The 141,146-nt window shown below is 45.9% G+C and overlaps 1 protein-coding gene across 1 annotated transcript; it reads right to left on the minus strand.

Annotated features, from left to right (window-relative positions):
• Window positions 1-11,599: 11,599 nt before the first annotated feature.
• On the minus strand, window positions 11,600-92,092 carry CAPN13 (calpain 13). Its single transcript, XM_045979788.1, has 23 exons — window positions 91,914-92,092; window positions 72,517-72,749; window positions 62,645-62,723; window positions 61,939-62,054; window positions 57,289-57,425; window positions 51,803-51,974; window positions 50,868-50,942; window positions 46,819-46,904; window positions 43,100-43,174; window positions 41,770-41,915; window positions 39,954-40,093; window positions 36,219-36,230; window positions 33,841-34,040; window positions 32,777-32,813; window positions 32,366-32,422; window positions 29,168-29,225; window positions 29,005-29,063; window positions 27,410-27,478; window positions 25,738-25,813; window positions 23,643-23,771; window positions 22,592-22,647; window positions 21,973-22,030; window positions 11,600-12,056 (listed from the first exon to the last, which is right to left on the minus strand). Exons 2-22 carry the CDS (start codon window positions 72,712-72,714, stop codon window positions 22,004-22,006), a joined length of 2,004 nt encoding a protein of 667 aa, XP_045835744.1. The 5' UTR covers window positions 72,715-72,749; window positions 91,914-92,092; the 3' UTR covers window positions 11,600-12,056; window positions 21,973-22,003.
• Between the last annotated feature and the right edge of the window lie 49,054 nt (window positions 92,093-141,146).

The following is a 141,146-nucleotide window of genomic DNA, read 5'->3' on the forward strand; positions in this document are numbered from 1 at the left end:
GGCAAGCTTTGGCCCAGACCCACTGGCCACCAGGCCCCAGCGGGACACACGTCCGCACATGTGCCTTCCCAGGGACATTTGGGGATGAAGAGATTAGAGGCCACTCGGCCCAAATGTAATTGCTAAAGGACTTCAGTCAAAGGAGGATTAGCTGGGGATTAGGAGGAAGTTTCCCACAAACCCTTGTGGCTGCCGGGGGCAAAGATTACTTGGGGATCGGACGAGGTCCTGTTGGATGAGGCAGAGACAAGAGGACATTGCTTTCCCGGGGTTCTCAGCACCCCTCACGGGGCCCAGCCTGGGCCTCGGGGCCGTGGGGGTCTTGACGGAGAGGAGACTGAGCTCTGCGCACAGGGCAGCTCCTGGGGTCTCTCCTGGGCCCCGGCTTCTCCTCCCTTCCCTCTCTCACAGTCTGCCAAGTGGGCTCCTGGAACACCAGCAGGCCCCTGGCACAGAGGACACTGGCCAGACAGCTGCTGGGGAGACTGGGTTTGCCCCCAGCTTGGCCCCCACTGCAGACCCTCCCAGCTGCGCCCACTGTCCCTTCTCTGCATGAGGCAGACAGCCATGGCCCTCCACGTGTGTGTCCCCACTGCTTCCCATGCACCCAGCATGTAAGAGGTCAATCAACAGCCCTGTGGTGACCGTTGCCAAGGGTGCCTGCCCGTGCACACTCGAACTGACAGCCTAAGGTTCCACGACCCCATGCTGCCACCTGGTGGTCACAGGGAAGGAAATGACAGTGAGCCGGGAGGATGAAATGGTGAGGCAGCAGATGGCTATGGGATGTGGAGCTCTCCCCTGCACACTGTCCTGTAACACTTTCCATGAGCATCTCCTCTGAGGACAAGACACCTAACGTCTCACACTGAATAAAGTGTCGCTGCTGTTTGTGGACATCACTCATGTTCTTTTACTTAATCCTTACTACAGTCCTGACGGGTGAAGATTTAGTTTCTCTACCAAAGAGAAGGCAGCGATTTTCAGAGATGTTAAGTAACTTTCCAAGGTCACACAGCAAGGAAATGGCAGCGCTAGGACTGGCACCATTCCTATTTGTTTGTTTCATGTTTGTTTGGGCCCTATGTGCTTTCCCCAGAGAGTCTCCCGATCCTCTCACGGGGTCTGGGCCGGGGAGGGGGTCTGGTAGGGAGGACAGGTCCCACCATGAGAGAGACTCAGGGGGATCAAGAGCTGTGGTCAGGAAGCATCCCCTTTTGTCCTCGATCAGCCCTGGACAGACACTGAGCCCTACAATCTTCAAAGTCAGCCGTGCGTTTCCAAAACAAACATCCCGTGTACAAAAGGTGGGCACAGAAATGTAGATTCAAATGCACAGCCTGGGAGGAAATGCACATCTCTGGGAACCATGGTTAAGGAAACCTTTTAATTTTCCCATTTTTGCTTTGTCTCTCTGTGTGTGGTATCTCTCCCAGAGCAACTGAACTGCATCATATGGAAAATAACATCACAAGGAAAGACCTCGGAGGTTGTCTGGCTGAGAATCGACACTCAGTAGCGTGTTCGGTGAAAGAAAGAAGGAAAGAATCCAGGGAAACTGAGGCACAGAGAGGCAGACAGATGTTCCCAAGGTCACAGAGCTACCAGAGCTGGGTCTCAGACTTGGGTCTCCCAAGACCTGCCTGTTCTCTTTCCACCCCCTGAATGGTACCCCGAGTGGCCACAGGGTCAAGCAGGTGGAGGGGAGACCAGTGTGCCAGGCGAAGGCCCTAGGGAGCAAGTGAAGACTTTAGAGCAAGGGTGTTGCCAGCCAGAACTATGCCTTTGCCAGATTGCAAGGTCCTTTCCTGTTCTTTCATTTGGCCATGAAAAACCTTTTTTTTTTCTGGTGAGAGGGAGGGAGGAACTGATCTTACAAATCCTAGACCTGGGCCTATTATTATGTCCAGCCCTGGGCTGCCCTTGCAGTCCTGTTTCCTGATTTATTAACAAGGTCACTTGGCCCAGTCTGGGTCTCAATTCCTACACGCGTCCCCAGGCCCCAGAGGGCTCCCAAGGGAGCTGAGAGGGTGACGTAAGTGAGTCTGAGGGTCCTCCTGGCCTGCACAGGCTTCAGGTGACCTCCCCCCCCCCCGCCAGCTACCGTGGGCCTCATTTTGGGCCCCACAGGCCTTGCTCTCCGATGTCACTATCTTACTTCATTCTTATCACAGCCTTAAGGGGAAGTATTCTTTCCCCCTTTCAAACAGACTTTAGTTTTTAGAGCAGGTTTAGGTTCACAGGAAAACTGAAGGGAAAGTACGGAGAGTTCCCACATACCGCTGCCCCTGGGCACGCCCACCCTCCGGGGACAAGCCTACACTGACATGTTGTCCTCTCTCAGGGTCCAAGGCTGACTTGAGGGTTCACCCTCGGTGGCTGACATTCTGGGTTTGGACCAGAGGTGGTGCTTGTGAGTGCCTGTTCCCAGAGGAGGGCGGCTGGGCCCGGAGAGTGAGGGTCAGGCCGCACAGACAAGAGGTGGCAGGAATCTGGGCCTGCGCTGTCCAGTCCATACGGGGCCACAGGGCTTCCTGCAGAGGGCTGCTGGCCAGACAGAAGGCTGGGGAGGGGAGCTTCTGAGCAGGCTGAGCGGGTGGGGAAGGGGTGAGAGAGGGGAGGGGGAGAGCATGGGGAGAGGGGAGGGGGCACCCCAGAGGCACCAAAGCTAGTCCTCCTTGCAGTCACAGGCCTCAGCGAGCGGATACCCACTTCCCTGCATCCCGCTGGTGGGGCAGTGTGGCGTGGAAGGGTTTAAGCTGTTCTCACCCTTTTGTGGATTCAACAGGCTGGCACCTGAGATGTGTCTTAGTTGTCCCCCTTCCCGGAGGTGATTCGACAGGTGGCCATTTCTACAGTGACCGGGAAGGACTGCCCAGATGTTATAACATCCATGGGCCCTACCTTCTGCTGAACTGAGTTACTGTTCCCTAAGGAGCCTCTGTCCCCAGCTTCCTCTCCACATCTCTCACCACGGGGTGTCTGGGTACGCCCCCTTCTCCCCGCTGGGGCGCTTCCGGGCCTCCTGCAGGCGGCGCCGAACCAGCCCTCCCATGGCAGCACACGCTCACCGCCCCCCTCGGGACTGGCCTGGCTCCCCCACCCCCGGCAGCACCCTGACCCAGAGCTGCCTCTCCTCCCGAGACCACGTGGGCCCGTGGAAAGAGCACGGTTCTGGAGCAACACCCCCGGGGCTGACACTCAGCCCTGCCTCTTGTGTCCGCGTGGCCTCGGGCGGGACCCCAGGTTTCTCAGCCGACGGCTGGGGCATCCTTCCTCCCAGCCAGGCGTAAGGACCGGAGATGGAGGCGCAGAGGGCCTGGCACGCGGCAGGTGCTCCGAAGCGGGTGGTCCTATTCCCGAGCCAGAGGGGATTACCGCTGGCCTGAAACACCTCCCGTCTAGACAAAGGGGCCAAAGGGGCCCGGAGCCCAGCCTTCACTCATCCAGCTGACGAACGAATCCGCTCCGTCTGGGTTACAGCGTTGACAACTGCGTCACCCAGGCCGCGGATCCAGGCACCCTGTTTGATTTTCATTTCAGAAACCAGGTATCAGTAGTGACCTGTCCCCGGGGTGTGGGGCTGGGAGGAGCTTGTTGGCACGAAGGCCCCCTCCCCCATCAGAGGCCAGGTAGCTCCTCCTTGCCCCGTCTCGCCCGGCGGAGGCAGCACTCCTCTCTCGGACCGCATGCGACCTCCAGGGAGTTTGTTGGATGTAGAGCCCAGCGTCCCCCAGTCTATTATATTGGAAAGTGCAGAGGTAGGTGGGGAGGCTCCGTCCTCACCAGCCCTCCCCGTGTCTCTAGTCTGGGATTCTCTGCCTTGGAGCGTCCACTGGGCACCTGCCTCCCTAGGGAGACAGTCCAAGAAGCAATGGCTGTGATGTGAGCTCATGGAGGACAACAGGACCTTACGGTCCGTTATCCCTTACAGGAAGAGGCCCTGTTTGTGTGGGAGAAATACAGACTCCAGAGTCACCCCCCCACACCCTCCTCCCACACATCAGGTTAATTAAACCCCAGCTCCCACCCGAGGCTAGGGCTTAGCCTTCTCAGATAACTCCTAGCTCTTAGTGCCTTCTCAACATTAAAATAGGAAAGCTAATATCTATTTCAAGGAATTATGCTTGAGAGTCTATGAAATTCCGGAGGGCCTGGCACAGAGCAGGTGCTGAACTCCAAATCTTGGCCCTGCTGGGTAGGTAACTGGATTCTGTAAAGGTGTTTCCTTGGTCAGCTGGTGCAATGCCAGGCGTGGCCAGAAGAGGGTGGTAGAGGGACACTGCAAGGCATACGGAGCAAGAGCTCCCCCTACTGACCCCTCTCCTTCCAGGGTGACTGCAGGTGGCATCTAGACTTCCAGACCCAGGAGAGGGTTAGAGTCTTGCTCAAAACTCTCCATGGAGTTTTCCCGGCACCCAGCAGGGGCCCCCTGCGCTCCACGTTGGCCCCGGCTGGTGCCCCAGTGAACTTCTCCACCACCCAGGCTGCACTCTCTCTGACCTGGTCTGAATCTCATCTAACTGCTTCGTTCCTTCTTTGGGTACTGTCCCTGTGCCCTGGAGGGGGCCCTTGTCTTCCTTAGAGTCCTCTGTGGTCCCTGGTAGTAGTTACCCACCTTTCACTAGCTACTAACTCTCTGTATTAAGTTGTCCCTATTCAAACAGCTGGTGTGATTGTCTCCTCACGGGACCCTGACTAGTCCAGTGGTAGGTGTCGTACAGTGACGTTGGCTGACTCTCCATCTCCAACAAAGCATTTTCACGGGACAAGGGAAAATTACCACACACCACCAGAAGCCGTGACAACCCAAGAAATTACATCGCCCATGTGAACAAAAGACATCCTTCTTCTAAGGACGGCAGAGTGCTACCACGTTATACTTCCTGGGGACGGCATGGGGGAAGCTACGAGGAGTAAAGGGTCACCATCGTCTAGCATTTTTTGGCGGTTTGCATATCAGAAGAAAAACCAAAGTCTTCCGTGGAAATCATGCATCACTCAAAGATTATACTTTGAGAAAAACGAATAAACCAAAGACTAAAAATGGATGATAAGGGCCATGACTCAGGAGGCAGGGAACCCACCTCTCCAAGGACCAAAATGTTGTGGGACTCAGGAAAGACCCAACGAGCTCAGCGTCGTTGTCCTCAGCCATGCCCCAATGGGGTGACACTGCCCCAATGGGGTGACACTGCCCCAATGGGGTGACCTGTAGGGTGTCTCTGCACACAACCCGCTTCCTGCTCTTTGTGGTTGTGGACTCAGTGTAGGGAGGAAGGTGTGTTAAAAAGAACCCATTTGTATCATTCTTTGGGGATACATGACCCCTCTGGACCCCACCAATAGGGCCAGATTCTGGCACCCAAAGTGGGCAGAGCCAGCTGAACTACCCCGACCCCAGCAGAAAGTTAGCTCAGCGAAGCTTCCCTTCTGGCTGGTTCTGTTACTTTTCCCCACCTCGGCAGCTGGCCGTCAGGAGGGAGCTGTCCTCAGCACGGAGCTTCTGCAGCTTTGTTGTGCCAGCCTGTCTCGTGGCTGGGTGGAGGTGGGTGTGTGGCAGGACTGGGCATGACTACACAGTGGAGCCCCCCGGTTCCAGTGGTGAACTCCGGGCTGTGCCCTCCCAGTGGGGATGTCCTGCCCTTCGCGGGGAGCCTGGGATCCCTGCCTAGAAGCCATAAACTATGGGGTCTCGGGATCTCAGAGGATGAGGCAGTTGGAAGAAGGAGGTAAAGGCCAAACTCCTGACTGAAGTCAGATGGAGAGACAGTTCCAGAACACTGCTCTACTCACACTGGGGGTCACTGCTGCCCAGTTAGAGGTGGGGAGTAGAGGACTTGGCATGTGCAGAACGCAGACCAGGGCTGTGATTCCCAGAGATGGCCACTAGGTGTCACCATCCCACCGCCTTCCTGGGGGGCGATACCAAGGCCAATGGCCAATGCGGGATGAGTGAAGGGGCTTTGGAATGTCCATGCTCAGGAAGTTGTCAGAGGAGCAGCGACTCCCAGGCCGATGGAGGAGAGCACTGTTGGGTTTATTTCTCCAGAGAGTGGATCTCAGGAAGAGCTGCTGCCGCCGGGGCCTTTCTCCGGGTTACGTGCTGCCCCTGAATGATGATGGCGGACTGCAATCCTTAGGACCCCGCTCCTCGAGTCTGTGGTGTGGAAGGGACGTTAGAGACCTCCAGCTTCAGCCCCTTGATTTTAGAGAAGGGGACCCAGAAAGAGAAGGCCGTTCCTTGAAGCACACACGCGCACACAGACACACACACACACAGACACACACACACACAGACACACACACACACACACACACAGAGCTGGCTGGAGGCCGGACAGGTAGTCTTACACTCTGGAGTCCTTGTCCAGGGCTCTGTCCCCTCCACCACGCTCCCTGTCTCTACATAGGCTCACTCTCTTTAGCATTTACTGAGCAGTTACTAGATGCTGTTTCTCTTTCTTCCATCCATCCTTCCTTGCTCTTTCCCTCCTTCCTTTTCTTTCTTTACTTCTTTCTTGCTCTCTCTCTCTCTCTCTTTCTCTCTTTCTCCCTTCTTGAGGCTGAACAGAATTGGATACCCTTAAAGAGGTAAGATGACCTTACATGTCAGTGACCAAAGCAGGGTGTCCAAGCGGGGGGTCTGTTTCCTTCCCCTTGGTCCAGACCATTTGCCAACATCATCTACTCTTTATGCAAAACAGACCTAAAGGAGACCGGGATTCAGACAATGGTGGAGCCGGACGGACGATGGGACAATGCCACAGACGTGGCAGCTCACTCAGTTGAGGCCTGCTCCCGCCTGGCTGGCTGGTGGGAAAGAAAGAGCCTTTGGAAGGTGGATGCTTCCACGCTGCAACCACCACTGTGGCCGCCAGGGGGCAGTGTTTCATCACCTCCAGGGCGGTCGGAGCCTCTTCCCAGTACTGAAGAAAGTAAGTCTTTTAGGGGAGTTGGGGGGGGGCGGGGTTACAGTAAGAGTCTAAGTGTGGAAAAGAGAAAGATATATCGTCTGGGCGTGAAATGATCTCTCGAAGGCAGTGATTTCGTCGTTCTTCCTGACTCTGCTCTCAGCAGCAGCTCTGTACTTGACACCGATCTAAAGCTGGAGAATTAGGTCTCGGGGTCCAGCCCGCTTCCCACCGGCTCCTCTCCCGCGGTCCAGAATTGTTCACAACCTGAGGCATTCTCTGGGGGCATTTGGATGGCGTGGAACCTCGTTAGAGACATCCCAGCCTGTGGGGCGTCAGGCCAGTCCCCCTGCCTCTCCTGTGAGCTTCTCCAGGCTGCAAAGTCCGGCCCAAGGACCCACCTGCCTCTGTCTTCTCAGATACGTCCCTCGGCTGCTCGGCTGCCGCCCAGGGCTGCTGTGCCGTTATGGACCGTCCCGCTGGGAAATGAAGCACTTCTGGCTTGGCTGGGGGATGGTTAATCAACAGCCTTGTCAGAGTGATGGATTCTTCTAGGGTTATTGCTTAATTAGCTTGTTTGGAGGTAAAAATAACCCGGGACATCAGTTCTCTGGGAGTGGGGAGGAACGGGAGGAGGCAGCCGGGAGCGGGGAGGAAGGACTCCAGGAGGTGCCCAGGGTTCAGAGTGTTGGTGGGGGGGGGTATGCAGGTGGGACTCTGAAGCTGGCATTCATGCGGCGTCTTAGGGCTACCGCAGCGGCTGCGGCCAAGAGCACGCACCATTCCGTAGAGTCAGAAAAGCGGTGACATCTGAGATGTTTCCTAAGGACCACAGGCATCTCTCGGGAGCTTTCAATAAAAGCAGATTCCCAGGCCTAGCCCCAGACTTCCTGGATCAGAATCTCTGACGCTTTAAAAAAAAACAAAAAGTCATTCCAGGTGGGGTGTCTGGGTGGCACAGACTGTTAAGTGTCTGACTCGGCTTCTGTTGTGATCTCGGGGTCGTGGGATCAAGCCCTGCGTCGGGCTCTGTGCTCAGTGTGGTGCCTGCTTGAGCTCCTCCCTCTCCCTCTGCCCCTACCCTTGTTTGCTCTCTCTCTCTCTCTCTCTCAGATAAATTTTTTTGGGACGCCTGGGTGAGTCACTCAGTTAAGCATCTGCCTTCTACTCAGGTCACGATCTCAGGGTCCTGGGATGGAGCCCCGTGTCCTCTCCCTCTGCCTGCTGCTCCCCTTGCTTGTGCTCTCTCTCCCTCTGTCAAATAAATAAATAAAATATATTTTTTAAAAATAATCTTTTTTTTTAAAAGTTACTCCAGGTGATTTTTTATGCACACTCAAGTTTGAGAGTTTACAGGCCTAACCCTGATCCGTGTCAGGCAAATCCTTTCCACAGGCAGTGGGCTTCCAATGACTGGGCTCCCTCGCCAACACACCAGCCCACGCCCATGGGCCCAAGTGGTCGTCCTTCTGTTCTGATCTCCTGATTTAGGTCTCGTCCTCTGCGTCTCCCACCCTACCCCTCTGTCTCTGTTGCTCCCGGCCAAGCCCCGTCAGCCCCACTCCCGGCATCTTCCTTCTCCGGGCTGTCCATATCCACCTGCTTGTCTTTCTTTTCTCCTTCCATTTCTCTCTTCTTTTGGCACCTGGCCCTCTTGACACCCCTTCTGTATCCTCTCTGGTCTGGAAGGGGCTGAAAGCCTGAGAGTTCCCGAGACACTTTCAGTTCCCCCAGTGAGATGCGCTTATGTGACATTGGGAAGGCAGAGGAGGGGCTGAAGGCTTATTTCTCTGCCTCTGGCAGGGCAGTCAGGCAGGCAGGCAGGCTTCGGGAATTGTGAGCACCGTAGGGCTGTGGTTCCCTGCAGTGTCTGGCTAGGGGAGGGGCAGCAGCTCTTCGTGGTGCCCTGAAAGCTCGTGATAAACCTGGCAGTCACTGGCCACCTTCTCTGGCCTTTGCTCCTCCTGGTCCCTGTGTTAAATCCTGTTAAAACAGGAACAGAGTGGTTCCTGTTTTCCTGCCTGACGCCACCTGTTACGCTCTGTTCTTCCCATGTAACCTCCGTATTCCAGGCCCCGCGCCCTTTCTTATTCCCTCTCCTCCCCCCCAGCTGGCTGTTCTATGGAATGGAAAGTTTAAAATGCTTAGTTCTAGTTAAGTTATATTATCTCCATTCTTTTTTTTTTTTAAGATTTTATTTATTCATGAGAGACAGAGGGAGAAACAGGCCCCCTGCTCGCCGGATGCCGGGCTCGATCCCAGGATCCTGGGATCATGACTCAACCGAAGGCAGATGCTTAACCCACTGAGTCACCCAGGTGCCCCTATTATCTCCATTCTTTTTTTTTTTTTTTTTTTTTTAAAGATTTATTTATTTATTTGACAGAGAGAGATCACGAGTAAGCAGAGAGGCAGGCAGAGAGAGGAGGAAGCAGGCTCCCCGCTGAGCAGAGAGTCCGATGCGGGGCTCGATCCCAGGACCCTGAGATCATGACCCGAGCCGAAGGCAGAGGCTTAACCCACTGAGCCACCCAGGCGCCCCTTTTTTTTTTTTTTTTAAAGATTTTATTTATTTGACAGAGAGAGATCACAAGTAGGCAGAGAGGCAGGCAGAGAGAAAGAGGGGAAGCAGGCTCCCTGCTGAGCAGAGATTCCCAGGTCCCTGAGATCATGACCTGAGCTAAAGGCAGAGGCTTAACCTCTGAGCCACCCAGGCGCCCCTATTATCTCCATTCTTAATATGAACATAGGTGAGTTGACCATTCAAGCTCAAGAACTCCCCACTGAACTGAGCTGCCTATACGTGAGCTTCTCCAAGGATTCCATCGGAGGAGCTCAGGGCCCTTGAGGGAGAAACGGGGAAGGAGGGAGAGCACGGGCCTGACGAGTCCCCTGTGAGTTCCCACCGTAAATCCTGCCTCTGTCCCCCTGGGGCCTGGAGGTGGCAAGAAGCAAGTCGGCAAAGGGCCCATTTCTGCTCTCGATGGAAGCAAGGCTGACATCGCCCCCCACGTGGGGGTGTGTGTGTGTGTGTGTGCGCACGTGTGCATGCACCCCGTGTCAGAGCTTCCCCCTCACCGGGCTGAGCCCCAGTGCCAAGGAGCAGGCCTGTGCTCTCCCACAGCCCAGGCCCCACGGCCACGGAGTGCAGGGACGAGTGTTCAAGTCTAGCATCTGCCACCTGTAATGGGGCGGCTACCTCTTCTTGGGGCTTCGAGGGTCTCAGTTATGGAATGGCGAGGACAGCTTGGCCACCCTGTGTCCCCCGAGGAGTGGCTGCAGCTATGCAGGCCCTGGGAGTCGGAGGCCACCCCACTGGCTCCATGACGGCTCCTGCCCCTCCCTGTCCCTCCATCTGGTATCAGCTGAGCTCTGTGCCCACTGCCACATTTCCAGAATGTCTTCAGCCCTCTTTTGTTGGGGGGGGGCGGATTTCTTGACCTTGGCTGAAGGTGTGGGGAGCCCTGAGAAGGTGCAGCCTGGGGACAAGCTAACTGGTCGGCTCTGTGCCAGGGTTAAGGATCCAGGCCCTTCCCCTCCAGTGGGGAGATGGGGACAAAGCTTCCTCCCCCACAGCTCCGTGCAGTGAAGCCAGACCCCCAGGGCCATGCAAGCCCTCCAGCCCTGGTGTGGCTGCGAGAGTCAGCTTTCCAATTAATCAATTGAGTAAATTCTCCCCTTCTATCCTGTTAGTTTAAAGAGAAAATTAAAGACTGGTTCTTGAGATGAACCCTTGGGGGAAGAAACGGCTCTGTGTCCTGGGGACAACTCTCTGGCGGTGCCTGGTGCTGAGGGGGTATGGCCGCCCCTGGGCTGCTGGCCGCCAAGCCTTGGTCTGCAAATTCCTTCCATAAGAAGCCAGGGTGACTCACAGTTGGGGCAGCAAAATACGCAGGTCTGTTGGGTTTTCCACCTGGACGTCCCGGTGAAGTCCTGCCAGAGAGGGCTCATTCGTTCCTTTGGGCACCAGTTCCCCCCACCCCACTTCTTTTTTTTAACAGAGTCTGTGTTTAGCTGTTGGCACCAGGGTTTTGCATGCAGAAAACCTTACGTGAGGGACCAGGCTGACTGCCCAGGACTCGAGTCCTCAGGCATTAGCTCTGTCTGCCTCCTAAGTCCATGCTGAGCACTGTGGCTGGCCATCCTGGGTCACTAAGCAGAGGGCCCGGAGGCCAAATGACCTGGCCTGAGCTTTGCCGTGTGTCTGTCCCTGCTGGAGTCGCTGAACTGATCATAAACCCTTTGCAGCAGTCCCTTGGGACACAGGTTAGTGGGCCACCTTTGTTCTTTGTGCCAGGATGTCCACTTTCCAAATGCTGACCTCGACCCTGAGCGCGGGAGTCTGCAATGGCGTACCCCTGCCCCATCCTGTCCGCCTTCTGGTGGGGTCTGCTCAGAAAAGTCTCCGCCCTCCCGTCCCCCTGACACACGTATATTTGTAAGGATCCCACACTGGGGAACAGCTCTGGAACGCGTTCTCGAACCACAGAGTCTCCTGAGTGAGGTCTGGCTCGGTCACTCTCTGGGAACTCTTCTACACTGGAGGGGGCCGTGCTCTTCTGGAGCGACCTTTATGGATAAAGAGGGAGGGAGATACCTGCCTTGCTGGCTAGATTTCTCCTTCCCCAAACTTTTTTTTTTCTTAATTCAGAATTATGATCCTACTTGTCACAGAGTCCAAGACCTTTATGGGAACTGTGTTTTATTTTGCCATTTGGCTGTGAAACAATCAGGATATAGACAGAGAGAAGTAGGATTATTTTGCGACACCCAGCAGACGGCTCCCCGATCACCTCCAGCACCCTGTGGGTGGGCAGACTGCCTCATTCTGGCTTTTCCTAGAAATGAATTGGACTGGAGGGAGAGGGTCATGAGGAAGCTTCTCCCCTTCTTTCCCACCGTGGAACATCTCCTGCTTCATCTTCCAGGGCATCCCAGGCTGGTGTCCTGAAGTGGTCAGAGGACCCGCTCTGAGACTTCGGGCTGACTACAGCCTGACTTGGCTGAGGACCAGGCCCAGGTTCCTCGAAGACAGCCTTGACTATGTTTCAGGCAGGGCAGGTTTCAGTGTATCACATGCATGGGAGTTCACCACCTGTTGCAAGGAGAGCCAGATTCTTGAGTGATCACTGGGAGCTGGTCCTAGAGAAAGGCACACATCTTCAAATGCAGAAGGCCAGGGGAGAGTAAAGAAGCTTTTCCCTTCTTGGAGAGACCACAGAGGCCTGGACCTGTTCCCATAGATGCTGTCTGGGATGAGCAGATAACAGACAGAGCACAGGACCCCGTGCTGGTGAAGGTGGACCTGTTCCAACATACCCAAGGCCACCCAGTGGACAGGAATATCTCCACCTCCTTCTCCAAAATTCCTTGGAGGCATCTATGCACTTATTCCACCCTTAGTCCAGACGGCAGTCCCCTGAGCACCTGAGTGCCTGTGGCAGAGGTGGGTAAGTTTGGGAGATCTTCTTCTGACCCCCTGAGCAGGCTGGAAGGGCTGAGACCAGGAGAAGCTGGAATGACAATCGCTCTAGTCTCTGTTTCAGCAGAAGGCTGGTCTGCTGGCTGTGGATTCCTATCGAAGAATGGCTTTTCTCAAGTTCATATCTCTTGGACTAAAGTGATATTCTTGTATGGACATTTTTCCACTATAATCACCTAACTTTCCCGGCCATGTGAGAAAGACTTGATTCTTCTTCTCTATCCCCTTCTCTTTTCTTGAGTCTTAAATGCCTGTCTCAGTATATTTACTAGTTTTGCTTATTTATTTTCATAAAAGTCCAGCCTCCTATATATAATTTTAAAACTCCAATAGTATAACAAGACAGGAAGAAAAAACAGCAGTCACTTGTCCCATTTGTGCCCTAAATTCTGCTCTCCAGACTCTTTTTTTTTTTTTTTTTGATGTGTACCTCCATATTTCCAAGGATAGGCCTGCAGGGTTCTCCCCAGACTTGTCAATGTCAAATGCCTGACTGCTTATACTGGAAGGTTGGGCTGGTGTGCTCCTAACCCATTCCATACCTGCACTTCTTCCCTCCTTTCTCTAATATATTTATTTCACATCTTTTGGTTAAATCAATATTCAATTTTTATTTTATTACAATTACATATGTACTGTTCACTGCTGAGTGAAAAAATATTCTAGGATCCCTTCTCCTTTTCTCTTCTATAAGTCTTTGTTCTTCCAGGAGTTAATAATTATCTCATTTAAAAAAACTGCTTATGGGGCACCTGGGTGGCTCAGTGGGGTAAGCCTCTGACTTTGGCTCAGGTCATGATCTCAGGGTCCTGGGATCGAGCCCCGCATGGGCTCTCTGCTCAGCGGGGAGCCTGCTTCCTCCTCTCTCTGCCTGCCTCTCTGCTTACTTGTGATCTCTGTCAAATAAATAAATAAAATCTTTTTAAAAATCTGCTTAGTCTATGTCATTATCCTAATAATTCTTCCAAAACTCTCCAGCAGAATTTTAAAAATCCTTCTGAGCACAATTTTACCTATGATGGAGCAATCAGATAAACTACCGCTTCCATTTTCCCCCAAGACCTCGCTTCCTCCTCCCGTTGGTCTTCCTTTCTCTTTCTACGGGACTTCCCTAGCTAGTGAAGGGTCCAGTGCTGGATCTTGTTTCCTGGATATCAACTCTTCCTCTTTCTCGGTTTATGCCTTTGGAGTATCCAAGTCATTTTTTCTAGCTGGATACCATTCTCTTCCAAAGCCAGATCTGGAAGGCTGGACACCCTGGGTTCTACAGTAATCACCAGGTGTATGTTGGCCAAAGCAGGTAGGGAGTTTCACCTCTCTAGAGGCAAACCCAGGCTCCTAACTCTCAAAAAGGATGTCTCTAGTCTGCAAGATGGGAGAGATAGATTTACTTGGATAGGAGAAAACTGTTGTCGGTAGATCAGAAAGATCAGGACCACTGCTACTCATACATCACCTTCATGCAGAGTGGGAGAACGTGGCCCATTCCCCAGGATAGTTCACGTCCATATTAGTGGCAAATTGTTATAAATAACAACTTTGTTAGAGTAAAGCACTTTACTACCACACTGAAAGTAGATCAACGTGAATGTAGATGACATTAGCTAGAAAAACTCTCAGCAGAGTGTGACTTACAGTACATTAAACCTATAGACTTGGGGCACCTGGGTGGCTCAGTGGGTTAAGCCTCTGCTTTTGGATCAGGTCATGATCCCAGGGTCCTGGGATCGAGCCCCGCATCGGGCTCTCTGCTCAGTGGGGAGCCTGCTTCCTCCTCTCTCTCTGCCTGCCTCTCTGCCTACTTGTGATCTCTGTCCGTCAAATAAATAAATAAATAAATCTTAAAAAAAAAAGAAAAAACCCCTCTAGTCTTGAAATCAATTAAGATCAACATAGCCTTAATTCTCCAAGCACAATATACCAAGTCATTGAGCATTAGCATTTTCTGAAGTATGAACTTGACATTTAAAACAATTTTAATGTAAACATGACCAGCAATATGACCATGGGGGTGCATGCTTCCTTCAAAATGAATAGGTACAATGGGAGGGAAGGAAGAGGAGTTCTCTGGTTGCATACTTCCATATCCTACTTTACTAAGTGAGAGCAGAACAGATGGGTTGAAGATGAGAGAGAGAGGAACAGAAGTGTTCTCCCAATGGGAGTACATGCCAGCTTGCCAGGTGGATCCAAGCTGACTGATGAGGGGGCTTTAGCAACCCCCAAACTCTGGGGAGAAGCTCACTTAGCTCATCTGACAAGGCCTTCACTTGTTCCAGTGACAGCTTCATTGCCCAGAGGGCCAGATGAACAAGGAGAGGGAATTTTCCTCTGGGTTGGATATTGGCCAATAGTGAGAGTCTCTATGCTAACGTGGGAGTGATGGAAATCCTGGAAGAACGTAGCTTTGACTTTGTAGTAGCAAAATAAGGGAATGTTGGGTGGCATTGAAATGTGCCCTGGGGGATGCCTGGGTGGCTCAGTTGGTCAACCATCTGCCTTCAGCTCAGGTCATGATCCCAGGGTCCTGGGATCAAGCCCTGCACTGGGCTCCCCTGCTCAGCCACAAGTCTGCTTCTCCCTCTCCCTCCACCCCCACCCCTGCTTACTCTCTTTCTCTCGCTTTCTTATTCTCCCTCTCTCAAATAAATAAATAAAATCTTAGAAAAAAAAGAAAAAGAAAAAGAAGTGTGCCCTGGACTCAAGAAAGCAGATTTCAAAAGGGTGAGAGGATCAACAGGTCAAACAATAAGCCTTTTATTAAAAAAAATATAGGTCATGATGTACTAGAGATTTTAACCAGATAATGTTAATTATCTGCTTTCCAGTAATCCTGATGGGCAAGAAACTGCATACGTAGTCGATAGCAGGAAGAACTGGGTTGAAGACAACATTTATAAAAATTAGGACAAGAACAAGCAAAGGAAGACACGAACCTGAAAGGGCAATTTCTCTCAGTCATTTGGAAAACTGTTATTGAGTGGTTCCTCTATGCCAGGCTTTTTGCTACATGCTAAGGAGATAGCAACAAAAGACATACCTAAGCTTAGTGTGCAGCAGGGAATACAGACATCAAGCAGGTAATTAAAAGTGTGTTGAATCAGCAAACTACAAATAGAGGGGAACGTCCTCAGCTTGACAAATAATATCTATGAAAATCCCACAACTAACATCATCCTTATTGGTAAAAGACTGTTTTCTCCCAAGATCGGGAACACCAAGCAGACAGGGGTATCTGCTTCCTTCACCTTTAGTCGGCATTGTCCTAGAAGTTCTAGCCAAGAAAAGGAGATAAGAAAAATAAAAAGGGCATCCAGATTGGAATGGAAGAAATAAAACTACTTGCAGTTCCACAGATGACATGACTTTGTAGTTATAAAATCCTAAGGAATCCCCACAAAGCCATTAGAACTAATGAATGAGTTCAGCATGGTGGCAGAATGTGAGATCAATGTATCAAAATCAGTTTTCTTCCTATACATTAGCAATGAAAAATCTAAAAATAAAATTATTTATAGTGACATAAAAAATACAATACGCAGGAATAAATTTAACAAAGAAAGTACAGGACTCCTACACAGAAAATAATAAAACATTCCTGAAAGAAATTAAAGAAGATCTAAAACAATGGAGAGAAATCTCATGTTCATGGATCAAAAAAGCTTTAGATTGTGAAGTTGGCAATATTCCCCAAATGGATCTACAGATTTACATAATTTCTATCAAAATCCCAGCTACCCTTTTTTTCCCCTGCAGAATTTGTAAACCTGTCCTAAAATTCATGTGTAAATGCAAGGAACCCAGAATTACCAAAGCAGTCTTTTTTTTTTTAAGATTTATTTATTTATTTATTTGACAGAGAGAGAGAGAGAGAGAGAATGAGATCACAAGTAGGTAGAGAAGCAAGCAGAAAGAGAGGGGGAAGCAGGCTCCCTGCTGAGCAGAGAGCCCGATGCGGGGCTCGATCCCAGGACCCTGAGATCATGACCTGAGCCAAAGTCAGAGGCTTAACCCACTGAGCCACCCAAAAGCAGTCTTGAAAAAGAAGACCACGCTGGAAGATTCATACTTTCTGATTTCAAGACTTACTACAATACTCTATTATAATCAGCACAATGTGGTACTGAAATAAGGACAGACATATAGATCACTGGAACAGAATGGAAAATTCAGAAATAAATTCCTTACATCATGCTAAACGGACTTTTGAAAAGGGTGGTAAGACAATAAAATGGGGCAAAGATTGGTCTTTTCAACAAGTGGTGCTGGGATAGCTGGATATATACTTTCAAAAGAATGAAGCTGGACTCCTACATCACACCACATACAAAAATTCCCTCAGCAAGGATGGAAGACCTAAGTGGAAAAGCTAAAGTATAAAACTCTTAGGAGAAAACCACAAGAGCATTATTCATGATCTTGGATGAGGCAATGATTTCTTGTATATAACACTAAAAGTATAAGTCACACAAGAAAAAATATGTCAATTGGGCTTCAACAAAATTAAAAATTTGTGTTCTATAAATGATATAAGCAAGAAACTTAACAGACAACCTGTAGAATGGAAGAAAATGTTTGCAAATCACATAGGTGAAAAGGGACTTATAACTACAATGAATATTATCTATCTATATATATATATACACACATATATATATTTACAAATATGTAAAGAACTCTTACAAGTAAGTCACAAAAAAGTGAAATGAACCAATTTAAAATTATAAAAAGTTAAATAAACCAATTTAAAAATGAACAAAGAACCAGGATAGACATTTCTCCAAAGAAGATATACAAATGGCCAGTAAGCACTGAAAAGATGTTCACCATCATGAGCAGGGAACTGCAAACCAAACCACAATGAGGTATCGCTTCACACTCTCTAGGATGGCTCTAATAAAAATGTCAGACAATAGTAAGCGTTGACAAGGATGTGGACAAGTTGGAACCCTCATTCACTGCTGGTCGAAATGCAAAATGGTGCAGTGGCTCTGGAAAACAGTCCCTGAAAATGTTAACATAGAGTTACCAAACAACCCAACAATTCTACTCCTAGGTATACACACAAGTGAAATGAAAACACACACCCATGCAAAAGCCTGTATACAAACATTCATTGCAGAATTATCCCCAACAGGCAGAAAGCAGAAACAACCTAAATGAGTGTCCATCAGTGGAAGAACAGATGAATAAAAGCTGGTATATTTACAAAATGAAATGTCATTTGACACTAAAAAGAAATGAAGTCTTGATACGTACTACGACAGATGAAAGAAACTGGTTACAAAAGACAAATATTGCACGAGTCCAATTACATAACCTGTCTGGAATCGGCTGATTTATGGATTCAGAAAGTCGATTAGTGGCTTCCCAGGACTAGAGGGATGGGGCTAACATAGGAAGTGACTACTATCAGGCATGGGTTTCTTTGTGTGGTGACAAAAATGTTCTAAAATTATATTGTGATGGTTGCACAGCTCTGTGACTGAAAACCACTGGACTCTGTATCTCAAATGGGTAACTCATTATGATGGGTGAGTTACATTTCATAGGACCTTAAGAAAATGTGAGGAGTGGGCAGCAATAACAATAAAGAATTCTGAATGTTATGATCTGGCCAGTGTGACAGTGAGTAAGAAATATGAGAACCCAATGGGGTTAAGATACAAAGGATCAGGACTTATGTAACTAATCCCAGGACTGAGCAGACAGTAGGGGCAAAAGACCTGAGGTTGGGGAAAGAATGAAACATTGGAGGGAATAAAGGTAATGCTGGTGTGGTGGGAATAGAGCACAGGAAGGAGGAGAGATACGAGGTATGGTTAGGTAAGTGGGCAGAAGGCAGATGGTATATGCCACATTCATGACTTTAGACTTTTCCCAAATAGCAACAGGAAGACATTGAAGGGTTTTAACCTGGTGAGGGCAATGACTGGATGTAAATTTATTTAATTTAATTAATTTATTTGACAGAGAGAGATCACAAGTAGGCAGAGAGGCAGGCAGAGAGAGAGGAGGAAGCAGGCTCCCCACTGAGCAGAGTGCCCAATGCAGGGCTCGATCCCAGGACTCTGGGATCATGACCTGAGCCAAAGGCAGAGGCTTTAACCCACTGAGTCACCCAGGCGCCCCTGGATGTGAATTTTAAAAAGTGTGCTTAGATTGCAGGAAATTGACTCGAGTGAAGTGGGTGGATATAGGAAAATCAGATAGGGAGCCGGTGTAAAGTCAGGGAGAGAGACGGTGTCTGAAAAATCTAAATTGAAGTAGTTTGAAGGGAACGTGGGAGGTGAGGATGTGGAGACAATGAGCTCTTTTATGAAGTTTGGCTGTAAAGGGAGGAGATGGCATTGTGGCTGGAAGGGAATAGGAGATGGAAGAAATTTAAGAGATAAGCATGTTTCAGTGGGAATTGGATGACTCCAGGAATGAGAGAGAGAAAGAGAGAGAGAGAGAGAGAGAGATTGATTTAATATTCAGAACACAGAGGAGAGAATTCATTCTATTGGGTCCTTGAGAAGTGGGGAGGTAATGAGATCCAGAACATCCTCAGAGACATATGCCCTCTAGCATAACAGGAGGAAGGTGGGAGATGGTTATAGATGAAAGAGAGTTTGTAGATTTGGAGGCAGAACTTCTTCACCCTCCTGCCTCCAGTTCTGCACAGCAACCCATCTGCCAAGAGTGACTAGATCTACTTTAAGAGTATGATGTCAGAGGACCATGATTAATGAGGAAGACAAGGGAGCACTCTTTTTTTTTTTATAAAGATTTTATTTATTTAATTGACAGAGAGAGATCACAAGTAGGCAGAGAGGCAGACAGAGAGAGAGGAAGGGAAGCAGGTTTCCTGCTGAGCAGAGAGCCCGATGCGGGACTCGATCCCAGGACCCTGAGATCATGACCTGAGCAGAAGGCATCGGCCTAACCCACTGAGCCACCCAGGCGCCCCCCGACAAGGGAGTACTCTTAAGGATGATGATAGACATTAGTGAAAGAGACTGAAGCATACATAACCATACATCTTATACTTCCTTCTTACATAATGTTTAGAACAGGAAGTATAGAAAGATTGGTTAAGAGGGACTTGGGACCCTGTGTAGGAGGAAGGATAATGGGAAAAAGTCCAGTTATTTCAAAAGTTCAAACTTTAGGTCCTGCATGTTGAATTAGCTCGAAGATACAACTGAAGAATCATTCCTGACATTAGAAATCATGCAGATTAGAATAGGAATTAGGCAGACCGAAAATGGGAAATATTCACATGCCCTATTTTTAGAAAGAAATGAAAGGGGAATTCATGAAAATACAGGTAAGTCTAAATATCTTTGATCTGTGCCAGGTATGTTAACTTGTGTTCATTAAGAAGCACCAAGAGTTCATCAAGGAAATATTTATGCTAAAATATTTCTTTATGGAGAGATTGTCTCTTGATTTCAAGGTACAGAGTTGGGAGATTAAAGAAATGCTTTTTATAGAAATTATAGCATCCCCAAATATGCTGATCACAGGACGGCTGCCTCGGAGAACTATGTATTTCAAAGGGACATTGGGATATAGACATGGTTACCAGTAGGTTTCAGATGAGAATCAACAGGAATAAGTAAAAAGAGAGGCCTCAGTGAGGCAGCAGAGCTATCTGCAAGGATGTGAAGGTCTGGCTTGTCCAGTCTTTTTTCTGCAGTGGTCCAGAGTAGAGCTTGATGCATGGGTGGAAAGTTTGAGGGAAGTAGATTGTTGCCTCTTGATAAAATAATACCTAACACCCAGAAATGTCCAACCATGAGGAGCACAAAATATTGAGCACCCCAGTCCTGGAAGATTCCAGCAGACTGTTGGGGCTTCTGCTACAGTAGCATGGGGTAAGGGCTATGTATCTCTGGGGTCTATTCCCTGAAAATAAACATGTAGAAGAAATGCAACATGGGCATTAACTTTTCAGCACACTTGCGCTAGATTTGCAGATGCTGACGGCTACAGATGTGTGCACAGCTGTACAGCGAGGCAATGGTAGAGCTGAGGCTGGACCCAGTTCTCCTCTCCCCAAGCTCTGGTCATTTCTGTTGCTCCACACATTAGCCCTTCCTGTGATGAGTGATTGCCTTTCCTCTTTGGAATTTCACACTATAATTCTAGAATGAAACTGGTCTGCTCTTTTACACCATATACAAAAATCAGCTACAAAACGATTCAAGACTCGAATGTAAGACCTGAAACCGTAAAACTCTTAGAAGAAAACTTTAGGGGTAAAGCTCCTTGACATGGATCGTGGCAATGACTTTTGGATTTGACACCAAAAGAAAAAGTGACAAAAGAAAAATAATCAACTAAGACTAATAGGCATTTTTTCCAAAGAATGCATACAAATGACTCACAGGTATATGAAAATGTGTGGAACATCATTAGTCATCAGGGAAGTACAAATCCAAGCCACAATGAGATACCACCTCACACCTGTTAGAATGGCCATTTTAGAAAAGATAAGAGATAGTATGCGTTGGTGAGGTGAAGAAAAGGGACCCCTTGTGCACTGTTGGTGGGAATGTAAATTGGTGCAGCCACTCTGGAAAGTAATATGGAGTTTCCTCAAAATATTAACAGTAGAACTATCATATGATCCAGAAACTACTTCTGGGTATTTATTGAAAGAAACAAAAGCACTGACTCAAAAAGATATGTGCATCCCATGTTCATTACTTACAACAGCCAAGACAAGGAAAGAACCTAAGTGTCCATCAGTAAACGGATGGATAATGAAAACGTATTTTATATATGAAGGAATATTACTAAGCCATAGAAAAGGACATCCTTGCCATTTGTGACAACACGGAGGGTCCCTGAGGGCATTATGTGAAGTGAAGTAAATCAGAGAAAGAAAAATACTGTATGATCTTACTCATATGTGGAATCTAAAAACAAAACAAAACTCAGAGATACAGAGAACAGATTGGTGGTTGCCGGGAGTGGAGGGTGGGGGTGGTGAGCCAAATGGGGGAAGATGGTCCCAAGGTACAAACTTCCATTTATAAGATAATTAAGTCCTGGGGATAGAATAGACTGCACTATGGCTACAGTTAACAATACTGTATTGTATGTGTATTTGAAAGTTACTAAGAGAGTAAATTACAAAAGTTCTCATCACAAAGGGAAAAAATGTGTAACTATGTGTAGTGATGGACGTTTCCTAAGCCTTTTGTGGTAATCACTCCATAATACATACATATATCCAATCATTATATTGTACACCTAAAATGAATACATTATGAAATGTCAATTATAGTTCAATTAAAAAATAAATGAATTAATAAATAAGAGTTCTAAATCCCTCACTCATGACTTTCGGGCCACACTCTTTCATCAATGTTCCCTGGTCATTCCACCCATGGTTTTTGGATGAAGCCTGTGGCATTGGCCTTGAAATTCAGGGGCCCTGAGCAGTTGAGCCTTGGCTCACACAGATAAGGACTCTGTAATCTCTAGGCAGGCTCCTCCCAGGGCAAGAGTCTTGTGTGTAGTTCCTAGAGGAGACAAGGAGTTGTGCTAGAAGGAAACGATTCTAGAGCTGCCATGTCTTACCTGGACTCTGGGGTCGTCTCTGCTCCTCGCTTCAGTTGTACATGACCAGGTTCATCCACTGAGAAATAAACATCATCATTATGACATAGCTTAAAACTTGTTCGCTGAATACAGAGCAGGGCAAATGGTACCCCCTTCCTTGAAAGACCTCAGTCTAGTCTTGTCAAAACTTTCCAGATAATTCCAACCCAGCAGGGGGTCTCAAGCCCCCATCGCAACCTATCTTTGCTACTCCCTGAGGAGCTAGGCAGAGAGAGGGATAGCTGAGGTCGACCAGCTGGCTAGGCCAGGAGGCTCTCTCTAAAGCTCACGGGGAGTAAGTTTAATGCACAGTGAGCTCAGCAGGTGTTCCTCAGTTCCCTCTTGGATTTATGACGTCCACATAATCCTCTGCTTTATTAAGCTATTGGAAAAAAATAAAATCTGTCTGCCAAGATCCTAAAGCAGCCTTGGCAGCCCGTAATATATAAAGGCAGTAATTGGAGGCAGCCGGGCAGGCAGCTTGGCTGGCCTTTGACAGACCAGCCAATATCCTCGGGGAGAAAAATGCCCCCTGGAATCAGGAGAGGGGAGGTGGCCTGGGACTGTGCCCTGTGTCTGGGAGGGGAAGGCACCTCACCTCCATTTCTGTCAGGTACAGTCCTTTCCCATCCTTGGAGAGGTTCTGGAAAGTCTCTAAAGAGGAGGAGAGGAATCAGGATAGGTCAAGGGAGATAAAGGCAAATATGGCGACTCTACGTAAATCACTTTCTCTCTCTCCCTCCTCATCTCTTCCCAGCCAACTCCACCCCTGAGGGACAGCTCTCTGTGACCGCTCCGGCCCACACACGCCTCTCCCTCTTCTCGTGCCCTTGCACTCTTCACCCTTCCACACACGGCTCAGGGAATGTGGGGGCCTGTCTTATAACGTATTCTATGGGCACCCTTTGGAGAACTTCCCTTGTCCAACAGAGAATTCTCTGGAGGTTTATGCCTCACCCTTCTCTCTTATGCTCCCAGGGCTCTGGTCTCTCAGTCTTCCTTAACTGCCTGGCTCAGAGCTCTGGGATTTACAGTGATGCGCCATGCCAGTGATGGGATAAAGATTAGGATGAGGCCAGATGCCACTTCTACCCCAAACACAACTCTTGAGCTATATTATGGCTTGGGGTTTCACATAGGATTTTCTTGAAAAATAAAGGGCGGGTTTAGGCTGCTAAGAAGTGTCCAAATATCTGACCTACATTGTAGAATTTCTAGAGCTTTGGGGAAGCCCCCCCCCACCCCCATCTATCACTTGTGTGTGAATTCCTTCAGCAGAGAATGCATTCATTGCAAGACTATAGTGTAGGTTTAAGCTATAAGCAACATGGAGAGGGGACACAGTGAGTTAAATGAACCTTGCCCCTTGAAGAGGCACTAAATAGGGTGGTGAGAAAATGAGAGCCTGGGATAGGGGACTGCCTGGACAGAAAGAGTACAGAAGGGACGCAGGGGACACAGACAGGGTCTATCATTATGCAGGCTAATGTTGGCTCTGCCTCATGGAGCAAGGGCTCCTCATGCCAGACTCCAGCCGGCTCTGTTACTGAGGCCTGGCCTAGGCCTGGGACAGGAGTGCATTCCTGATCCTCTCCCGTGTTTCTTGGTCACTATGATGGTCTCCAGGATGTTGCCCAGGTGACACTTACTTGCCATGGCTTCAAGTCGCAACAGGAGGCAGACCAGGCTAGGGAAGCTGACCCTGCCGCTGTGGTCACCGTAGCGGAGGGTCATGAGGTCCAGCAGCTCGTTGCTGATGGAGGTCCCTGCAAGGAAGCCTGGGCCATGGGGTGGGTTAGTGAGCCGGAGGAGGCTGGGAGCATGTCCCGTCCTCTCACATGCAAAGTCTAAGAAGCCACTTGGGGTGGTGACCTTCTACCACTGTTTCCTATTCCGTCTGGCTCAGAGGCCAGTTCACTTCAGTTCGTGTTTTTATTAATTCTCCAGTTTCCCCCTTCTTGGATGCTGGACCCCGGTGACATTGTTCTGGAGTTTGGCCAGAGACCAACTCCAGAGACTCAAGACGCTGACTGCTCTGAGGACACTTTGGTCTTCGCGATCATTGGATAATTCCCATGTGAACAGGCAGCTTCCAGGAAAGCAGGAGTTTGCTCCCAGACCCACCTCCATCAGGCCTCTCTCTCGATCGGTGTAATCGAGAAACCACCTTGTTCCCCGACCCTATGACTGCCTGTGGGTCTCAGGTGTGAACACTCCTAGTGTGAGCAAGTGTGGTCCCTGGAAGTGGGAGATTCTGTCCTAAGTTGGTGGAGCAGGAAAGAGGCTGGTCCTGCGGGAGGAGACCACAGTCAGAAGGTAGCCACAGGTGGGCGAGACACAGGAACCTTGCTCTTTTGGGGCCTAGCTGTCTTGTGTGTCTAATTATGAGCTCCGGGAGGCACCAACTCCATAGCAGACAGTAGCAAACTGGCAAACGGACGTGCCTATAAGCTTTCGGGGGGGCAGGCAGAACCTTGCAAGCCAAACCGTCCATCAACAGGGTGAGCCTGGCGGCCCGTTCTCCAGCATTAACAAAATAGGAATTCGAATGCCATTAGACCATGTGCTCCCCGGCTTGCCACATGCAGAAATCACCCTCTTTCCTTACGGTACCTCCACTTCCCTGTTCAGTTATCTGCTTGGTCCCTGAAGACCTTTTAGTTGGGTCCCAGCCATTTCTGTCTGCCTTTTCTTATTCTGGAGTCATCAGTGTGGTCTCTTATAAAAAATTTCATTTTTTTCTGTAGCGATCCAGGCGTTCTCCAAGTGTGGTCCCCAGACGAAGAGCATCGGCCTCGCGTAGAAACCTCTTAGAACTAGTTTCTTGAGCCCTACCCAAGCCCTCCTGGATCAGAAGTTTTGGATGAAGGATGAGGTGTTTTCACAAGCTGTGCTTCTACAAGCTTCCAGGGAATTCTGGTGCCCACTCAAGTTTGAGAACCACTGCTCTCGGGCAGGAAGAATTAAAGGGAGAACAGGTGCTAAGGCAGGGAGATGCTTCTCCTGCTCTCCAGGCTGGGGCCTCGCGGGAGGGAGAGCCATGGAGTGTCTCCTTCCAGCATTTACCTGGGGGAACCTGAGCTTACATTCTCTCAGGGAAGGCGGCAGTTTTCTGACTCCACCTTTTTGTGATCCATTTCCCCCACTGGGACAGGGCAGATCATGACTCCTGATCACAGGTCAGTGGAGACGATCAAGTGAGAAGAGAGGAGTACAAGTTCTCCCTGAACCCTGAAGCTCTTAGGCAGCCTATGGTGTATCCTCGTCATCATCCAAGGACTGAAAGCTCTGGCCTTCTTGAAGCAGACAGATTTCACTTAGCTCCAACCTCCGGGAGGACAGTGTGTCCACCTGCTCATAGGGCTTTAACCCCAGCCCAGAGGTTGAGACGGAAGAGTCTCGAAGGCCAGCTCGAGTTCTGGGAGGGGTCAGTTATGTGGGGTCATCAATTATGTAGGGTCATTTTAGCACAGTTAGAGCTGTTTGGAGACTAAAGGCAATTGGGAAAATTGGCCAGCACGCGAGAACTCAGGTTGGGGAGGACGAAGGCTGAGTCGTGAGCCTGGAGGCCCACAGAGGCTGGTGTAAGCCAGGGGAGGCCACAGGAACTCTGTTCTCTCCTGACCCTCAGCTCTGCAGGAGCAGCCTTGCATACGGCATGCGAAGGGCGTGCTCTCTCTCTCACACACACCCCGCCATCACCACGACCCCAATCATGACAGCTCCAAGGGACCCCTGCTTTACCTGCATCCCTTACAGCCTTACACAGATCCAAACTCAGGAAAACGCCGGAGCGATTCTGGATGTTCTGGAAAACTCTCTGATTCAAGAAAGGAAGTAAGAAGTCCAAATGAGTGCTCTCACCCACCTTAAAGAGGATGTCCTGGGGAGAGATCCTGGAAATCCCTTTCCCATCCCCGGAGACCATTTCAATAAACTTTGAGGGGACCCAGCTCAGAGCAGCTCATCTAAGGACCCGGGGAGGCAGCAGTGGGCGCTGCCTGGTGAGGCCGACCACACTGGCCGCCTGCTGTGGAGCTGTGGGGCTGTGGGCCTCTCTCCCAACCCCCTTTCTGTCCTTCCCCATCCCCCAGACTGGGCTCCTGACATGTGGCCGCTTGCTGCGTCTGGGAGGTGTAGAGCTCTCTCAAGACTTTGCATACGGTGGTGGTTAAAAGCACAGAATTTGCAACCAAAACACTGGGTTTAAATCAGCATTGACTATCAGCTCTGTAACCGTGGGCAAGTGACTTCGTGCACCCTGGACTTTCCCACCTCTCCCTGCTTCTCACCTGAGCCCTGATCAGCCCTGCCCTTCTGGGGCAAGAAACAGAAGCTCGGGCAGGTGACTTGTGGGGAGGAAGTGTGCAGTTGCCAGACGACTGCACTCGGGGTCCCTGTCTGGGTCTCTGCTCAGCTGCCCCACCGGAGCTGTTTCAAGGCAAAATAACCCCAGCAGGGGTGAGACCCAGGCCCGTGAGGGCAGCAATTACTGTGAAATAGCAGCCCAAGAACGTTTTCTGGCCTGATTCAGCTTTTGGTGAGTATATGGAAGGACCTCAATTGGGAGTCACTCGCTCACTCAGTAATTCATTAGTTTGGTCATTCGTTGGGCATTTTTGGTGCCTGCTGTGCACGAGGCACTAAGAAAGGCACTGGGGGAAGCAGAGGAACACGAGGTGTCCCTGTTCTGCAGTCTAACGGGGGGGCATATCGGCCATTACAGTGCCCTGTGAGTCCCCCAAGTCAGGGACTAGGGGATAATTCCTGAAATGCCCCACAAGAACATCTTATTATTGTGGGATCAGGGGGATGTAACCGGGCCTGGGGGCAGGCGAGACCTCTCCGTGAAGAGATTCCTGAGGCTGGACAGTCAAGGGGGTCGGTCCTGGCCGGACTCTGAGCCTCCCAGCTGGGGGTGGAAGGAATGAGTGGGAGGAGTCCAAGGGTGCCTCCCGGACCCCAAGGCAGGGTCCCAGCTCCAGGGACAGCTCTGATGAGTTTAGACCTTGACCTGAGAACAACGGGGAAGCCACACTGAGGCCACAGGCCACATGTGTGATCTTGTTGTGTCTGGCCGGTGGACAGGAAGGGAATGAGACGAACGGGTGCACTGGGGCGATGTCTCGGGGACAGGGAGCTGGGAGCGCGGGACTGGGGGAGGGAATTCTGGCGGGCGGTCTTAGCTGCCACCCATGGTGACCCTCTCTCCTTCCACCTCCCAGAGCACCCTTCACCCTGTCACTTGCTCAGGCATCGCCTCGGTCTTATAGTGGGGCGTGCAGTCTCCCCGGACAAAATGCGAGGCCTCCTGAGGGAGGGCTGGGTAGCTCTTCTTTCGCACCCCCCGACCCTCTGCAGGTCGGGCACCCCGTAGATATTTGCTAAACGGGACACGAAGAGAACATGTCGGTACCTGGCAGTGGACAAGCCGGCCCCACAGCCTTGCAAACTCCTCTTGCTCAAGCCGCCCGTTCACTTTCAGCTGGCCGGGAGTTAAGAGTGGACGTGCCTATCGGGAGCGCACAGCGGGGAGCAGGCCCCGCCCACGGCGCCAGGAGAAGTCCCTCCATCAGCTAGTAGCACCGCCAGCCATCAGCCCCCTGTCACCTGGGTGTGGCCCCACCCCAGCGGGCCCCCACTGTGTCTGCAGGGGCCCGGGCTTAGCTTCATTTTGCAGAGGAAAATGGACAAATTGGAAGGAGAAAGAAGCCCTGAGAAAAGGGGGCCGGCATCACATGCACCCAGGGGAAGAGAGATTCCGGAACACAGCCTGCACTGGCTGGAGGGGGCCCCAGGCAGGGGGAATGCAGAGAAGCATAAGGGGGTCCCTGCAACCCCTGAAGCAACAGAGGGTGCAGATGAGTGGAGGGAACCCGTGAGAGCCAGCCCTGGTCTCCCTGTAGCAGGGGGATGGGTTTATACAGAGCTAACGCCAGGAAAAGCATCTCTCTCTATGTTGCTGGAGGGGAGCAGTGGGTGGGCAGAGGGAGAGCCGACCTGTCTGCTTTGCAGGGCTCTGGCAGACACCAGGTCCCCCAGGGTGAGCTGCCCCAGGCTGTGGGGGGCCGCAAGGCCCTTCTGCCTCATTTGTCGGGATGGGCAGTGTCTCCAGGTGACTCCAAACCAGGGCCAGCAGACACAGGGCTTGATTTAGGATTTCAGCAAGAAGGGCTCTTGTTCGACAACGGCGGCCTCCCATTCCCGATCAGGTCTTGTTAAGAGCGAAGGAGCCAGGATTGGTCTCACTCTGGGGAGGCCTCATAGGCCCACGGAGGGGAAGGTCCCAGGGTGCAGCTGGGAGCCAGTCTCTCGGGGGTTGCCAGGGGACAAATGGCTCCTGGGAGGCGGCCGTCAGGACCGGAGTCAGGAGCCCTGGGTTTAATCCCCAGCCCAGCTGCTGGTGCCCAGGGACAGCTCCCTGCTCCCGCCCCGGCCTCTGCAGCTATGACTGTAGCTGTGGCCCAGCGGCACTAACGGGGTACTGTGTAGACCAAGGCATTTTCTCCAAGTTCCGGGGGTTGTTCTCTTTACTGAACTGGGGCATATTGAACAGGGATTTAAGGAAGATTCCCTCAGGGTAAGGGGAGGGGTGGGATGAAATCGGCTCCCATGGGTGCTGCTGAGAGGCCCTGGGGAATGAGATTAGAACACAGATTGGGAGGCTGTAAACTCTCCAAAACCAGGCACAACTTTGGGCAGGCTGTCTAGGCTCTCCGAACTCCTCTCTCTCTCCCCATGCGATGGATCTAGTCTTGGCACGCCACGATGCTTGATAAGGGCTAACCATTGACATTGTTGCTGTGGTGGTTCGGGAGAGGCAGTGAGTTGGCATAGAATCGGCAGGAACCAGGCTCTTCTGCCAGCCCAGCCCTTAGAACCGAAGAAGAAGAGAAAACACCGCAAAGCGAAAAGCGTTCCTAACGTCCTAAGGAGACCCCCCAGGGCAGCCCAAAGAGCAGACAGGCCCTTCGAGCTGCCAGAGGAGGGGAGGGGCCCAGCAAAGGATACGTCCATCAGAGCCACGATGCTCCGGCACTCATCCAGAGAGAACGTGTGCCCCGGAGTTCCTGGGGGACAGGAAGGATGGAAATGTTGGGGGCGGGGGTGACGCTGGACGGGTTCGGCAGCGGGAGGAGTGTGGGGACGGTGGGCTTGTGGGGTCTGATCTTACCCGTCAGGAGCTCCTGGTTGAGAAGGCTCTGAAGCTGGATGGCATTCAGGTTCAGTCCCTGATGGAAACAAGAGAGGAGGACAAGAACCCGCTCAGTGCCCAGGAGCCGAGCGGCACACCTGCCTTACGCCAGAGAAGCGCTCAGACTTCCAAGCCCTGGGTTCCCACGCTGTGCCCTTCGAGCCTGCCATGCAGCCTTTCCCAGTTGCTCTGGGTCATGCAGGTCTGCGGTGCTCATTGCTCCTGACATCTGATACCACCTGTGGGTCGCCCGGCCTTCCTCTCTTCATCATTGGACCAAAAGCAGCAGTTGCCTCCTCCCCACCACACCTGGCACTTGGGAACCCCTCAGGACAAGGGTTGTTGAAGGAATCCACTCAGCCCCGCAGGCGTGTTTTCCAATCTGCTTCCAGAAAGGGATGGAGAGAAAATAGGACTACTCAGTGTGTGCGTGTGAGCACGGGCATGTGTGTACGTGTGTGCGCGGAGGAGATGAAAGTGCCAGGAGCTGCTCTGAGAACATTACTTCGCATGAGCCTTCCTAGCCACTGAGGCAAAGAGGAAGAGAAGGGTCTCCTTGGATTAGAAACAGGAAGTAGGGGCGCCTGGGTGGCTCAGTGGGCTCCTCAGTGGCTCAGTGGGCTGGGTGGCCTCCTTGTGATCTCTGTCTGTCAAATAAATAAAATCTTAAAAAGAGAAAGAAAGAAAGAAAGAAACAGGAAGCAATGGAGGCTGAGGGGAGAGAAACTTTTCCCAGCCTGATCTTCTGAAGTTGTGAACTGCATTCAGTTTTCTCCTAGGGACACTGAGCAGTCTGGTGGGGAAGTGCCTTCCACGATGATCCCACAGAGAAGCCGAGCTGTGCCGAGTGCAGCCGTTTCTCCCGTTTCAGGCCGGTGAGAGCTGAAGGGGCTATGTGCCATCCGCACTCAGGGAGGGCTCCCCATGGGGGAAGGTGCCAGAGTGAGGTCCCTCAGCAGCTGGCTTTGCAGAGCGGAGCTGGGTCAGGTGGAAGAAGGGGTCTCGTTGGGTTCTTCTGAGAACACACATCACATAGACCCACAGACACGCTGTCCCCAGGGTTGGCCTCACCACCTCACTGAAAGCAAAAGCAGTTCCTCGGCCTGTTCTCTGGGGAGGACCCCTTTGAACATCCCTGAGGAGAACATGTGGCCGGTATTGGAAATTGGCCCTCAGGTCATCCCTCTAACATCCCACTGGCTGGGTTATGTCAGGAAAGCCAGCATTGTGTGCTCACTATTGACAGAGTTTTTTCCTCAAAAGAATCATGGCACCCAACCTGCAGAGCAGTTGGCAAGGAACTCTGACTTATGTGGAGTCACCTCCTAGGATACAAGTAGCTTTGGGACATGGGCCATGTTTCCTTCCTTCTGCATGTCTCTCCATCCTAGGACACTTCCTGACCTGGACCAAAATGTCTGAGGAGATGAGGATAGGAATGGAGATGAAGACTGCCTTAAACAACTACCCAAAGAATTGCACGTCTCTCTCCACCACGTCAACTTAATATCCCCAAGGACTGATGCTTTGTGTCCCCAAAGCTTGGAACGTCCTAGGTATTCGGTAGGTTTGCCAGTTGGAAAAATGGATAGACAGGCATGACTTGGCTCAGAGGCTGAACATGTCCTTCCTTTCTCCCAGGCAGACCCTGGGTTATAGGACTGTCACCAATGTCATGGCTGATGAAGGTAACTGACGGCAGTGGGAGCTCATCATCGTATTCCCTTAAGGCTAAACGAATACAAGAGATCTGGAGACAGGACTGAGTGGGTGCATACACCAGCCTTTGCTTTCAACTTTCCTTTGAGGATACAACCTCTGAGGGTAGTTCACAGATTGTGCAGAACGATGACAGCTGGGCCCTGTTCAAGGGTGCTCAGCCAGGGGGTGAAAAGGGGGTGCGGCCCAGTCTATTCCAATTCTGAGCTGTGCACCTTGGCACAAAGCTGTCTGTGTCTTTTATTTTAATTCCTACAAAGGCCCCATCTGGGCTACCAGTTACCCTCTATGAGGAGACATTTGGTGGTTGTTTGGAGAAACCCTGATTAGAGGGAATCTGTACCATTTGTCATATGACAAATTATATTATTTATTTCCGATGTGCAGGTGCCTGAAACATGCCAAGGACTTTGCCATCTGCCCCTGAAGGAAGCCTGGTCTCAGGTATCCTAATTAGGTCCTGCTGATTGCCTTGGGCAGTAAACTTAGTTTGGACATCTGCTCTGGGGAAGCTAATCTGTCTTAATTCAATGCAGATCGACTGAGCACCTTCTCCCGGCCAAGGACAATGACAGATATTGGGGACAAGGAATGCATATGATGCCATCCCGGCTTTGGGAGCTCACAGACTGGGGATAATCATCTGGGCAGACCTTGTCTTGCATCAAGTGAAGTGTCTTCTGAATCAGCCCAGATGTGGACCTGAATCCTGGGCCCATATTGATGTCAAGGAGGTCCATATTGAGCGGATCCTTGAAACATATTCCCCTCATGACAGGCACATTCTTCATTTCTCCTTGTTTTTCCCTCTGGGCTCAGGCTTCCTGAATAATTCCCTTTTAAGCTGCCTCCTAGTTCCCCATCAGCCCTCTAAATGACTGGCATCCTTCCTGTCCTTGGCCTCTGCCTGGCGCAAGACTGGCAGCCTGCACATGGCCACATCTATCTATCACTTTGCTCTTCCCAAACCAACATGACTATTAATGGCAAAAGGCCCATCGTGCAGAGCCCTTGGCAGCTGTTTTATCCTGGCAAGTCAAGGAGTTCTTTATAACGGTTTATTAAACCATTAAGAAAATCCTCTGTGCACATAGGTGGCTTGGCAGGAAAAACACCGTTGGTGCTTTCTGGAGCTGGCTAGCTCCTGGGAGGAATGATGCCAAGGAAGGTGGCAGAGCAGAAGGAAAGATTTCAGGGGGTATTGACAATTACTTGTTTAAAGATTTAAAAATACCACCCCCCCCTGGCATGAGCCCCACCCTCACCAAGGTCTGCTTTCCAGCCCGGATGTCACCCAGCTAGGGTGCCACTTCTCTCCAGTGTTTGGAAGCCAGATCAGTTCTGGAGACATTCAGGGAGAGAGGCTGATAAAATGACCCACCAAGTCACTTTTCTTCTCTGTATCCTGATAAGGGCCTGGGGTCCCTCCATCACTCGTCCCCATGCTGGGTACTGTACCTGTTGAGCGTATTTGTGGAAGATGCTTTCCTGGGAGCCATTTTCCGGAAGACTCGCCTGGATCAAAGGAAAAATTGTCAATATAAAATTTATGGGGAAAGAAGCTATCTGTCTGGTGCAACAAAGGCAAGAGAACCATTCCCCACACCTGGATCTGAGACAGAGGCTTCCTCCAGCAATCAGATAAAACTTGCAGGAGAATGAGAACACCAAAATTTGTGGAAGGAAGATGACTGTTTCCAGCTTGACCTTGGAGGCTTGGTCTTTTCCACTCTGCCCTGCCCCTTGGAGCCTCATTGGCTCATTATGGTGTCTCTATTTTCATCAGTCAGTGAGGTAAGAAGGAGACAGAAGTTCTTGGGGATAGGATGCAGCCAATGAAGCCTGCCAGTCAAACCTTCACATACCCACCTTTAGTCCCGTAAGGTTGAAATTGCTGCCCAGGTTCCTAGAAAAGCAGGGAAACAGTGGGACAAGGATGAATGACTCACTATTTAAAGGAAGACTGCAGTGGAGGACAACCTAGGGTGGCATTGGACATTTACACCAAGGATCTGAGGGAAGCACCCTCAGCACAGAGGGATGTGAAGGGGCAGCCATGACAGCAGACAGCTCAGCACCATCACCACGTGTCCGGTCTTTTGACCGGCCGTCATCTGGTCTGCAGACCGTTTAGCAAACGGTTCTTTGCACAACCGGACACACACGTACAGTGACCCCCACTGCCAAGACGGCAGATAAGCTTGGTCTCATGTCCCAACTTCGGTGGAGCAGTGGCTACCTGGCAGACTGGACTGAGGCACCACCCCTGCTCAGTTGGAAAGATGGCCGTGACTGCAGCGATGTCTGCCTCATGCCCAACCGGGGCTAAGGTGCCCAGCAGGATGTGTACTTGCTGACCCCAGGCTTGACCACTGACTTAGCACTAAAGACTCTCCACCACTGGACTCTGTCTTTCAGGCCCATATTTCACTGTCTCCTGGATGCACCCCGCCCCTCCGCTCCGGTCACATTTCAGACAACCGCCACGCCCGCCACGGACAACCTTCCTGTGTGTGTGGCTGACATTGCCTGTAATTCAACCGGCCCTGGGCTCACCCCTGTCCCTGCTTCTGCTCATGCTTTTTTTCTTCTACCTGCCTTACCTTTTCCTTCAAACATCAGACTACGTTTTCCATCAAGGACTAGCTCAAATGCCATTGTCTCTAAGAGGCGTTCCTCAATCCCTCTTGCCTGAGGTGGGTCCCTCTCCTCTGTCCTCCCATGTAACTCTGCACTTTGGCTGAGCAACGGCCCCAACCTGTTCATGGTCTCCTTGTTGGTTCAGACTCTCTCGCCACCCTTCGTGGTGAGCTTCTTGCGAACAAGGCCCTGCCATGTCTCCTTTTGACACAGTAGCTGCTTCCCAAGATGATGCCATGGGTTTTTATAAAATTAAGCGAAATCAAACATTCAGAAGTCCAAAGTTTCTGTACCTGTTGCCCTCTGGTATTTTCAGGAAGATTCGGAGCAAAAACTCAACAGCTTCATGGTGGGCAGAAGTGACCGCCACGTAGGTCCCAGGCCTCAGACTGAAGCGCTTAGTGAGGTTACTCTTGGTTTTGAAAACTATGCCCTCGATAGCATTTCTGAATTTAGAAAAGAAGGTGGGTGGCAACTCCTGGAAGGACTGGAACTGGAGGAAAACAGGAAGATGGTTAGAAAGCCCCATGGGTTGTGTGGACCCAGACCCCAAGAGAGACCCTCCAGACCTCTCTCCATTCACCAAAACTGCATTACAGGCCCTGAAAAGGGAGACAATGCTTACCTGGATTTTCAGAATGCCACAAAATTCAGACTAGTATTTAATATAGGTGCTGACACCACAATGAATGCAGAAAAAAATACGGTACCTGGTTTTATTTCATTAAATCCCACAGAATCCTGGGTTTAGGGGTTTCTCTCTCTGCTTATAAAGACTTCCATGGAAACCAAGGAAATTGTCCCAAAACTGAATTACTTCTGGAGCCCCTGATGCCCCTTCTCTCCTGAACCTTCTACAGGACTCTTTGGACTGTGTAGCTCTGCAGAGCTAAACTCCTTCATTCCCTCCATTTTGTCTTCCCAGCAGAGCCCCGGAATTTCTTCTCATTGGAGAATAATGGGCTCTGATCATTTTCCTTTTCTTTCAATATTTTCTTAGAGACAAAACAATAAATATAATGCAGTTCCCATTACCAGATGTCACATACATATTACATAATAAAAACCCCTTACTATATAAATTTTCCCCAATACAGTCGAGCACGGGGATTCCATTTAGAGTGGTTACGCAGCGTGAAATGATTATTTGTGAGCTCTGCCTTGGAGAGCAACAGGGAGAAAGGGGGAGTTTCTTTTCAGGGGGTGGGAGCGGGGCTGGTCTATAAGATGAGACAGGAGACCCGTCACCGTCTCAGGTAGGCAGCCACGGCTGGGTGCAGCCTCCAAGGTGATTTTGCTGATGCTAACAGCGGCCCCAGCAGGTTTGGAGTCTGAGTTGTGTGAGCCCTTCTGGCAAAAGCAATGATGGGAATGATTCTTCTCCAGAAACCAGCACTGTCCTGTGGCTCTGGGTGTGTGTGTGTGTAAGCACACGCATGTACGCATGGGGAGGCACTATGTATAGAAGAGTGTGGGCCTCCTACAACCCAGAATTCCCCTGCTTCCCTGCTGCCCTGCCCTCCTCTCTCCATTGGACTTCTGCAGCCTTGTCCGGGCTCCCTATCCCCCAGAGCAGGCTTGCTCAGTGGCAGGCAAAAGTGTGAGTATGTGGCGCGATGGGAGGCTCTTGGTGCTCTTGGTCTTGCGCACAGAGACCCAGCATCCAATTACTGCAGGTCTATTTGCACACCGACTTGACCCTGTAGTTCTAGGGATGGGGCTTGTGCCTTGTCCTGGGTCAAATCCCCACTCCTCTCTCCAGCTCTGGAGATTTGTCCCTTGCACCCGGGTGCCTCCCTCGAAGCCCTTCCAGAAATTCTACTCCCATGACCTGGGTGCTGGAAATAAAGATCAGATCCTGAACCCAGCTCTGTGGCAGGGTCATTGGTGTCAATGGCTGCCTTGCTACCCAGTTTCTTCCTGGGCTTCTGAATTCCTGCTCAGAGACCCCCTGTCCTGGCCTCTGTCTACCTGTTGGGGCACCCCTGGAAAGGCCTAAAGGAGCTTCCCTGGACCAGAAGCATGGTATGGGTATCCCCTGTTGGCTGCGGCTACATCCTTGGTCCCCAGCACACACACTTCACCTGGCAGCCATAGCCCCGCAGAGCCCACATCCATTTAACTGGTCTGTGTGCCTGGGACTACATCTGTCCTCCATCCTTACTCTTAAATCACCCTGTACCAACGCCAAGCCAGCATACTGGCTCAGGAGAGGTGGCAATTTGGTTGTAAGAGAAGCTAGCTATGGCCTGCAGGTCCATTTGCAGAGGGCTCACCCCGTTTGTGGTGGATTCAGGGGCTCACAAAGAATAGGAAGATAACGTCCCCCAAGATGCCATTAGCTCTGCTTCTTAAAGAGGAAAGAACTGCCTACATCAGTCTTATCTATCAGAGGCCAAATTCTCAAGGATGTTTTCTTGGTTGCAGCCCCTCTTCGATTTCAAAGCAAAGAACAGTTCGAGGGGTCCAACCTTTCGACCAGGACAGCAAAAATATGTCCCGCACGGTTGATCTGTTTGGAGATTCTAAGTCTGTATCGGTTACAGACAGACCAAGACTAAATTTGCAGCCACGGAACAGCAAGAGATGTGCTGAAGATAGGGGTGTTGGAAGGGGCGTGAAGGTTTACCAACGCACAGGAACACAGGCATGAGAAGTCGCTGAGTCATACCTGGGAGTCGACCTGCAGGGAAGAAAAAAAGACAGGTTCAGGAGCCTAAACCAAAACACAAAGGTAAGCAGATCCCAGCAGCCTGGCCCCAGGCCCTGTGTTCCTTCTTCCTATGGTCAGCCTGTTCCCTGCACACCCCACGGAATGGGAGCATTACTCATTCCCCGTGCGGAGATGCGAAGAGAACACCTGACCTGTTGTAGGCTGTAGGGAGCTCAAGGGGGAAGGAAATGAGGGGGGGCGCGGAGATTCTCCCTTTGTGAGCTCAGTCACGTGTGGTTACTCTTTATAGCAACGGTGATAAAATCAAGGGAAGAGAGAGATGTCGAAAGGGTCGGGGTAAGACAGACACGAGGTCAGATGTCAGTTCCCAGCATCAGGAGCTCCAATGCGAGGAAATTTCTTTTATTCCACCACGCCCCTGTAAAACATGGCGGGAATTTGTTCTAGGCCTCCCGGTGTTTGTAGGGAATGTACATGTGTGTCTGAGTAGGGAAATACCTACATTCTGTCTTTCCATGTGGCAGAAGGAAATACTGAGATGCAGGCCCATTTTTAAGCCACCCTGCCATGCGTAAGGTGCTTCCCTGTAACCCTGAAAGCAGACCCTGAGACCCTGTTTTATGGATGTGGAAACATTCCCAGCAGTGTAAGGAGCGGAGGTGGGAAGAGGGTAAGCTGCTTTGCGACCCACTGCCCAACACTGTCATCCACTCTTGGTGTGGGGTTTTGGTTTATTTCCCCTACTGATCCTACCCTCCAGTCCCCCACAACCATGTGCACAGACCACTTGATTTGTCCAGGCAGACTTCTCTGGAGACTAAGAATGAGCCGGAAGGGAGGGGGAAAGTTCCAGCCTTGGAGCAGGGAGGTTTGGGGTGAAGGTGAAATGGCTTGTCCACCCTTGTCCTTTCTCCCCACCTACTGGTACACCACCTGTGTTTGTTATGATGGAAGGAGAACGGTGCTCCCATAGGAGTTGGGAGTCACGGGACCATGCAAGGACCAGAGCACTGTATGTAGCGGTCATACAAGCAGCATGTACACACAAACACCAGCAGAGCCCTGCAGACTTCTGAGAGTCTGGTGGCTGGCTTGCACAGAGCGTGTTTCTCAGCTAAACTGTGAAAGAAACCCAAGTGTCTCTTGAGTTGCTGTAGTCTGGACAGTTCTTTTGTGTTTAACTCAATCAGGATCCTGAAAGCTCCACTGGAACCTCCAGGGAGCCTGCGGAGACCACAGGTCTGAGTGCCTTTTTAGCGAAGATGCATCTTTTAGCGAAATGCATCTCAGGCTGAAGAGTAGACAGATGGGCTTGGCAGCATTTAAGAATAGGTAGGATTACAATTGTGCCAGGCACAATTTTAAAGATTTGTGAACTCTAAAGATTTCAGGAAAATCAGTTAACACAAGCCTGTTGTGATGTCCAGCTCTGCGGCACCAGACTCATAAATGGCAATGGGACCATCATCCCTAGTTGTGCACTGAGGCAGCCCTCTTTCCCTCTCTGGGCTTCTGTCTCCCATCAGAAAAGGGCAGTAATCCTCATCAGGAGAGAGCAGCAGGACTACCCTCTCCTGCTACTCTCTCATCATGAGAGAGAGAAATATTCAGGCCTGGCTGGGTAGACCAGATGCCTCAATTCCCTCCCTTCCCCTTTCTTTTGTTCTTCTCAGAGGTAAGTTAGGAGACTCTGAGAATGAGAGTCCTCTCAGAATGCACCCGAATCACTTGGGATTCTTGGCGGGAAGCAAAGGAAACCAACCAGGGTGGGATGAGCAAAAGTCATTTATGAGAAGTCTAGAGAATGCAGCTGGGAAAGTGGGTGGGAAGCAGGGTGGAGAGCGATAGACAGGGTCTCCCTGCATGGATGCAGCCGGGCCCCAAGATTTGCTGTGGATAATCCTTTGGCTGGTCCCACCTCAAGAGTCCAAACCCAGAATGACCAAGATTCTGGGGATGGGGGAGGTGGGCATGAGAGGAGCACCGTTTTGGACAAGCCTGGCTCACGCATCTACCCCTTTGCATCCAGGGTCTGGGGGGAGAAAATATTTGGCCTCTTTGGTTGCTGTGGTGGGACACTAGGCCCTGCCTTCCCCCATGTGGAAGAGTGTTCAGGTGCTGGGTGGTGAGGACAATGACAACCGTCCACTGCTGCATCTTTCAATGTTCTTTGGTGGCCTCAGCAGGTTTTAGACACCTCGGAAGTGCTGTGCCAAACCCCAACCATTTCTTTCCCATTCATTTCACGAAACTGGGAAGTAGAAACATGGTTAGAACAGAACCCAAAGAGCTCTCCTCCTTCGAGAGCTGGAATCATTGTTTTCCTTCAAGCTGTGAGCATCATGAGGAAAGCAAGCATCTAAGCCCCGCTGAGAGGCCGGAACCTGGGACCAGGAGTTCTGGTATCAAGTACTTTCCCATCACCTCCTCACTGTACCTTGGGCGGGTCGCTTACGCTCTCTCAGCTTTGACTTCCACATCTATAAAAATGGTTTTTGAGGCAATGAATGTGAACACACTTCAAACTCTGAAACACGGTATCACTGTGGGAAGCCTTCTCACTGGCGTGAACTACAACCAGGACTCAAGACTGCTCCAGTGTGAGCAGGGTACCCAGGAGCCCTGCCCGGCACACATGGGCTGACCTGGGGTTCTGGCTGTTGCCTTCAGTCAGTGAACAGGAATGGACATTATTCCCAGAGATGCTAAATTCAGAGCCCCAGCCACAGAGGTGATGGCTATGTTTGACTGAAGGCTTGGGGACAGCTGCTGCCCAATTCCCAGCTCTGCCATTAACTCTGACCTTGTCCCTCCACTTGCTAAGCCTCAGTCCCTTCAGTCCTACCATAAAGACAGGGAACCCCAGCATTTGATGGTTGTGGGATCTTAGTTACCTTAGTCCAGAGAGGGTGCGGACTATATGATTTAAGAACCATTCACTTTATCTTTGGGATGCATTAAATTAGCTGCTAAAGCAAGTGGGAGCAGAGGTATCAGATTTTCTTTTGCAACACTTTTAAGTTGTATTTAAAAAACGAACTCCCTGATGACCTCCTCACAGGGGTGTGTGTGAAGACCTGTGGGTGGAAAGATGGTACCCCAGGAACTGCGAAGCTTGTTGGGAGTTCCATGGGGGGAGGGGAGGCCGGGGGGGAGGAAAATCTGACCTTGGATGAATGGCCAAGCAGATGCTTGCAAGCCAACCACCAAGCTATGACTGGATTTTGGTTTAAATATAAGAGAAAAACATGCCTCCTGGTTTTATAGGATTTGTTTGTTTGTTTTTTTGCTTAAACTCCTCCCAAAGTTTAGTCAATGAGTGTCAAACTGTCCTGCACATAAACAGCACCCAGGGAACTTGTTACAAGGTGGATTTTCAGACTCTGTTCAGATTCAGAAGGTTTGGGATGGTCCCAGGAACCTGCATTGTTACAACAGCTGGTCTTGGACCGGACTACTTTTTGGCTGACAAGCATCTAAGCCTGCAGCATACCAGGAAATGCTAAGTGACACCAGAAGGAGGCGTGTCCCACTGTGAGCCTGGTCAAGACTGATCTCCTGTGAGGCCCAGGTTTTCCTGTAATTTTAGAGTTGAACAAGGTGAAGTCTAGGGCCCTTTGGGTTTGATCTCTGAGGTAGTTCAGTGAAATCTCCCAGACTGGTCAGCTGCTCTCTCTGCCCAAGGAATGCACAACTGTCTGAAAAGGTAAGCCCTGATGCAGGTCGCCTTACCTTGAACACCTTGAGGCTTAGTGGAAATCTGTCTTTTGCCTTTAAATTTTGCAGGATGATGTTGATGGATATGATGGCATTGTTGCTTTCCATGCCCTCTGGCACAGAGAAGACGTGCTGCGTGTCCCTCGGAAGTCCTTCTGCATGAGAAAGAATTGTCATTGGAGCTCAGTTTGGCTTCTTTAAAGCTCCTAGACCAGGGCCATTGCCAGACCAGAGCCATGCTGGTTCAGAAAGTTCTTGTGGCTTGTGTTAGGAACTCTGGATTTGGAGACCTAAGGCTTTGGGTCCTGGTCCCCACAGTTACCAGTTGTTGCACAAGCTTCTTCATTTTGTGAACCTCTGTCTCCTCCTCTTAACAACAAGGAAGAAAATATTTCCTTAACTGTAAAGTTGAGGGCTATTTTTATCATAAGTGGAATGTCAGAATTCTCAGTTATGTATGAGCTTGTGCATTGGTGATAACCATCAGATCCCCGAAATGCTAATCCCCAAGCACCAATGGAGACAGAAACAAACAGGCGGAGGGATGGCCACTCACGGTACTCTACTACCCAGGTGTGCTCATCAGAGCCAGAGCAAGAGACAGAACTAAGGCGACTAATTAAGGTAGATTCAAATACATAGAAGAATGAAGACAAGTCAAGATAGAGAGGAATGAATGCACATCAGCAGGGTCGCAGGTTGGGAAGCTCTGAGAGGGGAATAGGAAAGCACAGAGGCTCCTCCTTGTGAGGGTTGAACAAGATGATGCATTCAAGGGTACCTAGAAGTGCCCAGTGGGTATTTTCTTGCTGGCTCCCTTCCCTCTTTTCCAAGAGAAGAATATCTAAGAATAGCCCCAGTGTATCATTTTGCATAGTTCATTGATATGCGCTATATCCAGGGAAGGGAACTTTGGCCCCACAGTCAGTTGGGCTCTGGAAGGTCAGTCACAGGCTCTGGAAGGTCAGTCAGTTGCCCAAGTGTGACTGGGAAATTCCTTAGAGTCCACCCATGGCCTCCTGGTGCCTAGGTTCTCTGACCAGAGGGTGAAGATCCTGGAGGTTGAAAATAGGGAAACCTGGGGGTCATTCAAGCAAGCCATTCTCAACAGGCAGGTGCCAAGGAGAGGGAATGGTCGTGTCTAGGTGCAACACATGCATACTCACACACACACTCACACTCACACACACACACACACACACACTTGTTTGCATAGCTTCCCCTCTCGAGGATGTGTAAGCATCCTCAGGTTCACGTTCACGGGGAGCTAGTTCATCCATCTGTGTGGTAAATGGGGAGCAGGAGGTGTGGGGAGAACATGTGACCCTCCCAAGGTCACACTCAACAAAATTCATCTCAGGGGAACCCAAGTCCAGCTCTGAGGTGCCCACCTCCGGGATCTCAGGGTGCGGTGGCAGGATACACCCACCAATGTGGGGCAGGAACATTCTCTTATGTCTGGATGGTGCTTTATGGGGCAAAGTGATGGTTTAATCCAAGCCCTGACTTTTATCTAGTGTTCTTTCCATAGCTCCCCAGTCCTGGGTAATTACTGAAGAGCAGTGAGCCCGTCCTCCTCCTGGGAGGCAGGTGTAGGTGAGTAGGATTGTGGGAGGGCATGACAGGGAAGGGGAGGCCCACATGAGATTCCCCCACCCAGCCCACCAGCAACTGTTTCCCTTGGAGAACAGCTACTGTCCCTTTAGACTGGAAGATTTCTCTCAAGTTCAGGCTGATGGTCTAGAATCAAAGGCCACTGAGACTGGAAGCCAGGGCACGGCTAGGGCTGGCTGCTTCCATCTGTCAGAAGAATTGCCAACATCATAACTACCTGTGGTATTTCCTGGAGTTGTACTGTTCTTCAACATCATCCGGGACCATCTTTCATGAGGCACATTTCCTTGGTTTAGACCGACTGGAAATTGGTTACATATAAGCAGGCAGGAGAAGTTGTCTCGGAAATCTTGACATGACATCCTGTTATGAGCAGATTATAAACATCATTTTACTGGTTTCGTCCCTAGGGTGGCGGTGCCCTTCACTCCAGTCCACCTTTGTCTGTCAGTTCCAGTATTCATGGACTTACCCCTGTCCTACCCAAAGACCAGAGCCTCAGCCTGCCTCACTCACTGTCAAGGATACTTTTCCCTCCTGTGGTCGGGAGGACAGGACTGAATAAAATTCCAGGTTCTGCAAGTCCCTCTCATGGCCGTGAAGGATGGCTGTTGTCTCTCTCTACTCTGCGTCCCACGTGGTGCCAGGAAAATGACTGTTTCCTCGGACCCTCCACCAAACTCATTGTTGAGATCCTTATCAGAATAAAATGGTCTCAACATCTAAAATCCCACCTTGTACTGGCAACCAGTGCTCATCCCGTTATCCGCAACTGACAAATTGTTGGGCACTACACCTGAAACTAATGATGTGCTTTATGGCTAAATGAATTTAAATTTTAAACAAGGGCAAAAAATAAGAAGAAAAATAAAATCCCCCCTTCTACTGTGATCAAAGTAGAGATATTGGCAATATTTTTCCCTTCTAATTTACATTTGTCTCTCTGCTTCTTGATTCATAGACCCGGTCTCCTTTTCACACATGCTAAATCCATTTGAATATGTTACTAAGCAAACAATGTAACCTCTCAGGGAAATGTCTTATTATCCTTTAAGATGTGAGCACATGGCTGAGAATGTGTTTTTTAAAAATCTGGTCCTCCATAGCTGCTGGGCGAGGACACGGATGTCTCAGCCAGAGCTCTAGAGTCAGGGCTGGGAGATTAAGACCGAATTGCTCTTTTGGAAGACTGTGGAGCTCCAGGGGGATACTGTGGGTCCTGACACACAGAGGTGATAACCAGGCATCCTGGTTTCTGGGAAACTATTGATTTCAAAGCTTGGGGGCCAACATTCCCTTTACCATTAACATTTCCTGGAAGTTCCAGTATTTCAGAAATGAAATCCCTTTCACACAGAGAGAAAGCACACAAATAATTTCCCATCCAATGCTTGTGTGTCTTGGTGGAAAAAAAAAGAAATAGTCTCCTTCTACCTAGGTCTCTGCAAAGCTAATCCCTAGTCCCACCAAGGTTTAGGAAAAGGGGTAGGGATTGAGGGTGTGGGCAATAGGTAAAGCTTTAAAATGTAGTTTTAAAAGAAAAATACCAAAACTCGCCATCTTCCTTATTCTCATACAGCTGTCTTCTTTGTTGTTCAGGGATTTTCTGCCATTCCAAAGACCTGAGCGTGGAAACACAGACCACAGGGTTGAGAGCTCCTGAAGGACTGCATCTCTGCAAAACGTGCCCCAGCAGGAGGCTTGTCCTCCACGACTTTTCGGGGTGCGGGTGGAGGGAGTCATTCTACCTAGTGACAGAATCTGTCACTGTCTGTATGCTGGTGGCTTCCAAATGGTATCCAGCCAGATTCTCTTTCCTGAGTGTTAGATGGATAGAAGCTACGGGCAAAGCCACATCTCCACCAGAGGCCATAGTGACCGGGAAACCAGCCTATCCCAAACTGCCCTCTGCCTTCTCCCAGTGCCAGAGCAGAATTGCAAGAAGCCACTCCTCCCTTCAGCCCGCCACAGGCAAGCAACGGCCAAGTCATGGTGATTTACAATTCCACCTCCGAAACCCCTCTCAAAGCCATCGGCTTGCTTCCATTCCTCCTGCTACTCTCCCGGTTCACGAACCCTCATCCCCTTTTTGGACTTCCCACTAGTCTCCCACCAAGCAGTCCTTCCCATTTCCCTATCTGCTATCCACATGGCCATCCAAATGATCTTTCTAGAACAGAAATCAGATTCTGACATCTCCACGCTTAAAACACATCAGGGGTTCCCTTGTCCTCTCAGGATGAAGTTCAAGCTCCCGAAACAGAACCTTGGCCTCTGCCTCCCTCTCCTTTCCCAGAGCAGCTCCCCACTCCCCCACACACCCCACACTGAAATTCTGTGCTCAGAACATGAACGTCTTCATCTCCTTGGAAATACCTGTCCTGGTCTGCCCTGGCCTTCGCGGTGAGGCTCCCTCTGCCTGGGATGTTCTTCCTCCTTTGAGCCCTGTAACCTGAGGATGTCACTCAGCTTTCCTTCTAAAAGCCATCTCTGTTGGAAACCCTGCTTGTCCCCCCATGGTGCTCCCAAACCACCTTAAGAGTCCTTGCCCTTCCTCAGAACGCACATGGCAGCCATACCACTCCTGCCTCAGCACTTGGGACCCCGTGTTTCTGGTGCTTCTTTTTTTCTCACCATCCCTCCCTGGACTCTGAGCTCCACGAGCTCAGTGACGTGCTCTCACCATCACGTCATCCCAGGAGCGAACCCACTGCCTGGACACTCAGACATGCAATAGTTCTCAACGTGCCTAATGAATAAAGTTGCCCAGTTCCCTAGGGTAATGTATTCCAGAAGCTGGTCCTAGGGTGTGTGGTAGAGGAGGAGGCCCTCACAGGCAGAAGCGAGCAGCTGTCCCGTCTTCAACCTGCTCCCCATAGCAGAGACAGGCTCATAAGCAACAGCCCCCAGAGGCACAATGTGTCACTGATCTCTCTCTAGGAGTGGTTTGCATCTTTCTTGGAGGACCTGGGTCAGCTCTGTGCCGGGAGAGCAAGGAAGGGACCACCACCCAGGCTTCGGGCCGTAGGCTGAGCCAGTCAGATGTGTTATTGTAAAATGGCAATTTTATAATTAAGTGATAATTACATTTTCTGCAGTGTGTAAGGGAAAATAAATGTAGTGTAAATCAATATGCCATTGATTCATGCAAGTTTGCCTTTAAGTGTGTGCGCCTGAAATTTCAATTATGGCTGATATTAGACCATCCGGCTCTCTCCATCCCTCTCCATTCCTTGGAAAGCAGGGAGATGGTGATCATCTGATCACCTGTCACTTTCTAATGGCTCTGCTTCTGGGGGGACCTGGTGAACCCAAGCACAGCCAGGTATGTGACCCTCACAGCTAGCACGGCCTGGCCCACCTCCCCAGTCCCTGCTCTGCATGAGTCTCGCCCTCCTGAAGGGTCTCAGAAATCCCACGCCCATGGGGTGGAAACCCAACTTCCCAAGCTGCCATTGGGCTCTCTGGTGCCAGCTCCCAGCACTTCTCTCCCGGGTTCCTCTGTTGACTCTGAACACACCCTAAGCCTTCCTGGCTCAGCGCAGTGGTCTGCACATCCCTGCCCACCTGGTGATCCTTTATTTTTTCCCTGCTTGAACTCAAGTTCGACTCTACCTGTGAAGCTTGCCCTGAACATGTCAGCCCATGGGAAACTCTTCCCTAATGCCTGGTGCCTCGCTGCCTTCACCAGTCATGAGATATTTAACACAGGAGGCGAGGTTGAATCTGTTGCCTCATCTCCCGCCCCAGGCAAACGTGTCACTGACATTCGCCCTTCCCGCCTCCAACCCCAGCAGCCAGCCCTGAGTCAGGGATTCTGTTAATCACATCGGCCCCTGGGCCATACTGGCAGCTTGGGGTCGTGACTGAGAAAGAGAACTGGCAAAGGCCAGAAGTTGCTAAGGTTTACTTTGGAAGAGGCAAAGGAAGGAAGGAGGCTTAGAGGCAAGATAAATGAGAAGGGGGAACAGTGAGTGAAAATGCAACACTGTTCATGGTTCATGGTATTGTAATGTCATTCCCCTTCTGGGGAGGGGGTTCAGCTGCTCTGTTCTCCAGGGGGGCATCTGAGGTCCCACCAGGTTCATTCTATGAATTCATGTTGCTTGCTCCCCCTTTCTACCCCCAGCTTCAATGTGTGTTCATGTTCCATTTGACGAGTGTCCATGTTGAGCAGGCACACACCAGCTGTTGGGGCTCAAAGACGATCAGAGTGGGCCCTGCCATAGCCTGACTTGTGGCATCAGGTCGGCTTCTGGGCAGCCTGGAAGTAGGGCAGGGACGCTGGCCAACTCTGCATTTGTCTTCCAGAACTCGCTTCTCCCTGTGCTGACTTTCACTGCTGTCGGGTGCCGCTCACCTGTCTGTTTGAATGCTCGGCATTTCTTTTCAGGTCTTATTCTCTTTCCACCATTGCCTCCACCTGCCCTGCTGGCTGCCCGAGGAGCAGGTAACCTGTCCCCAGCTGGCCCTCTAGGGACAGCTGTCTCATTCTTAGCAAAGGATGGGGACCAGGGATCAGTCTTCTTGGCAGCTTGGAAATGTTAGCCTGGCTCCAGGGAACCACTGAGCACACAGCTGTGTCCCCACTGGCCAGCTGGGGCAGAGTGCAGCCATGTGGCACATGGCCAAGGGGCCTCTGACACTCACTCAGCTCCATTCACTCCTCCTACGCGAGCAAGGTGTGAGTCCAAACACTGATTATACATCAGAGTCCAGATCAGCAGGGAGGACGGACAACCCAGGCAGCCAGAACTTTGGCTCAGTTCTCCAACTCCCCCAGGAATGAAGTCTTTTCCTTATGGTGTCATCAGGATAAAAATCCCATGGGATCCCTTATGGGATGAGGCTCCTTCTCTCCATTTCTCTCTGCCAAGTAGGACTTAACATATGTCCGCCTCCTTCCCCAACCCTTTAAAAAAACAAGTAATTCTGGGTAAGTAGGTTCACAGTGGTTAAACTGTAACCTTCTGGGAGGTAGACACCGGGTCTTGTCATCTGTACATATCCCACAGCACCCCTAACACAGTATACCCCTAACACAGTATATACACAGTATACTGTGTGCAGGGAGCACACAGTAGGGGTCTAATAGATGCCTGGCAAATGGCATCATGGGAATGGGAGGTGGACTGACAGCCACACACAAGTATGAAATGGACAGTGAGATCTGTAGCAGCTGAGACAGAGGCCGCCCTCCTGGGGCAGGGGCTCTTGGCACACCAGGCCCTCAGGAAGGCTGGAGAGAGGTTTTTGGAAGCCATACCCATCACACCAGCGTCCTCTCCATTCAATGCGTCCCCAGGGGTTCCACAGGCGGATAAGATCTTCCCAGCCCCTCCAGGACTGAATCTGCAAAGAACAGAAAAAGAGCCCGTCAATGCTCTCCAGCAAAAGTCAGCAGAAAGAGGGGATATGAATGCAGCTGCTTTTTACCTCCAAGGACTAATTTAACTTCTGACCTCATTTGGCTGCAGCCAGAAAAAAAATTGAAAGGAAAAAAAAAAAATCAATGTCTCTGTGCTGCCTGCACGGAGTTGGAATGAGGGAGGAGAAAACGGCCCCTCCTTCTGCTCAGCACCTCGAAGGGCAGACACAGCTTCATCATTCCCGCTGAGACCTCCTGGAACGTGGGTGGGCTGAGATGTAATAGCAGATACATAGCACAGGACGTTGCCGCGGGCTGCAGAGGGGAGATCTTGATGGGTCCCCAACCTCCTGCAGGCTTTGTTCCCCGCCCACCCCCCCCCCCCACACCAGCATCTCTGTTCCACAGATGCAGCTGCTCTCCTGCCCGCGGTGCACTGGGAGCTGTGCTGGGGTCTCCACCACGTGGTCCTGAGCGAGAATACGGAGGAGGCTGATTCAAGCAAGAGTGGGACATGCTGGGGGTCAAGACAGCTGAGGTTAGCCCTCCCACACCTGCACCCTGGCACTGCCCCAGGCCCCCCGTCACCCTGCCACCATAGGCAGGCAGGCACCTTGATGACCTGAACTTTCCTTCCTTCCCCAGGCACCATCAGCACTAGTCCCCCGATATGGAGGCTGGCTCCATCAGACCACGGAGGCCAGAGTCCAGGACCGTGATAAGTTACAACAAAACGAACTCAACCCTTTGAACCCACATTCCCAGATCCAGAAGCCCTCAGTCTGGTGAGAGGAATTAAAGCGTGTTATGTATTGTAGTTGGACGCGGATGGGTGCTGAGGTCATCCGTGGAGGCCGAGTCCTCGCAGGGGCCAGGGAAGTGGCCCACTTGCTCCGTAGTTCCAGGCCAGAGGCAGCGGAGACAGCCCTGAGCGCAGTCTCACCACATGGAGGAGAACCCCGCATATGCAGGTGGGGCTCGGAGCCCAGTGTCACCGGAGCGCCCTCTGTCCTTCAAACTGTCAGTGGATATTTATAGAACCCTTGTCTTGCACAGGAGGAAACCGAGCACCAGAGAGGTTAAGAAATCTTCCCAAGGCCACGGTGTAAGTCGCAGAAGAGTTCTCATCCTATGCCACGCTCTGAATTTGGAGATGGGAGCAGATAAAGGTTACAGCTGCTCCAGGGCCCAGACCACTCTCGGGTATGGCCACAACCCTGACCTCTGCATCTGACCCCTGTGCCACCAGGCCAAGGCCCGTGTCATCACCAGTAGGGCAATACCATGTAGGAACAACGCGGTCAGACGGGCCCAGAGAACTTGGCTTGGATAAGGTTCTCTTCCATCCACTTCCATCTGGCTGGCCTTATAGGGAAGGTGCTTTTGTTTTCAAAGCTGCATGGGATCGGGGGGCGGGGGGCTCCTGGCACAGACCCGGGTTCCCCACCCCCAAGCACTCCAGGTCTCGCACTCAGTGTATTTATTAACTGTCAGCGCCTCGTGGAGCCCACAGAGCAGGGATGTGAGACATGGTTGTCCGGTGGCCCAAAAAGCTTAATGAGCCACCCTCAGTGCCCACCATAGTCGGGGCTGAGATGGGCATGGGGGTGGGGGGGAGGAACGGCCAGCAAGTGAAGCAGCTGAAAGCAGGGCTTTTTAAGTGAGGCATGCAGATAAACACTCACCCCCTTGCCCAGGGGAGTCACCGCCCGAGCTAGGTGCTAATAAAATATGCCAATTTCATTTATCTTCCTGTCTGTGTCCCGCCCAGAGGAGGATGAGCAGATTAAGAAACACACTGCATTACAGGCTGGTTTAATCTTAGCCCTTGAGGTCAGTTGTGACCTCCTCGTTTTGGAGGAGAAATCTTCAACCGAGTCAAGTTCCTGGGCCTTGGCAGAGAGGTTCAGGGATCACACTCAAGGCCAAGGTCATGACAACCTCTGAGAACTCACTCTTGCTTCACCTCTCCCGGCCACTCACTGTACCCCCGGCCCTGGCCACACTCTCAGAAAGGGTCCCCGCAGGGAAGAGTTGATGCAGGTTATCTAGTGCAGGTTGATTATTTCCTCCAATGTATTCCCTTAAACGCCAGTCCCGCAGGTTGTCAATGATTAGTCCTAGGAGAAGTGGTTTCAGGGCTCATGGCAGATTAAAACCAAGGGCTATTTCATTATATAAAGGGCCTTTCCCAGGAAGGGCGGAGACATCACGCCGGTGCCATGGCTCCTTTGTTCCAGCACAGATCACACATCGATCATAGCTCTTTCCCCAAATCCGGAAGCAGTGCCAGAGTCTCGTCCACACAGTCATCCGAGCAGCATTATCGATGGATCAAGGCTGACACACAAGGAAACCAATCTGTCATCCCTAGCCTGGACTTTGCACACCTGGGACAAGAGTCGTGGGAAGTGGCGTGTCCCTGTGTGGCCTGGTGCGACGATGGCGCTGGCTGACCCCATGGAGAATTCTGAGACAGACTTGGGGGCATTTGGAGGAGGAGAATCTGGGGCCACTGTGACTGGGGTCTTCCCTGCTTAATCAGGGTGACCTCTTCCTTGCTCGCGGGAAATGTGTTCTGAGCGCCTCCCATCCATTCTGTGATGGACGCAGAGATTCAGTGACGTCAGCTTCACAGGCCACAGAGGGACACGTTTACCCACTCACGCAAGTGCACTCATCCATAATCCCATGAGCATTTATTAGGTGCCTACTGTCTCCCAGGTACTGTGCAGAGGAAAGCATTTTGTGATGCATTTCCTTAAGGAGAAAAACAGGAGGCAGAAGATAGTGCCTCTATTTTGTGGAAAACTCACCAAGACACAAAACGACAGAGCAAGTGGCCTGGGGTCACTGGACGGGAGATAGACTGATACAGAAAGAAGGAAGGCAAAGATGAGAACCCATGCCAGAAACAGTGCCCGATGGTCAGCGTTCTATGGTCATAAACACCTGTGGAAAGTGTACCCTGGAGCTTGGGATGGCCTCTCAGGGCCTCAAGGACATGATTAGCCTCAAGAGTGGTGGGAAATAGAGATAGGGAACGTGCGTGGGATATTGTCTCAAGGCCAGAAAGCACAGTTACCACACAGCTGGTGTCCAGGCCCAGCGGTTTCAAGTAGCTGTGTTGACACTGACCTTCCCCTCTCAGGCTTCGGCTTCTCACTTAGGAAAGGAGGAGGCTGGACGTCAGTCATGTTTTCAGGACCAAATGATACTACACACAGTAATCACATACGCTTTTGTCTACCCCAGGTCCATGTCTGCATCAAGGGGGAACACTGTCCACCAACAGCTGTCCTCCCCTCTTCCATGGGAATAAAGTCTAGACAGGATGTTTCCCAGACTCCCTTGGGCCTCCATGTGGCACGTGACTAAGTTCGGAGTAATGGGGTCTGAGAGGACATGGTGTGTGTGTTTTTGGATGGGTGCCTTCTATATGAATAGATAAGTATCCCCGACTTCTTTTCCTTTCCCTGAATGGAAGATGGCCGTCCTCAGAGCAGCTGCCCTGGGCTCACAGGGAGGACCCACGTTGCTGATGGTGGAGCCACCTATCAGCTATCAGCTCTGGGTTTACCTGCTTCCCTGAGATAGGAATGAACTTTATCTTATTTAAGCCCCTGTTTTTTGGAGGGCCTCCGTGGTAGCGGTTTAGCTGGTACATAACCAACAAAACCCTTCCAGGGCTTGCCCTAGTCAGCTGGGTGGTTCTTTCTTCTTTCTTTTTGGGCTAACCCCACAGTCCAGCGGGACACTCAGCCCATCTGTGATCAGCGCAAGGACTGCAAGAGCTCTGGTGGGTCCCTGGGGGAGGAAGATGCTGGGCACCAGAATTTCTGGATGGATGGAAGGAATGAGGCCGGGTGGGGGCTTGCTGAAGGCATGGGATGCTGACTCTTGTTTTGAGGAACAAGAAAGCTAGACACTCCCTGTGGGAGACTTACCCGCTCGGCTCCAGTCACGGTGTATGCGTGCTGACTCACCAGGCCGTTCTCCAGGCTCCTGGCCACACCTGTTGGCTTCAGAGGGGGAAAGCAGACCAAGCATTACACATTCACATGTTCCTCAGAGGAACAGAGAAGCACGGTTCAATCAGCAGCTAAACTGTGCCACTAGAAAGGCATAGGCTCCTGGAAATCTTTTCTACAGGGACCGAGTTCGCAGGCTGCTGGGTGGTTGAGACCCCAGGCATGTCATACCTCCAGAGACTACCCTGTTTCTGACAGAACCCCAGAGTCCCGAGGCCAACGTGGACTGCTTCCTCCTCTAGTCCCTTGTCCTCAATGACACGCGGCACAAAACACGTCGGCTGGGTGTCTTGGAGGAGCCCAGAACACCCAGCACCCCTACGCTGTGAGCAACTAAGTTTTTGGGGGGTGTTTCAGATTGCGGGGTGTGACCCAAAGCCCACATGTTTAGAGAGTGCAGGAAATATTCTCACGGATAGGGAGCTGGCTGTCTCAGAATAGACTCCAAAATAATTTGGAGGGTCGTCCAAGCTTTTCAGAATAGGACATACTGACCTTGGGATGCCGCCCTTGGAGCCAGTGAGAATCAAAGGGCTGCCCAGTCCCTCCGGACCCCATTATGCCTGGTCACACGGCTGTGCTAGGCAAAGGCCTCAGGGTCAGGCCATAGGCATTCGAACCCAGCTCAGCCATTTACTGGCTGTGTGAGGCTGAGAGTTTTCCTCAGCCTCTCTGAGCCCATCTCCTCTTCTGTAAGTGAATTCTGCAGCCCCTGTCTCAGAGGGATGGCTGCTGTGAGGATGACATCAGGCACCGTGCCAGCGCCCCATGGTGCCCGCTTGGCCATGCCCCTTACTAGCTGAACTGGCTGGTGGCTAGATACTCCTGGGTGAGGAGTCGAGTCTGTTCACCTCTGCCGGGGTGGCGCAGGTAATCAGGGAGCCTGCCTTGGCCGCTGTCTTCACCATCATCACCAGGTCAGAAGGAAAGCTCAGGTCGACGTTAGTGACCACCCCTCCCGTGAGGTCCACCAGGGAGTCAGGAAGGAAGCCGTAGTGCAGGTTGGCATAGGACCCATGGAACCTAGAAGAGGGAAGTCACGTCAGCCACTCTAAGGCCTTTGGCGAGATGCTCCAGGAAGGGAGCTTGTACACCTGACCTCTGCGTATCGCCCAGTGAAGGACCGCCCAGTCTAGCCCCGGACCATGACCACCTGCCATCTATTCGCCTGGATGAAGGTTCTGCCGCTGTCCTTCCCCTGGTCTCCCAGGGCTGGGCAGCCCCACAAGCAGCAGTATCGTGCAGGGGTTAGGAGTGCAGGTGCTGGAGCCTCAGGCCAGAGGTCGAATCCCAACCTCCCCACATGTTTAGCTGCCTGACCTTGGACAAATTACTTCCCTGGCATATGGCAAGCCCTTAATAGACATCGGATATTAGGATGATGAATATCCACTCTTTCCTGTTCCGCTTAACAATAGTGGCAAGTCCTTGCTGTGTGAGGGGTACCATGCTAGGCACAGAGTGTTCAAAGGTGGGCGAGACCTCCCCTCCAGGGGCTCAGCCAACAGCCCGCCCGGTGCCCGCTGTGGCCACAAGCAGCCTCCATTCTGCAGTGCAAAGTGTGGTCCAGATCTCCCGCTCTCAGAACTAACCCCCTCATCCCAGGACCATCAGGGAGGCAAGTCGACTGTACTGAAGGTAACGAAGGTGAGGACGAGTCTTACCTAACACATCGTCCAAGAAAGCCACGTGGAACCTCATACGTGTCCTCTACTGCACCTCTTCCCACTCTTGAGTGGGGTTTCTGCTCCTGCCCGGATTTGTAGCCCCATCTCCCCTCCTCTCCATCCTCCCCCAAACCTGAGCAGCCCCAGTCACTCACTAGGGAGGCCGAGAGATCCCAGATTCAAGAGACAAACCCCTCTAGTTCAGCTCCCGGTTTCCCCTCTCATGAGCTCCCAGTCACAGGCAGGAGGCTGAGATTTTCTATGGCTGCCTTGGTTGGCAAGGGAAGGGGCATTGGACAGTCCCCACCTCCACAGGGGGCTGTGCCAGGTGTGCTGGTCCTGGCACGTGTGGCTGGCAGTGGGCGTGCTTGTGGCTGTCACTGTTGGGCACAGCAAAGCTACGCTCCCCCTGCTCCTACCTGCACTTGTTGCTCCTTCCCTGTGGCCCGCTCCTTAGAGTAACTCGTCTAGTTTCTTCGCATCCCTTGAGGATCTATTTGCTCTGAAAACATGTGGATCATCTTGGAGCAGAGAGGAACTGCCCGTCGGTCTGGGGGGCTCTCGGAGGGGCACAGGTCTGAGCTGAGTTTATGCGGGTAACGCCAGTGGTGCGGGCATTCCAGGCAGGAAGGATCCCCGGAGCCAGAAGAGCATGGCGGACCGGGGCCTTGTGATGGTGCTCCTGGGAGAGAGGTTAATGCTGACCACTGAAGGAGGGCCAGACAAGAGCAGATTTGTTTTTAAGTTCCTGTCAGCGGGGTGAACTGGAAAGGCTCCCAAGGAACCCCAAGATACAGACAGGGAAAACCCATGAAGACCTGAGGCTGAGGCCAGGCAGGGAGAAGACCCTGCCTCCTGGTGTCAACCCTGCCCAGCGGGAGCCTTCCCCACCACTGCCCCAGTCACTCAGGCTTCTCACCTGCCACCTTCTCATCTGTCCCCAGCCAAGGCCGTGCCCCTCACAGGCCAGGGGCAGTAGGGAAGCTCTGACCGGGCTTGCTTTCTGGTAACGCAAATCCTGTGGGTCTCTGGGCCCGAGTTCCTCTCTGTGGCTCCTCTAGGCGGCCCGCAACCCTCCCTTCTGGGTCTTTCACCTGAGAACAGCGAGGTTGACTGGGTAGGCTCCTGGGGCCCCTCAGTCCTTTCTCCCATAGTCCCTCTCTCTCCTCCTGGGCACCGGCCAGTATTCACGTAAATTCACTTCAGCAAATACAGGTCAAATAGCCACTGAAAGCAGGACAACCACCCAGGCACACATGCCGCGGATGCTTACAAGTCCTTTATAACAGGAAGCTAAGGATACACAAAAGGCCATTCTGCAGAAACTGCCATGTGACAGGTTGATCTCAACTTGTTTTTAAAACTGGTTCTAGGGGCTCCTGGGTGACTCAGTGGGTTAAAGCCTCTGCCTTTGGCTCGGCTCATGATTCCAGGGTCCTGGGATCGAGCACCACGTTGGGCCCTCTGCTCAGCAGGAAGCATGCTTCCTCCTCTCTCTCTGCCTGATTCTCTGTCTACTTGTGATCTCTGGCTGTCAAATAAATAAATAAAAATCTTTAACCAAAAAAAAAAAAAACTGGTTCTAAATCTTATCTTCCTGTCGCTCCCTCTCCCTGACCCAGGGTTATGCCCTGACCAACTCTTATCTCTGGGGTATTTACTTAGTCAAAGGCAAAGCCTGCCTTTGATAATGGTCATGCCCAATTGGGTCCAAATTTCTGACTCCTGATTTCCCACAGGTTATTCTGGCTCTGGTCCTAGAGTAGGAGGGGCTTTGCTGAGGGTCCTGGAAGTTCACAAAGACTGGGGTTCTGGAACCCATTCTGGAGCCCACCAGCCTGACCTCCCCAACTGTAAGAGCCCCTTCTTGGTGAGGAACTCAGGGGCCCTCCCTAGCTTTCAAAAGGGCTGCACTGGGGCCATTCCAGAAAAGAGCCAGGACCTGGCTCAGCAATGTCAGGCCCCCTGCCTCAGTGTCTGGGGGCCCCATCTGAGGTCTTGGATTCACAGCACCCCACAGTTGCCACAGAGAGACCCAATGCCTGGGGAAGGCCAGCAGCCTCTCTCTCGCCATCTCTCCATGATGCCCACAAACCTGTCTCAGCAGCAGCTGGGTATTTGACAAGGAGCTATCTCTCTGCTTCACAAACATGAGCTCACAAATCCTGCTGATGCTTCGGGAACATGGCAACTATTCTTAGCCCCCTTTGCTGACAGGAAACAGAAAGGGAAGGAGAGATAGAGACAACTGTGTTCACCACACCTGTCACTACACCTTGTCACTTGAGCCCAGGAATTCGGAGAGTGCCTTGTTCTCATCTCTGGGCTGCAGCCTCATTTGGGGGAAGTGTCTATCTGCCCAGCTATGCGAGGAAAGAGGGAAGAATTCAGACATCTACATCAGAATCCAAAAGGACGCTAAAATGCTGGGATTCTTAATTGCCCAGATTCTGTGCAGGGTGATACGCAACCTGACAGATGTTGTCCTGCGATTTCCGATGTTATGACCTCTGGCGGGGGGTGGGGTGGGGTGGGAAACCCTGCGGATGGAGATCTGACAGACTCAACCGATTCATTTCCAGACTTCCCAGTTGCCAGGAGAGTTGAAAGTTTGGGATGCATGTGTTCATTGGCTTACATTCGTGGGTGGGGAGGACGGTCATCTCCATGGGGATGGATGGGTTCTCCATGTTTGTGCCTGACTCTGAGCTCCAAAGAAGCAAAAACACAAATCTTTTTAACCTAAAACTGACAGCATTAAGGGTTGATGGAAAAACCTGCGACAAGGGGAAAGGTTCTCATCCCAGCTTGGTCTCAAACACCATGTGCCCTTGGGTTGCTCTGCGTATCAGTTTCTTCATCTTTCAAAGGAGGAGGCAGGAACTGAGGCCGACAGAGGCCCCTTCCAGCCCTGAGAGCTCTCATTCCATTGCGCTCACTCCTTCATTCTATGGTTCCCTTCTTCGGATAGAGAGGAAAGCTTTTAAACAGCTTACTAGTTTGAAACATTTTATCCTCCACTAGATTTCTTTAGGCGGTGGAATGTGGATTCCGGGTCCAGTTTCCCATTTTCTTTTCAAGCTGAATGATGGCTTTAGGTCGACTGTTAACAAAATGGGGTCAAAGTAATCATTTCATTCCACAAGGTTTCTAATTCTCCAAGTGAGCTGGCATGCTCCCCTTTTCACAGAAGGAAAAAACTGAAGCCCTGAAGTAGTGAGAGCTGAATCCATACTGGAAAGAAATGGCAGTGTTTGGGTAAGTAGCTTAGAAGCAAATTAACCTCCCTGAACATATGGATCAGTTCAACAACCTTGGCTGTTAGCTGGGGTTCCTTCTCAAATGCTAATGAACAGCTCTTCTTGACACGGAAAGGAGCAATAGCTTTAGTTTTCTACAAATAGGCTCAACAGACAGAATGCAAAAAAAAAAAAAAAAAAAAGCTCTCGAGATACATGGCTGTTCAGATCAAGACCTCTAGAAGGACAGGGACTGGAGTGCTAACATGGTCTGTGGGGTTTTTAACATCCTTCGGGCCCAGGACTGGACCCAGCAGCGTCTTCAGTCTTACTAAATAATGTCTCTGAGCAAATCACTGAAAACCAGAGCAGATTCAGGCTAGTGATTACCATCACGTGACTACTGAGAGTCTTGGCTTCCCATCCTGTAAAATTTGGTTGGTGATGATGATCTTTAGAGAACCTGATTTGGTGATATTCCACTAATTCATTTTCTCCTGAAAGGGATGGTCCCTTTGTCTCTTAGCATTGATTTCTAGCTCTGATGTGTCCTGCATAGGTCTCTGCGCCATTGACCATTTCCGCTTAACACATATTCTTGCTCACACCTACTTAAGTCAGTCTCAGAGTCTTTGTCCCCGTGCCAAGCACAATGCCTGGCCTGTGGTTAAAGGCTCAGTACACATCTTCTGAACACATGCAACTCAAAGAGTCTAAATAAAACTTATGAATTGGGGTGAACTTGAGCTTGTTAACACTAGAAGGTAGTCCTTGCATCATGACGCTTGGATCATAGAATAACCAGCAACGCCTGCGCTGCCTACCCCACCCCCCAGCACAGATACCGTCTCATAGTAGTCATACAGGGCCCCCAACTGCCCGACCTCACTTTGAGCTGTCTTGCCCCTAGGTCTTTGCTTGAGTCAATCCCATGGTTGGGAAGAACTTTCCAACACATCCCCTTTCTTCTTACTGAAATTCTATCCAACCTTCAAGGCCTCACTCAATGCCCTGTCCTCTATACAACCTCAGCCTGACTCTCTGTGAGTCAGAAAGTCAAGAATGTTCTCTCTCTCTCTCCTTCCCTCAGGCTTTGACCATCAGCGATGCTATTATATTTTACTCGGGCTCTTATCCCAGCCCTTGCAATAACAGTATTATGAGTACATACCTCTGTTCAGTCCTGCCCTGCCCACCACTTGCTATGTGTCTCTGGGTTCCTCCCTTGGCCCCAACATAGCCTTGCAGGCAGTGATTTTTTTATGGGGGATGCCCATTCAGGTAGCAATGCTCTGATGCTCCCAGGGCATCACATGCATGCAGAGCTGCCCCAAATCCTAGGGCGAGCTGCTATGCAACATCCATCAGGGCCAGCAGTGGGGCAGGAAAGGCAGCACTGAGGCCCTGGTCAGAGGGGCGGGCTACCCTTACTTGGCATAAGCTTTCTCCAGCAGGCAGGGCCAGAACTCTTGGTCGTTGCTGCGAGGACGCACAAAGAGGTACTCCTTTTCCAGGATAGGCAGGCGATCATCAACCACCACTTCCACCCACTGGCCACACTGCCAGAACTGGAAGAGAGAAAATATATGCCTTAGTGGAACCGGGGCAGAAGGGAGCTTCTGAACCCACAACCCATGCCAAATGATAACCACTGTCATGACATGACCTCATCACTGTCACAACAAACTCTATCCAAAACAAAATCCTGGCCCAGGTCAGTGGACCGAGGCCAGGCATGTCAACTGCACTGGACAGATGAGTCACAGATCAACTGAGTCAAGGAAGATACAGGCTGCGTGGAGAGAGACTTGGGTTTTAGTTAGACTTTGCTGTTAACTCTGGCCTCACATTGGTAAGTCCTCTAGGAGCTTCAGACACACATGAGACTTTCCAGGTATACCATGGGCACAAAATGGCAATAGACGGAACAGATGTTGAATAACAAGGAGACTGGTAGATACAGAGTATTATCACAGGAGACAGGAGAGCCGACTGGGAGCCAAAGCCTCGAAGGAGGAGGCAGGACTTAAACAGGTGGCAAGGAGGTAGGAAAGGCATCCCAGATGGCAGGGACAGTGTGGGCGAAGGCCTGAAGGCTGGATGTTGAGGATTGCTCGGGAGCATTGAGCAGTGACAGGCTTGCTCTGGCCCTCTTCAGCCCATGTGAAGCTGGCCCTGCCATCAGAGCAGCAGAAATGAAACTGAGTAGCACCGCTACCGCTAAGCGTGCAAATGAACCAGATGTTCCTCTCCAAAACAGACCGCTTTAATCTTCAGTGTTCAACTCTTAATGGTTCACCGGAGGACGTCACCAAATGAGGAAAATTCCTAACAAAGCCAGCCTTTTGGAGTTTCTTCATTGGTCTCCCCTGTGCCAGATAAGCACCTGGCCTTCTAGCTTCAGGTCTGAGGCTCAATGAAGGCAAGTCTCTGACAGGTGGGCTCAGAGTAAAGCTGGGTGGATGTGGTCTCTCCTCTGTTTGGCCGTGATGGGAAGCCATCCACGTGGTCTTTTCCACAGCTGGATATCCCAGATGCTGGGCCACTGCATCCAGCTGAGGACGCACTTTCCAAGTAGAGTTGGAGACGGAGACAGAGATGTCAGTGGAAACAAAGCAAAGATGTTTTCGTGGTCATTAATGAGCTCAGAGCACTGCAGCTGGTTCTGGTACAGCTGCGATTTGGGTCCCTAATGCAGTCAATTGTGTAGAGAGGTTAAGAGCCAACAGGCGTGTTACCAGGAAGGAGACCAGGAAATATGTTTGAGATGCCAAGGAAAACTAGAAGTGGCGTACTGGAAAAACAGCGTGATCTGGATAGCAAATTGTAGCAGACAGTGGCCAGTCCCCTGAACTGTGCTTGAGTCCTGGTTTTCCCTTTAGTTATCTGAACAACAGATACTGTATAAGACACCGAATTCTCTGGGTCTCAGTTTCTCTGTGTTCTCAGTTTCTCATCTGTCAAATGGTGATAAAGTAAGAACCTCCTCATAGGGCCGTGATTGGGGTCAGATGAGATTGTGAACGTGAGATCCAGCTTGGAACATAGAAACTATTTTTCTATAGCTTCTTTGTTCAGCACCTAGGATAGTGCCTGGTGCAGAGCAGACTATCAGGAATGAGTGAGTTCTGACTTGAATGAGCTCCTCTGGTTGGTTTTCACTGAGAAGTCCCCTTCACCCCGGTATTCCCGGGTCGAGAATGAGACCACTGATGTGATTTCCTGGTTCCCCCCGTTAGGTGAGGAGGGCTGGCATACGAATAATGTCTAGACCCTCAAAGAGGCATGCTGGTGCCATTTTGTCAGCACCCACGTGTCTGAGGGACGCCAGAAGTGTTTTGGGCAAAGCAGTCATGCTGCCTGGGCATTGGATTCTTTTTTAAAAATTTTATTTAATTTTAATTTTAATTTTTTGGGGGGAGGGCATTGGTTTCTTTCCAGAGTGTAGTGTCCAAGCTCAGAGTGATGACAACAGATGTATAGAAGTCAACACCACAACTTTTTCTGGAGAACTGAGGAAATTTCTCACCATTCAGAAGGGCAGAGAGAGTTCCATCTGGGCCTCAGTTTCTCCTAACCATGTGTTACTACTAGTACTTGCAGGCTGAAGTGAACTCAGACAGTAAACCTTGTATCTTCTAGCTTACTCCTTGTTCAGTTCCTTGGACCACCAGGGTCAGCATCCCCCGGGAACTTGTTAGAAGATCTAGTATGCAAATAGTTGAACTTCAGGAAGAGAGAACAAAATAAAGGAGGACACCCAAAGGTAATGAAGGGATGTTTAGTTGAGCAGGAAAAGGAGATAGGTCTTCAGAATGAGAGGGCTCACTGAATTCCAGACAAGATTAATTTTAAAAAGGCACACATCGGGACAAATTCCAGAGAAATTTCTGAACACCAAGGAGACAGAGTACCTCTCCTAAATTCGCAGTTTGAAAAAGCATGTTGCAAACAAAGCCAAGAGCGTAGATTAGCATTGGATTTTTCTTTTGCAACATTGGAAGTAGGAGACAAAGGAATAGTTTACAGATATTTGAGGAAAGGGAATGGGATCCAAGAATCCCAAACCCAACTGGCATATTATTCGTAAGTAAGAGCAAACAAAAAACGCCCATGTGACTGGAAGAAATTATTCAAGGAACTACTTACTTAACGAGGATGAAATTAGAACAAAAATCTTAAGAGGGGATGAAGGGTGAAAGCAACAACAGTGGGCAGTGAGGTTTAAATATGCTTCGTATAAGAAACATGGCGAAAGTGAAATTGAGGATGAACCGAGATGTAACAGGAAAACGTAAATGACAGGAAGCTGAAGTAGGAATACGGATATCAGATAAAAAGGAATTCAAAGCTCAATACATTAAATACAAAAAAGAGGGATATCGTGTGAATTTATTTCAACCACAGGATAGCAAGAACATAAACCTTTAGGCATCACAGAATATAATAGGAAAAGTTTAAAGCCTACACATCTGAAAACATGAGAGGAACCCTCCAAGGTATAGCTTTGGGGAAGAACTTCAGTTCACCTCTTTTAGGACTTGATTAAATCAAGCAGACAAAAAAATAAGCCAAGATCAAAAAAAAAAAAGTTAATTGCAGAAACAACAATCGGCAAATTGGAAAGCTTCAGTCCACATGTAAAATTTTTGCCCACCGGATGGATATTCTCATATGTCCATGAAGCATTTGCAAAAACTGTTGTAGAATTGACATAAATAAAACCTTAATAAGTCCCCCAAATGTAGAGATTTTATGAATATGTTCTCTGGTCATAATTTAAATAATCTAAAACTCTACAACCAAAACTTAACCAAAACCAAAAGTATATTATCTTAAAATTAATACAGGTAGTTCCAGATGATTTAACTGTTGTTGGTTTTACTTTGAAAGAACAGATAAGCAATGATTAACAACCAATTGTTCAAATTATTTCAGATCAAGGTATATAAAAGTTAATGGACACATTGTAAAAAGCCAGCATAACTCCAACGTAGTCAAAATAACTAGAAAACAATTCTATGTATGATATTGATGCAAAAATTCTAATAAAAATTTTATCAAATTGAATCCCACAGTACATTAGAAAAAAAAGGCACAGCAGAAGAGTACATCACTAAAATCAGAGAATGTAGGACTTTGCTCTTGTCATTCTTATTTAGGATTGTGACCTAACTAATACAACAGAGCAAAGAGAGTTCTAGAAATATTAAAAATAGAGACAAAATTATCTTTATTTGCAGAGAATATCAGTTAATTAAAACACACACACACACAAAAATAAAACTGATCAAGGAGCTTGGTAAGGTGGTTAGATATAATTTAATATATAATAAGGAGTGGCTTTCCTCTTGTCAGCAACATCTAGTTAGAAATGAAGGGGGAAAATCTCATTCATACTAGCTACAGAATTGTAAAATATTTGGGAATATATTTAATGAGAAGGCTGTCACACCAATATGGAAACATAACTATAACATTTTATTGAAGGGCATAAAAGCATTTTATTGAGGTTCTGAATAGATAGACAGACCACATTTCTGGGAAGGAATAATTAAAATAATAAAAACGTGATGTTTCCAAATTTAATGCTGCTCCACTCTGCATCACAGTGGCGTCTCTTTTTAATTAGACACAACGATTTTAATATTCTCATGGAAAAATAAATGTGCAAGAATTACCAAGATATTTTTGAGGAAAGAATAATGAAGGAAAACTTATTCTACCAGATGTTTCATCTGATTCTAATGCTCCTGTAATCCAAATAGCAAAATATGGCACAGGGATCAACAGAGACAAAGGTTCAATGATGTACAGGATTCTTGATTAATGACTTTTTTTTTTTGCTAATTGTTTCTTCCATTTCTTTTTATTTACATGAAAACATTTATTTTTACTCTCATGCTTCCTATGTGCTGCCAGATGCTGAGCTCAAGTCCTTTAATAGAGAGAGACAAAGTAATTAACACATAGTGACTCTTCCGTCTTAAGCTAGCAGACCACAAGGGTGTTCAAGACGCTCGCTTCCCTGTGCTTCCAGAGAACCCATCCACGTAAGGAGCGTCCCAGCAGTGCACATACCCGGAAACGGAAGATCCCTGCATACTGGTGTGAAAAGCTTTGGTCCATCAGGATCTTCTGCAGATGCTGCCGGTTCAGAGTCAAGGAGCCCAGCGCTGCCAGGAACCAGCAATCTGCTGCAAGGGAATATAAGCCATGAGAGTTCTACTGAACACATCTCGAAGCCCCACCCCACACATTTCACAGGTCTCCGTATGCCTTCTTCTGAATAATGCTTTTTTTTTTTTTTTTTCCCCCTATCCGAGTGGTGAGAACTGGGGAAGGTCTCACTAGGGCCAGTTCCAAACAAGATAGAGAAGGAGCTGGTGCTGATTGGGGTTAGTGGTGTGGGGATGATGGGGATTAGTGGTGTGGGGTTGATGGGGGTTGGCATGGCTGGAATGAAGGTAAAGGGGATTCGAGGGATGGTAATGGCGATGATGAGGAAAGTGAAGAGAGACCCAGCCAGGCTTCAGCAGGGCTGGTGGGCCAACTTGCATCTGATTCTCATTTTGCCAGAGATGCCCAGAGCTGAAGTTCTAGGAAATGTTGCCGGAGTGAACAGTCCGTCCACAGCAGCACCAAGGATGCGGATCTTGCCTCCTCAGAAGCTGGAGTAGAACTCTGGGGTCTGGGTGGGCACCACCCTTTGTCTCTCCCTACCTGGAGGCTGACTTCAGGCAGCCTGCTTATTCCAGGGCCCGGAGGAAAGATGTTGAGTCCTTACCAGCCTTTCCTTGTTGGATGTCAAATCTGCTTGCACCTTCCAGGATGAAGTGAGGCTCTAATTTCCTGTTTAATATATCCTTAGGCAAGAGGGAGAAAAGCCATGAGCATCTTTCATTCCTCTGTGTCTCCAGGTGGTACCTAAGACATCACTCACTTTGTCTTTGAAGGGTAGAGGTTAATTCTTAAATAGGTGCCTAAAATCTGAGTTGGGAAAGTTCCCCACATTCTTCTGGTTTGATTGCTATCAGGAAGGCAGGTGTCAAAGGGGTGGTGTATGTAACTGACAAGACAGGCAAGACATGCATAAGCAAAATGCATGAGGAGAAAAACATAAATAAGGACTTGGGATCCTTACATCAAATAGCCCTCCCGGTTCCAACAAGCAGTGTTTTAGTAACAGGTTATAAATAACCCCCCCCACCCCAAAAGAGATGTATTTATGACAGGACACCTTTATAAGCATAATAATGCTTTCGTTATTATTTCGTTATAAGCATAATAATGCCCCGTCTTGGAAGTCAGTATAGGCTTTCTGGGATCCTGGTTCGAGTCTAGCCACGTGCTCTGCAGGATAGATACAAGACGTGTTACTCAGACCCTTGCCTACTCCCTGGCTAACTCAGAGACTGAGTCTGGAAGACCCCGGATCCCTTGTCTTGGATGCTGCTACACCGCGCCCAGTCGTGTTCTGAATTCTGACACTTGGAGCCCCTGGCAGCCATAGAAAGAGATTTGCTAGAGGGATCTGCAGGGCTCCCATGTCTGGGGAGAATCTGCGGGAACTCTCAGCAGACACAATGACTGTGAGAGCTCCTGAGGGGGCTTGCTTGGGCCCGGGGTCGCCAGGCCCTCCCCAGTTTTCCCCTACTGGAAGTCTGCAGGATTACCTTTAGCGTCCTCTCTGTGTCTGGGGCTCTTCTTGCATTTCCACGGCATAAATTTGCATTTGCATACTTTGGTAATTGTTCCTGTACCATTTCTTCTCACATTGACAAATAAGTCCCCAGAGCACAAGGCCACAAAGTGGAAATGGATTTATTTCCTCAACAGCCATGAATGTGCAGAGCCCTATGCCTTGAGACACCTGTCAGCCCTTTGTAAACTGCCAGTTTCCTGGTGGGGATGCCAAAAGGCAAACAAAGGTGTGCATGTCTGCAAACACCTCAGCCCAGCTTGCCCCACCCTAAACACGCTCCCACTGCCTTCTCTACAAAGATCTGGCCTCTCCGGGGAGCCAGGAGAGATGCACTCATGCCCAGACCCTCCCCAGGTGGAGGTGCCTAGGTGCCCACCAGGTACCTACATCTGGGCTCCAAGCCCTTCCCCGGGGAATACCCATGCCTGGGCAGACGCAGGAAACTCCCAACACAAGTGAGCAGGGCAGACTACTGCAGGGTCAGAGAGGGAGCAACTTGTCCAGTTCCAAACAATTTGGGGCACTTCTACTAGCTGTCCCCACACTTTCTCCTGCAAAAAGGAAGTGAAGGTCTCTCTGGGGTTTGCTGTCAGGGAGCAGATGCTTAAGATTCTCCACTGGTGGGAATTAGAGAGAGCAGAGGCCGCTGGGCTCGGGACTGGGAGCAAAGACATCTTTGCTCAGCTTCCCTGACCTTCCAACAGTCCCATCTCTCCTCTGCTGTTTGCTCCTAGTTTCCCAGCAGGGACCTCAGAGGGGGAATGGGTGTGCTGAGAAGCATTCACACAGACCTGGTGTGGCATCCTGCCGCTCATTCTCCCTGAGTGACCTTGAACAACTCCCTTGACTTTGCTGAGAATCAGTTTCCTCGTGTGCAAAATGGAGACGTGGGGGTAAAGCGATCGAGGCACTGGTTGCCTTGCTGGGGTCCGGGGGCTTTATATGCTCACCGTCTCCCATTAGCCTTGCAAAGCAGGAGTCTTTCCATTTTACAAATGAGGAAGGATGTGAATGCTTAGCAGAACATCAGACAAGGTACATGGTCAATAAATATTGATTCCCTTCTTCTGTAATATTTGCAAAATTAAAAAGGCCATATTCAGAGGCAAACCCAGAGCCGCAAATGCATTCATTATTAAACATGATAGAATAAAAACATGAATTAAACAGTCAATTCATAGACGTTAGAAAGATGAAAAGGGACTCAAATATAGGCAGAAAAAAATGATAAAAGAGACAATTAGTAAATTCTAAAATAGAAAAAGAGCAAGATTAAGAAAGCAAATAACTCATTTCATATGGGGGAGAAAGTTTACATAGACCTCACCTTTGGCAAAGATGGTAAAGAAACCCAACTAAAATTAGAAATACAAATGAGGTTTTAGCAATATAAAAACATGATGTAAAATTCTATATGAATGAATTTTAAAATAGTGATGATTTTCTGACTAAAAGGAACACGATCAAAAATGAGTCAAGTTAGAAAATAAACTGAAAAAACAATCAAAAACCTTGCGATAGTATTTTCAGATGATAACGAATATATCTCTAACAGCTCTGTAAAGGCGTCTAAGGGCACATGATTTCCTACAGAATTCTCTCAAACTTTCAGGGAATAGACAATTCCTATGTCACTTAAATTTTCAATATAAGAAAGAAGGCAAAAAGAAAGTCACCATTTATTTTAAGAAGCCAGCATAGCCCGAGACAGCGAAAGCACAACACACCCACACACACACACACACACACACACACACACACACACACACTACTGATTTAGGATACCAGGGTGGTTTCATATCAGGATATATATTAATATAAAGTAGCATTTACATGGGCTAAAGGAGAAATAATTTATATCCTTCTAAGAAATACACTACAACTTTCTCTGACTCACTAAAATGATAAAAATTTAAATTAAAAAATTGTAGCTAATCAGGGGCAAAAAGACATCCTAATGCTGTGAAAATGAAGTGGCAATTATTGCAAATCAATATTCAATATCAAGTCTATGGGAAAACCCTGGACTCATCTGCATCAAAGTTGGGCACAAAATCTTCACTTGTGTCTCCTGTCCTCTGAGGGGACTAATTTCTTACCCAGCCTGGGCTTTAGAGGGGTGTTGGATGATCGAACAAGAGCTCAGTGTGCAAAATGGAGACTCGAGGTAGCTCAGTGGGTTGAGCATCTGACTTCAGCTGATCAGGTCATGATCACAGGATCTTGTATGGAGCCCCTCATCAGGCTCCCTGCTCAGCGAGGGGTCTGTTTGTCTCTCTCCCTCTGCCCCTTCCCCTGCTCATGCTCTCTTTTTCTCTCTCAAATGAATAAAATCTTTTTTTTTTTAATTAAAGAGAAGTAAGGGGGAACCTGGGTGGCTCATTGGTTAAGCATCTGCCTTCGGCTCAGGTTATGATCTCAGGATTCTGTGATCGAGCCCCGCATCAGGCTCCCTGCTCAGTGGGAAGTCTGCTTCTCCCTCTCCCCCTCCCCCTGCTTATATTCCCTCTCTTGCTCTCTCTCTCCCTCTCTCAAATAAATAACTAAAATACTTAAAAAAAAAATAAAAAGAGAAGTAGGGGGGGCGCTTGGTGGCTCAGTGTGTTAAGCCTCTGCCTTCAGCTCAGGTCATGGTCTCAGAGTCCTGGAATCGAGCCCCGCATCAGGCTTTCTGCCCAGTGGGGAGCCTGTTTCCTACTCTCTCTCTGCCTGCCTCTCTACCTACTTGTGATCTCTCTTTCTCTATCAAATAAATAATTAATATCTTTTTTAAAAAAGGGAAGTAGAAAGAAATGGAAATTATACCCAGAAGCATTTTCATCTCTGGGCTGACTTGCTGAGAAAATAGGTAAAGATGAATGGATAAAGATGTGATATATGTATGTATGTATATATATATCACAATATTACTCAGCCATCAAAAAGAATGAAATCCTGCCATCTGCAGAAACATGGATGGAGCTGGAGAGTATTATGCTAAGCAAAATAAGTCAGAGGGGGAAAAGGGGAGGATAAAAAGAGAGAAACCAAGAAACAGACTCTTAACCATCCAGAACAAACTGATGGTCACCAGGGGAGGGGATGGAGCGAGGAGTGAAGCAGGTGATGGAGATGACGGAGGGCACCTGCTGTGAGGACCGCCACAGGGTGTGGTCTGGAAGCATTGAGTCATTAAATCGTACACCCGAAGGTAATATCACACCGTGTTAACTAGCTGGAATTTAAATTCAAACCGAAAAAAAAAATAAAAAAAAAATAAATTCAAACCGAAAAAAAAGAAGAGAGAGAGATGGCCGTGCTCTGCGGGTGTCACCAGGTGGGACAAGCACACCAGGGCAGTGAAGTGTGACAAGACTGGCAAGGAGCAGTGTCCACCATGAACGTGACTCAGTCACCTGGGACCTTCACAGACAGGCAGACTGCTGGGTGCTGCCTCCCACAGCCAGGATTCGGTGGGTTGGTGGGGGTTGGGTTCAGGTTGTATACAGCAACACCAAGGATTCAGAGGTCCCGCCAAGGGCCGGGGACAGGTTCAGGGAAGCTGAGCACTTTGTTCCAGAAGCCACAGGAATGGGCTGTGAAGCAAGCAATGGGGCTCCACAGTGCCTAGCTCTTCCCCGCTGACCTTACCAGCAGACAGGGTCTTCTCTCTGTCAGTGTTTTCTGATTCTGTGAGATGGTCTCTTTGGAGGCTCTGAGACATCACTTGTATGGAAAGCAGTCGTGATGGTCACTTTTATGACCTGACTGGATCATGGGGCCTCCAAATACTCAGTTAAACATTGTTTCTAAGTGTGTTTGTGTTTCCAGATGAGATTAGCATTTATTTGAATCGGAATTCAGGAAAGCATGTTGTGATCCCCAGTGCCCACAAGCACCGCCCAATTCACGGAGGACCCTAATAAAACGAAAGGGAGAGGAAGGGAGCATTTGCCCCTTCTCTGCCTGACTGCAAGATGGGACATTAGTCTTCTCCTGCTCGTGGACTTGGAATGACACCATCAGCCCCCAGTCAGACTTAACTACACCACTAGCTTGACTGGGTCTCCAGGTTGCACAAGGCAGACGTGTGGGATTTCTCAGCCCCCATAACCACGTGGGTCAGTTCCTCACAGTAAAAAAACATCAATGGGCTAAGCCTAGGTATTTCTTTTATAATAGATGGATACACACACACACACACAAGCACAAATCTTATTATTACTATTCCTTTGGAGAACCTTGATTAATACAGAAGCCACCAGAAACAGTCATACAAATAATCTTAGCAACTTTTGCATTGAGAAGTCCTTTCTCAAGGCAAACTTTTGGGGCAATCTGTGTTATATCAGGTATGTCAGAAGCACATGTAAGGCGAGAATGCCTAGAATCTTAGAAAATACTCTCTTAGGCGGTACCAGACCAGGCAGTCTCCTGCGATTGCTTCTGGACATGTCTTTTCCAATGCAACCTCCGTTGGTATACTTTGGAGAGACTCTTGCATTCATCAGAGGCTGGATGAGGGAACACCAGGTTTAGCATCCTGGCATTCAGAAACAGGCTAAATGTATCTTTCAGAGGGTGGCTAGAGTTCAGGCCGGGCCAGGTGGCAGTGTTACTCCCTTTCTACTTTTGCTAGAGGGCTTTGTTTTATTGGTGTCAAAATTCTTTGGCTCAGTGGCATTTGGTCCGGGCACGATCACTCTGTCACCTGCTATCTTTGTAACCTACACTCATATGTTCATTTTGTTAATCTCTTTCTTTTCTGAAGAACTCATTTTGGTCCCAAGGTGAATCAGTTCTAATGAATGATCCTTTCAGAAACTCCACTCTGGCTACTTAAAAGTCGAAAAGTTGTTACCTGGGTAGGCAATACTTCATTCTGGGATGGCCACGAGCCAGAATCTACAATGGGGTTGGGTTTGGAGCTCTAAGCACCTGTCAGAGAACGTGTTTTGGCCCACAGATCCTTCTTCAGTTGAGAAATGAAATATTTGTCATGAAAGAATGGGGGAAAAAAATGAAACTGCAGCCTCTCAGTCTGATACATGTTGGTGACTCTGCTTTGAAGATCTGTATCTATAATTCTGTGCTGTCCAATATGATAGCCACAAGTCATATGTGACTACCTTAAATTCAATTTAATCTTCAATCCCTCAGTTGCACTAGCCACATTCTAAGTAGCCAATAGCCACATATAACTAGTGGTTACTGTATTGAATGGTACCAAAAGACTCCGCCATCATGGAAGTTCTACTGGACATTGGTCATCTATTGAATGAGGATAATATTATCTACCTTACAGTACTATGATGGTAATTAAATGAAATGTCCTATGTAAGGTGCTTAGATTCATACTTAACACATGTGTATACTTGATAAATGGGATTTATTATTATTTATGAAATTAAAATTCTAAAAGGAAGTCACTCTAACATCAACTTTCATTCAGGAAAATTAACAAATAGATACCCCACGTACAAGTCTAATTCTCAGCATTGCCTCTTGCTGACATGGGGGGTTACGGGCAGTGCTGAGGCTGATGAGAAGTTGGGTCTCATCAGTGTCATTGGCTCAGTGCAGGGTCACAGGCTGTTCCAGAACCTGATCACCTGCCAGTGGGGCAGTGTGAGAGATGGGTTGGAAATTTCTTAAACAAAGAGAACGTGAATTAAGCAGGATATGAAGGAACTTCTATTTCAAAATCCCAGCAGCACAATAGATTAGGTTGACTCTTGGAGGGAGGGAAGGATGGAAGGAAAGACAGAGTCAGAGACAGAAAAAGAGAGGGAGAGGACATTATGGGATATCAAACAACTTTTTTGTACCAGGCGTAAAAAACTGAGTCTAGTTTTATGCCCCTGACTTTTGGGCTATTAGAATCTACCAAGCCCAAGTGAGTACTCAATTTCAATGATATCCATGATGGCTTAACAATTGCCTAGAGGATGGAAGGTCCCCATTGTCTGGAAAAGCTGAGGACGTGAAGATGGCCTCAGAAGCCTTGGTACCATCTCAGCCATTACATTGTTGAATTTGAAGGAGTGCCAGGCAGACCTCTAGACAGTGACTGGGCAAACTCTAGATTGGGAGGCAACCTTCTGAAAGTAGTGAGAGTTAGCAGAACATGAGAAGAAAGTCATTCTCCACACTCCCTGCCAGGCTCCCCTAGGCTCTCAGATGGTTTCATCTGACCTACATTTCTCCCCTTAAAGTGTTTGTTGAAACTATTTGAGGGCTGAAGTTGACTATAGTGTGAAAACCCAGGAGCCTAGGCTCTCAGATGGTTTCATCTGACCTACATTTCTCCCCTTAAAGTGTTTGTTGAAACTATTTGAGGGCTGAAGTTGACTATAGTGTGAAAACCCAAGGGATCCAAAAGGACAGCCCCTGAGGCTGCTTCCCTATGCCATCCTTCCCAAATTATTTGTAGTAACAATAGCTAGTGTTTGGTAAGTGTTTACAATGTGCTAGACACTCTTCTGAGTATTGTCTTCATTCCTTAAAATAATCATGTGAGTCACGCATACAACATTTCATCTTTACCCCCATTCTTTTTCACCTAAAAAATGGAAAGTAGGACACGACATGGACATTGATTACCAGACAAGCGAGGAGTCTACTGATGCACAAAATATTTGTGGCCCACAGGAGCTCAGAACACAACATGAACTTATGATGAGGCCTGATGGAAAACAGGATAGTGTGGTGATAGAAGGACAGGTCTTGGAGACAGAGCCCAGGGTTCAAATCCCAGCTACATCACTTTGGGCATGTCACTTAAGTATGTTTCTATTTCACATCCATAAAATGGGGCTAATAATTGTACCTCCTTATAACATCACTGTGAGGATTCAATGAGTCAAATCCCCTAAAGCCAGGCCTGCCATATAGTCAGCAGTGTGTAAGTACTGGCTTTTACAACTAGGATTGAGCCATACTGACCATGGCTCCTCCTCCAAGGCTCCTTCAGGGACAACTATAAGTTTTGGCAGTTGAGGATGTCACCATCTTGAAAGGGTGAGTGTACTGGCCTTCTCGTCTACCATCCTACTTGTTAAAGAAGTCAACCTACTTTTTCAATTTTTCTCAATTGCACATATGGAGCTTGAAACCCACGTCAAGAACCTGCAGATAGAGTCATTCCTTCATCCATTCACACACTTATTCATTCATGCAAATCCTAACAGAGTCCTATTGGGTACACAATCCCCTGTGAAGAAAAGTGCACCGTGTGGAATGAAGAATTTTAATTTAAATCTCAGGTCCTTCCCTCACTAACTGTCATCTTATGCAAGTTGCATCACCTGTCTAAATCTGTGTTCTTCTTAATGTAACAGAGAAAGAACAAAAGAGACAAAGCAAGGGAAGACACATGGAAAACTCAGGGAAATAGAAATGTAAATGTTGTGATGAGATGAGGGACAGGAAGGCATTTGTCTCAGCTTTCGGCTGAGAAGAATGGAAGTAAGACATAGCTGCCTCGGTACGCCCCTGTTTCAGGTTCCTAGCAGGATTCTCAGGAAGTCAACTCACTTCCGTTTGCCTCAATTTCTCCTTGCCCCTAAAATACAAAATTTGAGATGCTGCTAGAATCAGATAATAAAAAACTCCCAACCCTTTCTCTGAAACCCTTCCATTTTAACATAGAAATGTTATAAATTCTTTAACACTATAAATATGATCTCACATCTATTACTCAGCACCTTGGGGGGAAAAAAAAAACACTTTCTAAAAGAATCTCAGCTCCTAAAAATAACAAAGGGAAAAAATATAACCCTTCCAAACTTTAAATAGAGTTCTCTGTTCAGCTCTCTGTAGGAGGGGAAGGCCAGAAGAGGAGAATCATTGCTGGAACTTCATGCCTCTCCTGGTGAGATGGATCCTGGAAGCCTGATGTACCACCATTTGATGCTGAGCCCTACATGATCCCCACTCACCCTCCCCTCCCCGAAACTCAAATCTGTCTCAGGTTAGGGCAAGACTTGACAACTCCAGAGTTCAATGTCTTATTGTATGTCATCAGAAAATGCCCTTTCTGTATAACCTAACCTGGGTTTGTTGAAAGTAGAGTGCTTAGAATTTAATCAGTGCTTGGTAGCACTTGCTGATATTGTAATTATTAGCTTACTAGACATTATATTATTTTCTCTTGTTCTACATTCTCCTGGCTGCTTTTGGAAGCAAGAATAGCAGAGTTGGGCATTAAGGCCCTCAGAGGTGTCCTCACCTGAGTCCTTTGCATCAGCAGTAGCCCTGATGAGATTATAAGAATGTTAAGTGGGCTGAGAAATTTTTCTTGGGGATTCATGCCCTGAAATGAATATTGTTTAGAAAAACCCAGGGGGCTCCTCTCACTACAGAGTGGACTTAGCAGCCATCTGCTGGACTAGGGGAAGAGGGGGTTTTGAATGTTGCCCTGAAATATCTCCCTAGTTGTATAGCTGATATCTGAATTCTTTTATAAGTGATCAAGCCTTTGCAGGATTGAAAATACAGATTTAAATGAGAGAGGTGAGGCAATTATTTAAATTTATCCTATTGTACAAGTGATGGATGTGATATCTTGCCTTCAAGTTCCAACAGGGAAAAAGAAAAAATAAGGACAGTGATAAGGAAGAGAATAAGGAGTGATGGAGACAGACGGGCTCAATTATGGAGATGAGACCAACTATTACAATCTTCCTACCCATGGTTTCCCATTTTACAGATGAGAACATGAGGCATGCAATCCAGTGATGTGCTCAGTGATAGAAATGGGTTAGAATGCAGGGATCTTGGTTCCTGGTACAGGGTCTTTCTGTCCCACTGAGGATACAATACTGTAGCTGAGGGACCAGATAAATCTCATTCTCCCTCCCATTTGGTTGGGGCCATCGTTGAAAATCAGGTCACAGGCCCATCCTTCTTTCAGTGAGAGGTACCATGGGACGCAGCTCGGTGGTGCTGAATGTGTTCCAGAGGGGCTCACTCACCTTTGGCCTCATCCACCTCAGGCTGGAGAGGTCTTTTCCCTGGAGCAGCCGCAGACCTATGGAAGAATTTTCTGCAGGGAATGTCTCATCCTCAAATGGTAGGCCTCTGCTTAGGCAACGATCCCGCAGGGACGTGAAGTCCTGGCCGTTGAATCTGATGACAGGGGTCTTGGCTAGAGGCTCTTGGTTGTGTGCCATGACTCTCCTTAGAAGATGGGTAAGGCCTTTTCCTTCTGGCAAGAGAGAGAGAGATTTTTAGGAATAAACTGTCAAGTCCTTTGCATCATAAGATGTGAGCCTTGGAAGGGCACTCAGATGCCCCACCCCCTTTTACAAGTGTCAGTACTGAGACCCAAAACACTTCTGTCCCCAGAGACAGAGCCAATTGGTGGGTGAGCCCAGACTAGAATTCAAGCATTCTTTCTCCCAGTTCAATTCTCAATCTGCTGTACCAGAGAGCTGCTCAGTATGCTGTTATGTGCATGAGAGACTATGGGGGGTATTTGTACATTAATGAACATTTATTGAGTGCTGACCTTGTGACAGGCACTTTTCTGAATGCTGGCAATCCAAAGATAAATATGACATGATCTTTATTCCTAAGGGGGTCATTATCAAGTGGGAAAGATAGTTAAGACATTTTGACAATTTGCTATCATTCAGCAGAAACTGTCTAATTAAAAACGTGTACAAAGTCCTGTGGATATAAAGGGGAGGAGCTATGAACTGCCAGGGAAAGTATGGGATGACTCTCCCACAGGCAGTAACATTTGAAGGGGGCCTTGAAGGAAGAAGACTATGCCAGGTGGAGAAGTGATGGGTGTATATGTATAAATTATTATAAATCTATCCAGGTTCCCTGAGTAGCAAGTGCATGGAGGCCCAGGAATTGGATTGGAGAGGTCATAGCTGTTAGAGAGAATGAGGGGGGCAATCTGGAGGGGTCAGTGAGGTAGAAGCTGGGGATAAGCAATGTTGGCAGAAATGGCCAGGAAAGTAGGCTGGAAAGCTGGACTGTGACATGTTTTATGCCCTGCACGCACTACAGGGACATTGAAGAAGTCAGTCATGATCAGATCTGTGCAAAAGATTGTGGAGTGAGTCAGAGGCCACATGAAGGGAATTGGTAGAGACTAAGACTGGGAGAATATTAGGATGCTGCTGCATGTGTTCATGGTAGAGATAGTGTTAGACCATTAGTAGAGAAAATGTTGGAAAACAGATCCTAGTGTCATTTTACAGGTAGAACTAATAGGATTCCATGACGAATCAAATATGGGGGTAGGGGAAGGAGATGTGGGACAGGAAAAAGAAAAGGCAGTATGGTGAACAAACAAGTTTCAAAGTTTGCCTTCTGCTCTCACCACTTTCCTACTAGCCCACAATACGGAGTAGTGTTCAAGCCTGTGAACCTACGTCTCCATCTGTACAGATTAATGGTACCAACCTCACAGGGTCTGTTGTCGTATTAAATGAGAAGAATGGCTGGCACACAATGGGCACTCAGTAAAAGTCAGCATCCTAATTTCCCTAAAGAGATGTCAAGGAAGTCTGGGATTTCTTGTTCAGGAAGCCCTAAGTGTGTAACTGATGCCATTCACAAAAAATGTATATCATATCCTCCATCTGTGAGGGAAGCTGACTTGCATCTGAATCCTTACTGACTGTTGGACTTAAAAAGCTTCCGTAGCCCTTAAAGGAGTACATGTCAAGCTTCTCAGACTAGTGCACAAAAGACCCTGAAGTCTATAGGTCCTATCCATTCCCACCACACGGGGAAAAAGGAATCAGGTGATGACAAAGAACTAAAGAGGGACATAAATGAACAACTCATGAAGGAAGAATATGAACTTCCAATCAAGATCTTGGATCATAGAAAAAAACATGCAAACTTAAAATGACTTAGCAATGTTCTTACAGTTAACATATAGTAACAGTATATTGTGAATTATTTAGATAATACAGATTCATAGAATATCATCTATAAAGTGTCACGGTATACACGTATTTGGAGGGAATCACACACACTAATGAGTGAGGTAAAAATAATTTATATTGAATTTGAATAATTTGAAATTTGAGTAATTTATATTAGGTTGGACCATATGAGACTGTCATCTTTTAGGTCAAAAATTATGAATATAGTCCATTTCATATGGTTTTGCCTAAAGTAAAAATGTTTGAATGTAGGCCATTTCATTTGGTTTAGCCCAATATGTTATATGTATTTCTTTAATCTAGCTCTTGGAAAATAACAGTGAAAATATGTCAAGTTACCTTACCACTCACTATAGGGTTAAGAGGAGAGCCCACAACAAATTATATATAAAGCCAAGATAACAGTAAGGTATCATTCAAGAGCAAAAAAACAGTAATAGACATTGATTGCCAATTCAAGAAAAAGACAATGACACCTGATAATGGAGAGTTGTGAAAATTATGGGTCTCCCAACTCCACATGCTCAAGGACAGTGGAACCAATATAACACTGCCAAGCCACCTACCTTTCAGTAAAATATTGAATTAGAGTGTATGATAAATTCCAGCAATGAGCTAATTTTAGTTTAGGAAAACCAAACAGTAGTTACTCTTAATAACACAATTATGGGATGTAAGAGGGAGTCTGCATATACAAGTGAGTGTGAAGAATTTGGCTTGACCTCTTCTTCAGAGTCTTGCAAAGGCTTTACTTACCTTTGGGAGTCAGTTCCCAGGCCATCTGTAGGGCATTCACTGGTCACCATTGGGTAGTGGACAGTTAGGAGTCCCCGTATAATACCCACTTTCCTCATTTGTGAAATGATGACAATAATGTGCGTGTTGTAGAACTCTTTTAAGACTCAGATGAAACCATGCTTATCAAGTACTTAGCACAGTGACTAGTACATAGAGAGTGTCACTAAGTAATGGTTATTAGCAATATTATCATTTTGATTATGAAAGGACAGTGCAGAAAGCCCTACACCTTCTAAGATGAAGGCTTGCTTTTATGAATGACAGCGAATCTCAGATGCGGCTGCAGGGGTGAGGGCCAGGGATGAGACATCACACCCAGGTCCTCAGCTCTGCTACTGCTCTGTACTCGCTAACTGACAGCCCGGGAAGGAAAGTAAAGACTCTGGGTACAGGTGGCAGGTCTGGGTGTCTGTTGGGGGAGGAGGTGGTCCACTGCTCTGAGAGAGAAGAGAATCTTGATGGGGAAAAGAGAAGGTAGATAGGAAGGGGAGGGAGCCTCCCCACTCCACACACTGATCTCACACCTACCATGTTCACCCTGTTGTCCCTTGAATTGCTTATGGCTTTGCCAGGAAACAGCCTGCACTCACTTTCTCAGGCAGGAAGTGTCTATAGAATTTGACATTTCACTTTTGTGTGCAGCAGAAAAGGCCAACCAATTCTCCTGTCTGTCATTTTAGGGAGGGCTTTTTAGCTTATTTCTTTTTCTGTCTTGCTTCACTGTGAAAGGTAAACAAAGGCAAGAGAAGACTCAACTGCCTAGGTAAAAAGAAAAAGAGAGAGAGAGAGAAAGAGAGAAGACCTTCCTGTTATTTAGGATAAAAATCTGTCTTACTACTGGGGTATGTCTTGAATCTGGCAAGAAAAATGGCAAAAGAGGAGCTAAAAAATGGCAAAAGGGTTTATGTAAACTTTTTGTAAAGTTTTTTTGTAAAGTTTTTATGTAACTTTTGTAAAGTTTTGTAAAGGGACTTATGTAAAGTCCCTAATGTGAGAGATGGTGTGAGCTGATGCATCAAGCCTCAGAACTAGGATGAGAAGTAGTCAAGAGATGCACTTGGTTATAAAACCTGTTCTGCTCCCCACAATGTCTATAAAGTGAGATTGATTCAGTCCTTCCTCATGTCATCTGCTGAGCTGGGGTTAGTCTGTTCAGCCCACAACAAAATACCACAGAGTGGGGGCTTAGGCAACAGACATGTATCCCTCACCGTTTTGGGGGCTGAAAGTCCAAGATCAGGAGGCCAGCATGGTCATGTTCTGGTGAGGACTCTCTTTCTGCCTTACAGTCTTGATGTGTCCTCCCATGGAAAAGAAAGAGAGAAGGAGGGAGATATCTTTCTCTTCTTAAAAGGCCACAGTCTTGTTGCTGGATTTGGACTTTACTCTTATGACCTTATTTAACCTTAATCACCTCCTTTCTGAGCCCTATCTCCTGGAAGAGTCACAGTGGGGGTTAGGGCTTCAAAATATGAATTTGGTGGGGGGGGACACAATTCAGTCCACAGTAGTGATTAACCCCCGGTTGTCCCAACAACTCCCCTAGCACTGGGTGCATATTTTAGGCAGTGTACAATCAAAAAGGAGTGGTTATCTAATGAATCATTGACTACTACAACAAAACTTATGACGTATACTACATGCTGACTAACTAAACATAATAAAAAATTTTAAAAATAATGAAAATGTGGATGAAAACCTTAAAAAAAAAAAGGAATGGGGGCATATCAATAAGGGCCTCAGGAAGAAGGCAAAGGATGTCAGTAAACACAAATGAAAATGACCCAACAGTGTTGAGTACATAAACATTATTGAAATTCATGGAAAGATGTTGAGGGCTCCCGAATGGCAGAGAGGTCTTGGATACTTAGACGATAATATTTTTGGTCTGGTAGCACCTAGTGCCAGGCCCAGCATCTAGTAGGTATTCTATAAAATTCTTACAAGTGTTGGTGGGATGAATGCTGAAAGTCAGCTATTTTCAAGTATGTTCTGTGGAGCAGAAGCCTCCATAAATAACAGATTATGAGGTCAAATGGTTTGGAAAATATTTCACATCAAATAGTCTTTATGGAGATTCACAAAAGCTTCCAAGAAGGCCTTAATTAAAAAAAAAAAAGTTTGCTTTCAGGGTTTCACACATATATAACCAGCAAGTCCTTGAATGAAAAATTCTTATTAACATATGGGAAAGATGCACAGAAGTTAAATGACTCTGGGAAAAAAAGAAAGAAAGAAAGAAAGAAAGAAAGAAAGAAAGAAAGAAAGAAAGAAAGAAAGAAAGAACGAGCGAGCCTCAATGTTAAATGGCTTTAGAAGATCCCAACTCAAGTCCTCATTCTGCCTCTTAGCCACATGATCCTGAGAAAATTTTCTAAGCACTTAGCACCTTATAGGAGGTGTACTTGAATGCATAGTCTGAACTTAATCATAATGATTCCTGCTTTTTTTAAAAATCAATGTTCTCCAGAGAATTATACTAGAACACAGATTCTACATAACACTCACTTTGTCCAGGATAGAATCAAAAACTACTCAAAATTAAAGAACTGTGACACAATGATCTATTCTCAGGAGAAAACACAATTGACAGATGCCAGCTTTGCAATAATCTAGATGCAGAAATTATCTGAAAAGAATTTTTTAAAGAAGCTATTATAAAATAAAAGAAACACACTTGAAATGAATGAGAGGATAGTCTCTATGGAGAGATGGGAGTTATAAAAAAGAAACAAATGGGAATTTTAGAGTTGCAAAATACAAATCTTGAAACAAAAATCCACTGGATGGGGGCGCCTGGGTGGCTCAGTGGGCTAAGGCCTCTGCCTTCGGCTCAGGGCATGATCCCAGAGTCCTGGGATCAGCAGGGAGCCTTCTTCCTTCCCCTCTCTGTCTCTGCCTGCCTCTCTGCCTACTTGTGATCTCTCTCTGTCAAATAAATAAATAAAATCTTAAAAAAAATTCACTGGATGGGCTTAAGAGCAGAGTGAAGATGACAGAGGAAAGAATAAGTGAAAAAAGAGGAAAGAATAAGAAAGGATCCAATAGAAAAGAAAAGAGCCATAGGTGGACATGTCATATAATACCAAAAGCTGTGACTTACATGTAGTTGCAGAACCAGAAAGGTGAGGATCAAGACATCAGAGCAGAAAAAGTATTTTAGAAATGGCCAATTACTTCCCAAATTTGGTGACACATTTATGAATTCAAGAAGCTTAAAAGTCAAGAAAACCATGATTGGCACATCATAATCAAGCTATTGAAAAACCAAAGATCCAGAAAAAAATCTTGAAGAAGCTAGAGAAAAAGGACATGTAAAATCAAAGGGAACAATGATATGAATGAAGGACTTCATCACCAGAAGACACCAGAAGACACCAGAAGACACAGAGGACAGAAAGCAGTGGAAAAACTTTAAAATTGCTGAAAGTAGGGCCCCTGGGCAGCTCAGTTGGTTGGGTGTCCACCTCTTGACTTCAGCTCAGGTCATGATCTCGGGGCACGTGATCAAGCTTTGTGTAGGGCTCTGGGTTCAGCGGGGAATCTGCTTAAGGATCCTCTCTCTCCCTCTCTCTCTAAAATAAATAAATAAACCCTTAAAAAATAATAAAATTGTTGAAAGAAAGACATGCCAAACCAGAATTCTGTATCCAGTGAAAATATATTTCAGGAATAGTAGTGAAATAAAGACATTTCAGATGAACAAAATCTAACAAAATCTAACAGAATTCATCATCCAAAGACACGCTTCAGAAGAAATGTTCAAGGAAGTTCTTCAATTTGGAGGGCAAGAATAACAGGGAAAACTGAATTTGCAGGAACGGTATACAGTAAATATATGAGTAAATACACAAGACTGGTTTTTTCCCTCTTAAATTCTTTAAAACACATATGTGTGTTTAAAGCAAAAATTATAACATTGTCTGGAGAGATTTCAAAGCATGCAGATATAATTCATACGACAACTATAACATAAGGAAGAGTAGCAGGGAATTAAAGGAAGCTATATGACTGCAACTGTTCTGTATTTTACATCAAGTGGTACAATGGAATTAGGAAGATTGAGTATGTGTATTATAATCCCTAGACAACTACTAACAAAATAATAAAAACTGATATAGCCCCAAAGACAATAGAGGAGTTAAAATGGGATACTAAAACATATTCATGTAATCAAGAGAAGTCAATAAAGGGGGAACAGTGGATAAATATACAAGAAATAGACATAACTCTAACTATGTCAATAATTACACGTTAAATTCAATTAAAAGGCAGAGATTTACAAAGGAGATAAAATAGTGAAATTCAACTATATGCTGCCTTTAAGGGACACTCTAAATAAAGGCAGAGATAACTTGACAATAATGACAATGAATGGATGAAAAGAAATATGCCATACAAACAGTAAGCATAAGAAGGCTGGGGTGAATATTAATAGACTGATCAAATAAACTTCATGGGGTACTTGGGTGACTCAGTGGGTTAAACCTCTGCTCAGGTCACGATCTCGGGGTTCTGGGATCGAGCCCCACATGGGGCTCTCTGCTCAGCTTGCTTCCCCCCTCTCTCTCTGCCTGACTCGCTGCCTACTTATGATCTATCAAATAAATAAATAAAATCTTAAAAAAACAGACTTCATAACTAACAGTATTGCCAGGAATAAAGTGGGCCATTTAATATTGATAAAATTTTATCAGAGAACAAAATCATTATTGTGTAGGCACCTAAAAAAAAGAAAAGAGAAAATATGTGAACCAAAACTTAACAGAATTGGAGAGAGAAACAATTCCAGAATTATAGTAGGAGAGTTTAGCACACATGTTTTAGCAATTTACAGGCCAATGAGACAAAAATTTTAAAAATCAGTGAAAACATAAAATATCTGAATGACACTGTCAATCACTTTGATGTAATTGGTACATATACTATACTATATCTAAAAACTACAGCATATACATTCTTTTCAGATGTATGAGATATAGTCACCCAACCAGACAATACACAGGGCCATAAAACCTTTTATTTCCAAGGACTGAATCACACAGAATAGTGTCTAACCACAACAAAACAAAGATTAGAAGTTAATATTCCTAACAGGATAGTTAGGAAACCCTCAAATACTTAGAATTAAACACATTTTTAAATAATTCCTGAGTCCAAGATGATCTAATGGGAAATAAGAAAACCCAACACAAGTAGGAAGAAGGAAATAATATAGACAAAAGAAGACAATCATAACAGGGAAAACAGTAGAGAAAAGTACAAAGCAAAAACTGCTCCTTTGAGAAGATAAATAAAATGGACAAATCCAGAATTGAGTTAAGTCGAGGACAAAAGAGTGTGAATATAAATCATCAATATCATCATTGATGAAGGTTTATCACCACCAATCTTAGAAATATTAAAGTGTTCATAAGAGGCTACTGTGAAGAAACTAATGTCAAGAAAAATTGCTGTAGATGGGATCGGGAAGGAGACAAACCATAAGAGACTCTTAACTCACAAAACAAACTGAGGGTTGCTGGGGGGAGGGGGGAGGGAGAGGGTGGTAGGGTAATGGACATTGGGGAGGGTATGTGCTGTGGTGAGTGCTGTGAAGTGTGTAAACCTGGTGATTCACAGACCTATACCCCTGGGGCTAAAAATACATTATATGTTCATAAAAAATATATAAAAAATTAAAATTAAAAAAACATTTGCTGTGACATGAAATGGATGAATTTCTTGAAAAATAAAATGTATCAAAGTTGACACAAGAAGAAACAGAAAATCTGAATAACCCTGTATCTAATCAAGGAATTGAATTTGTTAGTAAAAGCTCTCCTCAAAAGAAACCCCCAGACCCTTAGGGTTTCACTGGTGAATTCTCTTATTCTTTCCAGGTGAAAAGGAGCTTCTTCAGAAATTGGAGGAGAAGGGAAGCACTGCTGAACTTATTTCATCAATTCAACATAACATTAACAAAGTCTCATGAAAGAATCCACACCACAGGAAAAAAAATTATGGATCACTATCCCTCATGAATAGAGATAGCAAAGATCCTTCACAAAATTTCAGCAAATCAAATCCAACAATGTAATAAAGAAGAGAAAGAACAGTAACATCAAGGTTAAGTGGGTTTTATTTTAGGAATGAAAGTTTGGTTTAACATGAAAAAAATCATCAGTGTAATTAACTATATTAAAAAGATTTTTTAAAAGGCAATAATTAAACTTATTTGGACAAAATTCAATATTTATGGTAAAAATTCTCAAAGGAGAGTTACCTAGAAAAAGTAAATAACATTCCCAAACTAATGAAAGGCATCTAAAAAAAAAAATCTACAGCTAAAATAATTCTTAGTGATGGAAAAGTATTTTTCCCACTTATAATCATATTTATGGCAAGAATGCCCATTGTCACTTTTTTTTTAGTGTCTTCACTTTTATTTAACATTGTACTGGAGGTTCTAGACAGCTCAATAAGAAAATAATTCTAGAATTATTTTATATGTTTATATCTAGAAATATACAAGGTTAACATAAAAAAAAACCACTTATAATATTATACACTAGCAGCAAACAATAGGAAAACAATAGCATTTTATTACAAATACTTGGGGGAAATGTCTAACTAAAAACATCCAAGCTCTCTATGTCAAAAACTACAAATCCTTGCTGAGAAAAGCTAAGAACCTAAATTAATTGGAATTTTCAGTATTGCCAAGATGGCAATTCTTTCCAAATGTATCTACAGATTCAATACCATTGCACCTGAAATTGTAGAATGCCTTTTTGTTGTTAAAGAAATTGACAAACTTATTCTAAAATTTATACTTAAGTACAATGGACCTAGAATGACCAAAGAAGTTTTTTTTTTTGTTTTTTTTTTTTAAAGAAAATGTTGGGGCTCCTGGGTGCCTCATTTGGTTAAATGTCTGACTCCTAACCTTGGCTCAGGTCTTGACCTCAGAGTCATGGATACAGGTCCTGCAATGGGCTCTATGCTGGGTGTGGAGTCTACTTAAAAAAAAAAAAAAGAAAAGAAAATGTTAGAGGACTTAGCTAACCTGACTTCTATTGGTAAAAAGATATACAATTAGATCAATAGTGTACAGTGGAGAATCCAGAAACAGACCGCAACATAAATGGTCAATTGATTTTTGACAAACTTTCCAAGGTGATTCAATGGAGATAGAAACACCTTTCAAAAAATAATGCTGGATCAATTCCATATGGAAAAAGGTACAAAACAAAACAAAACAAAAAAAGGACCCTTACTTCATACCATGTACAGAAATCAAGTCAAAATGATCACAAATCTAAAATAAAACTTAAAATTATAACACTTTTATAAAGAAGAAAACAGAAGAAAATACTTGCATAGAGGAAAACAGGAAAAAAATGCAAAGTTCAGGGTAAGAAAATGTATCTTTTACAGAATGCAAAAATATGAGCCTTACAAGGAAAAAAAAATGGGGGATCAATTAGACTTCATCCAAAACATGAAAGACACCATTAAGAAAACAAAAATGCAAATCACAGACCAGGAGAAAATACAGGTAACACAAAAATCAGGGAAATAATCAGGGAAATGACTTGTATCCAGAATACATAAAGAACTCTTTTAAATCAATAAGAGAAAAATAACTCATTAAAAATGGTCAAAAGATATGAACACTTTACCAGAACAAAAACAGGCAATTACCAACATGAAAAAATGCTTTACATGTTAAGTCACCAGTAAAATGCAAATTGTTACTGCAATGAGATAATCACCACGCACCCATTAGAAAGGCTAAAATTTTAAATGCTGACCATACTAAGTGTTGGTAAGGAGATGGAACGATTGAAAACGTTTCTATGTATTGGTATGTATGTGAGGTGGTAATGCCACTGAGTGGAATTTCTGGGTTTAGTCTATGCATATATTCAACTTCACTAAATATACCAAATTATTTTCCAACATTGTACCAATTTATAATCTCCCTGCAATGTAAGAGTTCCCATCTCTCTATCTCCGCACTAGGACTTGGTATTGGCCAACATCTTATTTGTACCCATCGGGTGGGAGTAAAATGCCAACTCCTTGCAGCCGCAATTTATGTTTCCCTGATTACTGGTAAGATTGAGCATCTTTCAATATGTTTACTTGTCGTTCGTCGTCCCTCTTGTGTGAGATGAATATCCGTATCTTCTGCCCATTTTTTTTTTTTAAACATTTTATTTATTTGACAGAGAGAAATCACAACTAGGCAGAGAGGCAGGCAGAGAGAGAGGAGGAAGCAGGCTCCCTGCGGAGCAGAGAGCCCGATGCGGGGCTCGATCCCAGGACCCTGGGACCATGACCTGAGCCGAAGGCAGCGGCTTAACCCACTGAGCCACCCACGCGCCCCTCTTCTGCCCATTTATCTACTGCGTTGTCTTTTTCTTATTGATTTGCGGGAATTCTTTATTTACTGTGGATAATCATCTTTTGTTGGTCCTATGTGTTGCACATATCTTCTCCTAGTTGGTGGCTTACCTTTTTACTTCCTTGACAGTGTCTTTGGATGAACACAGATATTCCTTACTTTATACACATAGAAATGTGTTGACTGTTTGCTTGGAAGTCTAAATTTTATAAATTGAGCCAAATGTTAATTCTTTGGGGAACGTAATTTAAGAAACTTCAGGAGAGATGCTCTTTTTAAAAGAGGAAGTTTGTTTATAATTAACACAGTCATTCCCCTGAAGCATTGCTTTAAAAATTGTTTATAACTCTATAATAAGATTTTTAAGAAGTAGGATATTCACGTAACATTCTGAAATGGACTTGCAAAGAAACACTTTGAACTGTGAACACTTAGGAAATAATGCTTGGGTTTCCAGAAGCAAATAGAGCCTTATTAAAACCAATTACTTCACTTTCCTTCTCTTTCTTTTTTCCCTTCCAGAAAAAAGTTCTGACTTTAGAGGAACAGAGGGATCCCACATCTATGTGGTCATATATATTGAGAAAAATATAGAACATACCTTGATTTTTAAAAAAGTATTTGATAAAATTTACCTTTATTCTCTCTATATAAGATGGCGAAACAAGATGAGACTGCAAGACAGGGTACGTTGTATCCTGTGTTATGGTATGATAGAAATCTAGTGTTGTATATAGTACAGGAAGAGTATACAGAATTCAGAGTCTGAGCCAGACATTGTGGATGAATGATTTTAGATTATCTCAAAATCACTGTGCTGTAATAGCCACAGAACTCCAGCCCTCGTCCTGTCCCGTTTAACATTTTTATCTTATAAAGATGTTGAAATGAAAATGAAGCTACTTCTCAATTTTTTCATCATTTTTAATGATATAAAGGAAGAACAATTATCCAAGCAGATGGCAGAATTAAAATTCTAAAGGACCTCAAAACCGAGAGGATGGAAGTTACCCAAGGAAACTGCGAGTCTGTCTTCTCATTTAAAAGTTAACCATGCAAGTAAACAGTGAGTGGGATTTGCCTTGGCTCAGTTTCATTTTGAAAAGATTTTGTATGTCTTACTTGGCTTCCTGTTGTAAAGGGACAACGTGGTGAGATGTCTCCGCTCTGAGCTGCTGTCCCTGCAGGAAGGCACTGCCTGTACAGACCACTGCAGCCGCCCGCCGCCTCCCCCACTCCCTCATGAAGCTGCTCCCGAGACCTGCTGGACATCCAGTCCATGAGTGTTCAGTTCCGGGGCCACGTTGCAAGCAACACGTTAGTGGTAGCCAAAGCAGGGTGTTAGGGGAGCCCAGGGCACCTGGTCAGGACAGAGCCCTTTGCGTGTGAGTAAGGTTTCCTGGTGGGTGGTTTTATCTGCTGGGAAAAAGTGGGGATTTTCTTTTCAGTGGCACAAAAATGCCATCAGCTAAACATATAAGAAACCTAGAGATCACTTTCTGGGAAACTGGAAATCTAAAAATGTTTCCTGGGAGAAAGACAGACCAAGGGACTTAATAGTGACTGTCAGATCCAGCCCAGAATTCCTATTTCCAGTCCTCCAGAGAAAGCAGGGATTTAACCATCCTGGTCCCATGATCAGGATCCCACCTGCTGCTTCTCTGACTTCCCAGGGTTATGTTCCTGTTCAGAAAACTGGGCTCTCCCTTGTCCCTTTAAAAATTAAAAAAAAAAAAAAAAAAGACATCATAGGATGGTGGTCAAGAGCATGGAGAATCAACTTGAAACTATAAACTTAAGCTTGACATCAGATGCTGCTTTGGGGTTGAGTGATCTTTCGTGATGTTCTTACTATCGGAGCCTCCTTTCCCTATAAATAAAATGGGCTGGAGGTGGTCATGAACCAGCCTCAGAGCACGAGGTGGGTATCAAGCATGATTCTTATAAAGGGCTTGGATGGGACATAAGCGAAGCTATATGGTAGGTTTCCTGATGATCAGCCTGTCAGGATCTCCCCAGTGCCCACTGCCCTAGTCCCGAACCTGAGCCCCGGGGGCCAGTGCCCTGTAACCAGGGACGGGCATGCCAGTCACTGGTCAGTTGCCTCCTGGACTTGCTATGGGTCTCCCCTGATCTGCAGAGTGTTTCCCAAGAGCCTACCACACATGGCTATTGAGCACGGAAATACGGCGAGTGCAACTAAGGAACTGAATTTTAAATTTCATCTTATTTTAATTAATTTACATTTAAGCATGGGTATCTATACACGCCAGCGGCTGCCTCACTGGATAGCACCAAAGAAAAGATCTGATGGTGGCTTGAATGGCCGTGGGCACTCCTCAGTGGCGATGGTCAAGTTGAGGTTGAATGCTCTTAAAGGGGGTAGTGTGCAAAGGAATCCTTGCATTGGGTGGATCCTTTCAACTTCGACCTGCTGGGCTTCTCTCCACTGCTTTTCCTCCACATCCAAGCTTTGCCACCAAACCACGCTGTCACTTCATGCCAGGGGTCTGGTAGGACCGGCCAGCGGCTCACAGGCTTCACAGTGACAGGTGCAGGGCCTACGATAGCTGTCTGTGCCTCCAGGAGGAGCTTAGCAGGTCCCAGCAACAAAGGCTGATGCTGTTTGCATTTTGTTTTCAATCAGCTAGGAAACAGGAAGCCCGAGTTCAATTGTTCCCTGCCCGGGAGTGATGCACGCAGCTCTCTCCTGGCTGGTGTTTTTCAGAACAATGGAAATAAATCTGATGTAATGTAGCAGAACATGACAAGGGATGGTTTTCCTCTTAACAAATACTCATTTGAAATGGTGCCCAAACCCTGCACGAGGAGCGATCTATTTCCCACAACAGTGTTCCAGCAAAACCCATTACTAATTCCACAACTCAAATTAAAACTAACAGAGCTTGAAGGCGGGGGCTGACATTCTCTCTGCTGACAAGGAGCAAGGAAGGCGGGTGGGGGAAGGGGCCCGGCGCACTCGCGTGTGTATGTGTTTAATTACACTGTTTAACACATTGAGAATAATTTAGCCACCCGAGTGGAGAAAATAAGCCACTTAACTGCTCTCTGGCGGAAAAAAGCCCCGTGCAAACCACTTTCAGCTATCTGACACCTAGGCACACCTCAGGGCTTTGGAGAGGGAGAAGGGGGAATGGAGGGAGAGGTAGACAGAGTATGGAGAGGCAGAGGGGGAGGAAGGAGGAGAGAAGAGGAGGAGGAGGGGGGAGGGAGAGATGAAGGCAGTGGAAAACAGAGAGGGGAAGGGAAGGAGGGAAAGGGGAGAGGTAAATGGAAAAAGAGGAAAAGCGAATTTTGAATGTACACAGCTTGACTATGAGTTGGGAAGGCATATGATTATTTCTCAAGGAGACCTAGTATAAGGTGGCGTAAAGGTCAACACGGACATGAATTTTAGGGTTTAGAAAAGAACCTAACATCTAGGCCCGCGCCTCCCTCACTTCAGAATCAGCTCAGTGAGTTTCCAGTCTTTGTGGCCTGAAAGCCGAGAGTAGGGGGGTGTATGGCCCCTAGAAAGGCAGGCCTCAGAGGAAGACTCTGTGGGCTCACGATGCAGAAGGAGAAACTGAGGCTTATGGTCGGAGAAGTCTGGCCAGCACTTGGCAGAGACTCCTGTCCAAACCCCAGCTTCGTGGCAGAGGGTCTGGCCTACAGGCCAAGCAGGTCACGGCCCCTGCCAAGGGGCAGCTTCTTTTCTGTGTCGTTAGGGCTGAGAGGGGTCGGAGGTCATCTCTCACCCACCAAGGGCCATGGAAGACAGAGAAATGGAAGAAGGTTCTAGCATGGCTTCAGATTTGGAAAGTCCCCTGGAACCAGCAGCAGAGAAGTAAGTATGCAGAACAGAACCACGCCTTGCCTTCTAGGGACTCTGGGTTCAGCCCCAGGGCTGACAGCCCAGGAGATGCGGGAGATGCAGGGCTTGGTGTGGGAGAGGCAGGAAGCCAAAACCACCCCTCCTGTCCCAGAGACAGTGCAGCCCCATCCTCCTCACTCCCTGGTGCCCACACCAAGTGAACCCAGCTTCTCCCGGGACATAGGGTCTCAGGGAGCTAGGAGACCTCAGCTGATGGGCCCCTTGCAGAAGGCCCCATGGGGTAACAAAAAATCCTTGCCAGGCAGGGGGAGCCACTGAGGCTGTGAGCTGCGGGCATGCCGCCCCCCTCCCCTTACCCATTTCCCCCTTTGGAACTCTGGGAAGGCTGGACTTTCTAGTAGCTGTAATGTTATGTAATGTTCTGTTTCTGGAATGGAGAATGTGGGTTATGTACCCTAACGGATATTGCTGGGCAGAAGATGAAATAGGAGCCCACTGAATACATTATTCCTTTCAGTTAAATTGGGTTCATCGTGTGCAAACAAAAAAAAAAAAAATGGAATTTGCCTTTGCACGAAAAGTATATACTTCCCATCCCCAAAGTTCTCCAGTAGGTGTCATTTAATCACAGAGGAAGCCTAGAAAGTTCCTGAGTAGACTGGTGATGTATTCTGAGGACAAGATGGAACGTTCTTTCTGGGTTCTAGATGTGTCCCAGAAACACTAAAATTTAATATGATCTTGGATTTCAGGGCACGGGTTCCCCCCTTCCCCATCAAGAGAAGATATACTTTCTACTTAGCTACTTCCAGCTCCTTCTTAAGCAAATCAGGGGGCTTTAGGACACTGGAGCCTATTATCTATAATCTGGGTCTTACGAGCTGCTGTTCCTGATCCATTCTCCCCGGGTAGCCCAGGCTCCAGACTGCTCACCTCCCAGAGACAGGCCCTGCGGGCTTAGGGTCTTTTCTCTTAAGATTCTTTGGAAGTTGATACCACATTTAGATAATCAATTTCTTCAAAAACAGAGGAGACAGAGACAGGGAGAGGGACAGAGCACCCTGATGGAGAGGGGCATGGAGACAGAAAGACAGACAGCTGGTGGGTCAGTGGATGGAGATGGAGAGAGACAGCCGGTGGGTCGGTGGAGATGGAGATCCTGAGGAAGAACAGGAGAGCAGGAAGGCCAAAACCGGCTAGGGAAAGTCATTTTCATGCAAGCCCAGCATCTTCTGGTGTTGAATCAGAGCCTGAACATCTCTGGCTCTCTTACCTCTCAGATGTGAGCACTCAGGAGTCCAATGGCAGAGACACCCTTCCTGTCCCAGGGACCACTCTGAAATCCCCTCCTATGACAACTGGTCCATAGGGTGATATCCAGGGCATGGCTCCGGCCATAGCCCAGGGGTGCCAGCAGCTGGAACTTGGGCATCCCCGTGTGCACCTGGCATTTCTGGGCATCTCAGGCCTGGGGAGGCCACAGAGGCGACAGGGCAGAGTGTGGGACTGGGAGCCTGGTGCTGGCTCTGCCAGTGGTGTGGGGATGGCAGGGGAGGAGAGATGGTCAGTAGCACCAGCAGCCAAGCACTCTAAGAGAGAGACTCCTTTGGCCAATCCAGCTCCAGGACTTAGGACAATGGTGTCTCCCAAGAAGGCCCAGGCCAACTTGCTTGCTCAGATCCTTTTCTGAAATCAAGTGGATTTCAGACCCAGGTAAATGGGGTCATGCTTATGGGGACAGGGACAAGGCATGGGGTGAGTGGGAAACGAAAGTCTTTTGAGAGGATCTTCTGGATTAACTATGTCGAAGAGCACCATGAAAGAAAATGAACTTAGAATGTGTGTGTGTGAGAAGGTGAGTGAGACAGAGAGAAGCAGGCTGAGGGGGGTTTAGGCCTCTGAGATTTCCCATGCCCCTTCCTTCATTCGTTCTCATTCCATCCTTAAGAAAATCCAAGAAGGCCAGAGCATGTGAGGAGGGCTGCGATAAGCAGAGGAGACTGGAGAAAGGGGAGCAGAGGGTCTAGGAACCTGCCTGCGAGGCATATGAAGAGGCCCTGGTGGGAAGGGGAAGGGCGGACCCGCAGCTTGAGCCAGGAGGAGATGCCGCCCCAGGAAGCCTCCGGCTCCCCCTGCTGCCTGGGCTAGGTGTCAGAACAGGCGAGGCCCCAAGGAAGTTGGGGGCGGGGTGAGGGGTTGGGGGGAGGCCTGTGCCTATCTGGAGAAAGTGACGTTGTTCTAGAAAGAAGGCAAGGTTTGCAGGCAGTGTCAGAGGCAGACAGCAGGGCTCAGAATGGCCTCGGAGTGGAAGCGATGTACCCGCGGTGGCCGGCAGTCCAGAGTCCTGGGAGCCAGCCCATCCTGAAGGCCTCTGCCCAGAGTTTCTCCCCAAGGTAAGGCCATCTAGAAGTTTCTTTAGTACTTAAGAGGATGCTGGGCATTTGGGAGATGGAACATAACAGTGTAGCTTACTGGTTTGAAGCCACTTCTGGGTAACAAGATGTGATGTTTGGTGAGGAGAACCAAGGAAATGGTCCTAGGACCTCCCCTGTGCCCAGCAGTGATCCAGATAGGGGTCATTGGCCACATCTCCTGAAGCAGGTGTGTGGTCACTCCCAATGGAGACAGCCCTCGGGGGGTCTGGCTCCAATCTTGGAGCTGCGGGAGGTCCTGGTCAGGCCTGACCGACAGCTATGGGAGCGGGGCCAACAGGGTTGACCCAGCCAGGGATCAGAAGGCAGAGTATCGCCCAAGGGATCATCGTTTCAGAGAGAAATGAACCAAAGGTCCTGGCCACTCTCCGTTTTAAAGGTCCCTTGTGGCTATTGAGCAAAGTGAGAATGTGAATCCCAGAGCACAGGGGGCGAGAGGCAGCCCCTCCCGCATCACCCGACACTCAGTACAGGACACGGAGCATCTTCCCTACGACTCCAGCAAAGGCGGCCGCCACGGGACCAGCCTTCGTTGCCACACGCCTATACCAGCTCTTAAAAACTGGCATTTGCTTATCAGCTATCTAGATGGCCTCTGAGCAGGACGAGACGACCCTCAACTGCCTTTCAGCAGGAAGGGCTCCGCTCCCAAGGAGCTGGAAGACCCCCTTCAGGATCACCTTGTTCAACTAAGTTAATTATTAAAATGACGAAATCAGGTCTGGCCATGCTCTCCTGGTTGCTTATTGCGGGAACATGCTTTGCAGACTGGTGAGCGTGCACAGGCTTTCCATTAGATCACAGAATTCTTTCTTCAAAAACTGTTTGTGCAAAGCAAAAAGCGGTGCATGGTAGAGAAGAGTCCCCTGAGAATTCAAGCCCGAAGACAGAAGCCAGCGGGAACCCAGGAGGGCCAGGGCCGGAAGCCGTGCTCCCAGCCAGGTGTTGGGGACTGGAAGTGCTGGCCCGCTCAGTTTGACCAGTTTCTCTATTTTGGCCCTTCTCAGAGCCTTCCTAGGAGAATCTGCATCAGGACTGTCCTCGGAGGAAGGGGACCGTAGGAGGCACAAACACCTGTGGGGGAGGTAGACTCTCATCTGCTGAATATGGAGTCCTCCTGAAGCTATCACCCAGCAAAAATAGAAAAAAAGAAAAGAAAAGAAAGAAAGAAAGAAAGGGTTTAGGTCTAGCCGGGACAGGTGTGTGGGGCAGGTGGAACCATTCAAGAAGATCTGCTGAATTACTCTGTTTATGCCACCTGGGGGTCAGCGAAGTTTGATTTCTATCCCAGGACAGGTCATACCCCCACTGTAACCGCAGAGGGAAAATGTCTGCACTTACTCTAGTCTGGTTAGCTTGGGTTCAAGCCAAACAGCGAGAGCTATCTCCCTAAGCACAGAATCACATCTCCAGGAGGACCCGGCCTGAGCAGCCCGAGAGGCACAGGCATTGACTCTCCAAAGCTCTAGGGTCCATGGAGCCGCCTCGATCTCTGACACGGTGATCAGTGTTGTGGTGAACCCAGATTTCTCAACTTTGTTCCCGTAATTTGAAGCTAGATCATTTGAAAACAAAAGGCAAGCCCTGAGCCCCATTCCTTCCTTCAGCAAATATGAAACATGGACCACGTGTCAGAAATTGAACATGGGTGAACAAGGAGACAGGATTCCTCCCATCGGGGTGTCCGTTATGGTCAGCGTAGCCCTTGAGTTTGGGACTTGAAGCACAAAAGCTAAGGTGACTCGCTGTTAGGGGACATAGGCCAAGCGTGAATGATCTCTTATCGAGGCAACTCATCCTTTGCTCTAGCTTTCCTTCAAGCCTAACCTTGGACCATTTGGGCTAGAAGTCCTGGGTTTTTGGAGCTTCCGCAGACACTTCTCTGGTGGGGAGACGTAGAATCTATGTAATTAAGATGCTCTTTGGGGGAATTCGTTTGCTCACTGAAGTTTGGACCACTACCTTGGTCCAAAGCCCAGGGAGGTCACCGCGCACATCCTACCTGCTTCCTAACGGGTGTATCTGATGTCAGCAGTATTCCCGTGGGAGCCAGGGGACGTCTGGCCAGGTCCACCACACTCAGCAACAGCAGCTTTGTGGGAGGGAAAGTGGCCGTGGTAGATGAGGGTCGCGTCTCTGGGGAGCACGCAGACCGACAGTGCTGGCAGAGTCCGGAGTCCGGGTTTCTCCTCGCAGTAGGCTCCTCCTTATATGTGCTTATTGGGGAGTGCCCCACCTTAGTTAAACAGTGACTCCTGGACCAGACCTCGGGGCCTCCGGAGGGAGGGTGCTGTGTTCCACTGCAACTGTCTTCCAGTCCCAGCTCACTTCCTGGAGCCCCCAGCTGAACGGCTGATGTCTTGGTTGCCTGTGCTGTGGTTTTTTCATTGTTCCAAGTGTTTACACTAGGAATCAGAGAATGCCTGCTTCTACAGAAGCCCTTCCAGAGCCTTCTCGGACAGGGAAGGGCAGTGGCCAGGTGTTGCGTATCAGGAAGAGCCCCTCAAAGTAAGTCACATCACATGGGCCTTCTGCGGGAGAGAACATCTACATTCAGCAAACAGTTGGAGGAACACATTAACCCCTGGGCTTGGTGAACCCCCTTGGCGGGGGGCAAGGTCCGCATCCTCACCGCTTAATGGATCTGGGAGAAAGAGAGGGGAATAGGGCACCCCTGTCTCGCCCTTCTCCCCAATAGCAGGGCTCACCCTGTGTTCCAGGTGAGAATGATGAAATAGGGAAAGCAAGAAGAAAAATGTGGAAATCCCCAGGAACGGAAGTGACTGGGATCCATCCTCGCTGGCATAGCGGGGAAAGGATGGATCTGGAACGCGGAGGGAAGAATTGCAGCGCGTGCCAAGTGTGGCTGAGACGGGCCCCAGGGAGGCTGCCAGGTGGAGAGGAGGGGTCCCACAACCATTGGAAGGGGGCTCTTATTCTTCTTCCCCAGTTCCTCGCTGTCTGACTTGGGCCAACTCTTCCCCTCTGAGTCGTGGTTGACTATGTGATAAGAGGGTTATGAGGCTTGCCTGGCCTTCCCTCCTATTTATTTACTGGAACTCCTGCACACCAGCGGACACACGCTGCTGGAACTTTCACTGTAAATACAGTCAGCAGTAAACACACTATGGTGTGAATATAATTAATGAATAAATAGACCTCTCTTGGTGGTGTGTGATTCCACTAATAGGGCAGGCAATCCAAAACATTCGAAAGCCAGAGTTTCAGAAAAACATGGTGTGAAAATGCTTTAGAAGGTCCTACCCACGTCCGTGTGTCTTGAGAGTCCCTAAAGAACACTCACTGGGAGTTTTTCTGCTTACTGATGATTTTTTTCTCCTATGTCATCATTTTTTTTTTCTCCTTAGAGCAGGAACTGTTGCCCCAGAGCAAGATTTGGGGATACTGAGTTAAAAGGGGCAACTGTCTCAGGATGCCTGGGTTGGTTAAGCCTCTGCCTTTGGCTCAGGTCATGATCTGAGGGCCCTGGGATGGAGCCCCGCATCCCATCCCATGGGCATCCTGCTCAGTGGGGAGTCTCCTTCTCCTCCTCCCCCTGCTTATGCTCTCTCTCCCTGACGAATAAATAAACATCTTTTAAAAAGTCGGGAGGACTGTCTCCCAAAGACGTGGTTTTGGTGCTGGGAGTCACACAAGTCACTGTGGATAAAGTGGGGGCCTCTGGAAAGGCTTGTTTCCAATCCAAGAGCTTGTTTTCTTTTGGGAGTTCGCTGGGTCTTTGGTGTTCTCTCTCTTCCTCATTCATATGCGCTCTTTAGAAGCCAACTCTCAGGGGTGTGTGTGTTCCAGAGAAATCCAGCCTGGGGCTGTAAACTGGGTGACCTCTCTCCTAATTTTCTGGCTGGTCTTCCTCCAGGTCAGAAGGGGCAGTGTGGCGTGCCCCAAGCGTGGGCAGTTCGCATCTGCCCCGAGATGCAGGCCTCTGGTCCCCAAATAGGACCCTCCTCTTCCACCAAGTCAGGCCTGCCTTTGGGGCCTGTGATGGCCCACCCAGGCCTCCGCCATCACGTCCAATGCTCAGACCCCGCTGTGGCCGCTCATGCCCGGGCTGCGTCAGGCCATCCCTGCGGCTGCCGTCTGCACCCCTGTAGCTGACACCCCCAGCTCTCAGTGTCCTGAAGACTTGGTGGATTACTCTAGTGTGTCACCCCCTCTGAGCCCGGAGAAGCCCCGAGCCAGGCTGGACTCGGGGTCTCCACCCTCCCTTTGTGAACCCAGGCTGCTGAGTCTGTCTTCACGGTGACTTCTTCTGCAGGTGGGTCTTCACCCGTTCATCCGTTCAAGTACACACTCCCGAGGACTCCCCCTTGCCCACCTCTAGCCACGCCCCAAGACTCCGGATCCTGGGAGAGGCAGCTCTCCCCGTCCCTGCTGCCACTTCTCCTTCCTCTCACTTTCTTCCCTCCGCCCCTCTAGTCTCGCTCTCTGCCTGCTTCCCTCCCTCCCCCGCCATCATTCCTTTACAGAGTCCTTCATGACAGCCACCTGTGCCAGGCCCGGGAGACACAGCAAGGCCCGGCTGCCTGGAGTCTAGCAAGAGAGACACACAGGGAGCCGGCTGCGACAGAAGCAGCCGGAGGATTTTCTTGTGATCAGAGCTTGTGGGGGGGAGGTGCGGGGGGGGGTGGGGTGCATGTCTATGAGCACCTAAAACAGGGATACCTCATCTTGACTGAGGAGTCACGGGAGACCCCTAAGGGGGGACGGATGGAAGAGAACCTTACCAAGAGAGGAGAGTGGTGGACATGGTCCAGGCAGGGGTCCGAGTGGTGAGAAAGTACAAATCCCAGGGGATGGCTTGATGGCTGTTTCAGGCCATGAAACCCAGGTTCCCAGGACCTGGATGAAGAGACAGGTCACTACCAGTACTCCAAAGTCCCCTTTGCACCCCTTTCCCATAACCATCCTCTAGGATGTCCCCAAGGTAAACTGTCCCTAGTGTTGATTCAGGGGATTAAATCAAATGTCCCTGCAAAATAGGACAGGGGACTGTTGTGACAAGGCAGACAGGTACTCAGAGTGCTTGCCATAGAGTTAAAAGATCATCTGACCGATTTCATTATTTTTACATTCCTCTGTGTGTGGAAAAAATCGAGTCAACAAAGTGAGTTGAGTTGTTTTGAAGGTTTTTTTTTTTTTTTCTTTGAGAAAGAGAAAGAGAGTGAGAGAGAGAGTGAGAACACGAGAGGGGGTAGGTGTCAGAGGGAGAAGCAGACTCCCTACCGAACAGGGAGTCTGCCTATGGACTCGATCCTGGGACTCCAGGATCATGGCCCGAGACGAAGGCCGTCGCTTACCGACTGAGCCACCCAGGCACCCTGAGAGTTGGTTTTTGTTAGTGCCAAAAAGTACGCCGGGGCCAGAGGCTCATCTAGCTCGAGTTTGCTGTACTATGGACTGTATTCTGGGTGGATTATGACCTGCCCTAGTCACGTTCTCAGGCTCTGAGCAGGGGGCGACAGATCCAGCATTACCTTCAAGAGCATCCTACGCACTCACCTTCAAGAGAAGCATCCTACGCACTCAAGCTTCCAAATCGTAATGTCTGGGGCCAACCACTTACTTACGGTGGAATTTTGGACAAGCTACTTAACCCCAAGTCTGTTTCCTCAACCCCCAAATGGTGACAGCAATCGACTCTAACTCAGCAGCCATCAAGAGCATGGAAAAAAGCAAAGGCCATTCAGTTGCTTCATGCGAAGCCTGGTACCTAGGAACAACTCAGTAAGTGGCGGCTACAAGTTAGTAAAACCAGACATAGTATGCGGCTGGCGGACGTTGAGGAAAGCCAGGTGAGAAGAGAGCTGGGGCTTCTCCGCTGGAAGCCACAGACACGTGTGGGCAGGACAAAGGTTTTAACCCAGGCCAGAAAGGGAAAGCCAGCTGGGACAAAGAGAAGATCCAGAGAGGGAAAAGGAAGTCATTCTCATGTGTTTGGTCAAGTTCTATCTTAATAGCAAGTCAGCCTGCCTGCGTACTCTAAGTATTGCCTGAAGAGAATAACAGAGACCAGCAGGATACATGTGTGTGTGGCCGTATGTTGCCGAACAGAGACAGATGCATTGGGCCAAGGAGAGCCGAGCTCTGCTGCTGATGGAGAATCCTTACTCATGGGCGCGCTGGAAAAACCACCCCCTTCCCTGCCTTCTGATGTGCTGCAGAGGGCCTGGGGAGACTCAAGCCCTGCTTGTGCTGAAGGAGCAGGACAGCAGCACCCTGAGAGATGGGCCTCTGCGTCATTGCTGGGCGCTTGCTCTGCCCCTTTCAATGTTCTAGCATCCCTCGGGGTGAGCTCCTTGGGTGGACACCCAGGGCTGAGAAAGCATAGTCCGAGTGTGGTCACTGTCACTGCAGCCCGAGGAGGAGGCATAGAGCAGGACTGTCCTAGGACAATGCATAGCGAGGGGAGCGAGGGGACAGGAGAGATGTCATTGCTGCTTCCTTCTTTGACTACATCTCCAATAAACAAGTTCTCAGGGATTTGAGTCAAGAAGGCTTAGGCAAGCCAATGCATGTGGGGGAGCGAGGGAGGGTTGGAATAAGCCGTGTTGCTTACTTTCATTCTTTAGCTAAGCTGGGGTCCTGCGGAACACCCATTTCCTTCCCGAAAGGAAATTAAAATAAGATGGAGTGGAGACAAGTACAAATAATGCGTGCAAAGTTAATGCAGAATGGCTTGAAGACAGGGGAAGGGCATTTGGTAAATGGGTGGGGGAATATTCTCCTTGCCCAGGAAAGTCTGTGACTGCTCTCTGGGGTGACAGACCTTGAGAAGACCTTGAGTAGGTGTACCCAGAACAAAGGACCTACCAGTAAGATTTGCAGGGACTGAGACTCAACCGGATCTAAATCACCAACTTCCCATCAGGCTCTTTGTTATGAGTCAGTTGCCTTGAAAAGAGGTCTCCTGTCCCTGTCGATGGGAGAGACCTTGGGACCCTCGAGAAAATGTTCTTGGAGGACCAGTTAAAACAGTAGAGCTTCTTCCTGTGGATTTCTGGGCTTCTCCATCTGTCCCCCAACATAGTGAACAAGAAAACTAATTAAGCTCAGTTGGGGAGACCAAAAGAAGGGGATGCCCCAAAGAGACTGTCTCCATCTAGGCCAGTCTTGGGTGTGACAAAAATACAACAACAGGGCAGAGAAATGAATCCCCAGAAGGAAAGAGGAAATTAGGCAGGGGTCTTAGAGAAAGGAGGAAGGGGGAGATCCTGGGGCCTGAAGCTGCCCAGGATCCTCGTGGAGTCCTTGACGGGGCTGCTAACTGCCCACTGACACACTATCTATGAAAGATAATCAAAATAATTTCATTAATATGGATTCTGGCACCATCGCAAAGTAATGAAATGAGGAAGTTAAAACCGCCAAGCACTCCCGCAGATGAGGAATCAAGATATGCCAGTTACGATCACAGAATGCCAAGACAGGAGGTCAGAGAAATAGTCATGCCTCCTTGATAAGGCGATGCTGCTGGGAGGTTGTGTACAAGCCTATTAATATCTATTTTTATCCATCCTAGAGCCATACTTCCATCTAGAGAGGACAATCATTGGACAATGGACGGAGCATGAAGATAAGTACAGTGTGCTCTGTTGCAAATTCTGCATCTGAACAATCAAGCTTCATTCATTTCTTGTTTGCTCATCATGTTAACCTTTTATTATGCAAAACTGTCAATTCAATTGCACAATGCAAAAAAAAAATATTGGGGACGACTCACAAGCAATGTAGCGATGTTTACCGTTGGTGCTAAAGGGGAAAAAAAAAAAAAAACTAACCAGAAAGAATCTGGGAAAGGATTCTCCCCCTCTGCTCCTCATTAGCAAGCTGATGGGCTCCGCTCACTAGGGGAACTTGAACTGACTCCCACCCAAGCATGCCCTGGGAAGGAGTTGGGAGGCTTCCTTATCTGCACAGAAAACAAAATTTCGCACCGTGAACTGGGATATGAGATTTGAGAGAAGGCTCTCTTGGGCAGGGAGCTCTTGGCAGCGGTTCTCAAACTTAGATACAGAAGATTCGCTGGGGGAGGGGGTTGTTACAAAATGGAGAGATTTCCACTGGGAGGTTTGGGGTGGGGTGTGAGAATCCGCGGATTAACAGGCATCCCAGGAAACTGCTTTGAGGATGGATCTCTGGTAGCCCTGGTTGCCGCTGGCCCACTGCTTAGAAAAGGCAGCCCCCGCCCCACGTGGACGCTGGTGCTATCAGAGGGTCGTCGGGCCTTCACAGGGTCAGGAGGTAGGGCTGCCTTCTGTGAGCATGCCAGGAGCCCTGGAGGGGAGCCTAGTGGTAAGTCAGGGTGCTTCTATCAATGGATGGTCAGAGTCAACCTGTAGATTTCAGAGGCCACTGATGCCCACCTCTGTTCGCCAGATGAGTCTCAAGCCTGGCTGTGCATGAGAATCACCTGGGGAGATTTTTAAAAAAATACCATCCCCCAGATCAGCCAAGTCGGAAACTTGGGGCTGAGGGAGGGTGCTCCTGGTAGGAATATATTTTAAAAATCCTTGAGCAATTGGGATGCGTAGCCTGATGGAGAACCATGGGTCTGATCTCTTTCTTACCGGTTGGGTCCCTCTCTCCTGCCTCCTTCATGGGTGGGGTCATTTCCAATTGTTCAGTGCACGCACCCCCCCACCCCCCCACCCCCGGTCTGCCAAAAGGCCCCAGCTCAGCCACCCCACACAGCCTGCTGTATCTCAGAGGACTCCATCCCCCTTCCCCAGCTCTCTCTTGCAGAGAAGACCCTCTTCCCTCAGTGTATTAGGGGAGTCAGTTAGTTTCAGGAGCTGTGGAAGGAAACTGTGTATTTCTGTATCCCCTTCATTCATAGCACGCAAATGATTCGTGCTCTAAAGTCTTAGGGCAAGTTCCCTGTGAAACAGACTCTGAGAAGATTCATGTGCAGAAGCTTTACTGGGTGTTGTTGGATCAGTGCCTATAGGGCAATGAAGGAAGAGGGAGGTGCTAGGCAGAAGGACCCGGATGTTGGCTGTTGCAACGAAGGTCTACGCGGACCCCGTGGCTGGTCTAGACTCTGGGTGGACCTTCAGAATTGTTCCATTTTAAGGGATAAAGGCAAGCCTTTTATATCCCCCACATGGACTAGTAACTGGATGCAGGCTGTCTTGGCGGAGGCAGCATGCCCTTGGATGGGGTGACTCTCTTCAGTCAAGGACAGTTCAAGGACAGTAGGAGTCTCCCTACTTGGCAGAACCACGGGCTCTCAATGTGCCAGCAGGCGCTGTCAGTGGAGTCGGGACACGGCCTGTCCCAGTCCCGAGCCAGGATCCACCTGTCACACCACTTCACGCACTATACCAACCATACTTGGGGTCTTTATTTTCTGAGAGAAGATTTTCAGTAGGAATGAATATCTTATTAGTGTGCATGAGGAAGGGAGCCTTCTCAGTGGCCTCAAGAGGCAACAATGGTTGTGGTGTAAGAACCTCCAGATTGGGATTAGAATCCCAGCTTGACCCCTTACTTAATTTAGGCAAGTCATTAACATATCTAGGGCTCCATTAAATGATCCTTGCAATGGGGCTTATCAAGAAGTACCTCAAGTTATAAGCACCAAATGCAATGGGTGGGCAGCAGCTGGGGCAGTGAACTTTGTGTGAGCTGGTCCTTGCCCACCTGAGCTGCCTCTCGCCATCCATGACCCCACAGGACACTTAGGACAAGACTTGTCCCCAATTCATGCCGCTCGTTCTGGTAGCTAAGATACTGAGAAAACTCTGGTGCTGTTCCTGGGGGGGTGGTGGGGTGGTGGGGGTGGGGGCGGTTGCCCCATACTTGGACCCAGACTTGCTCAATTCTCCAACCCCCCCCCCCCTTTTCTTATTGAAGTACCAACAAATGCCTTGCCCAGTTTTTTCTTTAATCGGTGGCTTGGCAGGAGGGCTTGCCATCTGCAGGGAGGGTTGTCATGGTAAACAAGACCCCCCTCCCCTGCCCAGGAAGAAATCTTAAAGTCAACGTGAAAGACAACACCAAGGGGGCAGAAGAACTAACACGCACTGAATTTCTGCTTCATCAGTGGGGCTGCCGATCTCCCAAGTGATGTTCATTATGAAGCTGACTAATAACCAATGTTAGCAAAATGCTGTGAGACTCTCAAATGAATAAAAACTGGGACTTAATATGCTCTATATGATTTCAACTATGTTTTACAATGGTTCAAAAATGGAAGTAAAAACGTCAAGATGTCACAATGTCTCTATATGGTAAGACTGTGGCTGATTATATTCATGCCTTCTTTTACATGTTTCTAAAGTTTACATTTTTTTTTTCCCCCCATGAGGAGCTGTGGGTGGAGAAAGAAAAGGAAAAAGAAAATGGATCATGTGCTCCCACCGGGGGGAAGGCACATACCAGTGTTTCCCACCAGCTTTCCCCACAGGCCGCCATGGTCCTGTCCATCTCACTTCCCCAGGGCTCAAGATGTCTGTGTGAGGAGAGTTAGCAAAGCAGACACTGGTGCTAATAAGCACTTGCGAGCTTGGCTGGTTGTTTTGGGGGAGACTTGTCAGCTGCAGGCTGCCTGCTGTGTGGGTGTGTTTCCCTGCTGTCACTGGATAATTCTGTCATCAAGGACAGTATTTGGAGTTCTGCATGAGCAGCTCTCCCGGTGAGACCGAAGGGGCTGTTGTGACTTGGGTACCAGGGCTGAGGTGAAAAGGCTGGTATTCCAGTTGTGTGAGGAGATGGGAGGCTTGAGTAGCCCTGAGGGGTATGTGGAGTCCCAAGATGATGGAAATGGGGCTTGGATGGGTCCTGGTAAGTCCTATCTGTGAATATACCCGCCTTCTGATGGCCCACTGCCAGGATACCTGGAGTCCAGCAAAGAGGAAGTCACGGCCCGCTACTGGGGAAGTTAGAAGCCTATTCTGGAAGCCCACAAAAACAAAGACACAGGATGCCAGATCAAACCAGACAGGCCCAAGATGGTGGGCGCCATGACAGGAAACCCTTGACCAAATAAGGAAGAAAAGGCATGAAATTCTGCTTCCAAGAAATCCCTACAGCAAGCAATGAATATTCCACCCTCTTGTGAACAGATGTCAATACTTTACAGAGACCAGATAGAACCCTAAACCCTGGTGCACATACCACCTCCCTCCCCCCTTTCTCTCTCTCTCCCCACCCCCTTCACCCTCTCTCACATCTCAAGAGTGTACTATCACTGAAATAAACTTTCTGGCTTCTACTTCTCACTCACTATGCTATGTCTGTTTTTGAACTCTTTCTCAAAATGAAACTAAGAGCCTTTGATGACATCCTTGAGACAGGCTGGATGGAGGCTTTAGGGTCTGAGGTCTCCCCAGTTCACTTGGCAACACTGTGAGCCTGGGACCTTTGGGGGAGGTGTTATTTCACTGGTTTCAAGTGTTTTTCAAATGTTTAACCCATTATTGAGAGAATCCTTAGTAGAGAGCAAGGCATCTGGGGAATGGACACCAAATAGGTAGGTATTGATGAAAGGGAAGAGAGATTTTAGACCCGGAAGATGATCTTAAGATCATCTTGTCTTGCCCATTGCAGGAGAGAAATTGAGCCCCAGAGAGGTTAATAATGAACCTGGAGTGACCTCCGTCCGAACGAAGACCAACATTCTGCTATAGCTTTTGGAATGTGTTGTTAGTTGAATTATCTGTCCCAGAATAACATATGTTGGAGTCGTTACCCCCAGTACCTCAGAATGTGACCTTCTTTAGAGAGATGGTCTTTGCAGAAGTGTGTAAGGCAAAGCACAACTCTGAAAGTTGACATATGAACCCACCTGAAGAGCCCTGGCCTGTGCAAGGGAAGATGGAATAGATTAGTCATTCTGAATATACTTTTTCTTCAAAAAAAATTGGAATTGTTTCTTCAAATTTTAATTGGAAGCCCAAATAAATAAAAGTCAATAATTTAAAAAAAAAAATGAATTGCTCTGTTTAAAAAGTGGGCAAAAGACTTGAACAGCTATTTCTCCAAAGAAGATATATTAATGGCTAATAAGCATAACAAAATATACTCAACATCATTAGTCTTCAGGGAAATGGAAATCAAAACCACAACGAGATACCACTTCACACGCATTCCAGTTATTATTATATATAAAAAAGGAACATAACATGCATTGGCAATGGTTTGGAAAAATCAGAAGCCTCATACATTGCTGGTGGGAATGGAAAATGGTGCAGCCACCATGGAAAACAGTACAGAAGACACTATAGAAGCCGTTCCTCAAAAAATTAAATACAGAATTATCACATGATCTAGGGATTCTACTTCTGGGTGGAGATCCGAAAGAAGTGAAACCAAGGACTCAGATGGATATTTGTTCACAGCAGCTTATCCACTGGAGCCAAAGGAGGAAATAACACAAATATCCAATAATGAATTAATAGATCTTAAAAATGTGGCATATATACACAACATAGTATTATTTAGTCTTCAAAAGGAAGGAAATTCTGACATAGGCTACAACATAGATGAGCCTTTTAGAGATATTATGTTAAATGAAATAAGCCAGTCATAAAACAACAAATACAGGGGCACCTGGGCGGCTCAGTCATTAGGCATCTGCCTTTGGCTCAGGTCATGATCCCTGGTTCTGGGGTCCTGAGATTGAAGCCTTCATCGGGCTCCCTGCTCTGAGGAAAGCCTGTTTCTCCCTTTCCCACTTCCCCTGCTTGTGCTCCCTCTCTTGCTGTGTCTCTCCCTGTCAAATAAATAAATAAAATGTTTAAAAACAAACAAATACAATATGATTTCACTTGTATGAGGTACGCAGAGTAGTCAATTTTAACACACACACACACACACAGGCCGTTCTCATGGAACTATAGAATTTATGTATTTGGGCTTCCAAATAAGTTTCACCCCTTGTGCGAGGCCCCCAAAGCACCTCAGAAGGGCCTGAGGGAATATATCTGAGAAACCCTGGCCTCCAGGATCCAGAAGCTCTTTGCAGTTCTGACCTCACAGGATTTCATGACCTCTGCCAACCTTTCCTCTATAGGAGCATTTTGTCTCTGGGATATAGCATCAAATACTATAACCTGGACCTTCCCTTCTCTACCCTGTTCACCACTTCCTCATTTCTTGTTAATGGGTACAGTGTTTCTGTTTTCCAAGCTACAAATCCAGACAAAGAATTATAAGTAAATAAAACACCCTTTCTCAAGAAATTCACTATCAAAAGCGAAATGTGTCAAGAGATTAATCTTACTACACAAACAAGATCATGAAAACAGATGCACCTTATTTCTGAGAAATACTTATGTAAACAGGAAAGATGTATTTCTTTTTGAGGCTGATTTATCATTTAGGTAAAAAAAAAAAAAAAATCCCACCTCAGTTAATCAGATTGATCACAGCATGACCTTCAAACAGTTTGATCTTGACCCCTCAGGGACCTGTATAATTTAGAGGTGTGGTTTTTCCCTGGTTGAGACTGAGATAAAATTTGCTATGGACTATAAGATGAAAGGAATTTCTCTTGGATTCAAAATTTTATGTGAGAATGAAGCTTCTTGAAGGTTTCATATCAAGGATTTTTTTCTGTTAAAAAAAAGAGTGAGGAACTGAGTATAAGCATGACAGCTCAAAGAGCTGTGATCTATTGATTTAAACTTTTTGGAGAGAAATTATACTTTTAAATTTTTAATCATTTCTTTTTTATTTTGTAATATTTGGTTTTATCTCCTTTTATAAGATATGGTAAAATATTGCTAGGCTGAATTTGGGTGCTGGTTGGAAGCTTGCAGATTTCCCAATGTGCAATGTTTAATTTCTGTACATTGTCTAAAAAATGTGTTTTTTAATCTAGTTGGGACCTTGGGAGAGAAATATGTAGATACTTAAGATATAGCACTGGTTAACTTGTAGGTAATCCCTTTCCAACTGTTAGATTATCTTCTTTGTGATGATGCCAGGTTGTTTGGATTGTTCATATGTGTATAATCCCTTAAGTAGAAAGTCTGTGAAAGAGAACATTGTTTTGCATCATGGTAGAATAGACGTCTCTCATTTTTGTCCTCCCTCCAGACAAAAATAATTCAACATCCTTCCAGGGACAAAGATAGCCTTGTGGGAGCTATGGGACCCAGCACATACACAAAAAATTCTAGAAAGAGTCTTGCCCACAGGTGCATTATACATTAGGTAATATACATGCAGGTATTGGTCCCAGCTGTGATACATTCAGTGGCCCATGAACTGGCTCCAGTCCCTCTCAGCTGCTGTCTGGAAACTCCTGGAAACCTGGTAAACACTCTCTCAGATAATCATCCACTGACAAGACAGTCTTTGTGGGAGTCCAAGTTTCCAGAAGAGAAGCTCCAGAACACTACTGGAGAAAGGAAAGAAGAAGAGAGGAGCAGTGAGGAGAGGAGAAGAGAGGAAGAAAGAAAGAGAGAAAGAAGGGAGAGAGGGAGGGAGGGTGGGAGGAAGGGAGGGAAGAAAGAAAGAAAGAGAGAAAGAAAATGTTTAGATGTACTGGAGAGTGCAGTTAGTGAAGACTGGAGGAAGTGAAAACTACTTCAAATGTGAAGGCAGCAATGCAAAATTTCAAGGAACTGAAAACTCAAGGATATGTGATTCTACCAAAAGATCAAAATAATATTTCAGTAACCTAGCTTAAGACATAGAGATTTGTGATTTAACTGATAAAGAATTCAAAAGAGCTATTTTAAAGAAACTCAGTGATCTATAAGAAACAAAGAAAGACAATTCAACAATATCAGGAAAACAATAAACAAACAAAATGAGAAGTTTAGCAAAGAGATGGAAATCACAGAAGAGGACCAAACAGAAATTCTGGAGCAAAAGAATACAATGGATGCTGTGAAAGTACGATAGAGAGCACCAGCAGAAGAATGGATCAAGCCTAATAAAGAATCTGTGAGCTAGAAGACAAGGACTTTGCAATTATCCAGTCCAAGGGGAAAAAGAGTAATATAAGTCTCTATGATATGTTGGACACCTTCAGATGAACCAATTTGCAAATTGTTGGAGTTCTATAAAAAGAAGAGAGGGAGGAAGAGACAGAAAGCTTATTTAGAGAAATGATGGCTGAAAACTTTCCAAATCTGGAGAGAGATTTGGATATCCAAATTTACGAAGTCACCAAACAAAATCAACTTAAAGAGATCCTCTCCAAGCCACTTTATAATAAAACCACCAAAAATCAAGGACAAAGAGAGAATCTTAGAACAAGAAGAGGGGAAAAAAAAAAAAAAAAAAAAAAAAAAAAGCTTGCAACTTCCAAAGGAAGCCCCATTAGGCTATCAGTGGATTTCTCACTAGGAGCCATACAGACTAGGAAAGAGTGGGATAATATATTCAAAGTTCTGAGAGAAAAACCAAAACCAAAACTAAAACAAAAAAACACCTGCTACCAAAAAATTCTATCTGACAAAGTTATCCTTAGGAATGAAGAAGAATTAAGGCTTGCCAAGACAGCAATGACAACAACAACAACAACAAAAGGATGGAATTCATCACCACTAAATCTGCTACAAGAAATGCTGAAAAGAATTCTTCAAGCCAAAATGAAAAGAACACTAATCAGTAACATGAAAACTTACAAAAATATAAAACACACCAATAAAGGTGAGTACATAGTCAAATTCAGAATACCCTGATATTGTAACAACAGTGCTGTATTTACGGCTTAACTCTGGCATAAAGGTTAAAGGATAGGAGTACTAAAAATATCTATATCTATAATAATTTGTTAGTGGATACATAGCATAAAAAGAGGTAAATTATGATATCAAAAATGTAGTGTTTTTAATGGAGTTGTGGTAAAGTCATTATCAATGTAACCAGACTGTTGTATCTATACAATGTTTTATGTAAGCTCATGGTAACTGCAAAACAGAAAACATAATATTCACCAAAAGTTAAAAAGAAGGGAATCAATGCATACTACTATGGAAAATCATCAACTCAAAAAAGAAAGCAGCAACAGAGGAAGAAAGAAACAAGGGAACTATAAAAAATGAGAAAACAATTAATAAGATAGCATTATTAAATCCTTATCAATCAATAATTAATCTAAATGTAAATGGGTTAAATTCTCCAATAAAAAGGCAGAGCAGCTGAATGGATTAAAAAACTAAAAGATTAAATATATGCTGTCCACAAGGGACTCACTTTAGCTTTAAGGACACACATAGGCTCAAAGTGGGAGGATGGAAATAGATATCCCATTCAAATGGAAATCAGAAGAGAGTAGGTGTAGCTAGCTATATTTTAATCAGACAAAATAGACATTAAGCCAAAAATGATAACAGAAGATAAAGAAAGTCCTTATGTAATGATAGAGGGGTTAATTCATCAAGACAATATTACATAAAATAAACAACCTAACTTTACACCTCAAAGAATTAGAACAAGAACAAACTAAGCCCAAAGTTAGCAGAAGGAAGAAAATAACAAAGATTAGAGCAGGAAAAAAAAAAAAGAAAGAAAGAAAGAAAGAAAGGAAAAGAAAAGAAATGAAAGAAAAGAAATAGAAACCAGAAAAAAAAGACCAACTAAACTAAAAGTTAGTTTAAAAAAAAATAAGCAAAGTTGACACAAGTTTAGCTAGACTACAAAAAAAGAGAAAGCTCACATAAATAAAATAAAAAATGAAAGAAGAGACATTATAACTGATACCACAAAAATACAAAGGATCATAAGAGATTATTATGAACAATTATATACCCATATATTGGATAACCTAGAAGAAATGGATACACTCCCAGAAGCATACAATCTACCAAGAGGGAAACATGAAGAAGCAGAAAATCTGTACAGAACAATAATGACTAAGGAGATGTAAGCAGTAATTAAAAACCTCTCAACAGAGAAAAGCCCAGGACTAGATTATTTCACTGGTGTATTCTACCAAACATTAAGAAGAATTAATGTCAGTCCTTCTCTAACTTTCAAAAAACTGAAGAGGAAGGAAAACTTCAAACTAATTTCACAAGGCCAGCATCAGCTTGATATCAAAGCCAGACACATAAGGACATAAGGGGGCGGGGGGAGAAAAGAAAAGAAAAGGAAAAAAAAGAACAGGAAAAAAAAAGACCTACAGGAAAATATCCCCCATGAATATAAATGTGAAAATTCTCAACAAAATATTAGCAAACTGAATTTAACAGCACATTAAGAGGATCAGATATCATTATAAAGTAGAATTTATCCCTGGGATACAAGGATGTTTCAACATATGTAAATCAATAAATGTGATACACCACATTAAGAGAATAAGTGATAAAAATCACATGATAATCTCCATAGATGCAGAAAAAGCATTTGACAACTACAACATTTCATGTTAAAAACTATTCCCTCACAAACTGAGTGTAGAAGGAACAAATCCAAAATAATAAAGGCTCTATATGATAACACCACAGCTAACATCATACTCAATGGTAAAATGTTGAAAGTTTTAATCTAAGGTGATGAGCAAGACAAGGGTGCACACTCACCACTCCTACTCAACATAGCACTGAAATCCCAGGCAGAGCAATCAGTCAAGAAAAAGAAATAAAATACATCCAACCAGAAAATATATAAAATTATCTTTGCAGGGGATAGGACCTTATGTAGAAAATTCTAAAGACTGCACCCAAAAAGTATTAGAATAAATGAATTCACTAAAGTTACAGGATAAAAAAATCAACATATAGAAATCAGTTGAATTTTTATACTAACAACAAAATATCTAAAAAAGAAATTTAAAAATTCCAATCTCATTCTCACACAATAGCATCAAAGAAACAACAAAATACTTAAGAATAAATTTAAACAAGGAGGTGAGATATGTATACTGAAAACTGTTAGGACTTTGATGAAAGAAATTGGGGAAGAGGAAAATAAATGGAAAGATATCCTACATTTATGAGTTAGAAGAGTTAATATTGTTAAAATGTTCATACTATCCAAAACCATCTATACATTCAATGCAGTCCCTGCCAGAATTCCACTGATATTTTTCATAGAAATAGAAAAAATAATCCTAAAATTTGTAGGGAACCACAAGACACCTAATTACCAAAGAAATCCTAAGAAAGAAGACCAAAGATGGAGACATCACACTTCTTGATTTCAAACCATATTACAGAGCTATAGAAATCAAAACAGTATGGTCCTGGTATAAAATTAGACACATAAACCAATGGAACCCAGAGCCCAGAAATAAAACCATGCAAATATCATCAACTAATATTTGACAAGGGAACCGAGAATGTTTAATGGGGAAAGGATAGTCTCTTCAATAAATCGTGTTGGGAAAATTGAATAACTACATGCGGAATGAAATTGTAACACCATTCACAAAAGCTAGAAATGGAATTAAAGACTTAAACATGAGAATTGATACCATAAAACTCCTAGCAGAAAATACAGAGGGAAAGATCCTTGACATTGGACTTAGCAACGATTTTTTTGGATGTGACTATGACACCAAAAATGCAAACAACCAAAGCAAAAAATTAATAAATGGAACTATATCAAACTAAAAGCTTCTATACAGCAAAAGAAACAATAAAATAAAAAGGCAACCTTCCAAATAGAAAAAAATACTTGCAAATCATAAATCAGATAAGGGTTAATATCCAAAATATATAAAGAACTTCTACAACTCAATAGTAAAAACCGAAACAATCCAATTTAAAAAGGGGCAGACATACTGCACAGACATTTTTCCAAAGAAAACATCTAACAGGTACATAAAAAGGTGTACTATATCACTAATCATCAGGGAAAGAAAATCCAAACCACAATGGGATATCCTGTCACACTTGTTAGAATGACTATCATTAAAAACACAAGAGATAAGTGTTGGTGAGGATGTGGGAAATGTATACCGTTGGTAAGAACGTAAATTGGTTCAGCCACTATGGAAAAGAGTATGAAGGTTTCTTGAAAAGTTATAAAGAGAATTACCATATGATCCAGAGATCCCATTTCTGGATATAGATCCAAAAGAAATGAAATCAAGATCTTGAAGTGTTATTTGCTTTCCCATGTTTACTGCCCCATTATTCACAGTAGCCAAGATACTGAAATATCCCAAATTTCTATTAATGGATAAAAGGATAAAGAAGATGTTTTATATATATATATAATATGCATATATCTTTTATATATACACACATATATATAAAATAGAATATTATTTCACCATGGGAAAGAAGGAAATCCCGCCATTTGTGACAAAATGGATGGAACTTGAGGCCATTAAGGAAAATGAAATAAGTCAATGAAAGACAAATGTGGACTCTAAAAAAGGTGAACTCATTGAAAAAGAGACTATAATTGTTGCTATCAAGGGCTGGGGGCTGGGAGAAATGGGGAAATGTTGGTCAAAGTGTACAAAGTGTCAGTTATAAAGTTATAAGCCAAATAAGTTTTGGGGATCTAATATACAGCATGGTGATTATAGTTAACAATTCTATATTATACACTTGGAAGTTCCTAGGAGGGTAGATCTTAAATATTCTCGCCACAAAAATGAAATGATAATTATGGGAGTTGATTAAAGTGTTAACTAATGTTGCAGTGCTAATTATTTCACAATATATACATATATATATATATATTTCAACACTATGTAAATCTTAAACTTTCACAATCTTATGTCAATTATAACTTAATAAAGCTAAAAATTTTATACAAGAATAAATTTTAATAGATGCTTTTATTGATCTAATTTAGTTATACCCTGTAAATAATGGAATGTTTATACAATGGAATATTGTATAGCCATTCACACACACACACAGACACACACACAAATGCACACATGCACAACAACATATAACAACACTGGTAAATGCTCACAATATAATGTGGAATAAAAGAAAAAGTTATCATTGCATAGATAGTGCTAAGTAATTCTGTTTGAGAAGCACAAATCAAATCAGTAAGCCCATGAGGGTAAAGTTAGAACAAAGATTAGACAGAATTATTTCAAAATGATGTATTGCTTATCTCTGAATGGTGATATTATGAGTAACTTCTATTTTCTTTTATAATAATTTCTGTATTTTGTAAATTGTTCATAAAAATTATATTATCCTTAGAAGTGATGAAAAGATATTTAAAAAACATTTTTGGCCACCATGGAGAAAGCAGTATGGCATTTCCTCAAAAAATTATATTTAAAATTACCAGATAATGCAGTAATCCCATTCCGGGCATATATCTGAAAGAATTAAAAGCAGGGACTCAAATAGCTATTTGTTTTGTTTTTAAGATCTTATTTATTTATTTGAGAGAAAGAGAGCAGAGCAACGGAGAGAGTATAAGAGGGGGGAAGGGCAGAGAAAAAGGGAGAATCAGGCTCCTCACTGAGCAGGGAGTCCAAAGCGGGGCTTGATCTTAGGACCCCAGGATCACAACGCAAGCCAAAGGCAGACCCTTAACTGACTGAGCCACCCAGGCATCCCTCAAACAGATATTTGTATTCTTATGTTTATAGCAGCATCAGTCACAAAAGTCAAAAATGGAAGCAACCCAACTGTCTATCAGTTTATAAGTAAAAATACAAAACATGCTCTATATGTAAAATGGAATAAAAGGAAGGAAATTCTGACTCATATTATATGAATGAGCCTTAGACATTACGCTAAGTGAAATGTTCCAGTCACAAAAGGGCAAATACTATATTCTTCCACTGATAGGAGGCACCTGGAGTAGTCAAATTCATAGAGACAGAAAGAAGAATGGAGGTTACCGGGGCTTGGAGGAGGGGGGCAATCAATATTTGGGGATGGAGTGTTTCAGTTTTGCAAGATGAACAGAGTTCCAGAAAGAAGGGTGGTAAACATTGTACAACCATATGCATGTACTTAACGTCACTGAATTGTACACTTAAGAAATTATTAAAATGGCATATTTTGTTATATATGTTTGTGCCACAATTTTAAAAATTACTTTTATTGGATTTGAATTAAAATCCAGGTAATACTAGGGTCCCAGCTAAAGTGATGGCATTGGTGATGAAGTCAGAAGGCAGGGAATCAAATTATGGAAGGTCTTAGCAGCCCTGGTGAGCTGTATCATAGGAGGAACCATGGGGGGCAGGGAGAGGGAGGGGTGGTGTTGTCAGAAAGCCAGCCTGGCAGTCATGCCTGGGATGAACCATGCTGGAGTAGAAGGAGAAGCAAAGGAAGTCAATAGTTACCAAAGCCTCATATCCTGGATGTTCTAGGTAAGCCTCCATTATCTAAATGACATGTAAAGAGGTAAAAGCCAAGAGAAGTGACTTGTCCAGGGTCCCAAGCTGCAGATGGCAGTGCCCTATCTTGAGTTCAGATGTTTCTGAGCCCACTTCTCTGCTCTTTCCTTCATGCCACACTACCTTCACCTAGTATACATGAAAGGAAGGAGGAGGGATAGGGAAAGAGGGAATGGGAAAAAGACAAAGGGAGTGGGGAAAATGGAGAGAAAGAGAAGGTTAGGAGCTAGGAAGATGAGATTCAAAGCTGCAAACAAGAACAAACTTTTAAGTAAGGCCCTGGGTCTGCATTGAACTTTTGACAATTATGGTTTGTCAGCATGGTAACTGATTCATAATTATTTTATGGGAGTTTAGCAACTCTGTATGTAACTGGCTCAGAGCAGTTGCAGAGCTGTTAATCCTGAATGTTTATTACCCACCATTCAATAAATAGCTTAATAAATCTAAAGAAGTCCAATTTATGGGGATGGTTATGGCACGCGATTCAAATTTCAAGCAATTACAATAAAACCATGTCTATTGAGGGTAATGTAGGTTTTCTTTTTTTAAATTTGATATTGGAGGAGGCTGTACTTGACACCCCTTTGAGATATTCTTTGCTCTCTGTCTAGGTCATAGATGGAAGGGCAGAGGTCAGAGGCTGCCATTTTACTGTCTGCCACACTGATGGAGTGAGATGGGACACAGGTTCGTCATCTTCCATGCTGTTGGGGGATCTAAGTTCCTCGTGACAGTGATATTACAAAGCTGTTTGGTTTCTTTTTCGGGGCTTACCTTTGACCTTGGGGTGGTACAGCATGTCAGAGTGGATGTTGGGTGAGTTTGGGGCATCTTCTAGAAGGTGAGTGATTTGGGAAGAGTCAGGAGTGATGACTTCTTTCCTCACAGCTCCTGTCAAGATCAGGGACTTCTCTGTTCACTTCTCCGAGCTCAGTGCCACTACACAGCGGGCTGAGGGTGGATTAAAAGGGTGATAAGAAACACATACACACACATACACACTCCATGCCATTACTCACCCTTGGCCTGTGTATTGCCTTTCATTCCCTGACACTTTGCCTTGTTTCCCATTAGGGAGGCAACTGGTTGGAAGTGACGGAAAGTGGGAAAGATACTAGCTTAAAAGAGAGCCGATCTGGTCCTGGCCTTGGCTCTTACCTTTATTGTGTGGCTTTGGACAGGTCACTTCAACGGTGGGGCCTCAGGTTCCCCTTCCAGTTCTGACTCTGTGGTTTGATGCTTCAGTGAAAGAGAACAGTATGTGAACAAGAGAGACAGTCAGAAGAGATGCTCTACAGAGGAGGATCCCTGTGTGAATTGGGGACAAGACTCCATCGCCCAAAGGCAGAAGTCTGAATCCATCTTCTTTCAGCTCCAACACTGATTGAATACCTATCTATTCAATGTGCAGGTCGATGTTCCAAACTGCACATGAATGAGACTCATTCCCCTCCCCACTCAGAGTTCAAATCTAGTGAAACAGGAGACACAGACAGTACAAGATTATAGTACAAGAGGTAAATGCTAAACTGGCATTTTGGAGAAAGTAGTTTAGGAGTGAGCATAGAGAAGGAAAGTCATTCATTTTGAGTTGGGGAAGGATGTGTGCAGGTTGGGCTTGATGGAGTCATTGGTATTTGAACTAGGCCTTGAAGGTAGGTGAAGAGACATTCACCACTGAGAAAATGGGGGGGGGGGTAAAGTAAAGGGAACAGCAAAGGTAGAGAAGTGCAGGTGTGTTCATTCACCTCCAACATACCAGAAATGGTTTGGGGAACTGAGGATCAATAGAAAATAAGATGGCCTCTGATTTCATGGAGCTTACAAACAAGTGGGTAGGGACAGGTATTAAATAAAATATATCAGTGAATAAGGTGGTCTTAAGAAGTGGACAATCCCTGGGGCGCCTGGGTGGCTGAGTGGGTTAAAGCCTCTGCCTTCGGCTCAGGTCATGATCTCAGAGTCCTGGGATCGAGCCCCGCATCGGGCTCTCTGCTCCGCAAGGAGCCTGCTTCCTCCTCTCTCTCTGCCTGCCTCTCTGCCTAGTTGTAATTTCTCTCTGTCAAATAAATAAAATATTAAAAAAGAAGTGGACAATCCCATGGGCCTGAAGTGTGGGGTGCAGAGTGAGGAAAAACTGGACATGAACTTGATAAGATACAAACTTAAGAGATTGTGGAAGGTCTAATGTGCAGTGCTTAGGAGCTTGTCATTTGTCCTTTAGGTAGTAGGGAACTAACCAAGATTTTTTTTTTTAGTAGAGAAACATAACCAGACTTATGTTTTAGAACTAAAACAAGAACTAAAACCAAACAAAGAATACATTAGCGTGAATGAGGCTGGCTGCTGAGAAAGCAATTAGAATGTTATTACTGTAGTCTAAGAAAAAGATGATGAGAGTGGACGTAGGGCCATAGCTGTGGTAATGAAGACAAGGAGACAGATTTGAAAGGCATTTCAGAGGCACGAACAAGATCTGGTGACATGAGCAGTGAATGAGAACAAGACAGAGATGGTACCGTTTACAGACTGAGTGACTTGGGAACTATTTATACCATTCTCAAAGATAGAGAATACAGAAGGAAAATCATGCAGTTGGAGTGGAGGTGCCTAGGACAGCTAGTAAGTTCCTAATTAACAGTGTTAGCTTTGGTCTCAGATGATCCAGGTGAGGGCTAGTGATTGAAGAATTATCAATCCAGGGGTATAAATTGATGTCATGAGAATGCATGGGTCCACTAGAAAAGAATGAAGAAGACTAAGTCACCCTGAAGAAACTCATGCAAAAGATGAGTGAAGAAATTCAGAATGAGCACTCAGGGAGAAAAATGTCCTAGAATCAAAGAAAGAAATATATATATGAAATACACACACACACACACACACGAAACATTTACATGAAAAAATATATACCCACACTCAAATATACACACATGCATATATCTGTATAGATATCTATATCTCTTTATATATGTGTGAGTTATAGAAAGGAGATGTACATTGAAGAAAGAAAAATTTAGTCCTTCTGGTGGAGAAGTCAAGGAAACTTCCTGCAGAGGTGCCATGAAGCTGAGTTTTGAAAGATGGAAAGGATTTTGCCAGGTGGACGAAGATGGGACATTCATTTCAGAGACTGAATGTATGTGCAACAAAATGAAGACAAGAAAGAGAATGTCATGTATTTTAGGAACTACAAGCAATGTGGTATTGTTGGAGCATGAAGTGTGTTGGGGACCGCCAAAGGATGGGACTAAAAGGCAAACAGGGAGCAAATCATAAATGGCTTTAGGTGCCATGTTTTAGGCTAAGAAGTTGGTCTTCACCTTGTAGATGGAGATAAAATAAATAATCAAGGAAGACTTGGGGTTTTGAAAAATCTCTCTGATTTTTAAGTTTTTGGTTTATTGGTTCTTTTTTCCTGATTGGTTTATTTCATGGTTCTTCTAGTTTAAGATGAGTGCTTGGTTTCATTTTATTTTTTAGTGTCCTTGAATAATTAAGTGCTGCTTGTATAGTGTCTTGTATAGTTTTTGTATGGAGTGTTACATTTTTCACTGGTATGTTGGTAGTAAGTCAATTCTTTTTTAATTTCCTCTGTGAAATTGATAAAATGGAAATTTTAAAAATAGAAAGAATAAATAAATCCAAAATCTGTTTTTTTTAAAGAAAGCCAATAAAACAGATATACCTCTTTCAAGCTTATTAAGGGAGAAAATAAGAAGGTAAAAATAGACAAAATTAAAAGTGAAAAATGAGGCATGTGCCATGATCACATGCTTGAATCATATACTAACAAAATTGAAAATTTAGAGTCAATGTATTAATTCCAGGTAAAACATATCATATTAAAATTGATTTAAAAGGAAATGGAAATCTTGACGTCTCTCAATTATGAGAGAAGAAATAAACTAATGAGTGAGTTTCCATTGGAAAAGTCACTGGGCCTAGAAATGGGGATTTTATATAACTTAAGAATAGGTAATTCCTATTTAACTATTCCAGACACTAGAAAGAATTTTGACAACAAGAAGGAAAACCATATTCCAATATCACTTAATTCTTAAGCCTTAATTAGGAGCAAAATTCTTAATAATGTAATTAAGTACAGATTTTAAGTGAAATATTAGCAAACAGGATTTGGCAAGGACCTAAAGAATGATATATTATAATTAAGCAGATTTTATAGTAAGGGTGGTTTAATATGAAAGAACCTATCAAAACAACCCATTATATCATTATATATTATTATATCCATAAATTTAATATACATGTGTATGTATGTGTATCTGCACAAATATGATGTATATTGTTCATAGGTATCATATATACATATATATTTATACATATACACATATATAGTATATCTGGTATTAATATACCTGGTATTTAGCTATATCTATAAATATTAACCTAGGAGACTGCATTCTAAGATTGAAGAGACTCTACTAATGGAAGTGGACACCCAAAATTAACAAAATATGGCACAGACATATTTGATTATGTACAAATTAAAGTAAGCTTTTATATGAAAATACAAATTAAAATTAACTTTACATGAAAACAAGGATATAACAGAGATATCAGTGAAAATGGTAGAGTAAGGCCCTCTAAAACTCTCTCCTCCATAAAGGCAATAATATCACTAGCAAATGTTCAGAATCAACTTTTTCAGAGCTCTGAAAATTAACCAAAGACTTGCAGAAATTCAATGGGCAATTATATAAGAAAATGGCTAACATTTAGTAAGAACAGCAAACATTTTAACTTGTCTTATTCTCATCTCCCTCTCCCCATGCAGTATTCATGAAAACCAACAGCTCACTATCACAGTGGAAACCAGCAGCCTGGCAGCCACCAGGGTCATGACTTTGGAAATAACTACAAAATATATAGTAAAATATGTGACAAAGAAATTAAGGTATACCAGAAGATATCTATTTAATACAAAAGGACATAAAAAATGAAGGAACAGGCTAACCAAAGGGCTTAGATGTGTACAAAAAAATAGCACAGTGGCAGATGTAAATGCAGAAAAGATTTTTAAAAACCCACAAGAGACACAAGAGACACACTTTGCATTTTTAAGTTTCTTAATTTATTTAAGTAATCTCTATACCCCACATGGGGCTTGAACTCACAACCTTGAGATCAAGAGTCACATGCTCTTCTGAGTGAGCAAGCCAGGCACCCCAAGGGACACACTTTAGATTCAAAGATATAAATAGGTTCAAAGTATAAGGATGGAAAAGTATCTTATGCAAAGAGTAACTAAAAGAGCTATTATGGCTATACTAATATCAGAAAATAGACTTCAGAACAAAAATTGTTACTACAGACAAGGATAGCTTACTAAGACAAATATAAACACATATGCACCTAACAACAGACTCATTCCCCAAATACCTGAAGCAAATACAGACAAATTGAAGGGAAAAATAGATAACAATAATAGTTGGTCCCTCAATATCTCATAGCAGCGATGTCCACAATAGCCAAAATGTGGAAAGAGCCAAGATGCCCTTCAATAGACGAATGGATAAAGAAGAAAATGGAATATTACTCAGGCATCGGAAAAGATGAATACGCAACTTTTGCATCAACCTGGATGGAACTGGAGGAGATTATGCTAGGTGAAATAAGTCAGAGAAAGTCAATTATCATATGGCTTCACTTACTTGTGGAACATAAGGAATAGCATGGAGGACATTAGGAGAAGGGAAAACGAAGGGGCAGAAATCAGAGTGGAAGATGAACTATGATAAACTATGGACTCCAGGAAACAAGTAGAGAGTTTTAGAAGGGAGGGGGTTGGGGGATGGGTGAGCCTGGTGATGGGTATTAAGGAGGGCACGTATTGTACGGAGCACTGGGTGTTATATGCAAACAATGAATCATGGAACACTACATTAAAAACTAATGATGTACTGTATGGTGACTAACATAACACAATAAAAAATAAATAAAAATGGATAGAACAACTAAACAGAAGAACAATAAGGAAACAGAAGACTTCTATATATCGAACAACACTATAACGCAACCAGATCTAACAGCCATCTATAGAACTTTACACCTAACAGAGCAGAATAGACATTCTCAAGTGCACTAGAAATATCCTCCAGAACAGGCCATATGTTAGGTCATAAGACAAGCCTCAATAAGTTTAAAAGGATTAAAATCACACAAAGCATCTTCTCCATCTACAATGGAAGGAATTAAAAATCAAAACCAGAAGGAAATTTGAGAAATTCACTAACAGTGGACATTAAACAACACCCCTAATAATTAATTAGTCAAAGAAGAAATCAAGAAAAGTTAGAAATTAGAAATAGTTTGAGAAAAATGAAAATGAAGACCTAATTTTCTAAAACTTATGGGATGCAACAACACAGTGGTTAGAGGAAAATTTATATCTGTAAAGTACTATGTTAAAAAAGAAAAAGAAAGAAAGAAAAAAGAAAGATTTCAAAACAAAAACCTAATCTACCTTAAGTAAGAAACTAGAAAAATCGAGTAAACAAAATGTAAAATGAGCAGAGGAGGGAAATGATAAAGATTAGAATGGAAATAAATGAAATAGAAAATAGGAAAAACAATAATAAATAAATAAGTAAATAAAAGCACAAGTTGGTTCTTTGGTTCAAAAAATCAATAAAATTGATTAATTTTTAACCACATTGATTAAAAAAATAAAGAAGATTCAAATTACTAAAATTAGGAATGCAAAAGTGAACGTTACTATTGACCTTATAATAAATAGGATTATAAGGGAATACTATGAACAATTATAGGCTAACAACTAAATGATCCATGTAAAATGGACATAATTCAGAAAAATTCATGCTGACTCAGAAGAAATAAAAAAATTTGAATAGACCTGTAACAAGTAAACAGATTGAATTAGTAATAAAAAAATAATCTCCCCAAGACAAGCCCGGACCAAGGACTTCATTGGTGAATTCCGCCGAAGTTATAGAGAAAATTAACACTAATCCTTCTACAACTGTTTTCTAAAAATTAGAATAGGGAGAAAACTGGAACCCTCATACATTACTGGGGGAATGTAAAACGATACAGCTTCTCTGGAAAACAACTAGCGTGGCAGTTTCTCAGAAGTTAAATATAGAGTTAGCATATGACCTAGCAGCAGTCACACTCCTAAGTATTGACCTAGGAGAAATGAAAACACACGTTTGTGCAAAGACTTGTATATGATGTTCCTAACCATATATATCCACATAGCATATATTCACAATAGCCCATAGGTGGAAGTAACTTAAATGTCCGTCAGTTGATGGATAAGTAAAATACAGGAGATCCATACAATGCATTATTGAGCCATAAAAAAGAAAGGAAGTTTTGACACATGCTGTGTGAATGGACCCTAAAAACAGTATGCTAAGTAAATGAAACAGACACAAAAGGCCACATATTGCAGGATTCCGTTTATATAAAATGGGAAGAATAGGCAAATCCACAGACACAGCCAGCAGATTTGTGACTGTCAGGGTCTGGGGGAAAGAGGGAAATGGGGAGTGACTGTTCATGGGTCCAGGTTTCTCCAAGGTGATGGATAGGTTCTGGAATTACGTAATGGTGACGCGTGCACAACCTTATGAATACACTAAAAACTGATGACTTGTACACTCAAAGATGTACATTTTATGGTGGGCAAATTATACCTCAGCAAAAAATTTCAGTTGTGCATTTTGATAAAAAATAAAGTAATAAGACATGCGGTAGATGCATAAAAATGTTTGTAATTCAGATGGTAGATATGGGGTTAATTCCTCTACTTGCAGAGAGAAATTTTAAGTTGACAAAAAGAATAAATCACAATAAATAGAAAAAATGATACCAATATATTCAGAGAAGGCCATATGCAAATGGCACCAAATATACTCAATTCACTGGTAGTCGCAGAAGTCTAAATTAAAATAACAATGAGGTATCTTTTTGTACCCATCGGACTGGCACAAATTAAAAAGCACTCTCCTATCTATTGCTGGCAGGGATGTGGGGAACAGAGGGTTCTCTGCACTGCTAGTTGGGATAGTGATATAGTTATAGCTATGCTGGAAGCTAGCAAGCAACAATTATTAAGATTCAAAGTACATATATTGACCTAGCAATCTCATTTCTGTGAAGCCATCCTATGAAAATGAAAATAATATTTTCTAAAGGCACAGACACAGAGATATACATATACATACTTGTACTTTTTTTTTCTTTTTTTTTTACATACTTGTACTTAAGGCCAATCCATAATTCATATGAATGAGATATCTTTTCTCATCATTTGATGAAGCTATCTTTTTCAATACCAATATCTTTCTATTATGAATTCATAATTCATATGAATTAGCCATATGTACAAGTATATATGTATATATGTGTGTATATATATGTACATTCTGCAAATATATATATATATATATATATATGGCTGAATTGGCCATTGATGTCTATAGTGGGCCCTAGAATAGACTGTGGTGTATTATACTGTAGAATATTATATATCCACCAAAAGTATGAATTGGAAAACTGCCAGCTGACTTAGAGGGAATTCAATGGGTTTTATTGGAAAAGAAAAGATACAGAAAGGTATGTATAATATAATCCATATCCTTTTAATAAAATAATTAAAAAGGGCAGTATAGTATATATGCATATATTGACTATATAAATCTATACATGATTATACTTTTAATATACCTATAAAAACAGAGCAGGGAAACAGATCACTCTGGTGGTAGTGATTGGGAAGATAATTCACAGGAAGCAAAAATGGGAGGTACAGAGAGCAGTTGGGAGACTCCTGCTGTAGTCCAGGAAAGACATGGTTAAGACCTTGACTAAATCAACATCAGAGCCCAGGGTATTGAGCATCTCTCAAAAGTTCTGCTGGGATATCCTCTCTGGGGCTCTCTTTTGGGGGTCAGAGTTCCTGCTTATCTTTTATCCTATAGACTAGATCACAGGCCTGCTAGTTTTCTGCTCCATGGCTAACATCCATTCCTCCATCCCGGCTTCTCTCTTTCCCACAAGGCCAGGGCCGAATGAAAGCATTTTCATTGTTTCTCCCTGCCCCCAGGCTTGCCCTAGTTATGGTCCTGAGCATGCTCTCATATCCTGCTGACATTCTCCATGAGTTTGGACCATGGAATCCCAAAAAACAGAGCAGGTCAATGAGACATCTAAAATAATATCTTACTAGGCTTTTCCTATATTTATCTGTGGTCTATATGGATAATAAAGACAACCAGCTATGATCTTCCTTTACCTCTGCATGTTTTCTGTCTTCATCCTTCTTCTGGGAGTCAACCCCACTCTGTCTCCATCTGAACTTCTGAGTTCTCTCAGAACCGCATATACTCCTCCATCGGAACCCAACTCTCTTTCCTTCAGACCTAGACTAGCGATTCTCACATTGGGGTGGGTTAGCATATCAGAATCCTCTGGGGAGAGATTTTCAAAATACACATGACCTGCTCTCCTCCCCAGTGTGTCATAGGTTCTGGAAAGATGAGCTTTTCTTTTCTTTTTTTTTCCCAGCCAATGATAGCATTAAGATGATACCATTTACTATCTCCATTTTACAGACAAGGAAACTAAGGGTCCATGAAATTCAGTGATATTCCTGGGACCTTCTGACCCTAGAGCACATGCTCTTTCCTCTGTATGCCCAGCTTTTTTATTTATTTTTTTTATTTGTTTATTTACAGCATAACAGTGTTCATTGTTTTGGCATCACACCCAGTGCTCCATGCAGTACGTGCCCTCCCTATTACCCACCACCTGGTTCCTCAACCTCCCACCCCCCCGCCCCTTCAAAACCCTCTGGTTGTTTTTCAGAGTCCATAGTCTCTCATGGTTCATCTCCCCTTCCAGTTTCCCTCAACTCCCTCTCCTCTCCATCTCCCCATGTCCTCCATGTTACTTGTTATGCTCCACAAATAAGTGAGACCATATGATACTTGACTCTCTCTGCTTGACTTATTTCGCTCAGCATAATCTCTTCCAGTCCCGTCCATGTTGCTACAAAAGTTGGGTATTCATCCTTTCTGATGGAGGCATAATACTCCATTGTGTATATGGACCACATCTTCCTTATCCATTCGTCCATTGAAGGGCATCTTGGTTCTTTCCACAGTTTTGTATGCCCAGCTTTTTAGGCGAATTCACTAAAGGCTCTGAGGAGATGCCTCTACTTTTTAGAGGAACCCCTCAGGGTCTACTACCCAACAGCCTGTTGGACTTTTCCCTTTTCTGCAAGGAAGCACTGAGCTTGTAATATGTGCCAGGGATTATGGCAGTGCTTGGAGCTGGGGGTGAGGAAGTTGAAGGACAGATGTGGAAATACGAACATAAACAAAACAGGGAATCTATTTCTGATGAGCATGTGGCTAGTGGGTGAGGACGTCAGTGAAAACAGGCACTTGCAATCAATGTGACTGTTACCTTTACAGACTGAAGGAATTGGGGATTTCTCTTACCTGTGAGAGAGTGTGAAGGCTCCCGGTGAACAGGCATTTAAGATCCACATATTGGGGGCACCTGGGTGGCTCAGTTGGTCGAATATTCGACTCCTGATTTCAGCTTATGTCATGATCTCAGGGTTGTGAGACCAATCCCCATGTTGGGCTCCATGCTGGGTGTGGAGCCCGTTTAGGATTCTCTCTCTCTCTCTTCTGTTCCCCATAACACAAATGGGTCTATTTAGAATTACCTGTTTCTGAAAGGAAATAGTCCTGCCCCTCCCTCTGAATGTGTAAAGCTTACTGTCTTGGGGACCATCATATTTAACCTGGGGGCAACTCAAAGTAGAACACAGTCTACGATATCTTGCGATTTCTCAGGGCTCTGCATGGACTAGGCTACCATGAGGTTTTGGCAGTAGGACCTGCCAATGCTTCACAGCCTCAGGCAGATAAAACAAAAGCACCAACAAACACATAAGTGAGTAAGTGTTTAAAGAAGTGAGTGTGATTTCCCAAGAATAGAGGTTCAGCAAGCAAAGAAAAAGGAAGAAAAGATAATGTGGAACAGGTCAGGGAGTATAAGCAGAGGCATGAGTTCAAAATGCTGCCTGAGTCATAGGTCATGGCCTGTGGAGCTAGCCTGCCTGGGTTCGAAGACCAGCTCTGCCACTCCCTCGATGCATAGTCTTGGGCCGCTTGTCCAAAAAGAGCAGGATATTTCTGATTCTGGAACAGAGAAATTTGGGGAGGGAAGTGGGAGGCAGCAGTGACATTTAAATTATAGGTTGCGGGCGCCTGGGTGGCTCAGTGGTTTAAGCCGCTGCCTTCGGCTCAGGTCATGATCTCAGGGTCCTGGGATCGAGCCCCGCATCGGGCTCTCTGCTCGGCAGGGAGCCTGCTTCCCTCTCACTCTCTCTGCCTGCCTCTCTGCCTACTTGTGATCTCTCTCTGTCAAATAAATAAATAAGAAATCTTAAAAAAAAAAAATTAAAAAAAAAATAAATTATAGGTTGGATCCAGATTGTAAAGGATCTTGCGTAGTTTTGGACCTGAGTTAGGGGAAACGGGGAGCAAGAGTAGATTTTTAAGGTGAGTGTGGCAAGGTCAAAAAAATTATTTTAAATCACTTCTCCATAACTCACCAGTGGTTTCCCTACCTGGCGGGGATTCCCATGAAGCATTTGCAGAATGCCTGTGAATGGAACCAGCCACAGAGAGATGACAAGAGAAACACACAGCTGCTGTGGATGTGTTATGTATCTCTTCAAAGCAGAGTAGAACCCGGGGAAGGAGGGAGGTGTCCCAGGGTGAGTGGGAGGGGACCCACAGAGCCAAATACGTCTGCAGCTTCTGCCTTTTGGGCCCAAGGACTTCTGAAACATCTGCTCTCCCTCTGTGTTTTCAACCTATAAAAGCTGCCTCTTTGATCTAAAAGAAAAAAACAGATTCAGCCTCTAGGTTAATGCTGTTGTTAAGTATTTCAGAGAGGCTGCCTGATTTGGCCTGAACCAGGCATCAGAAGCAGCTGTGGAAATAAAGCCAATCCACTTAACCTGTATGAATCACAGTGTTCTTGTTTAGAAAGTGGGTGAGGGGGGCGCCTGGTTGGCTCAGTGGGTTAAAGCCTCTGCCTTCGGTGCAGGTCATGATCCCAGGATCCTGGGATCGAGCCCCATATCGGGCTCTCTGCTCAACAGGGAGCCTGCTTCCTCCTCTCTCTTTCTGCCTGCCTCTCTGCCTACTTGTGATCTCTGTCAAATAAATAAATTTAATAAAATCTTTAAAAAAAAGAAAGAAAGTGGGTGAGGTAAGCATTCCATCAACGCAAGGAGGAGACATAGGAGGCCAATACAAGGCAAGTCTCTTCATCAGATGGGCGCTGCTACAATCGTGACCTTTAACAACACCCTCAAAACCACAGTGGCTTACAATAGTAGGGTCCAGTGGATCTGGGCTGAGTTGCTCCTCAAGTGCCCGTGGGCAGCCAGGGGTCCCCTGATCGACTCTGTGGATTGGGACTGGGCTCTCTCATATGACTCAGAGTTGGCTAGCTATTTCTGATCTAGGATGGCCTTGGGAAGACTGGGATCCTTGGCTCTATTCCATGGGTGCGTCCTTCTAGAAGAGATGGCACAGGGAATGAACACAGGGAAACACACAGGTGCTTTCCAACCCTCTGCCTACATCATGTCTTCTACAAGCCCATTAGCTAAAGCAAATCCCATGGTTAAGCCTCAGAATGGGAGGACGCTGCAAAGTTACAGGGGCATAAAGTGAGGAGAATGCGGGGAGGGGCTGCAGAATTAGGACCATTTCCGCCGCCTACCATGGCCTCTATAAACTGTAAGCTATGCAAATAAATGTAAGGTGATATTACCATCCAAAGGCAATTTAATCAGTGTATGCTTGTTGAATTGATTTACATGAGCACTGGCCTGTCTTGGACCTGATTACTTTCACAAGTTTTTCCAATTGTCCCATGGTTTTTTCAGAGCTAAAATAAAACGCCATTTAAAAACGATCTATAAATTTTTCTTGGACAGCTCAAGCTCTCTGCTTTCTCGCCGTCTGATACAATACTGCGTGTGGGGGCGGTGGGGGGGGGGGCGTTAGTGGTGATTTTCTGTTTCCATTTAGCTTAAGTCATCAGCGATAACTTTAACTTGGCAGTTTCATCAGGGCTCTTTCTAAATGTGCTGACATTTCAATTAAATGTCAGTGGCATCATTCTGTTTACCAGCTGGAAGATTTGTAATGGGGAATATTGGTAGTGCCAGAGACTAGAGATTTCCATTTGGTGAAATGCCAGCCAATGCCTTTTGTCTCAGCTACACCCTGAAGGTTCTCTGCACGTGTGTTTTGACAGACTGATCATCCCTTCAATATGTCCCTGGTGCTCTAGGTCAGGAATTTTCAAACTGTTCCCTGAATCCTAATGGGGGTGCTTCTGGGGTTAGGTCATTTATTTATTTTTGGTTAAGAAACAGAATGAAACTGTTTCTACTCTCCCAGTTTAATTAAAGAACAGCCCAATTTTGCAGGGCAGGCAATACAAACCATAAGAGACTCTTATCTCAGAAAACAAACTGAGGATTTCTGGAGGGGAGGGGGGTGAGAGGGATGGGGTGGCTGGGTGATGGACATTGGGGTGGGTATGAGTTGTGGGGACTGCTATAAATTATTTAAGGCTGATGATTCACAGACCAGACATTTTATTAACATATAATGTATTATTTGTTTCAAATAATACATTATATTATTTATATATATACTTTCCAACCCTAATACATTATTATACATTATACAAATAATACATTATATGTTAATAAATGAAACAAATAATACATTATATGTTAATAAAAATTTATCATTTATAACGACATATTTATATATACAGTTGACCCTTGAACAACATGGGTTTGAACTGCACAAGTCCATTTATAATCGGATTATTTTTTTCAATACAGTGTGGTACGGTAAAAGTATTTTTCTTCAGACTTTCTTAGCATTTTCTCTTCTCTAGCTTAATTTATAGTAAGAATCCAGACTATAATACATATAACATAAAAAACTTGTGTTAATCAATGTTCACATTCTCGGTAAGGCTTCTGGTCAACAGTAGGCTACTAGTAGTTAACTTTTTATGGAATCAAAGGTTACATGTGGATTTTTGAGTGAGCATGGAGGTCGTCGGCACTCCTAACCCCCACCACTGTTCAAGGGTCGACTCTATTAGGCTTTTCACTGGGAGCCACAAGAAAATAGTTAGCCTGCCTGGATTTGAAAATGGAGTTATCCTGCCTGGGTTTGAACCCCAACGCTGGTTACTCCCTAGCTGTGTGATCTTGGGCCACTTCTCCAGGTCTCTGGGCCTCTGCTTCCTCATATGAGCATGAGAATATCATCTATTAGAGTTCGGAGGTGTCATAAGTTAAAATGTTTGAAGCACTCAGAGCAGTGCTGATGTATTAGTTATTAGGTATAATTAATATGATACAAGCAAAATGAAATACAGATATAATGCAGAAGCTGGAGCTGTATAAAAAATGCAACCGTCATCCCTGGTTCCTGATCTCATCTTATTTTTTAATCAAAACAATTTCATTATTGTCACTGACTGTAAAAAAAATGGTAAATATTAATTAGAAATTACAAAATAAACACAAACGTTTCAGACGAGATTTTGTTTGAGGGAAAACATGTTCTGCTGCTTCAAACATTTAAAAGCCACTGTTCTTAGCTATCTCATAAATTCCGAATTAGGGACTGAAAAATCAGATCCGGTGGGGAACCAGGTCCCAAGCTCTGTGGCCCAGGAGGACATGTTCTAGGCTGAGGGTTCTCAATTCGTGAGAGCGTTAGGTGACAGTCACCTTCCATGGAGATGGTCATTGCCTTGTGCATTGACCGGGGGCTGGAAGTGGCCCTCTGAATGCTTGCTACTGCACGAGGTGCTGGAGGAATGTGTGGCGGACCTGGGCCATCCTTGCAGTTAGGGCCCCCTTCTAATATTGTGGTTCAGCAGAATCCACAGATACACCAGGACTCCAGGGGGAGCCGGGGCCTGTTCTTGCCTCTCCACTCCTGCCACCCCGTGGACAGATAGCTGCAAATCAATTTGATTCAAGTCAAGGAAGAGCCTGGGGGGCCAGCAAGTCCAAAGGGAACAGTGGCTGGCCCCATCTTCTTCTGGGGCACCATGATGTAGTGCCTCTCGCTCTCCCGGGGCTTGGAGGAAGCACAGAATGGGGTTGCTCACTCACCAAAGGGGTGGCAGGGGGACACACAAGTGGGAGTGTTCCCAGCTGCCATTTGTGCTCAATGCAGCTGCCCACAGTGGATAGTGTCCTCCCCATTTTACAGATGGGCACACTGATGTCTCAGTGACCTGCTGGGCCTTGAACTAATGGTTTCAGACTCCAACCTACCCCCACCTACCCCCCAAGGGACTGCTTCAAGGAGGAGCTGGCAAATGCTGGAGACTTGAGCTTATAAAATAATGCAAAGTTGGTTAATCTACATTATGGTTATTTTTATTGGTATTATTATTATGGGGCCCAAGTCAGCCATTTCTGGTTTTGCTCAATGCTGTATATGCCCAGGAGGTCTCAGAGAGATCCAGTCTATTCTCCCTCAGCTGTGTGGGCAGCCAAAGTCTCCCTCATCATGGGCTCCTAATTCCATTGTAGTGGCTTTATATTAATCTACAGAATAGAATTACTCTATTCTTAACATTTCTGTTGTGGTTGACCATGTACACTGTTTTTCCTTTGTACTCTTCACTGTAATGCAAAAAGATGTAATAAACATCTTTAGGTTTAATGCCAAAACATCTCTCTCAGTATACAGGTATGTAATTTGTTTTTAACTGCTTTTTTTTTTTTTTAATGATGGCAAGAAAAAAAGCTGTTCTGAAAGTGTTGAAGGAGCATAAACATCGGGTTTGCTCAGACACCTCCCTTGACTGAATGGGGATGGGGGCTACTGCAGGAGAGGGTGGGGCCAAATTGTGGAGGGCCTTGAATGGCACCTGAATGTATTTTGACACTTTTTCTTAGCAAAGCAGTATTGCCAAAGAGAATGCCAAAGAGAAATGGAGGGCAGAATGTGCAAACTGGGTGTGGGGTTCTGTATGTGAGGTCGAAGGAGAGAACTGAATGGAGCACAGGGACAGGAAGTCAGGCTCCGACTGCTCTGCGATTATAGCTCTCTGGGTTCTGTGTCCTTATCCATGGGATGATTGGAAAGGTCAGAGTACAGAGGAAGGGTGCCAGCCCTGGAGCTAGCCAGAACTCCAGGTAAATTCTAGCTTGGCTACTTATCTACCTGTAAAATGGGGGAGAATTTTACAAACCCCAGAGGATCACGGTGATGACTACAATGACGGTGTAGGGAACACGGTCCAATGGTTGCACAAGCTTGGATAAGCAGTAACTGTTCCATCCTCATTAATTTTACAGCCTGGAGATTGCCTGAACTGTCTTCTAGCTCAGTTGTGCCGTGCTTCTATTATGGGATGCGATAACAATTTAGAAGAATGAGGGCCCAGAAATTAAATCAGTGGTTAATGGATTCATGGCTTAATCTATCTAGAAAAAAAAAAAATCCCCTCCTGGGATGAGCCCAACAGAAAATAGCAGTAAAGACTCAAACGTTTTGCAGAGAAAAAGTGATGTTGACCCAAGGGGTTTCCTTTAAAGTGTGTTTAATTCACATGACTTGGTGCTGCCCAGGCCTTCCGGGTCAGTTTCTCCCAGCTCCCGGGTGAGGAATGGAATGACATGAGGAATACACCTTGAAATTCTTGGATGATAAAAAGGATTAAAAATCAATAGTCTTTCTGCTTCAACTCTCCCAATTTTGTTTTCATCTCCCTTCTGTAGATAGAAGCACAGCTACTGAAGAATGACTAGTGCATCTGGAGGGGAGGGCTGGTGTGTTTTGCCAAGGGGCATGGGGAAGTTTCTCTAAGTGTCAGTGGCAACTGCAAACTTCCACTGCAACAATGTCTGGCAGAGACTCGGGTGCTGGGCCTTGGGGAAGGGAAAACATTTGCACTGTGCCCTCCCACATGGTAGTCACTGGCCACAGGAAGGAAGAACTCAGCTCTTCATGCCAAGCCACATGGGGCCAGTGGCTAGTGCACCAGCATGGCCACAGAGCATTCTCTCACTGCAGAAAGAGCTCTACTGCACAGTGCTGGTCTAGAGACGAATTTGCTGAGTTCCCAAATATTAGGGAGCACCAAGAGCTATTAGAGATGGTCCAGTCTTGTCCCAAACCAAACCAGGAGGCATAAGACCTAGCTCCCATCCCAGGGCTGCCAAACTCCCATGTTGCCTTGGCCTATCAACTAAGGATCACACGCCTTGGTTTTCTCACCTATAAAATGGTTTAATCATTCATTCAGTCTATTAGCTAAGTATTTTTTAAAGAGATTTTTATGTATTTACATTAGAGAGCAAGAGTATGTATGAGCCAGGGGGACAGGGCAGAGGGAAAGGGACCAGCAGACTCTGCACTGAGTGGAGAGCCTAACATGGGGCTCGATCTCACAACCCTGAGATCATGATCTGAGCTGAAATCAAGAGTCGGATGCTCAACTGACTGAGCCACCCAGACACCCCTCAGCTAATTACTTTTTCATGCCTACTAAGGTGAGGAACTGTGTTATAGACTGAACATGAAGATAAGGTTCCACTAAATTTCTAGCAGTACCCCTCAAGCCTGATTGAAAGCAGTGTCATGGCACAGCCAGCAAGAAATTCCCAGATAATGTGCACTGAGTGCCTTCCCCTGGGCTTACCACCCAGGAGGGGCTCAAGATGCTAACTGTGCTATCAGAAGTCACTGGGGACACAGAGCTCCTTCCAGAGAACTCCTTTTTGAATTTCCTTTCACATTTTTCTGGTTTTACACATTTTTGTAAGAGGACAATGACTTAGAGAAGAAACAGAACAGGGATATAGAAGCTCTGTGTCTGGGCAAGGTCTACCCTCCCACCCTGCTCAGATGAACTTGAAGTATCTGCTCTAGGGGGAGAAGCTGGAGGGATTGCCTCCACATCACATCTTGGGCTGCAAGCGTCTTAGCCATACAAGCATCTCCTATTTACAGGGCAAAGGTGGGGATGTGGATGGAGGAAGTGAAACCCAGACAGAATAGAAAACCCATCACACTCACGGTTGTTGGTACTCAGCCTCCTGAGGAAGCCAGCATGGGCCATGAGGACCACGCTTCAAGTGCTGAGGCCCATCTGGCCCTTTCTGCCTACATCAGTGCGGGTCTGCTTCTGTCACGTGTAGACCAAATGAGGACCCCTCAGCTCCATAGCTGATGTTTCCAGAGGAGTGTTCTGGGCTAGAGGAGAGGAGATCCAAGGTCCCATTTCAGCCCTACCATTCACTTAGCTGAATGATCTTGGACAAGGCAACCAATCTCTCAGGTTTGTGTATTAGTTCCCTACAAATTAAGCCTCAGGCAAAGATACTGGTATTTTGTGACTAGGAAGGGTGCTCTGGAGAAAAATTGCCAATGCCTGTTCTACTACCTTATGCAAGAAAACATAGGATAAGTCCTGAAGCTTCAGGACCATGGAGAGAGAGCCAAAGGCTAGGATAAGACTCTCAAATCTTTCCTCTGCTACAAATCTGAAACCTGCTTGAATGCCCCAGCTTCCTTCCCCAGCTATCTCTGACCATGGAATCTTAGGGACAGTTGGGCTCCAACCTTCATCTGTGATCGAATCCCCATGGCAACCTCTCTGCACACAGGTCACATAGCCTGGGCTAAGACAGCACCAGTGACCAAGAACACACAACCTTCTATGCTGGCCCATTCCATCTTTAGGCTGGCCTAGCTAGTAGAACTGATTTTGAGAGCTGTCCCTAATTTATTGTTAGTGACTGCCTAGAGGACAAGTTAAGGTGGATGCAGAGGCCGTCCAGGCTCAGCAGTAGAGGATAGATTAACGAACTATGTTTGTCATTGACATCGAAGGAGTAAGCTGTGGAATGGATGCAGTGTATCTGCATGCCTCCACCCCCACCCCCACCCATGCTAGAAGCTCTTCTTTCTATGAGTCATCTGCTTCTAACTATCAGTCCATGTTTTTCCCTGCAGCAGCTCCAGATTGGGACCCGATCATCCGGCCAGTCAAAATAATCCCACCTCCCATACAATGGTTAATTTAGAAATGAGGGTGTGGTCCCATTCCAGCTAGTGAGATGTAATCAGTGATGTGTGCTGAGAGCTTCTATGAGCTTTCCTCATTTTTTTGAGAATTATGGGAGGTCAGTCTTGCTTTTCTACTGATAGTGAACAAGAGAGAATGTAGCCTTTACTGTTACTCGTGGCCCTCACAAGCCACTGTGGATAGCAGAAAGGAGGAATGAAAGAGTCTGAGACCTAGATTATATCATTGAGCCCCTGAATCAACCAGACCTGAAGTCCATCTTCCTCTGGTCCTCCAAGCTATGTCAACTAGTAAATGTTCCAGTTATTTAAAACTATTAGAGCAGGGTGTTCTGTTATCTGCACTAATTCTTCTGGGGCCATGCAGATCTAACAAGTCTAATTTATGTTGGAATGTCTAAAGACAGTGCCCCCTACTCTTGTGTCTTCTTTTCTCCAGGTTCAACTTCTTTGGTTGCTTCACCTATTTCATATATAGATTGGCTAGGAGTAATTAAGTATTTTGCAGGCTCTCTTCTGAGTATATTCGAATTGTTTTAAGTAACTCTATAATACCTGATAATAGCTTCTATTTTCCATCTCAGCATCCGGTGAGGTCTGTAGAAAAGTGAACGCCAACTGTGTACTCTGCCACCCAGCCTCCTGACATTGCTTCTGGAATCCATATGCTGCTAATGGTCACATGGGGTTTCTCTTTCCCCAGTGTGCCCAAGGCTGCCAAGTTCTTCCTGGCTTCTGGGTAAATAACTCATGTTCTCGTCACTGCGCGTCACAGATAGAGAGTTTTCAGTGGGATTCAATGTAATTGCCACCATCTATCACTTTAATAGCCTAATGAAGGTGAGATGTAATTAGAAAGGGTGTCACTGGAATATGGAGTTTGTTTTACAATTATCTATACAGCCAGGGGGACCATCAGCACAGAACATTGCCTTTTAAAAGCCCAAGAAACATGTGGCATAAATGTTCATCTTTGAATGACTTAAAGGGACCTGTGGTCAAATTCCACCGGGTTTTCTTGTAGCTTCGTTGAATACTGATGATACAGGTTGTCTGTGTTGGACAATAGGTGGGCTCTGAAGAAAATCTCACAAAAACAGAGTTTTCGTAAATCAAATCCTTATTTCCCACTGACTTACATTGACTCTGCTGAGCTGTTTCTCATTCTCTTGACACCTCTTGAGTGTTCTTGGCTGCCCCTTCTTTGATGAACAGTTAATGATTTCCAAACAAACGTTATAATCATCCTGGACTCGCTAGAGAATAGAAATCTGGGAGCAAAACATTCCTCTTCTTCAACTGAAGAATTTCTCCCTGAGGGCTTTTTTTATTGTTGTAAAATATACATAACATAATATTTACCATTTTAGCCATTTCAAGTGTACAAGTCAACGACAATAAGTGTATTCACAATGTTGTGCGACCGTCACAGATACCCATTTCCAGAACTTTCTCATCATCCCAAATAGCAACTCTCTCCCTGTTAAACAATAACCTCCACTGCACACTTCTCCTCAGTCCAGGGAACCTCTCTTCTACTTCCTCTCTCTGTGATGACTAGGTACTTCAAATAAGTGGAATCATAGAGTATTTGTCCTTTGTGTCTGGCTTATTTCACTTAGCACAATATCCTCAAGGTTGCTGCAGCATGTGTCCTAATCTCCTTCCTTTCTAAGGCTGAATAATATTCCATTGTATGGCTATACATTTTGTTGGTCCACTCATCCATTAATGGACACTTAGGTTGCTTCTGTGTTTTGGCTATTATGAATGATACTACGGTAAACATGGGTATATAATTATATATTTCAGTTCCCTTTTAATGCTTTAGGTTATATCCAGAAGTGGAATTACAGGATCATGGCATAATTCTGTGTTTAACTTTTTGGCAACTTATGGCAAACCGCTATACCATTTTCCACAGTGGCTGCACCATTTTACCTTCCCACCGGCAATGAACGGGAGTTTTAATTCTTTCACATTCTTCCTTGCACTTCTTATTTTCTGCTTTAAAAAACAAAACCAAACCATGTTTAACCATGCTAATGGATGTGAAATGGTGTCTCATTGTGGTTTGTATTTGCATTTATCCCTGGGGTTTTAAATATCCAAATCCCTCCAGAGGAGATTGCTAGTCCTACTACACTATGGTAGCAAGGCTTCTAGAGATGGGGCAGAATCCATCTGTAGGAGCCTCCCAAAGCCTCAACTGCCTGGAATGTGAACCACAAATTTTCGTTTCTCCTTAGAGACAAGTCAAAGCACAAGATTATAATCTAGTTGTGCTGAGGGAGAGAATTCTGGACTTGGGAAAAAACAGATATGGCCCTCAACACTATCTTGTTATTGGGCTGGTCTTGAATGGATCACTTGGCCTCTCCAAATTTCAGTTTTTGCATCTGTAAAATGAGGGCACTCTGTACTCTGAATGGAACATAAAATAATATGATGATATGGAAGTACCGGGCACTGTTTAGCACATGTCAGACCCTCATTAATAGGATCCAACCATAGAGATATTAATAATTGTACCTTGGCTTCTACTGGGCTCAATTTGTCCAAATGTGAACCTTATAAATCCCATGAAGACACACAGACTAAATCATGTTTCTTTGGAATCCTTGTAGCCTAGTTCAGCCTGGGCTCTCTATTAGTTGATGGACTTAGTATTTGGACAGTGACTTTCAATCGAAGACCATAAGAGGTGGAACAACAGAAAGAAGGCTAATCTCTAAGTCAGCAAGACTAGCAAGATTTGGGGGGGGCAGTACAGAGTCAACCACTTCAACAACATCAGTGAAATCGCTAGACCTGAACCAAACATCTGTAGCTTACATGTAGAGCATCCTATGGTCAACACAGCATTTCTTATGTATTATTATCTCTTCCAATCCTCACAACAGCCCCATGAGAAAGGGTTATTCCCATTCTCAGTAGACAGATGAGCAAATCAAGGCTCTGAGAAATTTAGGTCCAGGATCCAGGAATTGGTGCTGTCAGGACTTAAGTCTTCTTTTTCTTCTCCTTCTTCTTTTTCTTCAAGATTTTACTTATTTATTTGAGCGAGAGAGCACAAGCGGGGGGGAAGGCAGAGGCAGAGGGAGAAGCAGATTTCCTACTGAGCAGGGAGCTGGATGTGGAACTTGATCCCAGGACGCTGGTATCATGATCTGAGCCAAAGGCAGACGCTTAACCGATTGAGCCACTCAGGCACCCTCGACTTAGGTCTTCTGATGCCAAGCCCACAGTTCATTTGATGACAGTTCTTGCTGAGCTCTGTGACTCAACCGCATGCCAGATTCTGGTTTGATGACAGGAAGAAAAGTGACAGAGATCAAAAGCCATAAGAGCCTTTTCTTGCACCTTCCTTATACCCAGAACTTCACCATCCATGTAACTTACCAGACGCTCTGTCACATTCATGTATGAACATTTGCTGAAGTGGAAATGAGGATTCTCCCTGGTATTATCTTCCATCTTCTCCCAAACATTCGTTCAACAAATATTTGTCAGAATCAAAAAGCCCGGACCAGTTTCTTTGGCTCAGCTGTGGAAGGACCACCTTCCCTGACTGCCTTTTTCTCTCTTCCTGCTCCCCAGCCCCAGGGCCCCCACTGCCGTGGTTTGAATGTGGCTTATTCCACAGGAAGAAATCAGCAGCAGATAGACCGCTGGATTGCTGACCCTTATTTAGAAGATACTGTCAGTGGGAAGAACATTGCCACCAGATAACGATCACTTGCTGCTAGATAAATGCCAGGGCTTGTCTCCTGATGGATGTTGTGCAAGGAAGTAACAATTATTCACCGTAGCTTTGCTGGATTGCTGTGGTGCTCACCCTTGCCAAGGGACACCGGCACCCTTTGGGGAACTGAGCCACGGGGGACAGAGCACAGCCTACGTTTAACACCCGGTGTCTAGACCAGTGTCTAGAGGCAGGAGATGCTAAACCAACAAGGGGGAGGGAGAGAGGAGGTTCCATTTCCAACCTGTTATGTGACTTTGGGGTGCTTTCCTGATTTAACAATGCCTCTGTTTCTCTACCTGAACTGTAATGGTTTCACTTGCCACCCAGGGCTGGGAAACACTGAATAACTAACATGAGGATATCAAATGGCATTGCCCGTACTGTTGAAATGCCCACATCGGCTACATTTTCATAGAGAGGTTGTGGGGGGACTGGAGAGTTGGAAGGAGAGAGTAGGGCGTGCGAGGGGGGCACAAAATAGGGTGGAAGCAAGGGCTCCCCAAGTATGAGGACACTGGCAGTGAAGGAAAGCTCACAATACCCCTGATCCCAGCATTCCCTTCTAGACAAAAGAACATTGGATTTGGAATCAGGTTGTCCTGGATTCAAATCCCAGAGCAGCTGCTTAGTAGCTGTGCAATAATGAGCCAGACAGGGGCTTCCTGAGTTTCAATCCCTGATTTTAAAATGGGAACATGACAATATGACTCTATCTGAGCCTGAATTATTGCAATAGCCCCCTGACCTCCTGCTTTTCCCTCTACCCCTCTTCAGAGTCAGAGTGAGCCTTTTGAAACATGGTTAGATCACAATACTCCTGTACTTCACCCCTCAATGACTTCCATTTCTCTGAGAAAGTCAGACTTTAGGATGGCCTAAAAGGCCTCCCAGGTTCCTGTTTCTTCTCTGAGCTCCTCTCCCACTCTCCTTGTTCTACTCAGCCTTCTCCTCGGCCCTTCCCGCTGGCTCAGTGCCTTTGCACAGGCTGTTCCCTCTGCCTGGAAAACCCCTTGGCCCTGATACTTGCCTGACTTACTCCCTCAAACCCCTCAAGTTCTTTTTAAATTAGTTTTTATTCAACTATAATTAATACACTGTTATATTAGTTTCAGCTGTACAATATAATGATATGACAGTTCTGTGCATTTCTCAGTGCTCAAGATAACTGTAATCCCCTTTATCTATTTACCCATGGCACCCACCTCCCCTTTGGCAACCACCATTTTGTTCTATGTAGTTAAGTTTGTTTTTAGTTTGCCTCTTTTCTCCTTTGTTTACTGTTTCTTAAATTTCACATATGAGCGAAACCATATGGTATTTGTCTTTCTCTGCCTGACTGACTTCACTTAGTATTATACCCCCTAGATCCATCCATGTCATCATGAATGGCAAGATTTCATTCTTTTTCATGGATGAATAATATTCCCTTGTGTATAAATATCACTTCTACTTTACCCATTCTTCTATCAATGGACACTTGGGTGCTTCCATATCGTGGCTAGTGTGAATAATGCTGCAATAATCCTTTTTAAGGAAACCTACCCTCACCATCCTTTTTAAAATTGCAAGTTCATCTCCCTTTGATCTTCCCAATTTGCCTTATCTCACTCTGTTTCTCTCCATTAGCATACACTACCTTCAACCATACTAGATACTGACATTGACTACTTCTCCTACAGGTAGTCATTATGTTTATTGCCTGTCTCTCCTCATGAGAATGTTTGACTCTTGATGCGCAGGGATTTTTGTTATTTTTATTCAGTGCTGTATCCCCAGCACCTAAAAAAGTGTTTGGCATATAGTAGATGATCACTAAATACGTGTTAAATAAAATTAATATTGAATTACACCTGCCTTTCAGGGCTTTGTGGAGGATTCGAAATAATAGATGTAAAGCATCCCCAATAGGACTCAATTCCTGGCAGGTGTTCAAACATCATTAGTACATGAGCATGTGAGGGGTGTGGTGTGTGGGAGGCCTCAGGCTCTGCCAGCTTCAGTGATGGACACACGCGACTTTCTGGGACCCATATGGGAATATGGATATCAGCACGGAGGGACATGCATATGTCTACAATTACACTTTGCAGAATGTATTATTATCTTAATTGTCACTGGAGATGAGGTAAAAGCCTCAGAAAAATTAAGTATCTTGCTCAAAGTCACACAGGTGGGCTTCTAATGGAATCACCCCCTCTATCCCAGTAAGGGGAATAATTGCACTCATTTTGCACAACTGGTGGCTCGCATCTTAAAAAATGTTTCTTGTAAGAGTATAAAGGAAATTGAAATCACCTATAATACTATCACCCAAAGTGAAGTATGATCAGAATTTTGGTATGTATCCTTTCAGGCTTTTATTTTGTGCATAAATTATAAAGAGCATTATTTAAGAAAGGTGGGCTTGCACTATAAATATTATATATCAACTTACTTTTTTAAAATAAAAGAACTATATTATGAAAAAACCCAAAATAAAAAAAAACTGTATTATGGACATTTTCTCATGTCTTTGCATTCATTCTTTTTAATAGCTATAGAGTATTGCATAGTAAGAAGGAAACATCCTATTGATGGAATCTAATTTTTCTCTAGTTTCCCTCCCCCCATTACAGATAATGCTACAGTGATCATCCTCATACATATTCCTGTTTCTGTGGGCTAGAAACCTAGAAGTGGATATTCTAGACATGAGCATTTTAAATTTTGGTTAAGCTGTCTCATTGTTCATAGTTTTTGGAGCAATGTTTCTGCCCAAGATCATTGTTCATGTGGAATTTTTCCATACTATATCTGTTTCTTCAGTTTGAAGAAGAAACATTTCAGCTTAAGAACATGAGTTTAGAACATTTACCCCTGCAGTCTTAAATAATCAACCAATGACTGACCCATGGCCCAGGGGTCCTATTGAATACTTCCCTGCAGAAACCGTAGACACTTTGTTTCCTAAGTATCCAATGATAACCATTAAGTACAATGTAAACCACAAAATTTTTGTCCATGTGTTTTATTCAACTAAAGAAGTTCCTTTCCCTATTTTCAAGTATCTTAATCACGAATGGGTGCTGAATTTTGTTAAATTCTTTTTCTGCATCTATTGAGATGATCAGATTATTTTTCTTCTTTATTCTGTTTAAATGGTGAAATACACTGATTTTCAAAGGTTGGAACAACCTTGCATTCCTGGGACAAACTCCACTTAATCACAATGGATTATCCTTCTTGCTGGATTCTACTTGCTATCGCCTGCTTATGATTTTAATATCTGTGTTCATGAGGAATATTCATCTGTAATTCTCTTTTCTGTAAAGGCTTTGTCCGATTTCTGTAGGAGACCTATGTGACTTCTACGATGTAGTGGGGGATGTTCCCTCATCCTCTATTTTCTGAGAGCATTTGTAGAAGATGGACATTTCACATTCCTTGATTTTGATAGACTTCAAGAGTGAAAGCATCTGGATTTAGAGTTTTCTTGGTGGGAAGGCTTGAGATGAATCTAATGTCTTTAATAGCTAGGGCTATTCAGATTTTCTATTTCATTGTGTCAGTTTTGGTTTTTGAAAGAATTTGGCCATCATATCTAAGTTATCAAATTTATTGGCATAAACTTGTTTATAATATGTCCTTATGACTATTCGAATGTTTGTGGGATCTGTAATGGTAACAGAGCCTCAGTATAGATTATTTGTGTTTTCATGATTTAGTAACTTGTTCTCTCTCTCTCTTTTTTTTTCTTGACCAGTATTGCCAGGGAGTTTATTGATTTTATTAATCTTTGCAAAGTAACAACTTTTGGTTTTGTTAGTTTTCTTTATGGCTTGTTTTATATTTTATTTATTTCTGCTCAAATCTTTATTTTCTCTCTTCTCTGTACTTAGGGTTTAATTTGCTCATTTTTCTCATGGTAGAAACTCAGATAATTAATTTTAAGCCTTTCTTCTTTTCTAATAGAGACACTACATCAGTGAATTTCCCCCCAGTGCTGTCTGAGATGTGTCACACAAGTTCTGATGTGTTATATTTTCATTACTATTTAGTATGAAATATTTTCTCATTTTCCCATGGTTTCTTCATTGGCCCGTGACTTACTTAGAAGTGTTAACTTCTAAATATTTAAGGCTGTTGTACATATCTTATATTGGATTCCTAATTAATGCTGTCATCATTAGAGAACATAATCTGAAAGAGTTCAGTCTTAGGAAATGTATTGAGACTTACTTTGTAGACCAGCAGATGCTCAGTTCTTTTAACTTTCCAGCTGGGCTTTTTGGAGACTCACAAATAATTCAGGGGTCCATTAAGAATCTGGGCAGAACTTATAAGAATATTTTGTGTCTCCTCACTTTGTGGCTCTCTCCTTTCCAAGAGTCCCTCTTCACTTCCCAAGTGCTCTGGCAGCCCTGAAATCACTCTTTTGGCTCCTTATACTTGTGAGTCGGTGGCTTCCTGGTTGAGTTGTAGCCTTGCTCTGATGTGTGTCCTGACCTGGGAGTATAGGGGAGGAGCTATCAGGTGCAAATTTGCATACATATGAATCTCACTATCACATATCTTTTCTTGCAAGGGTTAATCCTTCTCCAGTTTCTGCCTCCTTTTAATCATTTTCCAGGGCCTTCCACTGGCTTTTTGGTTGTTCGTCTGGAGTTTATAAGTCTACCTGGAGGACAGTTCGTCTAAGACAAGAGACCCTACCATTACCAAAACCAAACACTGGTCGTATTTGTGTGCGTGCAGATTTCCTGTTTTACATCTTCCACCCTTTTGTTATTGACATATTTATGTTTTCTTATTAATTTATAAACTCTTCCTTCTGAGCTCATTTCCACATCTATTCTGTTCACGACCTATCTGAGCTGGCTGGTAGAATGGCTCCTGTTTCACACTCTTGTAACAGGACGTAAAGGATAGCCAAGAGAAATCTACAACTGGATCAAGAACAAACATAAATATGGAAATAGAAATCACTTCAAGGTGGGATCCACCTTTGCACCAGGACCTCGCTGCTAGCTACACACTATGCCTGTCCCCAGACCAGTTCGCTTAGGCTCTTTTTCCCATTGTGATGTTCTACACATGATGTGAATGCAGACTTCCTCACCACAGTGTCTAGAGAGCAAACATCACCGAGCACCGACCGGGTCAAGAGACCTAGAGTGGGATTGCGCTCATCACGGTCACACCTATGTCATATCACACCGTAGTCAGTTTATAAGAAACAGTTTCTCCACCTAAAACCGTCACAATGAAAGGGGCTTGTGCCATGGATAGAATGAGGTGGGTGAAAATACCAGCTAGCATGACGTCGGGCACACAGGAAAAGCTCCCTGAAAGAGGAACTTGAGTTCTTTCTCGAGCTCTCACCTGTCCAGCAACGGAGAAGAGAGGCGAAGGCTCCTGGCTATGGGTGCTACAGATTCCACCGTGGGTCTGGTGTGCCTGTGGGTGGGGGTAGGAGCCCCACGTGGCTACGGGAGAGAGGAAAGAGGGTGGGTGGCTGGGACCGGACTCCTCTAACCATGAGGGTTTGCACTCGCTCACTGGAGCAAGATCAAGTAACTACTGTTCTTGAGGTCAGATTACGTATCGGGCAGAATTATTATGGGAAAAAGCAAGCAAATACAGGAGCCTTGAACCTAGCTAGTACGGGGAAGTTTGGATTCAGTTTCCGGCCTCTCTGACCCATGATGCCAAGCATTTGCACACACATGGATCTGCAGGACGGTGTCCTGGTTTAGAGGAGGCACTCAGTGAATCCTAAGATCTGAGTCTGAATCTGACCTGCCTTGCCAGTAACTTCCACTGAGCCACACAGAAGTGAACCTGAGGACCCCGGACAATCTCCATCACAAAGCCGCCATGTTCCTCTGCATCCAGTGAGCTGAGTGCTGCCCTGGGTGGGGATGGTGGCTGGGTACTGGGAAAGAAATCCGCTTAGGTGGGAGACCTAGCGTCCCGGCTCTCATCCGCCTCTACCTTCCCCAGCTGTCTGGCCCATAAGGCATGGGGACAATGCAGGCTGGTGTCCCCGTAGGCTTGAGCTGTCAGAACAGAACCCTACAGACAATGGCTTAAACAACAGAAACTTTGTTTCTTATAGTTCTGGAGACTGGAAGTCCAAGCTCAAGGGGCCATCAGGGTTGGTTTCTGGTGAGGCTCCTCTTCCTGTCTTAGAGGGGGCTACCTTCTCACTGGGTCCTCACATGGCTTTTCTTCTGAGTGTACACAGACAGAAAGAGCGAGCTCTGGGGTTTCATCCTCTTCTCAGGCGGCTACACTCCTATTGGATTAAGACCCCACCTTTATGATCTCATTTAACCCTTACTTCCTCCTATAAGCTCTATCTCCAAATACAGTCATATGGGGGGGGGGCGGTTTGAACATATGAATTTTGGGAGGGAGCATAATTCAATTCACAAGAGATGGGAAAATCAGAGGCATGAAATGAAGAGGAGAGGGCCCAAGGTGCCAGAAAGCAACAGAAAGACCAGAGCAAACCTTGGGCTCTGTGAACTCGGCTGCCTGACAGGGGCCAGCTCTCCTGGCGCTGGCCAGTCAGCTCAGAAACTATAGGTATTTGGTTTGTTCCAAGATGCCCACTCTTTCTGCTGAGTGGAGATAAAATCAGGCCTCTTGTGGACAAGAGGGTGCCCACAAGCTTGTGTGTGTGTGTGTGTGTGTTTTAAAAAAGATTTTATTTATTATCTATTTGACAGAGATCACAAGTAGGCAGAGAGAGAGGAAGGGAAGCAGGCCCGCCGCTGAGCTCAGAGCCCCCTGTGGGGCTTGATCCCAGGACACTGGGACCATGACCCACGCCGAAGGCAGAGGCTTTAACCCACTGAGCCACCCAGGTGCCCCAAGATTGTGTTTTTAAGGCAAGGAAAAAAACTACAGTTCAGATCATCGTACGGATACTCTCAAATACACAAATGGGGGCCATGACCAAGTTCCGTAGGGTCTGATAATAAACTGAGGACACATCTGAAAGCTTTGGAGAATATGTACTGGGATAGGACAAATCTCGTCTAGCTTCCAAAAACCCAGAATTAA

The sequence above is a fragment of the Meles meles genome, chromosome 15 (genome assembly GCF_922984935.1).
Source record: "Meles meles chromosome 15, mMelMel3.1 paternal haplotype, whole genome shotgun sequence".
Lineage (NCBI taxonomy): Eukaryota > Metazoa > Chordata > Mammalia > Carnivora > Mustelidae > Meles > Meles meles.

Bases quoted from the DNA above. Each gene is read 5' to 3' on its own strand.
- CAPN13 (XM_045979788.1), bottom strand. From the start codon at position 72,714: ATGGCACACAACCAAGAGCCTCTAGCCAAGACCCCTGTCATCAGATTC. The intron at 62,724-72,516 runs GTGAGTGAGCCC...CTCTTGCCTAAG, and splicing joins TGAGGTGGATGAGGCCAAAG to GATATATTAAACAGGAAATT. The intron at 43,175-46,818 runs GTATGGCTTCCA...TTCCACGCTCAG, and splicing joins AGAGGACGCTGGTGTGATGG to GTCTTTGGAATGGCAGAAAA.